This window comes from Melanostigma gelatinosum, assembly GCF_949748355.1.
Source record: "Melanostigma gelatinosum genome assembly, chromosome: 2".
In the NCBI taxonomy this organism is placed as follows: domain Eukaryota; kingdom Metazoa; phylum Chordata; class Actinopteri; order Perciformes; family Zoarcidae; genus Melanostigma; species Melanostigma gelatinosum.
Window position 1 is genome coordinate 14,911,854 of NC_136635.1, and position 144,179 is coordinate 15,056,032.

The 144,179-nt window shown below is 40.1% G+C and overlaps 4 protein-coding genes across 5 annotated transcripts in view; 3 read left to right on the top strand and 1 right to left on the bottom strand.

Annotated features, from left to right (window-relative positions):
• Nucleotides 1-21,078: 21,078 nt before the first annotated feature.
• Nucleotides 21,079-91,485, top strand: galnt18b (UDP-N-acetyl-alpha-D-galactosamine:polypeptide N-acetylgalactosaminyltransferase 18b). Of its 2 annotated transcripts, none has more exons than XM_079285414.1 (11): nucleotides 21,079-21,569; nucleotides 50,272-50,467; nucleotides 52,577-52,743; nucleotides 59,318-59,501; nucleotides 60,432-60,629; nucleotides 61,783-61,897; nucleotides 78,337-78,522; nucleotides 81,935-82,072; nucleotides 84,569-84,664; nucleotides 87,039-87,203; nucleotides 90,782-91,485. In XM_079285414.1, exons 1-11 carry the CDS (start codon nucleotides 21,332-21,334, stop codon nucleotides 90,935-90,937), a joined length of 1,839 nt encoding a protein of 612 aa, XP_079141540.1. In that variant the 5' UTR covers nucleotides 21,079-21,331; the 3' UTR covers nucleotides 90,938-91,485. The 2 variants fall into 2 exon arrangements, with proteins under 2 accessions (XP_079141540.1, XP_079141541.1); XM_079285415.1 differs by lacking the exon at nucleotides 21,079-21,569 and adding an exon at nucleotides 32,172-32,312.
• Nucleotides 91,486-120,516: 29,031 nt separating this feature from the next.
• Nucleotides 120,517-127,520, top strand: LOC306792881 (eukaryotic translation initiation factor 4 gamma 2-like). The gene is made up of 19 exons (XM_079290242.1): nucleotides 120,517-120,611; nucleotides 121,499-121,624; nucleotides 121,752-121,854; nucleotides 122,185-122,313; nucleotides 122,411-122,477; nucleotides 122,581-122,732; nucleotides 122,881-122,991; nucleotides 123,072-123,254; nucleotides 123,364-123,505; nucleotides 123,611-123,774; nucleotides 123,868-123,975; nucleotides 124,122-124,232; nucleotides 124,318-124,422; nucleotides 124,804-125,019; nucleotides 125,101-125,359; nucleotides 125,480-125,684; nucleotides 125,798-126,006; nucleotides 126,095-126,216; nucleotides 126,374-127,520. The coding sequence occupies exons 6-19, from the start codon at nucleotides 122,649-122,651 to the stop codon at nucleotides 126,437-126,439; spliced, it is 2,085 nt and encodes a 694-aa protein (XP_079146368.1). The 5' UTR covers nucleotides 120,517-120,611; nucleotides 121,499-121,624; nucleotides 121,752-121,854; nucleotides 122,185-122,313; nucleotides 122,411-122,477; nucleotides 122,581-122,648; the 3' UTR covers nucleotides 126,440-127,520.
• Nucleotides 127,521-128,211: 691 nt separating this feature from the next.
• On the bottom strand, nucleotides 128,212-134,882 carry ctr9 (CTR9 homolog, Paf1/RNA polymerase II complex component). The gene is made up of 23 exons (XM_079283855.1): nucleotides 134,745-134,882; nucleotides 133,892-133,990; nucleotides 133,533-133,772; nucleotides 133,328-133,445; nucleotides 133,147-133,236; nucleotides 132,804-133,060; nucleotides 132,590-132,697; nucleotides 132,269-132,505; nucleotides 131,948-132,166; nucleotides 131,569-131,752; nucleotides 131,382-131,470; nucleotides 131,089-131,274; nucleotides 130,876-130,963; nucleotides 130,644-130,792; nucleotides 130,447-130,563; nucleotides 130,209-130,354; nucleotides 130,056-130,127; nucleotides 129,799-129,934; nucleotides 129,550-129,693; nucleotides 129,320-129,465; nucleotides 129,152-129,230; nucleotides 128,945-129,057; nucleotides 128,212-128,867 (listed from the first exon to the last, which is right to left on the bottom strand). Exons 1-23 carry the CDS (start codon nucleotides 134,787-134,789, stop codon nucleotides 128,522-128,524), a joined length of 3,408 nt encoding a protein of 1,135 aa, XP_079139981.1. The 5' UTR covers nucleotides 134,790-134,882; the 3' UTR covers nucleotides 128,212-128,521.
• Nucleotides 134,883-144,119: 9,237 nt separating this feature from the next.
• LOC306790185 (uncharacterized protein) overlaps nucleotides 144,120-144,179 on the top strand; it is a gene marked incomplete at both ends in the record, with an annotated part of 5,318 nt that continues 5,258 nt past the window's right edge. Inside the window, one exon of the mRNA XM_079286322.1 lies at nucleotides 144,120-144,179. This exon is cut by the window's right edge and continues 378 nt beyond it. Coding sequence (XP_079142448.1) covers nucleotides 144,120-144,179 — 60 coding nt within the window.

The following is a 144,179-nucleotide window of genomic DNA, read 5'->3' on the forward strand; positions in this document are numbered from 1 at the left end:
TCCGACAGTATTTCCTAAAAAAACAATCAAGAAGAAGTTGAGGTACAACTTTCAAACTTTAAAAGCCAAAGTGAGAAAATCACAACGAGGGGCCGGTGTTGTCAGGCTTTTATCTTCGGTTGTCACTGTTGCACATCATCGTCAATTCATCTTACTTTCTCTCACAATTAGCAGATGACACATTTCAAGCAGAGAAGCAGATGTACAAGCTGATTGATGTGATTTGTAGAACAGAAGCATGCCATGCGTGGAACATTATATCGTACAGTTTCGCATAGTTAGTCAGTTGGTGTTCGACAGATGTTGTCAGGAAACGGAGGATGCCATGACTTCCAAATGATCTCTTCTTGCCTTCCTTCCTGTTTGTAATTTAGAAACAATGTTGGCATCATTTGCAAAGTTTGAATCCCTCTGAGCATGAAAACTCTTTTAAATCAATCTTGGAGCAGTCCTATCAACAAACAAAACACAACCTCATTTTTCGTGAGTACCCAGCCCACATACAATACACAGCAGTTTGATTGACATGCTTCTGCTAAACAAGATGTAGGCATGTAAGGTATCATGTGGCCACACCTCTGCAGTGTTAGCCTTGAAGCATAATCAGGCATGCATATTGGGATATACACACTATCATTCGCTGTTGACTATATTGCTTTGTTTTCTGTTACATGTTTTTTTTGTAGCAACAGCGGCTGCAGTGCGGTGTTCATAAAATGTTATTAGTAGTCCTGATAGCTTTCAGTCTGTGGCTTTGTTTTGTCTTTATTACGTGTGGAGACAAAGTGGTCTGCATTGACCCTGCTGTGTTAGAGGCACAGTGAAAGTCTGCAACACAAGCATGCACATACATACAGATATCTCTTTTGTAAATCCTTTCCATACGCTGTGACCTGTGCTATCCAGTGACCATAGGCGCGGTGTCAGGGAGGGGAGGGTGCTGTAGTTACCCCGAAGATAGGCATAGCACCCCCCGAGAACCTCCAAGAAATGATTGTGGTTTGCTTCTATTTGTTTTATTTGTAAGGCCTTAGAATAAATTGTATCGAGTGTGTTTGTGAGAGTCAAAGTCATTTCTGACATTCTCAGCGGGTCAGGGAGAGAGAACAACTCACGGGACTCATCAAACGCAGACAACGAAACAAAAAAAATGTCGAGCAACCCCATACTATGTATGAGCAAAAGAAGATCCCTGGCACCGCCACTGCAAAGGGACACTTCACGAGTAAGGACCACACATCAACTCAGGAGCACTCAGTGAAAGGCCACAGTTTGATAATGTTAGCAACTCGCTCAGCAGTTTGGTAATTACTTTGAATATTGCAGACTTCAACTGCGTACAAGGTGCGTGAATTGTTATCACCAAGATGAAAATGTTGGCCATAGAAGGGAAAATTCAGACGAGATGCTGAAAGACCCTGCGGCATCAAAGTGCAGCTCATAAGTTTTAAGAATGATTAACTCATCATAGAAAAGGCAAGAGAACACCTAAAAAACACGCTGAGGACGTAGAGAGCTGAACTTCTGGCTGCGATGAGAGAAGCCAGAGCAAAGGGTCTATGTAAGGGATAATGCCCGACAGGGTGTCCATTATCAGGAATTATTGGACGGTGTGGAGAGCTGAACTGTCTGATACACAGTCCATTAATGGATACCTCAAAGGGCTAAAGTTTTCTCACAATCCATTCACTACATTTCCAATACCTGTTCCAATCATTGCCATCCCATTTGATGCAGTCACTGATACGGACAGAGAAATTAGAGTCAGCGTTATGAAGCTATTTTATGTGGAGTTAATGCCAGGTGTTCAGGAATGTCTTCTTGAACTTGCATACAGATGGATGAAATCCATAACGTCATTGCAGAGGCAAGGAAAAGTGAGTGATATACAAAATAATTAGTTTAGGACATGAATAAGATACAGTGGGATAAAGTGGTTAAATTAACTAATACATAAGCTGCCTTACAATTATTTATGCAACTGTTTCTATCTACTTGTGACAAACATGATCATATCAGAAAACTAAATGCCAGAACCGCTTAAAACCCATTGGCTATATTTAGAGTTGAGAAGCTGTACGACAGAGAGAGGAACCAAATGAAAAAAAGCTGCTATCACATCAGGATACCTTATAAGAGAGGAGAGGGGGGTGGGAGGAATGGGAGCATGAGAGTGCCCACGGAAAACAGGAACAAACAGGCATGCAGGTCAGGAAGACCTCCATACAGCAGACTCGTGATGGGAAGAGGAGTGTTTGTGATGTAGTCCTGCTCTTGAAATTCAGCTATTCAAATGATTTCCATTTACAATGATTTGGTTGAAGATGTCTTCTCCTCTCACTTAACAGACAGTAATGTGATAGTAACCAGGATCAGGTAACAAATCCCAGATCATAGTCACATCTATGAATGTGTTGCTACTATCGACTTGCTGCAAACTCACTGAATACATTTCCAGCTGCTGTACCTCTGCAATGAAGTATTAAAACCTCGTTCTCTCTCTGTCTCCTGTGTTGTGACAAGGAATGTAAGAAAGTTTGAGAATTTGTGTTTCTTGCATTATTGGTTGACGAAGCTAATTGTATGGAGGATAGCCAGCCGGTACTGGAGTCACTACCAGTGTAAGCAAATGACAGCTGTGCTTGCAGTGTTCCCCAACGTGCCCTTGTTTCTATATCAAAAACAATTTTAAATTTGTATTTGGTTCCACTGACAAATTGGTTTAGCAAACAGTTAAAAAATAAATCAAAAATAAATAACTATATTAGAGGATATGCAGTGACGGGGAATTGCAGGATCCAGGTGACCAGCATGTGTGAAATGACTATTCTAATATTTAAAAAATGGCATAAAAAGTCTCCCTCGAATACTTTTTGACATGAGAGCCATGCATGAGCAATTTCAGTAGCCAGAGGCAAGTATTTAACATGTATCCATGTTTATCCCCTCTCATCCGTACATACAGATGTGAGTTATTAGTTTGTTCAGTTGTTTGAGTGCTGATGACAATGTCTGTCTTTTCCAATAACCTTTATATTTAAAAAAAAAAACCACATCCTGAACTTAGTCATTCAGCACAAAGCTTGAAGGACATCCTTTGTTAAGGAGCAGAACTTTAATACCCGACACTCAGAGGATTAAAGAGGGTGTGTGGGTGCAGTCAGGTAAAAGAGACTGCAGGGTTCAGAGAAGTCCACACCTGAACAAAACACTGGTCGGTCAGACACCGGGTATGGGCGTTAACATGCTGCACGAACAGCCCTGGAGGAGTATCAGAGCTCACAGGAACACTGGTAACATAAGATCCAGTGAGATGCAGTTGGATAAGGAAGTCAGACATAGATGCAACAACAACAACAAAATAATTGTACAGTTAAGCTCAAAATTTCCATTGTTTTTTAAAAAGTCAACAAAAAAAAAATATATATATATTTATAAATTGTTATGAGAGAGTAAGTGTACTGTGGTTTTATGTCATATGATAAGACAGAAAGGCCATGCAACAGTGTATGGGCTTGTAACCGTGAGAAATAGATTGTCATTAAATGCTAATTTAAAGTTTTTTGCCAGTTGATGAAATTATTATCATAATTCCAGGATTGAAATGTTATTTCAACATATTTCACCATTATTAAGTTCAATATATCGGCTTGAAATTGAGAGAATACATTTCAACCATTGCAGTGTTTCTCGACCAGATTGAAAGCTTAAATGTCTATCACCAGCTACAACATTGTTATTGCAGTGCATTTTATTCCTTCATCTTACATGTATGTGTGCAGTGAGGGGGGGTTGTATTGATCATCTAACACAAATGGAGGGAGTCTCTGTCTGTACGGTACTGTATAGATGACTATCTACATCAACTCCTTTTGGTTGCAAAAAGAAGTCTGATTGTATAGAAGTCGAAGAGAAAATGACTCTACCTCACACTTCATTTATTACCTCAGTGAATATTGTAAACATGGGTTTATGGTCTCAATTGCTAGTTTCAAGTCTTCTTCAATACAGCATGATGTTCATTCCGTAAATTATGGTCACATTTAGAGTAAATAGACAATAAAGCAGGGTTTGCTTTAGGGTGAGCTACCTTACCAACAGGTCACTACCACGGCGTTGTCCAGTCAGTTTACAGCTTTAACGCTTTCACAGTGTTTTTAGTTCATGAAAGATAATTGTAACCTCTTTGGTCATTTAAAAATGTTTCATTCAGCTTTCGGTTGTACTTTTCTCCACCCTCTTGTGTCACTTGTGGTTGCAAAAAGCAAAGATGGCGACGGGCATAAAACATGATGGCAATTGCTAAAACTTGTGGTGGTACATCTCGCTCTCCGCTGCTGGCTTCAAGATTACCGTCACTCACTAAGTACAGATAAAGAAAGAAGGACTGGAGATCTAAGGGACATTTCTATTAGTGATTTTCTTGACAAATGTTCATTTGATTCACTTCCCACTTGGAGGGTGTATTGCTTAAGAACCAAGGAGCCACAGTGTTGAGTGTGAAGTTGTATGGATGAGTGCTTCTCAAGAAAGCACCAGAATCAACACCAGAGGCCTAATTATCTGCCCGTTCCGAGCAGGCAAGTTTTGGATGGGCACTGCACTAGTTTTTATGATGAGGTGAAAAGTCAAAGCAAATCACGTAAGGGTTCATTTTTAATCTCTTGATGTATTTGATATTATATCTCAGGCGACAGTGTAAATCAATATACAATCACCTCTCAGCAAATTATATTGCTGATAGTAGCTGAAAATCCTTCTGCTTGTCAGGCTCCCGTGTCCTCTCATCCACAACAACATAATGGTGTTTCGTATCAGCACTTATACATAACAGATTGTCGACTGTCCTCTACATCTGCTGCCAGTTGAAGAGTGACAAGTTGATTTATGGGACTTGGAGGAACAGTAGTGAATTAATTAGGTTGATAAGATGCACTCCTCAAGGTCACTGTCCAGTGATTCCCCTACATCTGCTTACTCACTATAAATCTGATTATTACACGCAGGAGCATCAACAATCAACAAATGACCATTCAAAGACCAGTGACATTATGTGTCATCGTCATGTATGGTTTACATTTTTTATTAGTCTTTAAAATCAGCTTACTGGGACTTAATAGACAGTCAGCAGAGGAATTTCCAAATATTATTCGAAACATAATTAAACAAAACCAGAGAAGTTGAGCATGAATATAAAGGCCTTCTGTAGTGGCAGATTAAGTTATAGTTTCATATTTATAATGCTGTTTTAACCATAGCTGGTACAGAGTGCCATCTTGTTTTCTATTCGGGAAACACTGCTTAATGTTTGGAGCCTTGAAGTAGCTGCACAACACACAACTTTTTATGTTTGGTTTATACAAAGCAAATAACCACGTTGTCTTGTGTGTCATGCTCGTGCTTCAGCGTATGCTAATCTTGGAGCAATGGATGTATGCCTGCAATTTAGATGTCATACTATATTTTTAAAATCTCCTTGTAAATGTTTTACAAAAAAGCTTTCTTTAAGAATCTGATTACCATCTCCTCATGCATTACCCACTTGTTTTACTTTGGCATGTGTGAGAAACAGGTTAATTAAAGAGAGCTGCAAAGTTGGGTAAAATGTATCTTTAGGTTCATTATAAGCAACCCCTTTTACAAGCAAGTAGTTACATAATTCAATGTTACGATACAAAATATTTATTAGAGTTACTTTAAGGGAAACACCTTAAAAGGAACAATATGTGGGATTTAGTGGCAGTTTGGTAGCAGATTGCATCCAACTGAATAACCCTTTGGAACAATGCGGTGGCCTTCAGAAGGCTCTCACGCAAGCCAGTGTTTGATTTGTCTTTGATTTGGTTCTGGGCTACTGTCAAAATATGGCGATGCAACATTGCGTACACCTTGAAGAGGACACGTTCCCCATGTACATATAAACAGCTCATTCTAAGCTAACAAAATCACAATAATTGTTAGTTTCAGGTCAAAATACACATTTCCAACTCACCCCCCTCACCCTCTGTTCCTAGAAGCTGTCCTTAAATTGGTGAAACCCATTAGCAGACACTTTTCCTACTTTGTGCAGCAGGAGACCAGATTTAATTTAGTTTCAAAATGAATCCGTCACCTGTAATCACCAATTTCTTTCAGTTTAACGGCGGCACCAGCGACTGTAGAGATACTGAACATGCTCAAGCTGTGTGAAACACCCGTAGTGACCCAGCGGGGAGCTCAGGGGGAGAAACTATTTAGCCAGCTCAGCGTGTAAACCAAGCAGGCACCATTACATCCATTTTGCGAACATATGCGTTGGGATTTGATGCTGTTGTTTGAGGGAACCAATTTAGTTTTACTGCTCAGTATGCCTCAAGGATGGTATCAGTTTGTCGAATGTAAATGTCTTTGTAGTGCTCCTGCATTTTTTTTTCTGTCGTGTCATTTTCTTTTGTTCATTATTATATTTTTTTGAGCCATAACAATCCAGTGATATGTCCAGCAATTGCTACAAGGATCACGAAAGGTCAACAATTTGGGAAAGTGGCAATCTTGTCTTATCAGCATGTGTGAATATTTTCAACGCTTGTGTCTTTTCATACAGAAAAGACCAATCTTGTATTTTCTTATGGCATTGTGAGATGAAACTTTAATAAGCCCTGTGAGGAAATTGTCAGTCAGGAATTGAATATAGATTAGAAAGATACATAACAGTTCCTTGATTGCAACATTGTATCTGAGGCAATTTGTGATGCAGCTCAGGTATACAGGAAAACAAACAAAATACACTGACGACAAGGAATATGTGTTAAAACATGACAAGGGCCCCATACGTGTCTGTTTTTTCACATCTCCTAGTTGACATGGATCTAGATATATTGTAATACAACTCAATCACATACTACTTTGAAACAGCACATACGTTTAAGCAAATCTGCAAAGTCAGAAAATGTTGTAAGCGAACATCCCTGCAAAATGTTTACTGACGAATGTATCTGATTTGCACTGTTGCAATATGATATCCGCTTACGGCACTCAAAGCACTTTGCTTGAGGTTCGGGAAAAACCATCGTCTTAGTAAAACCCTGAAAACGTCAACAGTGACTTGAAAGGGGGGGCCAACGTGTTTACTTTATCAATGTTTAAACGAAATTACAATCTTTTCCTAACCTTTACTAAATTGCTTTTGTTGACTAAACCTAACCACAGAAAGGACTAATGTGAACCCCGGTCATTAGAGTGAAAGTCCTGCACATTTTATGCTTACCTCCCAGGGCGAAGCGTAAATGTAGCTCTGTAATTTGCCTCTGCGATTACATTTTCCACCACAAAGTAATTGGGAAACCTAATTAACAGTGAATAGCCTACACATGATTTCCAGGAGACGTGGCTGTGTATTTTTACCCAACAATAATTAAATGTGAAGATTGACAGATTTACAGGTGAACAGCCTTTTTCAGTATTAAGAACTATGCACACATTAAAAGCAGATATCACCTCGGTAATAGAGCAGCAGAGTGTTTTCAGCAGGATGTGTTTTCTTTTTCTCTTGTGCTTTGTGGCTGAAATAGAAAATAAGGCTCTTTTTTTTTACACTGCTGATACTGCTGGTACCTGCAACACATAAAGCTGTGAGTCATGGGAGCTCACAGGTTCAGACAGTCACTTAGATGTCCCTGAAATGCATGCTACTGAAGCTCACAGTGTCTTCACACTATAGAGAGAATTCACGAGAATCTTACATGGTTTAGAACGAAAACCCTCTTAAATATGTTGTTTATTTCCTTCATGTTGTCTTAAACACCATGTTAAGTTCAGTTCGATTCATTCAATGTCCCCCCACGGTTGATATAACACAACTTCATAATTATCTGTAAAACAGGACATCTAGAATGACATATACGACCTCATGACAAGAGATTCACATTTAAGTTTGTATAATGTGAGAATTATGTCAATAAAGTTCATTATGATTTAGATGATATATACTGTACTGAATTTTACAATTCATTATTCACAACTACCCAATTCGCATCTTCTTTAAATTACACCACAAACACACCCAATCTGTTTTTTTTTGTGGCACAATGCACAGTACAATGTGTACTGACACGTTCTGTTAACAGTTCCATTAAGTGTCCCAGTAAGCTGTGCTCGTGAGCCAGCATGCATAAGACCTGGACCTTGGAGCCAGCCTCTACCTAAATGAAATGCAGTTGTTTTTTATCACCAATCACACCTGTGCTTTTCCTGATACGACATGTCTACTGTGGGGGGAAAAAAAGGAAATGAATAGATAGAGAAAAGTTTTGACCTCTCTCAACAAGTCCTCCAAATTAGACGACAAATACATTTGTCCTCTAGAACAACACACAGAAGCATTTGCTTATCAGCAGGACAATATCATTTTTATGTGCCTTCCATAACAGTTACAAATCACTGTTGAAAAAATAAATACATTTTATGATGTGACAATGGTATGGTTACGACACAGAGTTGGTTGGGAAACTTGGTTTACAAGGGAATGTCTGTGGCCTTCAGTAGCATTAAATCAGGTTTTCCATAGCCAGGCAGCGATTCAGCCATTGATGAACAGTTAGTGCTTCAGATTTTTTCCATTGAAGTACAAAACCATATTTGTCAAGTAGGATTCAAATACTGTGCAGTTTAAAGTTAGATTCTGAGTATTTTTATCTCCAGTAGAGAGCATTCGATTGAAGAGAGAAGCAGAGTTGGATCAGATGGCAGTGGAGGCTGCCGGACAGACCTGGTAAACCCACGATGGAGTGAGGGTGAACGTCTTTAACTCTTACCTCCTGAACATTTTTTTGCTCATCATGGGGAGGGGCTGGGGACATAGAATCTGAGTGGGCCACGTTCAAAGCCTCCATTGTGGAAGTGACTTTTAGGAGTTGTGGACGTAAGGTCATCAGTGCCCATAGAAGTTTAGACCTTAGAACCTGCTGGTGGACACCAATGCTGAAGGAGACCAACAAGCTGAAGAAAGAAGCATTCCAGACCTTGCTGGCCCAGGGGTCTCCTTAAACACCAGCAGGTACTGGTTGACCAGAAGAGCTGCAGTTGTGGTAGTTGCCAAATTAAAAATCTGGTTGTGAGAGAACTTCGTAGAGACTATGAAGACTCTTTCGCTTGGCCTAAAAAAAGTTCTGGCAAACAGTTAGACGGCTCAGAAAGGGAAAGCAGAGCTTAGCTCAGGCTGTGTTCAGCAGGGGAGGAGAACTGCGACTGGCGATATTGTCAAGCAGTAGAAAGAGCACTTTTCAACTTCTGAACCTGACCAACAGGTGTTGAGTTTGAAGACTCGGGGGAATCCATATCCACACTGTCAAAAAGCTCCTCAGCAACAAGGTGCCAAGGTTGGTTGAGATTCTCCCTGAGATGCTGATGCTCACATGGAGGGCGGGTCCAGTGCGTGTGGAGTAGCATACCGGGGTGGTGGTTTTAAATTTTTTAAAAGGGGGACTGGAGTGTGTGCTCCAATTATTAGGGTACAGAATTGCGTCTCTGCTCGTTGCAGATGATGTGGTTGTGCTGCCTCAATCGGAACATGAAGATAATGGATCAATAATGGATAATAGATCAGGAGAGAGACCCAAGGTGCAACGAAGTGAACAGAAAGATAATGTTGAAGAACAATTTAGATATGGTCTAAATACATATATAACAGTGGCCTCCTCTGGGCCACATTTTAGTGTCTGGATTATTTTCATTTAATCGGTGCAAGAGTGCGGGGGCGACATATAAATGCTTGATGCATTTCGCAACACCTTCAACAAGAGCTTTGTTACATTAACGTAAACACAAGTTGCTGAAACAACTGTCTGTGTTCTGCTGTCTGTGGCTTGCTATTATACGGTACACCTTAAAACATACCATGATATGAAATGAGGTTATATGTAGATAATTTGACAAATGATAATGATGATTCTGTCACGTAGTAGTCATTTATTGTATGCAGGCTAAAATTATAATTACATCACTAATTTGCGAGTAATTCCTCTGGCATGCAAAACTGTGAAAACAAACAGTTTAGATGATGATGAGATGCTGTAGGCTGTAGGGTATGAAATAGGATACAAGGGTACAACACCAACACTGAATTAAAACATTCATGCCTGAGCAGCTCAGACTAACCTTTGCTTGAAGATTTATTTTATTAGACCTCATAATTAAGACAAAGCAATGCTAGTTTTTTTATGTTCCTGTTGGGTTACTGTTACAACATCTCTGATCATACATTTAAAACAGAAGGCTAATTGTAATTAATGGGGTTCTGCAAACATGTAAAGAAGATAACCTATTTGTTTTTCCTATAAATAGCTACAAATAGCTAATTGTTGTCTCGCCTTTTCTTCCGATAGTCTGAAGGACAACTTCAGTGTCTCTCCAAATTACACGTGATCCAAATGAGCAATTGTCTTATTCATCTCAGTCTGGTAGGCAACATATGGGCCCATTTAGTTTTTCATGCACGAACGGTTTACTGTATATTAGAGGCCGATGCTGATTTAGCGAATAAAATAACAAAGTCAGTGTCTGGCAATAAAGCTTCTTCCAAGGCCTTCTAAAGAGTCTGTCTGTGATTTATGGACTAAAGATTCTGCAGGCTCTTGTGTTTATAAAGTAACTTTTTGATCAACTACATATGATTTGAAAAAATCACGATATGTTGCCCTCTGATAAGACTTTTTTTGTTAGTTTGGTCATCAGTGTGTCGTTTAAAAAAAGCACAAAAAAACAATGCATGTGATTATTTCTCTGGATTTTGCCCAGCAACCATGCAAAAACTGAATCTCTGGAGACAGCGGTGCATGGTGTGTTCGTGTGTGCGTGTTCGTGATCCAGTTTAATAAAAAGCAAAGGATGCCTGCTATTTTAGAGTGAGGTCAAAGCTGTTTTTAGTAGGCTAAGAAGCACCTTACCATTTCTGTGCTCAGTCTTATTTGTGTTATATCGACGAAGCAGGCAGTTCACAGCCCTGACTTCATAGCAGCGACTAATGAAAGGAAGCAGTGCGCTCTCAGTTTACAGCTCTAGCAGAGGCAGAGGTTAGTTGCTCGTGTACCCCTGAGCAACAAGGAAGGAAGCAAAGAAATGGAAGGAGTTGTGTGATTGGAAACTGGAGATGGAGTCTCTAATCAAAGCTGCGCCTGGATCTGTAACTCTACCAGCTGGATGTGGAGAGCTCCCAGCTCGCCCTGATGACAAAGATACACTAACCTGCCGTGAACCACAGGAACAAAGATTCACACTTCAATTGATTTTACTTTTATGTTCTCTTGCTTAATGAAAATCAAATCAAAATGAAGCCAGCGGCCACTCAGTCTCTCTCCCTTCTCTCTCCCTTCCCTATTCCTCCCTCTCCTTCCCCCCCCTGTCCCTCGCTGTGTTGCTTTGAAGTGTAAAACAGATTCTACTGATGTATGAAAGTAAAGTGTAGAGTGTACACCAGAGACCATTTCACAGCACTGAGGGGCATGCAGGGTGTAACCAGATGTAAGCTCATCTTTTCCACCAAATGTACAGGTCAATAAGGCTTTACCGCGTGGGTAAGTGTGTGTGTTCATGTTGTATGTAACACCACTTACCAATGCAACTGCCTATACAAATGTGAGGCTACAAAAACAGGATGTGAGTAACATTTTTTATATTATATAGACAGACCTACAGTTCAACTGTCGTGAGTAAAAACACAATAAGTCAAGTGTCAAGTAATTTTATTAGGTGCTATTACTTCCTCAATATGATCCTTTTTAAGTGAGTTTTAGCTTGTTTTGTGATTATTCTTTTGTTCCCACAGTCGGTGTCGTTTGTCCTAAATAAATAGATCTTACAGTTGAGTGAAAGTAAGCAGATCATATTATAATAGAGCTGTTATCTACAGCATATTAGATTCTATCAGTTATCTTACACCGCTCTGACTTCTGCGTCCCTTCATTTACATCTCTTTGTAGACATTAAATAAAGAAATCAGTAATCAATTTAAACGATGATGACTTTCACCTGGATTGGCTTCATCAGTGTAGCCTATACCTCATGAAAAGGGAAAGTTTTTAACCAAGCCTAACAATAGTGCAGTCACGTTACATGCCACTGTTACTTACAAACATAAATACACGTTTTGTCTTGAGACAAAACAAACATTCACGTCGGAACAGTGCACTACTGAGGTCAGATTGCAGGCTAGATATCTAATTAGCTGGTGTAGGCTACTGCAGCACATTAAACAGCATCTAAAGGTAGCTTACCTGCAAATGCCACCTGGGACCGGTTCGATGTTGGTGTGGGCGTTTTCTCTTAGATACCACTATCAACACGCTGTCTTCACATGACAGCACTAATCTCTCGATCTTTCGGTGGTGGGCACTCTGTCAACCTGCCAGCTGCTGTCAATCAAACACAGACACGGACACGCCCCTCCAGCATTTCGAGCATTTCTGATATTCTTTATTCAACTGAAATGTGGGGATTTTGTCTTAACTTTTTTTTAATCTTTAATACACCTCCCAGTTTAGATTAACATTGTATTTTTCATGGTTGTTCTCACCAACAGCAATGACAGCCACAGACCAACAACATTTAAAAGAAAATGCATTACGAAACAAATATGAATATTACAACATTCAACATTATGTCTCTGTATGCTACTTTATTTAAACAATAATAAAAAGTAAACGTTTTAGTTTATTGGCTACATTTATTGCTTATTACACTCGCTTCAATACACTGCTGCCATTTGCTTAAAGTAGTGGGTATTGTTTATTGTACAGCTATCACATTACAACATATTTCATGCTAATAAAAACTCACATTTGCACCGTAATTTCATAAAGATGGTCAGTCTGTTGTCAAAGTTTATAGACTGTAAACTGGTTGTAATTAATTCAGGTTTGTTTCAGTGTCGACTGTTTAACATGCAAGAGAAGCAGTCGACCACATGCTTTTACAGTATGAAAGACTTTGTGTAAGCTGTGCAGTATGATCTGTACATGGCCATGCTAGCATCTGATCATTTTTAAAAGACTCATCACTCACATTCTATATTAGCGCATGTTGTATCTGATTCAACACTCGTGAGAAGTTACATTTTTAAGATTTCAGCCGAATGCAATAAACGCTCAATGAAAGTCCAAAACAAAAGAGGATTGTGTTTTACTCCTGCGCAGCAAATAATGATTGAAACGGATCTGTTTGGAAGTCAAAGGGTTGTTTTCACATCACATGTTGTTTTTTATCAAATCCTTCGAGACATCATTTTCCTTTTTTTCTCTCATTACAATGACACAAACCATGAACATGTCAGGTCACAACTGCTAAAAACGTCTTCTGACTCAAAGTGTTGAAGTCATTGTTAAGTCAGTTAAGACATGTCACCTTTAATATCAGTCAAAATTGTTCAAGTGTATTTGGTGCATGAGTTTTTTGCTTGTTATACATCATATATATTTCTTTATTTTCGAAAGAATTTAGGCCCAGCATTAAATGTTTTGGCTTGTTAAGAATAATCATTCCTGGCTTAAAGGCTTATAAACAAAGGGATTTAAAACAGATTATTTTTTTCTACAAAACTCGTGTTATCAGGATTAAATTGAAAGTGCCCAAGGGTGAGTGCAATAGAGAGAGGACACACAGGGACACACAGTGTTCAGGGATAAAGATACTTAGTTGGTTCATTTACTGTGGTTATGACAAAAGGAAACCGTTCTGTATATTATTGTAAATATACAAAGAATATTCATTTTAGAGCATAAAATGTCTTAATTGACTTAAACATATATATCCAAGCCCCCCAAGATGCCGCACAATGTCTTCTGCCATGAGCATGAAGGGATTTACTCATCATCACCCACAGACAAAGCTGCAGTGTAGAGGCTTTCTCATTTTGTCTTATATATGCACGATGCCAAATGATGGATACTGCTTCACTCTGCTGAGTTTGGCCAATTCACTTCATTCCTGCATGAGAGATGAAAAGAATCTGCAGCTAAAATGGAGAAAGTAGGGCAAAGAAAAGATTTTATGCTTGGTATTAGTCTCCACTTTGGTCAATGGTGATGAGTTTATTTCTTCACCTTAGTCACTGAGTAAAATGCCAGACTCTGAAAATATTATTCAAATCCTGCAGTGTAATAAAAAATACATCTAGCTGCAACAGAAACTTCTTATGCATGGAATATGAATAGACGGTGACAACTAAAACAAATAATCTGGAGCATTAAATCTCTGAACCCCTCTTAACAAGTATCCAATGTTAAGCGAAGCAGTCAAACAAAAAACAAACAGTTATGTTATAACAAAATAAAAGTCTGATCCTACGTTTTCTTGTAATACTTACTGGACTAAATAGCTCAACACTGCAATTCAAGAACAAACAACATTGATTCTGTACTTCCGTGTTTTCCGCTTGGCTCATTAACCGGTCAGGATTCTGGGTCATGTTAGCTTTAGCCTCAATATTTTATCTCGATATCATGTATGTAGCCAACAAGTGCATATTTAAGTCAGTCGGAGCTCAACAACTCAGAACGTTAACGTTAGCTTAACAATAGTTAGCTACAGCAGTGAAATCTGAAAGCGACAGTTTTCATGTCAGTCAAAAAAATGTATGTTCACCGACTAGAAATGAGTCGATGCTTTTGACTGAAAGCAGGACCTTTGTTTCAAAACATTACAAAGAATGTTTTGCGTTGAAAACCTGCATGTCGAGAAGAAAACGGGAACGCTTGACATGCATAGAAAACAGTCACTATGGTGGTGAGGATCAATCATTGAATTCAATCTTAATTTCTGTGTGCAATATAGGCTACACATTGTTAATGTGTAAAGTATTGCTTCATTTATTTGATATAAAGAAACATCTGAATTGTTTTTGTTTCATGTGAGATTTGTCACAAGGCAGTTATGCTTATGCTTACTTTTCTTAATTGTCTCCTACCTCAGGCACAGATGGCGATAGTCTTACTTGACTCCTTCCTGCTTGCATAGAGAAAGCCGACTAACTTCATTTTCAGGGCACCAAACTGAGCTTGTAAACTCTATTTCCTCTCAAAGCCCAAGTGAGTTCAACTACATTTCTCCTAAATATTTTGCCAAACTCGACTGCTGCTTCTCCTCGGACACCCCTGCCATCACTTTCTGATGCAGCATTTCATTTTTCTACATTAAAAAAAGCACTTGAGTGCCTTTATTATGCAGAATTGTTTCCCCCCAGCTGAGAAAGTTGAAATTAGTCACCTCATTGGTCACCTCTGGGTGTGGCTTTTCATTTTCAACCATGTTCTGAGCTCATTTACTCTGCTAATACTTGCCAAAATGAAAGACACGTTTTGTCTCCTCGTCCATTAAGGCAGTGTGCCTACTTAAGACCTGTGGTGTCTCATTTTTGGGGATTTCATTTGAAAGGATGGGCTGCTGCACTTCACAGGCAGCCAGCCTCTTGAGCACAACTTGTAATTGTAATCGTATACAACATTTACTACAGGGAAGAGCCTTATGTAAAGCAGAATTTAGCCAAAAGTCTACGTTTTCTGCATTATTCTGTTCAGGTACATTACCATGAAGATGAAGTCATTTCATGTTATATTGGTCACGATGGGATTATTTATTGGCTATTATTTTGTAAACCGTTCTTCTGGATGAAATGTTATGAGAATATTTTTGGTTTTAGGATGGGAAACTTTTTCAGGCGGTTTTTATTTGTAGAGAGAAAAGATAGTTCTATGTTTGTTAAAGGTTCACATTTTACGAAAGTTTCACAACTGCAGCAGTATTATTTTTGTGTTTTTATAAGTCCACGTGGGCTGGGAACTTTCTATGTGCATGATACAATAAATAAATAAATAAAAGTAACAAACCACCAGCAAAGATATGAAATTGTAATGTGTTCATTGTGTTTTGTCCCAACCAACCACTCTGAACAGTTTATAATTCAATCCATATAAACATCACAATGTCTACTTACAGAGCCAGCTCCTCCCACTGGATCTCATGGGAAGGAGTAAATAGCATGCTACTTTTAATGACATTTTGGGTGTCATGCGACATGGTGTCAACCAACATAGGTAAACTAGAACATCAGTGAGAAGATTGGCTATTTCAATCTAGTTATTCTTAAGTTATTCTTTTGAGTCTCGTGCTTTGTACTCTGCCTTGCATTTCACTTGTTTCATCATGTATTTACAGCACTTTAGAGTTAGAGTTATTTATTGTGCACAATTCAAACAACGAAATTTAAAACAATCAAACATAACAGAAATAAATGAATATCACAGTGCAGGAAGAGACAGAAAGCCAACTTGGCTTATTTGAAGCCTCCACCTATATAATATTGAAATTTTACAAAATTACAAAGAAACATCACTTCACTTTGTCATGTGAATGATTCTGATTAGACAGATCTAGATAGGTTTCTTCTCGCCTTCTGCCGGTGAAGTCCTCTGAGACACACTTGTGATGAAAGGCTCTATAAATAAATAAGCTTGAAGTTAATGTGATTCTCATCTCACAATCCCTGTGTCCACATGGAAGCGATCTACCTTAACACGTCTGCTTATTTAAAAAATATTCAAAGCACTTCAGTGCGGAGGCGGGAGAAGGATTATTTTAATCAGATTTTGTTCCCCTTCAGCTGTTGGCGGACTAGTAATATTACTTGAAGCAACTCAGGTTTTTTGACACGGTACAGGTGATAAAACGGAGACTGATCGGACAATATTGAGTATATATTGTATGTGTGATGATAAATTAGAAGAATAGGTTTTGCATTTACTGATCAGAAAGAAGGGTTTCTGTTATGTCACATTATGAATAATAGAACTGCAGAGAAGTGCATTGTACATTATGGTTACTTTTGGGTAAATCTATATATGTACAATGTCTGTGTGTTCATGTGTCGATTACTATGGGTGTATTGGTGAATTCATGTACCAAATGTTACAGTATTATGTAGGGGTGTAACGGTTCACAAAATTCACGGTTGGGTTCGGTACGATACAGTGGAGCCACGGTTCAGTACGTTTCGGTACAGTAGAAAACTATAAATGCCAGAGAAATGTACTTGATTTTAAAATATATTGATTCATTACAACTAACATCATGAAGTTATTCTTTGACTTTGAACAATGATGGAACTATACCTGAGTGACCCATCTTCTGGGGTGTCTTCTTAGCAACAGATAAGCATAAAAAACAAAAACTGCTCCTTAATGTTATGTAGTATTGTTACTTACATCTTGCAAAAGAGATTTTTAATCTCAATGGGACTACCTGGTTAAACAAAGGTTTTTCATTTTTTTTATTCAAACGTATTCGGTTCGTCATGCGTACCGAACCGTGAGCCTCGTACCGAACGGTTCAATACGAATACGCGTACCGTTACACCCCGAGTATTATGTAATACAGTCCTCTGGTATATTCAAGTGAACTGCTATGTTGGATTTCCTAATACTAAAACTTAACAAATACCTCAAACCTGGCACCAAAGTGACTTTATATAGATTTCAAGGGTATAACGATTTATTTTGAACCTCAAATTAATTGACTTTTCTAAGGATCAATTTCTTGAAAGTGATCCTGCATCTCGGGGAACATTTCCCCCTGCCCACGGAGAGTTTGGAGCAAAGGGTCAGCCTCCCACACCATGAAGGCTGGATTTGTGTTGACCGTTTCTACCATTTATTGGGGGGATTGTGAGACAATCGGGGGTCAGCCTTCTGAAACCGGTATGGATTCAGTGTCTGTTCACTGCCTCAGTGGGGACAACATTCTCTGTAATTTCTAGCATCACTCCAGAGGTTGATGTAAACGTTATCTCAATCATATACTTACAATTTCTGCATTGTCAAGGACTAATCCTTACATGTCGTGTGTGGTTTGTTGATTAATAGCTGTTGTCTCCACAGCTGAGGAACTTCCAGTGGTAGTGTCTTTGTCTCTGACACCTTACAGTGATGATTACAAGACAACCTCTCACACACTGTAATTAATCAGCCCACGAGAAGAGCATTCGTTCAGACGCAACGTGACAGCCGCTTGGCCGGGTGGATCACTCAGTGCGAGGTCAGCAGGTCCCTAATACCGACCTCAAAGTGTCCCTGCGGCTGGCTCCAATTCAAAAGAAATCGATAGAAGTTGCAGGTCTGTCACCTGCAGGTGTTTATGGCTTGTCAATTAAATGTGTACACAGCTTTGAGGTTGTCTTCATGACCACATCCAGTGACTGTATTCGCAAGGACAGGCTTTTTTTCTGTCCTGCCCTTTGAACAGAGAAGAGAGTCATAAATAACATGAACAAAGTGAGCTATATTTACCAATGACACTTGTACATCATCACACTGTTAGTTAGTAAATAAGCTGAATTGACCCTTCAATGTGACTGTCTGGTGATTTAGCCGAGATATGATTTTCTCATGATAATTTCAATGCACTTTAATTGTATTCATCTCTACACAGTGCATAGTTTGCAGTACGAGAAGCATCTTGCAGGCCATTTGAAGTTAGTGGAAGGCATTAACTCAACATTTGATGAAAGTAATTAAATGTTTCTCAGATATTAATGGAATATTTCTCTAGCTCACATTTCAAAAGTATATTTTCGGTGATCTGAAAGTGTACATATGGTCCACCAATACCTGCTGTGTGAGAAAAGTTAAAGATATAGCTGGCGAGATATCTAATGTATCATAATACTTATACTGTATGCTAGAATGCAGATATTTTCCTGATAAATCATTTGACCAATGCAAATGTTCAGAAAATTGGTAATAATTGATAATGAAAAATCTTTATCAGACCAGGCTGATGTCTACAAATTGTTTGCTTTGTGCAACCAACAGTCCAAAATCCAAAGATATTCAATTTAAATAGACAAAAGCAGAAACACCTCACAATTGAGAAGCTCAAACTAAATGTTGCGATAAATGACTTATTTAATTATATTTAAACATTTAATCAATCAGAAAACAAAGTTTCGGATTACTTTTCTGTCAATCACATGATCAATTAATTGCCCGTTTTTCATCTCTAGCAGACTAAGATAACTGTACATTACAGCAGTCAGTATTTTACAATGGACTTTCAGTAAAAGACAGTTTGTACCATCAACTGTACCTGCAGGGCACACAATCCTAGAAATAGTTTATTGACTTTCAATAGACTCTCGTGGGTAAAATGAGATTAAATGAGCAAGAAAGCGAGAACACCCTTTCTCATCACATCAATGCTATAGCAAATAGAAAAACCGTTCAAATCGCAAACTAAAGAAAATACTGTTTTGCACTCTGTCTGGCAGGCCTGTCAGCTGCGATGAATGGGCAGCATGCTCCTGCATTGATCATCTCACAGCCATAAATGGCTGCTGCTGAGCAGACGGGACAGGGGAGGTGGTCAGTCATTAGATCTGGATATATGGAGGAAAGTTGAATGAGGTCACTCTGATGCTCTTTGACTGACAATTATTGATGCCGAAGCATATTTTGAAAACAATCAGGTTTAAAGCTTTTTTTAAATTTTAAATGGTAACATATTCTCGCCTGATTTATTTTATTGTCTCTCTTTGGGTAAGTCAGCCAAAGACGATGACTCAGTTGCATTCTGCTCTGAAATGGCAGTTGATATTATTGCAAACAAAGATGTTTCTCAGTGTTTTTTCTCTCCTTTTCACTATTTAAAAAAATGCTGTAGTCAACCATTATAAATATGAGAAATCAAGTGTCATAATAATGCTGCTTATTCCCTTAAAAATGTATTATATTGATGTCGCATGTATTTTTTACCATCATCAAATATAATACTTTCACTCTGGCAGCCTGCTGTGTTGGAGCTGTCTGGCAGATTGGATAACAAAGGCTGTTGTTGTCAAATAATGATCTGGCAAAGATGATACTGGAAATTACTGTCAAAACACAATCCAGAGTTTTGGTAAAAACATTGTAAAATATATGGCATTCATACTGCAGTTTCCATGTGCATTTAAGGGTTCCTCAGTTACAGAAAAATTCAAGACGTCCACAAATGAAGACAATTATTTGATGTTCTAAAAGCGTAAGAGGACGGCTTGCAAGAAATGACAACTCAACGAGTATCAGAGGCTCAGACAATAAAAATAAAGAAACAGTCTGACGCAGAATCCAAAGGCTCTGCTGCAGCAAACACATCACATATACACTCCTGCAGCTGTGAGGATCAGTGCATGAGAGTGAACATGGGCAAAACCTTCTTATGAATGGCTACACATTTTAAGCCTTTTCTTTTCGCTGTGCCGTTTAATGAGCCTCCATTTGGCTGCAGGAATACTATATGCAAATAGGCCTAAATTGAAAAAGCAACATTCAACATGCAATAATCGCATTTTACCAGAAAAAAGGCGTGTACAGATAAAAAAACAATGCAAACTTGCCTCAAAAGTATTCATGATCTAGATTTGATTCACAGAGTGGTATTAAATGACTTTGTCTCACCAGGTAGTGCTGCATGCCTTCACTTTGTACTTGTGCCCTTTGAGCAGGTCTGCAGTAATTAGGTACAGTTCACTGCACTGGTCTAATTACAGCAGCGTGTGAGATGAGGGCAGCCTCTTCTCTGCATCCTGCATCCTCCTCATAGTGAGCTGGACCACAGCCAGACCTATAGTGACCCCACCGCACCTTGATTCCTCATACAGATCCCGTTGTCTCTATCTCGTGGCTTGATACAGTATTGCAGCAAGAAATCTAGTCCATGTTTGTGGGGAAAGATCTCATCGCAAAAACTCCAAAGGTGTTTTCTATCGTGCTTGACACTGTGAAAGAACAAGATTCACCTGGATCTGTCTAACTGCTCCAGGAAAGAACATCAAATGAGCAGTTTAAGGTCGGTGTGGGGCAAATAAGTCGCTGTTCATACAGAAATAGGTTATAACACTTTGTGTCCTGGTCTATGGAAATAGTCCGGTCAGATCCACTTTCACAGTGAATCAGTGCGCAGCAGGGACGCGTGCAGCACGGAGGCTGCCAGTCCTCACCATCCCTCCCATTGGCTGCAGCAGGACGCTCCGTGTCGTTCCCGTTTCCTTGATCCTCACATGCAACCGGAGCCGACGGAGGTTCGCAATGGAACGAGAGGGGGAACCTTCACCTGTAGATATTTGACATTAAACTGTGTTTCTCCACCCCCAAGAAAAAAAACACACACGGCACATTTGAAGTAAATGCTCCGCGCTTTGGATATTGCATCGCTGTCCAGTCGCTGGAAATAACTTCATTATTCCAGTTTTTTTTTTTTTTTTTTTGCGGGCGACAGTCGCCCTGTCCTCCGGTTTGACGGTATACTGCAGGCTGTATGGAGGGATGTTGGCATGGCTTGCACCAGGAGAACAAAAACTTTGGTGTCCACATGCGTGATACTGAGCGGCATGACGAACATTGTTTGCCTGCTCTATGTCGGATGGGTCACTAATTACATCGCCAATATTTACATCAAAGTTCCGATGCCTTTACCGGAGAGAAAGTTAGAGGGTGACAAAAGAGGCGACACTCTCCGGATCATTGAGAGGCTTGATCGACTGGAGAATGTGGTCAACCAGCACATTCAAGGTAAAGCCTCTATCATTTTAACGCGCTGTGTTTCCTACATTACTCCACCTGCCCCCAAACCACCTGGGCTCCATCAAAATAAAGTAATAGTCGAATAGCTTTAGTTTTAGAGTGCAGTCACGATGTTTGCATCCTCTGTTTTTGGAAATTGATAGAGTAGGAACTTCTTTTGTCTGTTAAAGATCGGTTATTCGGAGTGATCGAGGCACAGCTGCACGGTCCCCATTCAAAGGATTAGTGAGCCAACATATGTAGAATGGCTCTACACAAGAGCTGAATAATTAGTTATAAGTAGATTGCAATATAAGAATGTTTAATTATTATTATACAAATTAGATAAAGTCTTACTGTTGGGTGCAATTTAAAGTTGCTGTGGTTATTTACATCACATATCGCATTCATTTCTACTCTTAAATACATCTTGGACTGCACTCCACCTGTGTGGCACAACATAATGCATCCTTACTGAGAGCCAGAATCCAATAAAGTGCCGGCAGTAGAAACATTCTGCATTAAAATGCAGGTACAACACAGTGTATTGTTCAGATTCCTGGAGTGTGATTAAGACTGGACCATTTTACACTTGATATTTTATCAAAGTTAATTTGGAATATTTCTGAAACTGTGTCCTCCACGTTATTTAAAACGTTTTCCTTACTTTTAGGAATGTCTGGAATCCGTCTTCTCAAATTCCCTCAAGCCGCTCCTCCACTCCTGGTGTACAGTTTCTTTACACTTGATCTCACACATACAGTTAACGTGTCTCCCCTCTGTGTCTTTAAAAGAGATATTCTTGTCATCACAGGGGGGCTCATTTTGGGCAGGTCCCAATCTGAAATGGCACAGAGCTAGAGTGGTGCAGAAGTGAAATGCAGACCGAAATCTACTCATGCTGCTTTGAGCAATACGGGCTCTGTGCTAAACTCGGGTAAACATTCCTCCTGGAGGCAGGTCTCCATTTCAGCTTGGCACCCATAGGCATCTGCAGGGCGGAGCTTTGTTCAGGTGACTTACCACCAAACTACATGTTTCAACTTTTTCTATTACTCTGAGAGGAAAGATCAGTTCATGCTAGATTTGTGCTTAAAAAACAGCAGCATGTTCTGGGGGGGGGGGGGGGGGGGGGGCATTTCAACAGCGATGTCTCACTTTAGAAAGCCTTCATCTAACAGTAAAGATAATTATAAAAAAAAGATTACTCTAAAAAAAACCTAACCCTGCCTGCAGCACCTCTAAAGCTCACTAGTTAACATGTGAAATCTCAGAAATGACTGCACCTGGCAAAGAAATAGTCCCACACATAACCCCCTGTCTAACCTCAACGTGTCTTTTTTACACTTTGATTTTGTACAGGTTTAACAAACAAGATATAAGATGTTCATTTGTGCATTTTAAATGTGGATATTTTACCTTTGGAGAGAGCCAGGCTAGCTGCTTCCCCCTGTTTCCAGTCTTTATGCTAAGCTAACTTGCCGGCTGTAGTTTCATATCTATCATAAAGACATGAGTGGCATCAATCTGCTCATCTGTCTATTCCCTAAATGTTAAAGTCATCCTTTAAGAACTAGCCGTGGCTCATTGTCTTTTTATGCCACTTTTAAAACTAGGTCATTCAGCAGTTAGGTTTTTTTCTTTTAAAGTCATGCATATTGAACTTTCACTTTTTTCCACTTCTCTAGCAGTATGAGTTCATGCAGTATGAGTTCATTGATGACAACAGAAGCTGCTAATGCTGGAGTAGACAGTCATATTGGTGCACATTTGCAACAACAAAAACTTTTCCAGCAAAATGAGCATTTTTTTGATAATTTTAAGTACGAGCCATATTGTCTGGATTTCGCTGATAATTACTCTGACTGCATCCGCTGCAAATAGAGAGCCATAATCTGAATGTATAAGTGGGCGACGGCGTCAACAGTCAGGGAGCTTCGGGCAGAGCCAGAGAGTCATTAGTATACTTCCAACATCTCTAAAAATACATCTTCCTCCTATAGCACGCTGTGACACAAGTACAGAAATTGTATATCCTGGCTCTTGCATTCTGTAGCTCAGCACTGTGACTTGCACACTTACTGTAGTGCACTATTCACTCAACCACATGCACTTAGTTTTAGTGCACTATAAGACAGATATGAGCTCCCACGCCACAGAGCAATACTGCATGTGAGAATGAAACATTTGCTGCTGCTGCTGAGTCACTGTGGACAGTCAGAAGAGATGTCTCTGGTGTCACTCGGGGATGAGACAGAAAAATAAATATTCTTTTCTAACTGTATGATAGGTCTAGTTAAGTGGCCTGTTACCGGGACAAAGCAACGTGGCAACAGCCCATAAACCGACTGAGCTCTTTGTTGTGTTAAGTACAGCCAGCCCAGGAGAATTTATTGGAAAGCGGCACTGAGCAGGTTCACACACGCCCACCGTGAGGGCTGTTTGCTGCGCTCTTTGCATGCTATGTGACTGTCTGTAGAAGACCTCCTCAGCTTTTACTTCAGAATGATCATTAGAGTTCTTTGTGTTTGCATACTTGTTGCATATACAGTAAAATAAGCACTTTAACATATGTCTTAAACTCAGCTGTTACAGCTGTGCAAATATTTGCATACTTTTGGATATTTATATTTCCTTATCAATGTATATATTATTTGTATTGTTGATTTTCTTATTCTTCTTCTGATATTTATTGGGTGTGTATTTGTTGACCTGGATGATGAGCTGTGGCATAATTCCCCTTGCAGGCATAAAGTAGTAGTGAATAGAAGTGAACAGAGCTGCAACTAACAATTATTTACATTAATTAAGACCATTGGTTTGATAAACCGTTTCGTCGATCAAACTTTAAAAAGAAGAAATTACATAAAAAATTACTAATTAATTCAGAGCCCAAGTGGTGTCTTCTAATTTGTTTATTTTGGGAAAATTTATGGGAAAAGAAAAACAGCACATCGTCCACATTTTAGAATTCCCAACCAAAATATGTGTGGCACCTTTCCTTGAAAAATGACTCAAACAAGGAATAAATTATTGAAATAGTCACTGATTCCTTTTCTTTCAATCGACTAATCGATTAATCAACAAATCATTGCAGCAGTAAGAATTTAAATGACGAGCCGTTGCGTCAGTTGAATAGTTTGTGTCCTTTCACGGTGGTCAGATTGAGTGTACAATATGTGTATGGATGTTCTATGGTGTGACAGACATGCTGTTTTATGAGGATGTTGTTTTTGAAAATGCAGTGTGTCTCATGGCTCGCTTCGACCTCTGAGGATGTGTATTACCAGCATGTAGTCTGATTGGATTATAGCCACAGCTCCCAAGATGACTTCGAGCTAATCCACCAAGTCAATTGAGAAGCTCAGTCAATCAGCGTTTCCGTTGATGCTCATGAGGACAGTTACATTGTGATATTTATCTGATATGATTTTCCAGAGCGACAATGAGTGCAGCTGTAGAATAAACGAGTGAACTTTAAAAGCAGTATAGATGTGTGCAGATGTTTGTGTGCATGCTTGTGCATGCAGGCTGTGGTATGCAGCTTGGGGAAGTACAAGTTACACTCCAGTTTCTGTGAAAGTGCTCAGTCATTTGGGAGAAAGAACAGTTAAAGGACTCTTTAGATACAGTTTTAGATGAAGGCAACCTTGTTTCTTACAAAGTAAATACCCATTTTTCCAATATTATTTTTCCCCCTTACTATGTATTAAGATGTCTAAATGAAGGTATTAAAATAGATCATATTCAAAGTTATCATGGCATAATCAGTATGAAATGACGGCAGTATATCACCATTACTTCTTCTGCAACACATTTTCATTTAGCAGCTCAGGAGCTTGTTTTCTTACTTTTCTTACAGATGCAGCATAATTATATATGTATTTATAGGCGATGATGATTATTTTGTAGTTGAGTATTCTGTAAGCCTGTTCATGCGTTATGTTGACAGGTGATATTTACGCCACAGTAAAAATGGAATTAGGGATGCCCTTCTTATAGTAGTTCATTGATTGGGTCTTACCTCTATAGTGGCACAGCATAATCAGTCAGAAAGACTCTAGTGGTCGTGAGCGTAATCTAGTTGGCTAATTAAGGTGAATGAGGGGCAGGTGTGCTGGCAGCTGATTGGGGACCGGCGGGAGCAGCTGAGGAATACTGCTGTGTGCAGAGGGAAGGTGGTCTCTGAAGTGAAAAACACGAAGTTGCCAGGCAATAATCTCCAGGATATCTGTATATCTTATACACTCAGTTCACTGTAATTGTTACATTCCAAACTGTTCAGTCATAAATTATACCTTTTTATGAAAATAATATTGTTCAGTTTTCATTGACAATGTCAGAGAGGTATTCATTTAACATCCATTTTTATTGTCCAGGTTGGAGTTGGCAGTGGTGTTGAAGTACACTGCATTATTTACATAAATCTGAATATTAGAAACACATTTCACAATAATGTCCAGTGCAACTAACAGCACTAACTATGACAACGTTAATATAAAACTTAGACTGCTCTCTTTTGTTATAAATTAGCGTACAGGCTGTGTATTACAGGTATCGAACAGTACAGGATTTCTGAGGACAATACCAAGATTGATTTGAGCGTTAAACAATGCAACGAGTCAACATCCTTGCTATAGCAGCTCTGTGAGGCTGCAGGGAAAGCAGTGCTTTGAGCTCAATGCTACTGTCAGCCGGCTAACATGCTCACAACATCAATGCTAACACGCTAATGTTTAGGACGCACATGCATAGGGGTTTATGCAGGTGAAGCGTTAAACAATCCTACTGATGATTTTCCACTTTTCCACCGATCAACAGTTGGTGGTAACGTATGGTACAGATATCCTGCAAAGTGCCTGTAAGTGTTTTATTAGGAAGGAAATGCTCTCAACTCGTTTGTTAGATCAGATAGGAATACACACACTGCAATACGGGGAGTAGGCTTACAATGGAAGCACTCCATAGGGTCCCACTAATCTACTGTGGTAGCATGGTAACGATCAGTACGGTCGAGGCTGATTGCAACGTCATTCATTTTGCCTCAATTGTAAAATGTGAGGTACTTTGCAGTTAAAAAATGAACTTGTCAATACTCTCTGGTGGATAAACTAAGTCTCTGTACTGCAGTTTCACATGACATATTGACATAAAGCAATCTGTGGTCGGCTGATTCATCAATCTAGCTCCACTGTAAAAATATGTGTTGAAATAAAAACGTTGAGGGAATATTTCCATCCATTGGCAGAATTCCATGACTTATTCAGTAAACAACCAGGTATAGGACTCTGAGCATATTTAGAGAGACAGAAAGCTGTATGCAAAGTTGAGTATAATAGACCAAAGGCCTGAAAGTAAATTTTTTGTGAATTCCTCTCTGTACAGCGATAGTAATAATCTGTTGTAACAGAGTAAAGAGAAGAGACACTTGCAGTATACAGCCTGTAGGCAGTGAGAGAGAGAGAGAGTCTGTGCTGAGGAGTGGGAATATTAAACGATATTCTTGGTGGTAATTCCAATAAATCGCGAAGTTATTGAAATACAGGGATATGAATGCACTGGAGAATGTTTGGTAATGAAAACAATTAATTATTCTGACTCCAGAAGGCAAAGTCATCGCGAAGAGAATAAATTAGACGTGTAAAAGCCTCTTACAAGAGTGTCGATTCAAAAGGTCGTCCCCTGACAATTTCTACTAAATAGATCAGTTCACTATTGCAAATGTTCTCACTGTTGTTTTTTCCCCAGTGAATCTGTGCAGCCACAAAAAAAATAAATGAAAACATTCCTTGTAGTCAGGCTGAAAACTGGTTTAGCTGTGACTGTATAAGGTTTACATTGCAGCTCAAGCCACTTACAGCTGCCTTCAATGATTTTGACCAGTTTTTGACTCATGGAGCTTCAGTGAGGGCAGCAGCAGAAGTGAAGTGCTTTGTCACTTGATGCTTTGTCGATTAATCAGCAGTTGTTTCCGGGTTGTTTTTCTCTATCGTCCTCTGCACTTTCTTTCTCATAATGACACTAAGTGAAGACGTAAGCTCTGGTTTAAACACACCCATGCCATTATTTAGAAAGTGTATCCATCTGCTGTGAACAAGTGACTGTCATATTTTGTCCAGCAGTAGAGAGCACAGTAGTTTCTGAGGTAAGACCAGTTCTGATGACATGATCTAATCTGTCAGCACACATTTTCTAATCTATTGAATTCCTTCTGTTTGCTTCTTTTTGGGGGGTGAAGCTAGACAACACTTCAAAATCTGTAACTGTGAGGTACAATCAATAAATGGTATATAACTTCCCATCACAGTTTAATTCCCATTCGAATCTGAAGTAGTAACTGAGTGATGTCACTTCAAATACAACAGCAATTACAACAATTACAAACAATTAGGGCTGAAAAATAACTGATTACATTACAGTCATTTAGCAGACGCTTTTATCCAAAGCGACTTACAATTCAGAGTCTGTCACATTTCTACAACGTAGGCACAACTACGGGAGCAATTTTGGGGTTAAGTGTCTTGCTCAAGGACACATCTAATCTGCTGATTAGTTTCTTGGCCACTCAATTTGTCTGTAAAGACTGATTTATATTAACTATATACATCAGAAATTTGAAGTGTTGAAAGGGACACAAAGAAATGTTTTATATTTGGAGTACTTCAGTAAGAAAATAGAGTTTAATGTGCAGTGTGTCCACAAAGCCTATCTGTTCCCACTCAAACCAAAAACGTCGATGAATCCATTAAAACTAACCTCTCAAATGTGACGATGTGAGTTGTGTTAACAGAAACAAGATTTTTCATGCATTAGATTGAAGCTGCATGCTTTCCACTCCGCAGATCCGCCTATCTGCAAGACAGTGGACTTCAGCTCTTCGATTTGTCTTCAGTGCGTCAGCTGGTGCTGATGTGAGGTTATGATGGGGGAGGGTGGAGATGGATTACAGGGTGAGACTCGATGAGACAGAAGTGAATTATCGTGGCCTCGAAACGAGATTCATCAACGCTAACTATTATTGAGATCTATCAAAATACATTTTCCCAACCTTCACTCATCATTACTCCATCGCTGATAGAAGAAACTCCAACTGTAGTGATCTGTCACAAAGCATTGCGTTTCAAATCTAGTAAAAAAAAACCAGCAGAGATGGATGTTATGTTTTCGTCCTCTAAAAAGGTTGTTGTTGAGGGACTTACAAGCCTCAGTTGCCCAAGCACTCTTGAATGCACCACCAATGTAAATTTAAATCTGTATAGTTTATCAGACTGAGATCTGTCCTCCTGTGATTTGTAATAATTGCAGAGGTTGTCCGTGTGCTTCATCCCTTGCACAGTAAATCTGCCGGGTTTGTAATCCGTAAAATAAAAAATGAACAGGACAGGATTTGTGTCTCTGGAGGTCGAGGGATTTTAATATTACATGGACTGAACAGTGATTTTAAGCTTGTATCTGCTTAAATGTAAGATATTTGTAGCTCTGCCCCACTAGATAATTACAGTCCCAATTTATTCCTTTTTTCTTCAGTTGAATTTGTTATTTTTATCATTGACCAACATCCATGAGACAAACTGTGGTTATAGAACCAAACTGTGCAGACGTTAGTCAAGTTGCATTGCTGTTATACGAATATAAGGCGTTTGTTCATTGAGAGAGGTGCAATTAAACCACTGCAGAAGAAGAGAGCACAACATAATGGATTTGAAAGAGCTCAGTCAAACATATATGGCATTTCTGTTTGTGTCACGTATTGATTTGAGTCTTCTCATTGCGCCACACAGATCTGATGTTTTTGTCTGCTTTTATTTTTTGTCTCTCCAAGCGTCAGTTGACGTTTAAGTCACAAGCTGCGTGTACGTCATGAGTTATTCACTTGGTCTGTTGCACATTGTTGCATTTTGCTTTTATTGATTCACCAACTTCTCCAACTCTGCCAAGAGCAAAAACTTTCTTTGTGACATTAATACAGGTGGATGGAAACTTCCACACGCTCACAGAGGTGGAAGTCTCTCTTCCTCACCACAAGCTTTTTATATTACTGTACTTTATGTACTTGCGCTTCAGAGGCCAAAATAAATTCCATGCAAATTTGGACCCAGCAAATGACTTATTTGAACTATCATCAATCAGAGTGCACATGCAATGAAGACAGAAGCGGTCTTCGCTGTTGACAGGCAGGGTGTGCTTCAGATCACAAACAAGGAGCAGAAGACTTAGTAAATCTCGTTGTTAATCATATGAAGTCCCAAGCTAATTTTATTCAAATTTGATTTAAGGTTTCAGATTAGCATTTCTACTTTCCATCTCAAACTATCCATCTTAAATTTAAAAGAATTTAATCACAGCTCTCATTTACATACAGTATAATGCTTGAATTTTTATCATAGAAAAACGCAGTGTGATGTGTAACAATGTTTTGTATATGGATCTAAACAAGCCAAGCTTCACTGTCTATCTTTATATTCAATCACATATGCAGGAACATAAAGAAACAAGAAGCTGTTGAATTGACCTTTTATATAATCCACTCTGCACAGGCTGCAGATGAGCGATGGTATTTAAATTGATTCAAAGTATGCATTCATATGAGGGTTCAAGGTTTCCTTCTCTAAACATTGCAAGAAAACAAAAACCAGGAGAAAAGATTGAAAGAATATATATAAAAGATGAGAATTTTTTCAGGACCTTGCTTAATGAGTATGTTAATGGCTCTGCTGTGAATATATCAAATTTGACATGGCAGATTTACAGAAGGGAAATAAGTGTGATGCATGTACATTACTCCACAGGGCCTTACCTTACGTTTCTGAACCACATACAGTAAATAAACTATTGTGAATGCTGGTATGATCAGTTTGTACAAATATAAGGTGGCACTATTGGTGAAAGTAGTACGATTCATCTACTGAAAGTCTTCACAGAAGCATCCCAAGTAAGAGTTTTTATGACTGTTCGAGTTTAAATCATTGAGAAACACGTTTCATCCTGTTCGTGAAATAAAGCGGTTGTAAAAGTGTTTCATTCCCCCGCGTTCTCAAACCACTCAACCTTCTCCTCACAGGATAACATTTAAGACTGTACAGTCAAAGAGCATCTTTCCGTTACATGTGGAAACGAGTTTCTGCACGACTCAGTTGTCCTCTGCTGTTGCTGACATACGGAGTGTCAGATGCCTCATGGTCATGACAGACTGTGTGACGCTACAGTATGAGGAGCCGGAGTCTTTCCTCCTGTTTTGAACTTGCTTGCTTTGGTGTGTAGATGTGTGATCTATAAGGGCGAGGCAGATCTCAAAACTCACTGTGTGGATCGTTTCACGGATTTAAATCACGGATTGGATCAGCATATGTGAATGTCGCAAATATTACTTTTGAAAATGCCAAAAGTCAAATGATTAGGAAATAAAAAATATTATTTTTATTGATAAAACAATATTGTCATTATTAGTTTTATTTATGTATTATAAGCTGCTTAGAGCTGGTGTTTGGAAGTTAAAAACTTAAAGATTCACTCTAATATCGATTTCATGTTGCTGTGAATACATCTCTTTAAAACCATTCATTCAAGTTTCTCCCCAAAAACTATATTTTAAAAGATGACATTTGAACACATCATGAAAACATCAGAATTTACCTTCACTCATTATTATTTAAGCCTGAGCCTGAAAGCATTATAATGGAACTCAATGGAACCTTGTTGCTGCTGCCAACTTTACTTGCTCTCCTTCTACCGATTTCAACCAAGATTTGTTGTTCACAATGATCTCAATATCCGGGATCGGCGACTGCAAAGCATTGATGCTGATCTCCTGATCGCATGTTACACCACAGTGATTTATAGCTGAAACAATTGTTCGATTAATCGATTCGTTCGTCGACAGGAAATTAATCTGCAACAGTTTTGAAAAAAATGAATGAAAAAATTAAATAAAATGAGCTGGTTCCTGTCTCTCAAATGTGAAGATTTCCTGTTTGTCCATTGTCCTGTATAATAGTAAAGTTCATTTCTTTGGATTTTGGGCTGTTTGCACAAATACAACTTTTTAAAGCAGGCACTTCTGGCTCTAGGAACTTGTGTCTGATTAAGAAATCCATAATCATAACAAAACATTGTGTTTTTATATCGCATTCATTTTGATTTAAAATCTTCGGTGTGCTCTTTTTTTCGTAAGACAGCACTCTAAAAGGTTTAGAAAGCTTCTCGATCTTCTGACAAAACATGACAGTGTGATTCAGCCGGTAGGCAGTGCTTTGTCTGGCTGGTACAGAGGGCAGAGGCTGCCATCAGCAACCAGCCAGCAGCCATTCAGTCTGCCTGTTCTGAGGCGCAAACCAACACTGTGCAAAAACTGTCTTGTGCTTTTGTGGGGCATCTGCTGTGCAGTGATAAGGACCGAGCTGTTTCACTTTTCTTTGCAACACGGCAAAGAATGTTTGAGCTACTTATATATCTTATTGTATTATTATAGGAAGTCATGTGAGATAAAAATTCTCCCTCAACCTGTACGTCAGGACTGATGTTAGTGTGAGTGCAGAGCAGGATGTAAAACAAGGCGTGTTTACAAAGTGATGAAAAACGAAACGCAAGAGCACATCTGCTCCGCTCTGATTACAGAACTGAAACGCAGCGCAACTTAACTTTCAGATTTCTGTACTGAGAGCTCACTTTGCCAGCGCCTCTGAATCAGCAGCCTGAGGTTCAACACGATCGCTGAGAAGTCCATGCGAGTCCTGGGAGGACCATTTACCGTCGGTATGTCGTTTTTCTTGGTACTGCCTGGCAATATGGTAGTGGTGGGCAATAAAAATAGTTAATATAAAACTTAAACTACAACAGGCTGAGGACCGGCTTTGTCAGCTGTTGCTCAGTTCCATCTGTGATTTGAGCGCTGTCTGTCAGACTTGAACCAATGAGCAAAGTCCAATGTTTACATTTGCTTACAAAAAGTGAAATTTCACTTCACCTTCAACATGGTTCGAGCATTGAACTCTTTTGTAACAGACTCAATACCGTGGTGTTTCTAGTGTTTCACTGGCTGCCTCTTTTCACTAGAGGATTGATAAGCCTCATGACTGGTCTTTAGCTTGTTTTTTTCACCTTTTAACGGGTGATGTGAGCGGTGCAACACATTTAGCCAGCTGCTTTTGCAAATGGAGACAGCCTGAGGCTATTTTTCTCCATTTCCTCATGATTGAGCATGCCAGTTCACACTTGCATCTGGCCTGTGAGGATTTATATGCTAAAACCAATGATAATAAATCGCATTTTGTTTTCTGTCGAATTTTATATATTTTGCTAAATATTTAATTTTCCCAGTTTCTTTATTTCTCATTTTAGACAATTGTTGATGTTGTTTTATTGTGTTAAAGCCCACTTTTAGATTAAAATCAGCTCTCTTTGTATTTTACAGTCAATGCAATGACAACAAAAAGTTTAACCACTGTAGGAATCACATTGTCCATTTTCCTTCATAGGGAGTAGAGCGTCTCAGGTTTTAACATCTTCTCTATGTATTAGACGAGTCCGGACCCAGACGCTGTTGTCTCCGCACCTGGACCTATAACCGATGCGGTGCGCTTCTATTTTAACTGGCGCAGCTTTTCTAGCCTTTACGGCACTCGTTCAGTAGTCCAGGAAACATCACAACCATCTCACGTGATGCTACTCGGCCAATCACATATGTGTATCCTGATTAGCGTCGTCCTCAACTCGAGTGAGATATTCACACACATGGGAGAGACGAGGAGAGAGAGCCAACAGTCGGGAAAAGTGTGTGAGTCAGAGAAGTTATTTCATATGGCCTTCTCCAAAAAGAGAATAGTGGACAGCTTAACCTGAGCCTTTAACCAATAATGGACACTCTTGTTTGTTCATTCTTCCCACGGGCAGTTCAACCAGTATGTCTCATATGTTCAGAGAACGTGAGCAAATGTACCCACTCAAATCCATAATGAAGGCACAGAAAAATAAACCTAAGAGCCCAATATGATCAGAATCCTAACACAGCATGTTTTACTGTCCAACAATGCTGTAAACGGAGAGGAATAGAGCTGAAACCATAGTTTCCATACAGACAAAGTCTCTGCACACAATTTTCTCTTTTTAGAAGTTAAGAATAATTTGGATATCTTGGCTTTTTTGATTGACATCACTTCACACCTGAATTAAATATATTTAAAGCTTCAGGACAATTCAGTTAAATTCATTTTTCTAAAATGAAGTATACTTTCTTTTAAGAGTCCCATTTTTCAAAAGCTTTCTGTTCTTTTTTTATCCAGTCCAATTTGAAATCTGACAATATTGTTGATATATTATTCAATTGAATTCAATCAGTTGTTGACTACATACAGATGTTAATACAACTAATAGGCTCAGCTTCAATCACTGATGTTAAAACCCACAAACCAAGCCAGAAATCTAGGTGAGAAATCTAGGTGTAGTACAGCCACATCAAGACAATTACAAAATCAACCTGAAAAACCTGAAGAATATATCAAGGATGAGAGGACTTATGTCTCAACAGGATTTGGAAAAACTTGTCCACGCATTTATCTTCAGCAGACTGGACTACTGTAACGGTGTGTTTACAGGTCTGTGTAAAAAGTCTGTCAGAAAGCTGCAGCTGATTCAGAACGCTGCAGCTCGAGTCCTCACTAAGACCAGGAGGGTGGATCACATCACTCCAGTTCTGAGGTCTTTGCACTGGCTTCCTGTCCAACAAAGAATTGACTTTAAAATCCTGCTGTTGGTTCATAAAGCACTGAATGGTTTAGGGCCAAAATACATCTCTGATCTGCTGCTACCTTATGAACCATCCCGACCCCTCAGGTCGTCTGGGACCGGTCTACTTTCTGTTCCCAGAGTCAGAACTAAACATGGAGAAGCAGCGTTCAGTTGTTCTGCTCCACATATCTGGAACAAAGTCCCAGAAAGCTGCAGGTCTGCTGAGACCCTCAGCTCATTTAAATCAAGATTGAAGACCTTTCTGTTTGCTGCTGCCTTTAATTTAACCACATTCAATTAATATATTCATCAATTTCCTGCATTTCTGAATTGTACTGCTGTATTTAATTTCTTTCACTGTTTTTTAATTGTTTTTGAAATCTCCTTTTCTTTTACCTTATGTTTTGATGCTTTTAATGGTTTTATGTGAAGCACTTTGAATTACCTTGTTGTTGAAATGTGCTGTACAAATAAACTTGCCTTGCCTTCAATGCACATGGCACTAATCATAGCGCAAGTTAAACAGTATTGTGATGTTCCGGAACCTTTGCATGATGAAATTATCTCTAACTGGACCTCGCTGAATTTTAATTGAATACCCCTGCTCTAGATTACGTTGTAGTTTTAAGTCTGTAACATTTTGCCTTTCTGCAGCAACACATCAGCAGTTCATGGTTAGACAGACATTGTCATATCCATCAACGACGCAGTTGCTCTCAATCAAGTGAATCTCTGCACCATTATTGTGTGCACTTCCAGTCCTAAAAACAGTACCAATGACAGAAGTGTAGTCACTGGTTGAAATGGAAATCTGTCTGTTGCTGTGGTTTGAGTTAGGGAACTATCCATTGCACACATACAATCTGTCTTTGATTTCCACATCTCTCAATTTACAGGATGCCATGTTTGTTTGTACATGAAAGAGATGGAACGGAAGAGAGGAAATAAAACAACAGATGAGATAAAAGGAAACCTCAAAGGCCTCATTAAAACATCTCTCCAGTAAAGACAAGGGCGTACAACAAATAAGGACAGTAACTGAGCTGAAAAGCAAGTGTAGCAGATATCAACCAAATTAAATAACCTGTCAAATAAAACACAATAATTCAAGCAACATAGACGAAAACAGAGCTGATACAAATGCTTATGTCGTGTGATTCGTATCTTGTTTCAGATCAGTGTAGTGGGAAATGGCCGACACAGAAGTGAAAGACCTTTGATAAGATAAACATGAGCGTATTTATTTTGTGCCTGTTCAAAATATCAAGCATCACCATGCGCCATGCAGGGCCATGAGTATGCAAGACAGCACCAGCTGATGTAGTGTTTGGTTGAAGTGGAAACCTGTCCACATTTGGCCCTCGTTGAAAACGGTGGATTTAAATGATCTGTTTCTCCTTAATGAGATGGGACTTCTAATTTCAGTAATTTACCAACAGTGTGATGGCAGAAACACAATCTTAAATGAATGACCAGTTAAATGTGTATTTTGTTTTTGTATTTTTTATAGAATTCTTCAGCTCCTGGGTTTGACAACTTTTTCAGGCTGGTTTTATCCGTCTTCCACAGGCAGCTCTGTCTGCAGTTTGACCCACAGATCATTTCTCCTCCTCTGAACTGAAATGGGGAAATCTTGATTGATATCGTGTTCCAGGGCTTCGGCTAACTTGCAGATGTCGGGAATGGATGGTCTGTTATCAAACCTTAAGAGCTACAACCATTATTCGTCTGAGTCTATCTACCCCATAAGCACATTTTATACTCTGCAGCATTTGTCTCACTTCACTTTCTTGTCAGCCTCCCCAAACACATTAATGTTACCATTAGCTCCTTTTTTTAACCCACAGCAATGGACCTCGTGCAGCACCCATCCTCTTAAATTCCTTATATATGGTCACTTCATTTGACATTAATAATGTTGATGACGAAGGCGCTACGGTTCTTTATCGCACATAGGTTTAGTGGGGTGTCGAGGTGGATGGTGGGTGTAGAAAGTGCAGGATTTTGCCACTGGAGACGGGTTCATATCTAATGCTTTGCTTAAGGTTTGGGGAAAGTATTTATATTTTTGTTAAATAATTCACAAAGTAAACACATAATATTCTGCTTGAAGGCACTGCTTATTTGCTGTAAGTTCCACCAGCAGTCTGACCTGACGTGAAATGTACACTTTTGTGGAGTAAGTTTGCACTTTTACCTTTTTCTTCATTGTTGCTGTGAGTTCCTGAACATAACTATGAATAATGTAATCATGCTTCAGTTGCTACAAGCATATGTTGTAATGTAAAGATATATTCTCAAAAAAGGAATATAATACATTGCATGGGAACGGTTTGCAAATACGCTCTGTAGCCACACATATTTACTGTTGAAATAGTAGTAAATTAATTTTAGACCGTGTGTGCGTGTGTGGGTCTGGGGTGAGAGAACAGGATCTGTGGTGTGAGTGCTTTTAATTACAGTCTGAAGGTGTCTGAATTATACAAATAGTCAACTGTTCAGCAGAAACTGACTTCTGTGGACGTCTAAAGGATTCCCTCAGTTTTATTCAGACAAACATTAAAAAGCCGATAAGAAACCTCTTTAGCGTGTACATGGCTAGAAGAAATATATCCAGGGAAATCAGCATCGTCTGATGTCTTAACCCGATTACAGAAGCAAGGATTCTCGTATACATGACTTTTCACACATCAAGCAGCTGCGGAAAGGTGTAATCTGAATTCTTACGTGCATGTAAACACACCGAGTCACAGCTTGTACCAAACATGCAACAACATTAAAGGTTCTCCTGTTCACTTCCTATTCGGGATGGTGTATGGTGTGAATGGTACATTTTTGAATGCGGTGTACCGTTTGTCAGCTCTTCTATCAGCACAAACCTCAGGAGACGAGCTGCCTCTTGAATAGAGACTCTCACAATAGCTGTGGTTGTTCTGTGACCTGTGCCTTATTTCACTCAAAACTCCTCGAATGACAATTCAAGGAGCTTTCTACCTGAATAATTGATCAGCTGCCCACAGAGGCCATGATCAAAAACAAAACATAAAGTAAAATACTGACATCCGTGTCTGCCATCCAAATCCATGTAGACTTCATTACCAGAGCAGAGACTTCTATTACATGCAGCGGGTAATAACAAGAAAAACTAGACCGTGATTTAACAATTCTGTTACTACTTTTCAGTGAACATACTATGTCAAAAACCTTCACACTTCCTAAGATCTTTTGCTATTCATGAAAAAAAGATCTTTCCCATTGTAGATGAACATTTTTGTACAACTTGACTGGGATTATTTGCATTGCTATGAGAGAATAGAAATGACAACCCAGTTGGGCTTCTGTTGAATAGGTCTAGTTCTTTCACCAAAGACCAAATATTTTATGAATATGTAACAATCACTGACAGACCCAGACTTCTTGTTCTTTAAACTTGCTGTTCTTATCACGAAAAAATGTTATCAGAGGAATTGGCTGCAAAGCCTTCTTAATTTTGATCCGTAAACCGTTCCTCAGTCAAGTGTTTATTTGTTGAAGCCTTTAGTTTAATCTGATGGATCAGGAGAGTTTCCTTCTGAATTTAAATGTAATCGTGATGATGTGGTAAATTAAAAAAAGTTTTGCGGTTTTCACTTTCTCGCTGTGTCACGCAGTCTGTGTCACTTTGTTGCCACATTTGCATGCTTCGCTCTGGGGATGGCAATGTCTGTTGGTTGGTTGGAAATATGTCAATAACTGTTGGATGGAGGGAGAAACATTCACAGTCCCCAGAGGATTAATCCTTCTTACTCCGGTGATCCTCTGACATTTTCTTTAGCGTCACCAACATGTTAAAAGTTGTGATTTATCTTGACAAATTCCTCAGCATCGACTAAGTGGATTGGCAGAAATTATTCTGCAGATATTCATGGTTCCTGGACATTGTATCCTAATGACTTCGGTGAATATAAATTTGATTTGTTGTTGTGAGTGAAATGTCTCAACAGCTAATGGAATTAAATTTGGTCCACACATTTATATCCCCCCCGATGATGAATTGCAATTTTAGTGACCTGCTGACGTTTCCTCTAGTGCCACCATCAGAATAAATATTTCAATTTGTCCAACCAAAACTTTGGTTTATAACAATATACCTGCAAAATCGTTGACATTCTCATCAGCCTCATAGTGGGCTGTAAACTCTTATTGTTGTTTGGCTTGTTAAGAGAATATTTTACTGACGTGAATACACACATTTGTTTATTTTTGAGTTATTTACTCCAAACTAGTTTGATAGAACTCAATGGACATCACAATACATGCACTACAACACAGTATTAATGCCTCTGACACATTATTTCAAACCCACTTTTTTTTTTGGTGTCTGGTTTTACAAAAACTGTGATTAATTATTTGTGATTAGCTGCACTCTGAAGGCATTTTGAACATGACTTGCCATTTCCATTCAGTTCATAAGGGAGGCTGAAATATTTCAAGATTTGTGATTGTGTTTTGCAATCTTCAGTCCAGCTGGATAATGGGCACAGTATTTGTGTCCAGACAGGAGAATTTAGTGGAGCTTCTGACTCAGACGATTCCGATTACAGTGTCCGAGAACAGAGCCCCAGGAGAGAAGAGACTGATGAGTGAGAGCTGGAGGCAGAGGCAGAGCGACGGCCACAGAAACGCCTTGAAACGTCCTGAACACAGTTTCATGACAAGAAAAGAGAAAATGCAGGATCTCTGCAGACACAGACACCACCGCACACATCTAGTGGGTCATAAGTGATGATTGACAGGGAGTGTTTTTGTATGAGTATCTACTCACTATTTCCTATTTAAAAATCTCACAGTGAACACAATTCAAAGTTGATTAAAAAAATGTATCTCCATTCATAACTCAATTTTATTAATATGTTCTGAATGTGTAGCTCCTACTTGCCAGGGTCTGTGGCTCATTATTGTGTTACTGAACGCTCGGAAACACAGAAAATCTGTTTGATAGAAAACACACAAACACATAAGTCTTGGTTGAAAAATTCCAGAGGTTATACTTTAAAACATCATTGTAAATATTTGGTGTCAGCTAGGAAAGAGAGATGCCCTCAGTGATAGATTAATGGCCTTCTTCTCCCTGTACTTTTCCATGCCTTGGGCTCCATCAGTTTATTTTTCTGCTCTCAGATGAACTCTGAAATATTTTTGATTTATATCCTATGCGGACGTGTGCTTTTCTGAGAGGAGGCTACACCTCAGACTCAACTTAATAAAGAAAACAACTCCCACTGAAGGACAAATAATGTTAAGCGTGGGGCATAGATACAGCTTTAAAGATAAAAAAAAATTTGAAAAGATACAGTGAAGAAGCACTTCTTTTCACAGGCTCAGTGCAGAGGAAGTGAGATCTGATAGGATGTTACAGAAAAGGCATCTCAGATGACTGAATTTAATGGAATAGTGAGAATGGGAAATGTGGCGCAGGAGCAAAATGTCTGCAGCTTGATCTCAAATAACATCAGTGCTGTCTCCTAATATCTGATGTTGTTCCAAAGAAGGAAAATATTGTAGTTAGTTGCTCAGAATTTGTCGACGATAATGACATTGAATTTCTCGAGGAGAATTCTTCTCCTAAAAGAGGAAAACGCACAAAGAAAGCCTTTGTACCCTTCTGAAGGGCACGAGTGATCGCAACACTTTAATGAGGAGAAACGAACAAAAGGGGTAGAGATGACAAAAGCCGCCGCAAGTAAACATGACCGCCCTCCTAAAATCTGCCGCTGTATATCCCCTCATGGTAATAAACAAAGAGAAAGACAAAGCCACACACCCCTCTTCTCTTTAAGAGGAAATGCCAGTGTGACGTGCCATCCACTGATGCGTCGTAATGAGAGCCAGTCACAGAGGCCCATACATCACCTATACAGTGGTGGACTCTGCCGCCACCCAGTAAACACACTAATTGGTTATTAGCTGTATTTACTGTCACTACGTTGAGAGTGCCGTGAGAGAGGATTATAAATGTGCAGTATACGTATGCACAGCAGAGCAAAGTCAGTGTGTAAGAGCTGCCATGTTCTGCAAACACAAGAATCTTCTTCATGATACACTTTGATGTGAGCGTGTAGGTAGACTGGTGGAGCTCCAGATATCAAGAGTGCCATGCACCATGAACACAGTGACTCTACCCTCAGCTGTGAACAAAATTGTTGAAAGTGTCGAGTCATTTTGTAAGTAACCCAAAAATACTTCTGCAACGCACCTCACTAGCAGGTTGGTATCCCTTTGTCCCTTTCTGTTGACTATTTTAAGGGCAGGTTTCAGTTTATTTAACCTTCATTAATCACATTTTCTAGTCACTCAGCGTCAGCACGACAAGATGTTAAGAAACAGTTGTCTATGTACATCCTCATGTCTCTGTGTGTGTGTGTGTGTGTGTGTGTTTCCCCTGATGACACTCATCCCACTCACCTGCCCAGTCCACCAAGCTGCCTTCAATCTCCTCATCACCCCACACACATATCTACTCCCCTGCTTTCCCTGTTCCGGTTGTCAGATCGTCCTTGTTCTTTCCGTTGTTGTGTCTCCCTCGTGTTTTCTTGGTGCGCCAGCGTTTACTCCTGATTTGTACCTTTGCCTTTCTTTTTCTTTGTGTATTTTTTCCCGCTCCGTTGGAGTAGCTTTAAGTTTGTTTTTTGACCTTTTTTCCAGTAAAGTTCCGTAAATTTAATCTTTACATCGTCTCTTGTGTCTGTATCTGTGATTGAGTCCCGGATCTGCGCCTCGGCTTGACACTGTTTGTGCTGGCCAGGTTTATCAGAGCTTTTTCCACTGCCTGCTGCTGCTGGAAAACAGATTGATGAGAGCAGTAAGAGTGAAACAAAACAGTATATGTGCAGGCGGGAACAGTAAAACATTCTGTAGACCTCAGAGGAATTGCAGAGTTGTGATTCTCTGCAGCGTAAGCGACACCTGTCAAATTGAAACATTCCTTTGACATACTGTTAATGTTTAAACGTTGATGAGCACAGCTCTAAATTTGATGTTGTATTATTACAAATTAAACAAGTCTTGTCAAAAGGACTACTGTCGTCTTATTAAACCAAAATTTGAGGAAAATGTGTGCATCATTATTCATAGCTTATATTTTACCACGGTTTCCTTTGCCCAATGCTTTACACGTTGCACGTCTTGCCACAACATGTAATAAAATGCATGACTTTTACAATTTATCCCCAAAACTACTAATGTAGTTAACAAAAACCAAAATGTTCTCACATAAAATAAGATGGGTTATTCGTGATGTATACTGATTCATAATCTGGCATTCAAGGCACGAACAGCAGGCCAAGTAGACCAACATGCAGTAAATGCTAACACCTGAACGTGATGCTGATCACATTCCTGGGGGATTGACTGACAGGTAGCCTGCCTGCTGAATAGCTGCGGTATACAAGGATGAAAGGCAGCATATGAATGACTGTTTAAAAAAGCGCACTGACCAGTTTCCTCCAGACTGGATGAGCCGGGAGGCTGTTTCTCCCGAGATCTAAGACCCTCACGGGCTGGCTCTTGGGGGACCTGAGATTTAATTTGAAAGCAGTCGATGCCACGATCGATTTAATTTTTAGAATTTATTCCAAACCTCACAGACAGCCAAATGCAGAGATGATGAAACAGGTCTAATATGATTGTGTCATTTAGCTTGAGTTAGGAGCCTATCAGCAATACTTCCTGCAGCTAAAGCGGTTAAAGCAGGAACGGAACGAGATGAAAGCATGACTCACCGTGTGGCTGTAGGATAACACAACAGTAGTTCTGGACTGAAGCACAGTTGAACTTGTCTCTTCACCTGCAAATATGTTAGAATAGAAAAAAAACACAAGCTACACATTTACGCAAGTGTAGTTGAGAGAGGTGGAAGGGGAGCCGTCTGTGTTCACCTGTTACAAAAAGCCAACTGGTGTTTTTTTCTATAGTAAGTACTTTTATGCGAGTACTCTGAAGAGATCGCAACATGGTGAAGGGGAGTCATGTCGCTGCGAGTTGCTGTCGAAAAACAACAACTTTGTATGCTTTTAACGCAGGGCTGTTTTCAAAGGATGTTTTTGCAACATTAAATATATATATACTTTTTTAGGAGTAGAAGTGAAAGTAGTCATTGAAATTACTACTTGAGTAAGAGAACAAAAGAACTTACTGGCAAGTCTTTTATTTGATAAAAGTTCAAGAAGTGAACATTCATTTGTGATAAATAGACAAGTCATCGTCTCCTGATTAGATAACCTGCCACATATGCACCGGTTATATTCACAGGCTGTACCTCTTATATGTGACAGCAAAATATTAATATTATACTCAATATGTAAAGATATAATTATTAAAGATGAATTACATGATTTGCTTGTCCATTATTATATGATTTGGCAAATGAATCAGCAAATCGTGTGTTTGTGTATAATAGTCTTTATATTTACTTCATGACATAACAGAGTGTCAACATGTTAAACTGTCTTTGAACTTGATCAATCCAGTTTAAATGTCCCAGTTCCCAGTTCCCAGACAGCCACAGATCACATCCAGGTCTCTCCAATCACATGAAGACAATAAGATTCGAGAAGTGGAAGAATCAGTCTCTTAACTTTCTGAAAATGTCTCATACTAGTTTAATGCCTCATCATGAAGCATGATAGACTGTGTATATGATATTAAGTTTATTAGCATTAACACAACCGACTCTGTCTATATTAGCTGCTAGTGAAACCCATAGCATCAACGTTACTCCTGCTGTAGCTTCAGCCATGCTACTTTGAGTCATGTGTTGACTCCAGTAGCATAGCAGACCACCAGCAGACCTGGGACTAGCTGACCACCTGCCTACAAACGGATCATGGATGCAGAAAAAAAGACATAAATAAAAGCAAAGTAATGAGATTTCTCTAAAAATCTAACCAAGTAAGAGTAAAAAGTATGCTGAAACGTATCAGTACAATTTACTCAAAAAGGTTTCTTGAGCTCATGTAAGAAAGTAAATGTAACTGGTTGCTACCCGCCTGCAGACTAGATTTGAATCCAAATGTTTGCAGACTTGTGTCATTTGTATTTAAGTGAACTAATAGTGTTTAGAAGACCAACTAAATCATTTTAGCTTTCACAATTTACCATTTTTGAATACTATATGTCATTTGTAAACAAGTTTTGAATTCTATGGCCAATGGGAAGAGTATACAGACTGAAAAGCATTGTAGAGATGACAGAGCGTCAGTGAAATACACATGCAATGTGTGCTGTGTAGCAGTGATAGAGAAGGTCTAGTGCTTACCAGCCAATCACACAATGTGTTCAGATTGTTTATCTGCACTGTGGTAGGTAGATAAACAATATTATTTGCCAACAAAGTGTGCACTACAATGGCAGAGGACTAAACTTCAGCAACATTTGCATTGTATGAGGAAAAATTTGTATTTAAATACTTAAAATAGTTATCAAATTGCAGGATTATTCAAGTAAGACAGCACGTGATTTAATATAACTTTGAAGGAAACGAGGAGACAGGAACAGAAGTTCAGATATCGACATGTGAAGCTGTTGTTCAGACGTGTAGTGTTGAGCTGCTCGGCAGGAAATGCATTTGTAAAACTGGTGAATGTGGCGGAATGACGAGGATTTCCTGCACTATTGTCAAAACCGCCTTGAACGTGAAAAGTTTTTAAAACACTTGATCTCTTTTAGCTGACAGCTGCTTTGATATCAAGTTGTAGAAACACCGGTAGGCCTTGACATTTTTATGCGAATGTTTTTTTTTTTTTTTAACAGACTGAAGTCTACGTCAAGGTCTTCTCCTCCCTCTCAGTCGGTGTCAGACTGAATATACAATGAATATTTTGACTGCACCACAGCGTTTGATGTTGTGGCTTCATGCTCTGCAGCTCTCATTATTTTGGATGCAAAGTGACACAATGACTGAGGATAAATTGCAAAACTGTCTGCTGTAATTGGAGGGTATTTACAGATAGTGAAATCTGTGGAACAAAGAACTACAGACTTGTTTTTAAATGGTTGTCTGCTGTCGAGGTCAAACAGGGATCATCATCTGATTAAAACCATAATTGCTTGTCAGTTGTAGTTTGTAGTTCAATACCTGTGACTGCTACAGTGGCTGCCTGAAGTATCTCCGTGTAAGAGTGAGGAGTTTGTTGCTCTGTATCTGTGAGAGATCAGTCAGGATGCAAGTCGTCTCTAAATTATTGAGGCAAAACACTAAAATGAACTTAATTTGGTTTACTTAGAAGTGTGGCAACACGCAAGCTCAGTGTAAGACTGTTTAGAACTAGTGACTCTTTACATTAACCCTTAAATTAATGGTGTGTGTAAATGAAATACATATTGTTTTTAAACTCACTGTTACTAGTATTAACAATGATAGTCAGCCAAAAACATATTGCCATTAACTTATTGATTTATGTTCATATACATATTGTGTATCACCAGTTATCACCTGCACAGTGTGAAAAAGCAACACTTTTACATCCCTCAGGTCTCTCAACAAACACTATAAAATGTATAGAGACAACACAAAACAAAAGACCTCCGAAAATTGTTTCAAAAGATCGCAGAGATCAAGGCCTTTTTTGAATAAAAAGAGCTAAAGACTCTGAAGACCCACGGTGTGCGTTTTAGAATTGACTACTCCGAGTGGTTGTCCTTTGACAGTTGCAGCGTCTGTTACACAGTAAAGATCTCTCAACCGAGATTTTACCCTTTTATTGATTTTCACAAACATTGTTACAACAGACAAATGCTTCCTTCTTTCCCCTGAAGAGGCAGGTACATTTAGAAAAAAAACAACTCGGGTCTACAGCAGTTTTTATCAAAAATCCAAATCTGTCAGGGTGAGTTAGGTTTGCATGGAGGGGAGTTATCTCTGAGGTGGTAACAATTATAATGAATTGGGCTTGAAATCCAAAACATTTTCCTCTCCACGGACAGGAGGGAGTGAATAGATACAATTTGATCAAATCTTTGTGCTTATAGGGGACAGTTTCATCACTGTGAATCTTAATATCAGATCAAATTTAATAATTGAGTGTGCTGCTGTGCCTCTGAAAACCAAAGTTCATGTATAACCTGGAGGTTTATTGTTCTCTTTCAGCAACTTCTTTATCAAGTGTCTTTGTTTGGTCTCCCGTGATTTCCTTTTTTCAGCATGTACATGGTGCATGTGCACATCTTTTCTCCTGCCTCTCCTCTGCGACAGTGCGAGCAGACAGCTATACTCTGTTGCCTTGATGTCGAAGCACACTTGCAGAGTGCTGCACTCCAAAAATGCCGGAGTGCTGCTGGGAAGCTTTGGGAATACTTCACCTGTCTAAACACACACACACACACATTCACTAGATTTTGCGTCGGCTATTTGATTTGTGCTTTACTTGAGCTGGCACCAAGGTGAGTTTACTGAGTGTGTACTCAGGAGGAAAGCGCTCTCCAAACAGCAAGGTTACAGTAAGTCACATGACTACTTGATGAAAAACAAGTCATGTGACTCATTGTGACGTCTTTGAACACATTTCAGTGAGGTTGTGCTAGCATGTTTGTCAATCATCTTCTGTATGTGCAGCACTTACACAATACCCCAAACAGACGACGTTGCCAACGTTACCCTGTCCAAACAACACCAACGTGCCCGAACCGCTGCTTTAGGGATTCACCTCTGAGGAAACAGTCTCTGTAGGCTAATTAATCACAGCAGTGGAATGGATGGGCCTTTAGGCGTACTTGCCAGGATTGAAAGACGTTCAGAACTTTTATGGTGCCTTTAGTCGAATCACAGCGTCGTCTTATCAAGAGCTGATACACTTCCCCTCTGCATCACAGCAGTACAACATTTAACAACTGTATGTTGAATTTTAGGAGTTGAAGATATTCTGCCTCACGCTTGTACCGTTCGCTGTGCACTGTTCTTTTAACGCAGCTATGTCATTGTGCTGTGTAAAAGATGAACAACTGTATTCGATACGGTAGGCTACGACATTTGTTATTGTAAATGTAAGAGACTTTGGTCACTCAGGTAGTTCTTAGTTAACATCAATACACTTTCGTTACAGCTTGCATGCATTATTATAGGCAATAAGGCTGTTTGCTTTGGCAAAATCTCCAATTACATACATCAGTAATAACATTTTACACGGCAGCTACCTCAACATTGAGAGCCAATCATTTATAGCCGTTTATGCTGCGTTCACATGGAATCAGATGGTGAGGGAAAAAAATATATACAAATGTCACCATACAAGGGCTGGGTAACTGCATTGAACAAATCAACAACTGGATGTGCCAGAATTGTCTTCAATTAAACAAAGATAAAACAGAAGTAATTGTTTTTGGTACCAAGGATGAACAATTGAAAATCACCGCTCAGCTTCAGTCACTGATGTTAAAACCCACAAACCAAGCCAGAAATCTCGGTGTAGTTATGGATTCAGACCTCAACCTGAACAGCCACATCAAGACAATTACAAAATCAGCCTACTATCACCTGAAGAATATATCAAGGATGAGAGGACTTATGTCTCAACAGGATTTGGAAAAACTTGTCCACACATTTATCTTCAGCAGACTGGACTACTGTAACGGTGTGTTTACAGGTCTCTGTAAAAAGTCTGTCAGAAAGCTGCAGCTGATTCAGAACGCTGCAGCTCGAGTCCTCACTAAGACCAGGAGGGTGGATCACATCACTCCAGTTCTGAGGTCTTTGCACTGGCTTCCTGTCCAACAAAGAATTGACTTTAAAATCCTGCTGTTGGTTCATAAAGCACTGAATGGTTTAGGGCCAAAATACATCTCTGATCTGCTGCTACCTTATGAACCATCCCGACCCCTCAGGTCGTCTGGGACCGGTCTACTTTCTGTTCCCAGAGTCAGAACTAAACATGGAGAAGCAGCGTTCAGTTTTTCTGCTCCACATATCTGGAACAAAGTCCCAGAAAGCTGCAGGTCTGCTGAGACCCTCAGCTCATTTAAATCAAGATTGAAGACTTTTCTGTTTGCTGCTGCCTTTAATTGAACCACATTCAATTAATATATTAATCAATTTCCTGCATTTCTGAATTTTACTACTGTATTTTATTTCTTACACTGTTTTTTAATTGTTTTTAAATCTCCTTTTCTTTTGCCTTGTGTTTTGATGCTTTTAATGGTTTTATGTGAAGCACTTTGAATTACCTTGTTGTTGAAATGTGCTATACAAATAAACTTGCCTTGCCTTACAAATAGTCCGACGGTAAAGGAAACACGCATGACCAAATGTTGCTATGGTGTGTTAAATAATATTGTGTCTTCTATATTTTGTGATTATACTAATATTGCATTTAGCTATAATATGGTCTCTTAATATTCTATAGCAAACTTAAACAACTTTCTCTATTGTGATGGACATATATCTGGTTGTAAATGAATACGTTTATATATTTACACTTTGGACGTGTACCGTTACTGTGGTATTCTCTGCCGGCCTCGCCTAATTGCACCGTCCGGCTCTATAATGCTTCACCCTTCCAGCTCTTGATTGCTTGAATAATTTATTTTGAAATGAATAATTAGCCAGCTCAAAACATTAGAATTAATGATGATAATGATAATGAAGCTTCATATTTCAATCTCAGACATGAGAACGGCCAATCTTCTATTCTAACACTCGGCAAGAAAGCCAACTTGCATTTTAGTTGTTGCCTCTTTGGGGCAGCAGAACAAATTCTGAGCACATTTCCACGATATGTACCTTTTGAGTTGATAGCGTGAATTTGTTCGCAAACAGTTGCTTATTGACACAACCAATAGTTACGGAGCAACATCATCATTTATTTGAAATCATGTTTCCTGGAAATGTAAGTCCAGTATTCACTCTTTTTTTATCTCAATATAAAAATGTCCTCTTAATGTGTAAGAGAGGTACTGCATGATTTCATTTTAGAGGATACACACTCCCTAACTACTGGTACAATAGACTCCTTCACCTTCCAAAGACATTTACTAGAAGCCCGCGCCTTTCCAGAAGCAGTTATTTTTGTTTTGCTTCTTAATGGAATCCCTTCACACCTGCCTCCACATTGTTGTCTTAGTTCTTCCGCGGCTGACTGGCTGTCACTTGTATGCTAAAACAATCTGCTCATGAATATTAACCTTCACCAATCTGCTTAAACACATGCATACTGAACACACACACACACACCTAACCTTGTCTTTTGCTTGCAGTGTGACTGAGGACTTGAAGCCTTTTCTTTCCTCTTTGGGTCTTTGAAGCTTCTTGGTTTATTGTCATTCCTCACTATTTCAGGTCATGTCTGAGATGTATTGGCCTTTATTGTGTTCTGAAATTTGAGAGACATTCATTTAGAATAGATTGAACAAAAACAGCAGAAATCACAGCTATTACAAATAGTGTTAATTAAAAGAAGAAACCATTCCCATCTCTTTTCCTAGCTTGCATTTGATTTGACTCTGACTGTCCGCACTAACCTGAAATACTGAAGGTACTTAATGAAGTTTGTCTCTTTTTTTATTGTTGTATAGCCTCGGTATGCTGCTGGGGACTGATGCCCTCTCTTTAATGAAATCATTAACAGATAATACCAGCACCAATTTTCATTAGATTTAATTTCCTGGTGACTAGAACATTTTCAATTACAGTAAGTAAATTAATATGAATTCAATTATTGACTGGCATCTTTTATTCTTAGAAAGCAACTGTTTGCACTAGCATAGGTTGTATGAATTGAAGCTTGTTTCTTTATACTGTAATGAGGCAACCCATCATACATCTAACAGCCCTTGTCACTAATCTCAGTGCAAATATTATTCCAGATTTTTCTCAACTTCACTGGGTTGTCACCACCAGCCTCTCACCCACACCCCCATATTTCCACAGACCAGAGATATTACTGTGCTGTGCAACAACACTAAAGCTCTGTAATATTCAGACCCGACTGTGGTTGAACCCCTGCATAATGTTCCAACAGATACTAGACCTCAATGGAATGGCTGTAATAAATTAAAAACATCTTGCTCCAGTAACATCTTTTTTTTTTCACGACATAATCACTGAGGTACAGGCTGCAATCATATAAGTGCAGTTGGGAAACTTTTGTATCTTTGTGAAGATGAAATCACTGCCTTCTTGTATTTTTTTTATTTTGGCATTCAAATCGCTTGCCCAAAGCGGGGTAAAGCTCCCTGACTGTTAAACACACTCGGAAGTTTGCTTCTGAAGTGCATTAAAACCTCTTGGAAGCAGGACAGAATCTTTAACAGATGCCACCGCTGGGTTATAGAGTCTGGACATGATCTGAGTCTACAAGGGCCACGAGCAGTAATATACTTTTTGTCACACAAAGTGTGTGTTTGTGGGATGTGTCTCTGCTCTCAGTGCTGTCAGTGCTGCTCAGCTATGAAACGAGTCAGGAATGCACTCATTTTGAACCCTTCAGTTTTCAGTCCTTTAAAGCACAAAGTCATTCTACAATCTTCTGTCGTGCAAAAACACTCGCAGAAAAAAAAAAGTTCACTTGCTCCAAAGATGATCACACATTAGCACTTGATTAATTATTAAGGAAGCTTGTGCGTGTTGCTCTAGCGATACCTTTCGGGAAATTAGTTTCACTTATTCCTCCGCACAGTTTAAAGAGCAAGGCCAGCTACAGGACATAATGCCAGCTGCTGGTAGGGATTGAAGCTTTTGTTTCAAGAACATCAGAGCTTCTCATCACGTGTACGATATGAACTCCGAGTGTTTCTGTTGAAGGACAGCCAATCTCTGGAAATCTCTGGAAATGACAGACCACCCTTCACCTGCTAACATACATTACAGCACAAGGGAAAGCAGCATTCATCACAGTGATTATATTAGCGCCATCTTTTTTCCACATCCCTTAAATGTCACCTTATGCACTACCTTACCGGTGGCTTGAGCAACTGTGGCCTCGACAAATATTCATGCTATTTGTCTTCCTGTGCTTCCTAGAGTCTCCAGGGAGGGGAGAGGCCGGTGATACGGACACATCCTTCTCTGACTCGTCGCTGTTCGCTCACTGGGGTCAGGAGCTCAGCCCGGACAACCGGCGGGTGGCATATAAGCTGTTCCAGTACTATGGATATAACGGCTACCTCAGTGATCGTCTCTCTTTAGACAGACCAATACCAGACCTCAGGCCCGATGGGTAAGACTGCAATTATAATGGTGCTCAAACACCAACAACATCATGTTTATGTACTATCACCTTACACTCACCACCAGCTGTTGATGTAGATGTTTGAGTAAATTGTTAATTTATTTTCTGTTACTGAGACTGAATTGTCCAATTGAAGTGTCCACATTGTTGTGCTGTAAAAGTGACAGTTTGATTGTTTACAAGCAGACTTTTCCTCTCAATGGTTGGATTACTACTGTACATGACAGTGTCAAAACACTTATACACATAGGTGTGTCTCTTAATAGCAGTGGTTGACAAACATCAGGTCTACTTAGTAATTGCAACATTGCAACACATCTCACACTGGCCTAACAAACCTAGATGAATTAAAGCCACGACATTAAATACAGAATGGCAAAATCTCTGACGGTTAACAAATTGCCACTGTGTCAGTGCTGCAACTAACAATTAAAATTGTCTATGAATCTGTTATTTTCTCAGTAAATCGATTTGTTTATAAAATGTCAAATTATAATTTCCTAGAGCCCAAGGTGTCGTGTTCAAATTGCTTGTTTTACTTGACTACCATTTCGCATCGTGTGTATATATCCTCATCGGTCAACCTTATCTACCTTGGTGTTCTGTGCTCATTTCTTTTTTTTTCTAGCTCTGAGGACTTATCGGTAACACCGTAAATAGAGACTCATGAGGCACTTGCTACGCTGAAAAACACATTGTTGCTCCTCATCAAACACTAAGTGCCTCTAATTGAAAACCAATCTGCCTTTAGCATTCAGTGCAATGCTGCTGCTGAGAAAACTCTTGTTTGTTGTTTGCTTGATTAAGGGGACTCTTACTGTACTAATATCTCAAACCCCTACGGCCAGCTGAAGGTCGCTGGATAAAGTGCATGTTTCCACCTGCAGCCTGTAAATTAAGGAACACGTGCATTTTCAAAGCCGTGTGCAGTTAATAATAATAATAATAATACATTTTATTTGTTGAGTGCTTGTCATGATTCTCAAAGACACTTTACAGTTACGTACACGGGGACTTTGATTTAATCCTGGACACAAAGGAATCCTGCAAATACACAATACACGAACGACTTGTGGTCGCACCGCATCAGTTGGATGTCACGTGGTTTTCAGCAGAGCTTTTATGTTCCCATTTTACAGGAGCGCACAGAGTGACATCCTGGTGGGAAAGTTTGCACAGCCCAAAGATCTTCTGGGCATTTTCTCCACCGCACATCACTAAACTCCCTTGAGACCATCCTTTCCCACTCGTACTGGCTCGAATCCAACACTGTTCTGGGGGATGCATTAATCACTCACATCTTGCACACATTTCCTAAAAGCAGTGAAGGAGCCAGGCCTTTCTGTAAATACAACAGGCTTCCTGCAGCATGATGTTGTAACATCATTGTAAGATCAATTCAATTTGACTGGCAGGACTGAAAACATTTAAGATGTTTCAATTATCTCCTCGATTCACTCTTTACAATTAAATTAAAAGGTCATGTCAATAGGAGGACCTTGCCACAGTTTTTGTTCCCACAATCTACATACTGTTATTAAGGTCATTGTTGTCTTCTAAGACATTTGTGTCAATACACAGAACATTTTATGATCATGATTTCCATTTCAAATACGTTAATCTAAACTAAAAAAGGTGTTAAATGCAGCAGCATTACAGTCAGATTTTAACAGCCTCTTCTCTCTGCATTTCCTGCATACAGCCATCAGTTTCTTCTTGGGAGGAGAGGCAAATTAAAAATTTAAATGTCAACCTATTTTTGCAGAAAACAATGTTTTGATAGGGAAAGAAATGGGATTGATTGATGTCAGAACTCGCCACATGATCAATTATTCCTCCTAAACTGATCGTACTGTATGACAGTTGCACCACTTTTGCTGGAGTTTTTAAAATCTGCTGGACATGGACTAGTGCCAGTTCTTACATTTACACCGTGATTTATGAAAATAGGATCCTGATATAGTCTGCCAAGTAGCTGGGTTGGCATGAATTCTGCCATTACCCTGCTCTGTAGGAATCAATGTCAAAGGTATCTGTTAATCCTTTGGACAAGGTCTAAACATTGCCTCAACATGGTGTTTTATGTGTCCTCCACAGGTGCAGAAACCTCACTTATCCTTTAAACCTCCCTCAAGTTGGCATTGTGTTCATTTTTGTGAATGAAGCCTTTTCCGTCATCTTGCGGTCGATTCACTCTGCCATCAACCGGACGCCCACCCACCTTCTTAAAGAGATCATCCTGGTGGACGACAACAGCGATAACAGTAAGCAGCATTATTTTCTAATAGAGCCATTGACCTCTCGTTAAACCCTTCCCCCAAACACTGAGTTTTGGTAGCTAAGCAACTAGGCACAGCAGACCTGTCAGGCTTTGGATTTCCTAACACAATGAAGTGGTGTGCATGAGGCTGTAGTAGAGAAATGATCTGCACTTAAAGAATTTGGGGGTTGGTGTTTTTTAACCTTTCAAAAACTCAAGAGCAAAAGTGAATGAAGAGATTATACAGTGGGATTATCTGCTCTTCTGAATTATGTTAGAACAAAAACAACAATCTGACATTTTCCTTATCATACTTGCTGTACACTGCAATACAAGAACAACACGGAACTGTTATAGATGGTATTTGTCTGTGACATGCCAGCTTTAGCCTCAGTCTTTTAGCATGCTAACATGTATCCATCAAGTTCCTATTTAACATATTTAAGACTCCTTATTCAGGATTCTTGTTTTACGACAACAGTTTTCAACAAACTCATGGTGCTAAAGTTAGCTTAATTATCCAGCTAGCTACAGCTGCTGAAATCAGCCTCCAACAGTTTGTCTTTCAACCAGAGAAAAATGACATCATTGCATAAAAGGAGGCCTATACTCTACATATCATTGCCTCATGTGTGGAGAAATACTTGCGTATCTATGATGTTTACTGCTCCTCTGGCCTCCAAACCTCTTAAGCGTTTATTTTACTTATGGGCTGTGTTCATTGGATTTAACCGATGGATGAATAACACTAATTAGCTGCAAAGTTGCAAAGTCAGGAAATATGCCCCAAAGCAGATAACAATCCAGCAAGGTGATGAAGTGTTTGTATGCATCTTGTCTGCATTTGCAACCCTAATTCTCACGTCTATATGCATTGGATGCAGTGCAAACAGTGTCAGGTTGAGAAGATATCCAGTGTATGCTGTCAATGTTTAACTGCTGAGCTCTGTTCACTCGTTATTACTGAGATTACTGATGTGTGAGATCGCTGATTGGTGGCTTAAGTCCGTCATGCAAGGCACAAGCAATATACTTGAAGTCACCTGTGAAAAGTGGACATTGTAATTTATAGTGCAAGACTTTAACTACATTATAAAGACAGAAAGCAGGCTATAAAAAAAGTAATGATACTCTGCCAAGGTCATTTATAGGCAATACACTTTTAAATGGGTTGTGCTGCTGGTAACAAGGACCTAGACAGCGATTACGGGCGATCAACATGGGAAATACTGGCATTGGAAAGAATGTTTTCCAAAGTCAATAATGCAAAACATGTAGCATTGCCTGTAGCCTGATGGAACAGAATATAGATCACTGTTTGTCTTGGTAACTTATCTCAACATGCTGGGATAAGAAAGATGACTCTCCCTCTGGTTGTTATTGAACAAAAAATGTAATATATTCAAAGATTTATGTTAAAAAAATGTAAAGCTGAAAACCCTAAAGTTAGCTCCCATTTGCACATCATTGAATTAGCACATCAGAACCCATAAACATTCATATTTCATCACATAATTGAGAGCCTGGGAGCAGTTGCCTTTAGCTCCTTCAGGGACCCGAGTCACGCATTGACATTTTGCCGATGGCATTTCACCCCGTTTGCCTGAGCACTCTGTCACGCTGCATCTGATATGCCTGGTGTTATCGTTATCACCACAACTGTGAATCTTCTCTGTGCTAAATGTCGTTAGCCTGGTTGACCCGTGATGCTGCTGAGATTGTCGATGGGGTCATCGACCACAGCTAACCTCCCAGGCATCCATAGCTTTACATTAGTCATCCAACACTGTCACACAGCTCACCTCCAAGAGGCATTAGCATGCAGGAGGACGTGTAGCCATCAAGGGAGAGAAGGGCAAATTGACCTAGCTGATTCCTCCTTAATTGGATAATGTCCCAAGCCGTGGCCCCGAGAATGGCTCGTCTTTGTAAGAGTGGGGTTTTGAGAAAAAGCTCACTTATTTAACAAGGTGTCAGAGAACTTATGATTCCATACTTACATTTAAATTATAATACCAAGTAGGTGTATATGTGTATGATGTAGGATTGGACCAAGGATTGGATACAAGACTGGTAAAATGTTGGAGGAAGAGTGAATTATTGTTTGGATATTTTAAACACAGATTTTCACAACTGCCGAGTTGTGTAGTCAGAAATTGCCAAGTGGTGGAGTGCAAACTACACAGCAACTGTTAGACCTGTATCAAAGCCAATTTGCCATCTGCTGTGCAAGAAGAAGAAGTAACGCCTGTGTGTTGATAAATGGTGTTGAGTTTGAACATGCATGATGAGAATGTACAGTTCTTGTTGCTTAGACAGACAAGCTCAGTTTAGACCAGTGGTGGAAAGTATCCAAGTACATTTACTCAAGTGCTGTACTTAAGTACAACTTTGAGGTACTTTGCTTGAGTATTTCAATTATCTGCTTCTTTATACTTCTACTACACTTCAAAGGCTAATATTGTACTTCTTTTATTTTGCTAGACCAGTTTGAAGTTACTTTCATATTTAGATTAATAATACTATGCTACATGTTGGAGACGGTGTGGGGCTCCGGAAGCAAATCACTGGCATGTATTCTGGGAGTGTCCAGTAATAAAAGCTTTCTGGGCAGAGTTTCATAAAATATTAAAAAGCATACTTAACACTGACCTGCCACTGCAATTTTCCACATTATTCTTCGGAAAATTTGATTCCCAAACAGGGCGTCCAGATGAATATCTGTTTGGCATTTTAATAACTGCTTGTAAAGAAGCACTCACAAGGCGTTGGTTGCTTCCTGAGCCCCCCGCGATACAGGAGCGGATAGATATAGCAAACAACATCTATGTTATGGAAAGGATCACTTTTTCCCTTCGCCTTCAGAGAAACAGGTTTATTCAACTCTGGGACAAGTGGGTGAGATACATAAAACCATTACAAACTGATTTTGTGGAATAGCGAACGAATGACACTGTAACGTTGATTTAGCTTCGCAAACATCATCGACCTCTATCCCGCTCTCTCTCAAGTCCCCCTGTCTGATGTTTTTGTTTTGTTTTGTTTGTTATTTTTTATTTTATTTTTTTTGTTTATGTGTACACTCTCCCAAATTGTACAAAGTTACCCAACTTTGAAAAACTGTGGACACCATATATGCTGGTGTGAATGTAAACTTGGTAACCTAAACTACTGTCCAAAAATAATAAAAAAAGAAATGATAAAACATAATACAAAGTATTATCAACAAATTAAAGAAGATGTATATTAATATAGGTTAAAATAAGATACAACTTTATTGATTGGGATGGAGTAATTTAAATTAGCCCCACCTTTTACCAGATGCAACGTGCATTATTCTGAAATGGGCTATTCTGCATTATGAGTACCGGTACTTTGATTTTGGCACTTTAAGTATATTTTGATGCTGGTACTTTTGTATTTTTACTTTAGTAAGACTTTGAATGCAGGACTTTTACTTGTTACAAAGTATTCGTACACTATGGCAACACTACTTTTACTTAAGACAGATATTCATCAATGTAGTTAAAGGAAACCATCACTGAAATAACATTTATCTATCAAATGGTCTTTGCCTTGTTATTCACAGAACTATAAATGACAGAATTAAATTCTCAACATACTTAAAGAAAGAAACGTAACAAGAGGATTCTTAAGCCATGTTACACTCATGTTTTGAATTTAGAAAGCGTTCATCATGTGTTGTTAGGGGATTCAGAAAAACAGTGTCCATATTTAGGTAGTTATACACAGTTTCATGAAATGTTTTTTGTAATATCGCACTGAGGATAGAATAGAGATGAGCTATATGGCGTAGTCACCATTTTTCTGCTCACCGTAAGCTCTGTTTTTTTTAATCCTCTGAGAAAAACCTTTTAACATTTTTGATCAAGTTACTGGGTTTCCTGCCTGACTGTGATGTTAGAAACCTGCTTGTTGTTTCAGTTCGACGCCATCATAAAGCCCATTGCTTTCCAGCGAAGCTTCAGCATCCTAAAAGATTGATGAGTGTTGGCCATCAGCCATTTCTGGTGTAATGAACTGTGCTTTGTTGTGATTTGTTATGAGACGTAACACATCATCATCCTTATTTTCAATTCACACACACATCAGAATGTCTTAATTAGTGATGGATTAAACATTATGACAGATACAGTATGCATGAGTAACTACAGTAGCTTTCCTTTATGCAGAACTAAGAGTCCAAAGGGAAGAAATGTTTCTCTTACATTATGCTAAAGCTTGAATTGGCACACGTGATCAGCCCTGATTTGATGGTTCGGATTTCCTCTGCTTTTAAGTTCTGGATATCTAATCAAGGGCAGATGTGCACTGGGGATGTCTGCTGAATGCAATTAATCAAGAAGAACAGAAAACTGACCACTGCTTCTGAATGGGATAGTATCATGTATAACATAAATGTACTATAGAATTGAATGCGCTCTTTTTATGTTAAGACTGGACTGTGTTGCATCTTTCTGATTCGAGTGAATTTTGTGTTGTGGGTCTCTGTTTTTTTTTAAGCTAACTCCTCATGTGTCTTTGTTTCCTGTTATGGTGGACTCCAGCGTCTATCTGTGGCCTGCTTTCCGGACCGTGACAGTTGCATGTTTTGTATATAGTTTGAGTCTTATTCTGTTCCTTCACGGACCAACAGCATCCACTAAAAAGTGAAACAATTGGACTCTGATATATTTTTACTCAATATTTGTATTAATTTTCTCTGCTGACTCATGAGGTCAGTTGTTGCCAGGGGAACAGTTAAGACAAATTGAACAAATTGGAGCCGGGGTTTTTGGGCTCAAGTAAGAATAGTGTGTAGCTGAAGGTACCCTGCGGGATTTTTGGCTATTAGGTCTGTGGAGCAATGCTTTTATAAGCAGGTCTCCATTTGTGTTGTATTGCTGCAAGCAAATGCAGTTGTTAGGCCTGAAGGATACACACAATGAGTAAAAAGAAAAACTCCACAGCTTTAATATCGCCCTTGATGAGAAAAATCTGACTCATTGAAAATGGACATATCCTAATTAGATTTTGAATTGCTGCTTTGTGTTGCATTGTTGCTTCTCTTATTCCAGAATAATTAATTCCTTCACTTTTCATTGACTTTAACTTTATTTAATTTGTATTGAATCAAGATACCATGAGAAGTTTATTTATATCTACAGTACACACCTTTATTAATGTGACTTACAGAACAGTGCACTGTTGCATATCTACAAAACATTAGCGCTGTCGAACATATGGATGAAGAGAATTACTTATTTACCAACCTCTGAAGGGTTTGCTGATGAAAAGATATGAGATGAAATAATTCCTGTTCTGTATTTATACATTTTATATTGAAATTCATTGTTGTAGATGCACTGATTGATATTAGCTGTGAGCCTTGTTTACAGCAAATAGGTGAAGTGTTTGCAAAGAAAATAAGAAAATAAGGCTGCTGAAAAATATATAGAAATGTGCATTCAAATAAATCAGTGCTGAAGCAGGAAGTTGCTGTGCATATAGTGTGTGATGCACAGTACAGAATCCGTGCGTGTTTGGGAAAAAATGCTTCTTTAATCATATTTTGTGGAGTTGATCAAAGATACATAGCGTATGTCAACTTAAAAAATACAGTCTCTGTAAATGATCAGATGAACTACTTCTCCAACAGAACTATTTTCCATTTTTTTAGAGGCGTTTGGAATATCAAACCATTCTCGACTTTATAAATGGACTCACCCTGCCTCTAAAGAAGCCAGACACAGCATGATTTCATGCCGGATGCTTTCTGTCTGTTTGGAACTGCTTCCCATTCCCTTTAAACTCGAAAGGTACCGGCAGTTACAAGTGAAATAGTGAGAACACAGCCAGAGGTGATTTGTACAAGGGATGATGAAAGTTAAATTATTTTTCCAGCACTGTAGTTAATAGTAGGCCTATACGATCTAGAGTTGTGGTTTTGCTCACTCACTTTCTGACATCTCACACTTCCTCCAAAGTGTGACCTTTTTTAAGGAAACAGTGATCAGTCTTAGCTTGCATTTTTTTCTCGTTGAACGACAAGGGGAACCTCGAATACATTGCTGTAATTTACTGTATTTTTGGGAAAACCTGCAGAAATGTTGCGACCGCTCATAACATGTGGGGAGAATTTTGATTATTTTTCATATAAGTAGCAATGACTCTCATCCTGCAGGGTATGACTCATCATAAAACATATAGTTGAGTAATGACAGAGGTAAACCTTGAAGCCAAACATTGGACTCGACGGACTTCATCCCACACCTTCCCCCGTGTTTTGAAAAGCATCGCAGGGTAAGTCCTCAATATTGCAAAAATCCCGATATGACTGAAGCCCTATGACGGTCTGCGGTGCTGGCTCAAGCTGCTGCCTCTTTGGTCCAGTGATCAAAGCAGTGAAGCAGCGAGTACTTTTGGCCTCCTACCAATGAAATACTGCCCACTGGAGGAGGACATGATGACGTCTTGTGGGTGGAAATTTGCTCACAACTTCACTCACCTCGTCTCATACGGGATCTTCAAAAACTCTTCAGATATTGACGTAAAATGTGTGTGTCTGTGTTTTGTAGATGAGCTAAAAGAGAAGCTGCAGGATTTTGTGTCTGAGACTAACAGACAGCATCCAGGATTCATCAAGATGGTGCGTCATACCAAGCAGGAGGGTCTGATCCGGTCCAGAGTGAGCGGGTGGAGGGCTGCTACTGCCCCAGTTGTTGCCCTGTTTGATGCCCACGTCGAGTTCAACGTTGGCTGGTGAGTCACTCGCAACGAGAGCGGCATGAGGATAGCTCAGCTCAACACAAAAGCGCTAGTTCTTGAGTCACATCATCTGTGTGGGTTTACGGAAAATGATCTCATTTAAAAACAAAGACTGTAGCTTGGCTCTTTTTCTCTGCACTCTCCCAAATCAAGATAAACCTTTTCTATTATTGAGCCGGTTTTAATTCCTCATTTTAAAACTGTCTAATTGTAAATATGTAAACTGTTTCTTCTATGTTGACCCATAAATATATATTTTTTCAGCAATATTTTTGACATTCTGGGAATTTCCTTATTTGCTTTCTTGCCAACAATAGGGCTACATTATGCAGCCAGTTATCATTAATTCGTTTAAAGACTAGAAACAGGGGGAACAGCTAGCATGGCTCAGACTGAAGGTAACAACATGTTAGTATGTGTTGTAGTATGTCATAGGAGTATGTGTTGTGGCAGCTTCACGTTTATCGCACGGACAAAAAGAAAGCAAATCAGAAAACAAATTACCCAACATGTAGAACTATTTCTTTAAATGTTTTTATTACGTTCTTTTGAATACATTTCCTTGTGGCAAAAACATCACAGGCCGTCTTGTATACATGTTTTGCCATGCCATATTTAGACAGAGAGCATAAATCAATTTTGATCCCTTTTGCCACATGCACATTACAACAGCTAAATGTATTGTGTAGTTTCAGTGTTGTGTTTTGTGCATATTTATGGTTTCACACTTTGATTAAAAAATGGATCTTATCAGATGGGGAATGATGGTTTGTCAGACTAATAAATTGGATAGAATTCATCTTGAAATAGTGAAATTGGTTTTTAAAAAGTGTGGTTACATGACAGGCATGAACACAAAGGTAATGGAGAAAACCTGTCAGAACAAATACTAAGTCAAATGACTTTGTCTTTCCATATTTCAAGGGCTGAACCCATTCTGCAGAGAATTAAAGAAGACAGAACCCGCATAATCTCGCCATCGTTTGACAACATCAAGTACGACACGTTTGAGATTGAAGAGTATCCGCTGTCTGCCCAGGGCTTCGACTGGGAGCTGTGGTGTCGCTACCTCAATCCACCCAAGTCCTGGTTGCACAACGGCAACAAGAGTGCACCAATCCAGTAAGTGAACACCACATGTCTTGACAGCCTCAATCAAATGATGAAACTATATGATATTGTTTGCTGAAGCGCAGTAAAGCAGGGTCCAGCCCAAAAATAATCATTAGGTGCTACGGAACAGTGTTTCCACTGGTGACGTCTTTGCTACAGTGATCATCCATCTGATCCGCTGGTGTTTGTTGTTGCCCAGAGCGTTTGTTGCTCTGTTTTATTCTGTATCAGTTTGTATTTCCCTTTATATGTGTTTCAAACATTCTGTTTCAATCCTATATTTGTCGGTCATTTTGATGCACGCGTTGTACGAGTAGGGCTGTGTCTGATTGAGTCCAGAGAGTGATGGGGGATGCTCTCAGAACAGACAGATGTTGACGATCAGAGCAGAGAGGAAACTAGCAGTAAATTTGTGAAGTGGCAGTAAATGTAGGTTTCAGTCTGTCCATGAATAAATTGTGCAGCTCCACAAGACACTAGCAGCGGTGGACAAAGTATTCATGTCCTCTACTTAAGTAAAGGTAATGATACCACTCTGTGAAAATACTCTGTTTCAAGTAAAAGTCTTGCATTCACGATTTCACTCAAGTAAGAGCACAAAAGTATTCACAGCAAAATGTACTTAAAGTGGTTAAGTAAAGGTACATGTTTGGCCAGAATGGCCCCTTTCTGAGAGTTTATAGAGGAATACTATCCTGATGATTTAACACATCAACAGCATTTCAATTTTACAGCCGATGGAGTATTGTATTTTATAAGCAGTACTCAATTATTTGATTTAAACATCGCTTAACCATGTCATGTGATATGCTACTTCAGTACATTTTCAGAACAAATAATCCAGGGACCACTACAGACAATTGAACATGAGCATTGAATATACAGGAATTCACATTATCGACATGACCACTAACTACCCCTGTAAAAATCAACAATTTAGCACACTGACCATACATGGTCTAGCCATATACTAGACTTCAATCTGGTCTTAATGCTACACCCTGCTAAAAGGTATTTTGTGGAGCATTCATGAGCAAGTCATATGTTGTCAACATCACATTTTTCTTCTTTTCCTTGCCGTTACTATAGCAACTGTGCCAAGCAAACACAACCTGCAAAAGACTAAACCAAACTGATCTTCATAATCGTTTATCCCCCCCAGGAGCCCGGCCCTGATTGGCTGCTTCGTGGTGGATAGGCTGTACTTTGAGGAGATCGGTTTGCTGGATGAGGGGATGGAGGTGTACGGGGGAGAAAATGTGGAGCTGGGCATCAGGGTGAGTAATAATGTCACCCTGAGGCCATGGGCCATTGTTCATCCAGGTATAGTATGCTAAATTAACTGTGATAATGACACTTAATGGCTGTTGGGGGAAAGGTCACTGAGAGCCACATTGTCTTTTTTTTAAACTGAGCTCATTGAAAAAGTGTAATTTAAAAATGGTGTGCAGTGGAACGACAGTTCGTTAAGAGATGAGAAGTAGAGCTTTGAAGAATGTCCAGCCAACAGCGACACTCAGCCCATTGGTTCCTACTGAAGACAAAAGCAAATATATCTTTGACAAAACAATGTAACATCAAGGTCCATTTAGCAGCTGTTCTGAAGCTTCTGATCATATCAGATGATCTTCATCAGCAGTACTTTGAACCTTATCAGTATATATAGTTTTATTCTATACACTTACTGCAGACGTTACTCAAACAGCAGTAAACAGTGCAATTGTTTGGGACTATTTTTAGTCGCAGATCAATACACCTTTGGTGGTCGAGTGAGTATTTACAGCAGCAGGACATGTGTATGTGGGATTGAGTCAAAGTACCGGCAACCACAGTACTTAAGCTGCCCGCCGACTTGAGCCCTTCTGTGTGGAGTACGCATGTTCTCCTCTTCTCCGGCCTCCTGCCACAGTCCAAAATCCAGCAGATCAGTTTGATTGTTGACTCTAAATTGCCTGTAGGTGAGCTAAGTGTGATTGACTGGCATCCTGTCTAGCATGCACACCGTCTCTCCGCGGCTCCAGCCCTCACAACCTTGTACAGGATATGCAGCCACAGATAATGGATGGATTTTATCAATTACATTGTCTGTAAATTTTATTTTCCAACGTGAAACTCGTCAAAGCCCTCTCCACACTGCCAGGAGTAAAAATCCTTTATATATGTGTTTTTTTCATTTTCTCTGGTGACCTAAAAGTAAAGTAGTACATTTCTAATACAGTAGCTCTAGAGATATTTGAATCTGAATTAATTACCTACCATGTGTATTTTTGTATTGCCAATCGCAGCATTGTTCATTGACAAGAATGGAGGCCATAGTGGCACTGTTGCCATATCAGGCGCTTCGCTACATAGACAATATTTGTAACTATGATTAATTCATTGTTGGTTTTGGGCTCTTCGTGGGATTTGTAACCAAATTACGAACAATACTTCCATGCTTTGACGGGAACAACACAGTGGAGTAAATTAACCTTTTAACAAATCACTGCTAATTCATTCTGAAGTCTGACTGATCACCTTAATCCCCTGGTGCTCCGACTGAAGCTCATTTGAGAGTTGTAAGACTCAGTCATCGTTAACATTAGCAGTGATGTGTGAAGAGAGCGCCGACATTGTTCAAAGCCGATAGACGCCCTGTGTACGTACTTGTGTTGCGGCCCTCTCACAGTGCCTTACTTCATTTGTACACCATCACCAATGCTGACTTGGATGAATATCAGTTGGTGTGATGTGCTGTTAAGTTCAGCCGTACCACAAGCAGATGGACCAGAGAAAGAACGAGCCTCCACAGGGAAACCTAATGATAGCAGACATTAATGCAGCTATCAGCCTTTTCAATAACAGCAAGAAGCTCGGGACAACTCCTCAGCTCCACACTGACTAGATTGCACTGTGAGAAGGAAATGGAGACAAGCTTACGCCAGGGCGCTGAATGTGAAAAGATCCATCCTCACTACTGAAAGAGATGCAATCATCGGTAAAAAAAATAAAAAATAAAAAGGGCGATTAGTTCCATAAGTCATTTTCCTCCAGAAATTACAGTCTTTTAGAATTCCTGGGCCTGATAATAATGATTGCTTTATAGCTGGACACATTGATGATTTTATCACAGATATTATAAACCAGGGTCCTATCCCTATGTATAAACAGTTTGATTAATCACTGTGCTTCATTGCTCTGTAGTTTCAGTTCACTGGAACACTTCGTGTTGTTTACTTGCTTGCTTGTGTTGGACTGAAGGAACTCGCCCTTGCCTGGAGGTTAATGTAGTTTAGAGTTCAGTAAAGCTTTTGCAACAGAGGGTGACACAGAGAGCTGAGAGCTACAGCACAAGGCTGGTGGACGTTGGCCTGGCCCCAGATGAGCAGTCCCATAGTCTGTCTGTCTGCAGCGTATTGGTCATGTTTAAGACATGTTTAAGACCACCTGCCAGCGCACAGACTGGCTGCTGACGGATCCTCGGAGACGGACTCAAACCAGGCCAACAGCAACGGGCTTTGGCTGAGGCTTGAAAGGGATGTCCTGGGTAGTGTGAGGGTGAAATGAACCGCTGCTCTCTGTTCACATTTGGTCACAAAGTGGAAGCTGAATATTTCTATCACAATGTACAAGAATTATCATTCTGACGAGGCATTATGTCACAAATGATGCATTCATTTCATGTGTCCATGTGTTCTTTACATCCTTGTATGCATTAATGTGCTGCTCAAGACGTATATGTCTGTTACCCAACCCAAGTCCAAGAGAGGATGAACCGATCCCGACCCAAACACGACAAGCATTCTTATTTTTTTTTTTTATATCCGAACCGCCCCGGGCAGACAGAGTTAATGTAAGCTTAAGCACTGAGTCTGTTACCCCGTCAGTGCCCTGGCAGACACTCAAATAACAAACCCCAGCACTGAACAAGGCCATCACAGACAGTAGGTGCAGCCTTTTTATTTATTTGTACGCTGTATTTTCACTTTAAAGAACTTGAAGCACCATGTCAAGTGGGCCGATCCCAACCCCAACCCGGACATCATTTCTAAATATTTGTCCAAACCCGACCCAGCCTAGGTATCCTCACTCTAATATGCTATTGTATTGTTGCGCTGTTGTTGAAGGCTTTAGAAATCCCGATAAAATCTGATGTGAATTAAGCAGACTTTTATTTTGAAGGGTACATATCAACACAGTGTTCCAGTGTTTAATAAATTGCCATGTCATTATATTCTTATGTGAGTAAATGTGAATGTAGAATTGATACACTTTCCTAGAGATGAATCTGGCTTGAGTGTTCCAGCCTGTTGTGGACATTGGACAAAACAGCTACTGGTTTTCACCCTTAAAGGTGTCATAAGCAACTGATATGAGACTGAAAAACTATCACATTCACATCTGTAGGAAAGGGGGTAGCTGGAAACCGTGTTCAACCCAAATAGCTGAGGCTTCACTGACGGTCAATGCATTTGTTTGATTCTACCGCCGCAGTAATGGCGGCAGCGTGAGAGAGCACATCACATAAATCAGCTGGCAGATTCATCTGCTGAGCAAAGTGTATGTGTTGCACTTTCAATAGCCTTTCTTTGGAGTTTAGTCCTGAGCATTTATCCAAAAGAGACCTTGTGAATGCAGGGAATTTATGACGATGCCATCTGTGGCAGTAAATTGATGAAAAATAATCCCGGGAAGCTTGGCCCTTGTCCACTATAAAACACAGTGCAGAGTTACAGCACTGAGCTTCAAGTGACAGTGTGTTGATTTTTTAGATAGATGTGCAGAAAGCCTAAGATATAGTTTTGTGAAGCAATCACTCAAGTCAGATTGTGTGGTGGAACAGAAAGCAAATTATGAGATGGGCTTTGTGCACAGTTTTTATGGAAGTGGCATTAAAACGCCATTACTGTCATAATGGTGATTGACACATTAGATTTCACCCTAATATATGCAATTTGTATTCAATATAAGCAACATGTCGTGTTACTCGCATGAGCATTTTAAGTAGCAATGTAAAAAAGCACAGATAACACAAAGAATGAATAAAGGACCAGGTCTTTACAGTGGCACATTATTCTGCATTCTCACAGCAGTGGTAAAACATGGTGAATATTTGTATATCTAATTATCCTAAATATACTTTTTATAACAATCTCACTTAACTTTAGTCTCTTAATTGCAGTTTATTGCTTATTTTTTAAGCACATTTCAAGTTTCTGAAACTAAAACAGAAGACATGACTAAGTTGACTCGGCATTAACAGTAACCATGAATAAATGACTGATGAGTCGTCTCTCGTTGATGCAACCATGGACACAAAGATTCTAAAGTTCAAATCTGCTGTTTTTCCCTTTTCCATCAATTGAAAGGTACAAAAGATTAAGAGTTCTGTGTAATCACACAGGACACGGTCCAGAAGTTGCACAGTAATGATGCTGAGACTGTAAACGTAGAAGAGCAGAGAGTTTAATGCTGAAAATCGATTGAACCCTGCTGCGTAATCTCACACCAACAGTACAATCAATGAGAAAGTCTTTTGCCCGACGGCGGTAATGTGAACGGTACTGTATAATTATAAGAAATGTCACCGCTTCATGCAATATAAAGCAGGCATAGTTAAATGTAGTAATGCTACTAATTAAATTCTAACAATGGTTCAAACAGTTCACAGCGAGCAGAAAGAGGCTTGTAATATTCCTGTAATGTACTGTAAAGAATAAGTATTTATATAAGAGACATATTAACAGTATTAACATATTATTATTATATTAGTATTAGTATATTAGTATTAACATATTAACAGCTGTGAGCTGCCCGACTTCTAACAAACAGTCCACTAACTTCACTCTGATGAGCTTCATTATTCTGGCTCATTTCTTTTCAAATTGATTTTAAAAGTGTTCTAATCACCTACAAATATACACGTCAGCGCACATGTCAGTATACATGTCAGTATCTTTACATGTCAGCGCTCCAGAGTACATCGCTGACCTTTGTTTGTGCAGCTTTTAAAGCACATTATTGACCTTTGTTTCTGAAAAGTGCTATACAAATAAAGCTTGACATTATAACTGTATTACAGCAGCATCGTGATCATAGTTAACCACAGTGTCACTCCACGTTACCACAGACAAAGCTGTCGTTATAGTATTAACATCAATAAACGTTATCTTAAGGATGTTTCTGAAGTGTGACTAAAAAGACTTAAATCTAGATATTATATAATATAGATTTGATCAAATATACTACATCAAATGTTTTTCAGTTTTTTACAAGTCTTAAGTACTGTTTTTATATTTCACTATACCAGCTGATTTAATTTTAATTTAAAAGCAGGCACTATTACATCCTACTGTCAGAATAGTTATTGAGTTGATTGATGTATTTAAAAGATGAAGCTGATGTTGTGGTTTCCTTTACGCACTTATTGCCATGGACAGGAGGGGAGTGATATTGAAATGATATTGGAGTGATATCAGAGGACCAGGTGAGGTTGAACACACTGTGGCATAGTGTGGTTTTTAAAGAAACCCTCAAGATGGCAGATTCAGTAGCACAGAGTGAATACTGAAGCTTCAACGTGGATTCCCATGGAGATGATGGATCAGATTTGACAGATCTGGTTGATGGCAAACCTGCGGGACCAGTTTTTATGCAATGTTAACCGTATTTAGTTTTTTCACACTTCTTTCTGTGCTTTTCTTCCAGTATCTCTGAATTTATCACTGGACAATGTTCCTTGAGCCATCTCCATCTGATAACGTATTATTCATGGTCTTATTCTACCCTGCATACAGTTATTTATTGCTTTGTGATATGAAAGTGGATATGCCTTGATTTACATATTTATCCCCTCAAATAAACATCTTGCTCTGCAAAAATCACACAGCTCCAGGTAACAACAAAATTCAAGTTCAAGTATGAACATTTAGCGTCAAATATTTTTTATTATCAGCTAAATCTGGTGGTTTCATCAATGCTTTATTGAAAATATCTCATTGTGTTGTGTATACAGAAAGGAGCTTCCAAAGGTTGTTGTGGAGACAGAGAACTTGTTTGATGATTGTGTGAAATGTTTCACCCCCCGAAGGTGTTGTTCTGTGTGCAGGGAGTTGTGTTTAACCTGTTTGAATGTTTCTCTCACATTCACACTTCCTTGTGCTGATGACACTTGTGTGGAGGAAGGAAGCTGCTTCAATTGAAAAATAAATCAAGTCCCTAGTCAAAAAGATATTCAGCTCTCTGTTGGTTCAGTTGCACGTCAAGACAGCAAAACTGCTTGTTGGTGTGAGGACTGCAGGCTTTTTTTATATTTGGTAATAACCAGCTCTCGAGTGGTTGCCACTGGGGGGGTTTCCCCAGTACAGATGTGCCAAGAGATACTTGTCACTGCAGAGTGAAATTATTTATATACTGTTACTTCTGCAGATAGAATCAGTCCACTGCATATCCTTCACCTCAATACTTGACGTCTTTGTTACGTTTTTTGAAACATGGCTCAACAGCTCTGTTAATAATGCTGAGATAGAATTAGAAAACTATACAGCCATGAGGGAAAGACGGGAACCACAAAGGAGATGGTGTTTTCAGTGCACGTGATCGTGCCCCACTGGTTAGCTGATAATGCTGTACCAGCTGCTAACGTCGTAGTGGAAGCGTAGCCCCCACCCTGTGGGTCCCCCTTTAAGAAAACACTGTTAGCTCTGTCAGCACTTACATTAGTTTGTACTGTTAGCGCTGTTAAATTTCAAAAAGCAGGGCTATTGACTGTGGCCTAAATGATCGTTATTTTATCTTCTGCAAACATAAGATTCAGGAGCCTGTGTTTAATTCTCACAACTGAATCAAAGTCAGATCTCTTTAGTACAGCACTAGGTGAGGTACATCTTTAAGGGATATGGATTCGTCTCCAGTTTGTAAATATGCAGAGGTGAATAAAGCTTTGGGACGTTTTAATAATTGTTTTTGGCAGCCGTTGATAAACTCCAGTTCTCCCTGCTCATTTTATCCACTCAGGTGGCTCAGACTGGGCGAGAGTATATTTGAACATGGGAAAGTACTCGTTTTTACATCCACTAACAGTTATGTGGACTGCGTTACCTGCTGGCTGAGTAGCAGCTGGTCCTAAATGTAACTAGTTCTGAATACCCATCTTGTTTGTTTTAGTTGTTCATGCATTGCATGGGAATTGGTGTTGGGTGGGTTAGGGAAACATGTGGTTTCAAAGTCGGACTGATGTCAACTAATTTAGGTATAAGTTAAACTGTTTGTGCAAACCTACTGTTTTATGCTGTGTTAGTTTAGTGTTGATTTGTGTATTAATTATTGAATTGGTCGGATACCTTGTATTGAATATGTATTCTACTGCTGCCTTGGCTCTCCGTTTGGAAGAAAACAACACACTCCACTGTGGAGTTTCAGGATGAATTTGGACTACTCAACGTAAATGTAAAGTATCCTATCGAGACATTTAAATCTCAAAGAAATGATTGTCATTTTAATAGATAGTGAATAAACAGACTGCTCAAGATATGATGTAAAAAATAAGAAGACTACAAGAATAAAGCTAGTTAGGCTAAAATAACAGTCCCTGGATAATTAGATTACACGAACATCCAATGAAGAAACTCATTGGCATCTCTTCCTTTCTAGAAAACTCCATGTTTGTAGTTCGATGGAATGTGATGGTAAGCGGTACATTAATAATTCAAGGCTATGACTCTTCACATGGCTGTCTGCATGCATTACTGCAGCCCCGTCTCCTACAAATTACATTTATATGCATTTATTCTTCATTAGCGATTTATGTTCAAGGACACCGTTCAGAGCCAAGTGAGGGTCAGCAAAAATAAAAATGATGGTGGATGGCCATGTGGAACATGTACCTTCAAAATGGGCAGCCTGGCTTAATTTCCCATGTCAAATTAACAATCAGTCTTGGGATTTTTTTGGGGGGGGGGATTTAGAGGGTTGGTTAGCCCTCTAAATTTGCAGAAAAAAAAGAACATGTCTTCTCACTTACTTCTAGAAGTATTGAGCCATGTTAATAGTTTTGGTTTAATTGGTCCTGGTTTTGAGATATGGGTGCCGAACACTGCCTCCAGTCAAATACAATAGAGATGAATGACATTAGTTTCACAGCACTGAAGCAATTATTTTGTCACATTCGACTGTCACGTTGACTGATTGTCAATATATTTTCTAAAGTGGTGGACAGAAGAATTGACGAGCATTTCTAAAGAGGTTTATTGTCGAGCTACAACAAAGGATTACTTTCACTGTCCTTCAATCTGATGATAATTTTTCCTTTATTATTAGAGACCTTTATAAAATGATGGTTTACTATCATGTAAAACAAAGTAAAGCAGCAAATCTTCATATTTGAGAAGCTTGAGAAGTGTTTGTTTTTGTTTTAGCATTTTTGTAAGTGTAAAGTGGACAGAAACAGTTCATGTATCTGCTGGTTTTTTGCACATAGTGGTCTTGCAGGATATTAACAGTGTAGGAAGTTGAAAGTTTGAATAGACCTATATTGTCTGATGATTATTGTAGTTTTCTTGGACCAGATTGCCTTTGCAAGTTTTATTCAAACACGAGATCAGAATGTAAAATTGTCAGCACATGATGGGAAATGACTCGGATAAAGATGTTGTCAAGTTACGTCACCCGTGTGACTCTGTTCAATCATAACTGTGTGTTTCTGAAAGCTGAAGGACAGCAGTGGAGACATATTGTGTCTTTCCTTCTCCACAAGTTGTTTTAGGATTGCCTGTGACTGCTTCTGTGGAGAGGATGGGAAATGTACCTTTTCAGACAGCAGACAGAGCGGGTTGATACACATACAGTGGAAACTCCACGGCAATTCTCTGCACTGCTTCAATGAGCTCTGAGCAGCAAAAGAGGAAGCTCAGCTTTACCTTAAAAGTGAGTCTTTGCTTTGATGTGAAGGCTTTTGTCATCACTAAATACTGAGGAAATGTGAAATGAATGCAGTTGGAAATATTAGGGTTATTTTAAAGCCAGTTAGGGTTTCTGGGGGGTACAGGGGAGGGAGGTGGAAGCAGATAGATACACTGACCGGATACACAGACGGGTATGAAATGAAAATATCGTCGTATAGTCATACAATTTTTATACTCCAGTTTGGCAGCCATGTTTCATTATATTTCTGTATTTCATTGATATTTCACACCTTCTCATCCATAAGATACTGCCTTGGTTTTGGATGTAATGACTGAGGAGACTGTTAGAAAAACTGAACCTGTTCTTTGTTCTTTTCATTGCGGTACCCTGCTAAAAGAAAAGAAAGAGAGAACGATGCTGGGCTCCTATCATATCCTTGCATCTCGTGGTATTCAAATGTCAGTCAGCTTTTATTAAGGGGCACGATGTTTATCATGAAAATGCGCCCTACCTCATCATATCCCCACGTCCAGCTTGCAGTCATGACTCATGGCATGACTGATGCATGGTTCTCCAGATCTCAGTCCTTCCAGCTTGATATCCTCTTTTTTGAATCCTCTGGTGTCGAGTTTGTTCACCAGCCTTTAGGCGCAACATCTCTCAGAGAAGGACTGCAAACTAATATATACTGTACTGCTCTTACGATTGATTGTTTATAGGGATCGTAAAGTACTGTTCAGAAATACATTTGTGAGAGTAGCACTCAGTACTAACAAATGAATGATGAGAGAATTTCATGTAGTGAAATAGGGAATCACTGTGACTTGATAATGTTCGGGTTTATTTCTGTAACAAGGTGATAATGGTCAAAAATATACCAGTGTAATAACGGGGTATCTTATTAATTATAATGAGGGGGTAACAATTCAATAGGCTCCACTCTCCTTAGTTACTGTTGCTACCCCTGTCAAAGTCAGCTGACTTGTTTTAAAATGAAAACTACTTTTTATATTGTACTGACATCAGACCGAGGTTAAAGCTACATATCCCAGATACAAAGTTAGCATCCTCACCAGCTGATGATCGACAAATAAATAAAGGAGCTGCATTCTTCTTGTATTGTGTCTTGTAGAGTGTGACAGAGCCACTAACATGAGCCTAAACCCCTGGACCAGCTCCACACTGTGGATCTGTTGGTCCTGAATCTGCATTGTGCAAAACGTAAATGTACATCCTCACAAACACAAAATGTTATTAGCCAAATGTACGCTCAATCTTTTCCTTGGAAGTAGCACAAGGTCACTACTGTGGGTAGTGAGATAGTTAGCTGGGCATGTTAACATTTGCCGCTTACACAATCCATTTCTTACAATGTGGCTGATTTGCTGAGGCAATAATGGCTCTTACCACACAGCCCCATGCACAATGCTTCAACCTGTGGAGAATTTCAGAGCTTCACACACTTGCTGAATACCTAGTTACAGTTGCTAAGCTAGGATATGAAAATAGTCTCTCCATAATAATCGAGCATAGGGATAAATGGGCAGCCTCATATTAGGGTAAAATGTGCAAATACACTGCTCCTGTTGAAAATAGCCGGAGAAGCTTTGTGTTTAGCCAGTCTAACAATACTGGGGACATGCATAAGCAGCAGAGAAATGTGTTTTGAAACATTTTATGTTTGCCTTGATCCTTTTTTTTTGGCCGTGAAAATCTTGGAATCCATTGCAACTGACACGACTTAAAGCTGCTGCTGTTCTTAGTGAAGAAAAAGAAGGAAAAAAAACATGTTACAGTCGCCTTTCAAGCCTGCAGGGGGTGAGCGTTTGACAGTCTGAAGATAGATTTAGTGTGGACTACTTTGAAGCAGCGAACCATACACAAACGAGGTTGCAAAAAGTTCACGAATTTATTAAGTAGATTGAAAATCGAACTATTAAACTGGAGATTGTATTTTTTGTAATTCAAAGTAACATATTGCTCCTCCTAAAGAACAGCATCACTACTGTGCTTCATGTCCTCAAAGATTTTGCGAACTCCCATCAACATCCACATTAAGCCTGTAGACGCCCTGCTTGGCAACTGGCACCATTGTAGACAGAAAAAAATAATAAAGCACTTCCACGTGCATTACTTTTACATTAACGGTATTTAGCTCTTGCTCTTATCCAAAGCAAATTATGATGAGTGCAGCAGTAAACAATTCGCTTAGGCTCAGGCTGATGGTGCCCTGATAATAGATCTCAGCAAACACTGCTGTAATGTGAGATCTTCTCTGCCGGAAAAATAAATTAGAGGCAGAACAGCGAGATCCGATTCAGACAGGAGCATATTTGTAGGAGTATGTGGCACAAAAGGGGTGTGATACGAGTGGGAGCAGGGGACGCGAGGCATTTCTCGAGGAGATGAGCTTTTAAATTTACAAGGGAAGGGAGTGGTTGTGCAGTCGCTGTGGCGTCAGGGAGACTGGGTTGAGTGAGGACCTGACTTTTAATAACACAAAGTAGACCAAAAGTGGTGGAGTGGTGATTGGATTTGTTTGTATTGAAGTGGGTGCAGTGTAATACTGCTCCTAAAGACGTCATCCACTCGGCGACAAGCAGGCTGTTGACACAACACCCCAATGCCCTCCTCCTTCTCTCTGGGGACGTTAATCATGCCCCTCCGTCCTCCACTCTGCCCACATTCACCCAGTATGTCAAATGCCACACCAGAGACAATAAAACACTGGACCTTCTTTATGCCAACACCAAGGAGGCATACATATCATCACCTCTCCCTCCCACATGTGGGCAGATCTGACCACAACCTGGTGCACCTCCTGCCTGTGTACACAACTCTTGCACAGAAGCAGCCAGCTGTGACCCGCACAGTTAGACGATGGACCGATGGAGCCGAGGAGGCTCTGAAGGACTGTTTTGAGACAACTGTGTGGGAGGTATTCAGTGATGCCCATGGGGAAGACATCGACGGTCTCACCGACTGCATCACGGACGATATTAACTTCTGTGTTGAGAACACCGTACCCACCAGGACTGTACGGTGTTTCTCAAATGGCAAACCCTGGATCTCTCCGGAGATAAAGGCCCTCCTCAAGGAGAAGAAGAGGGTTTTTAGATCTGGCAACAAAGAGGAGCTGAGGACTGTGCAGAGGGAGCTGAGGATGAAGATCAGGGAGGGGAAAGATGTCTACAGGATGAAGATGGAGGACCAGCTGCAGCAGAATAACACCGTCGGGGTCTGGAAGGGCCTCAAGGCGATTTCTGGGTTCAAGGGGCCCAACAAACAGCCTGAGGGGGACCAAAAGTGGGTGAATGAGCTGAACTTATTTTTTAACAGATTTGACCAGCCATCCACCCCTCCCCCCCACCCAGACCTCCCTGCTGCTGCAACCCCCATCATCTGCATCCCCTGTGGATTATTACCCCCCCTCCCCCTCCACCTCCCCCCTTCCCACAGCACTCGGCTCCCCTCCACACCTCTCATACTCAGCACTCTACGACCAGCAACCCACCCCCACTCCAACACACAGCACCCCACCCCCCAGCGTGTCCCTCAACCAAGTGAGGAAGGAATTGAGGAGGATGAAGGCGAGGAAGGCCACGGGTCCAGACGGCATCAGCTCAAGGCTCCTCAAATCCTGGGCAGACCAGCTGTGCGGGATAGCGGAGCACGTATTCAACTTGAGCTTGAGGCTGGGGAAAGTACCACAGCTATGGAAGACATCCTGCGTGGTACCGGTACCAAAGAACCTGCGGCCCAAGGACCTCAACAGCTACAGGCCGGTGGCGTTGACATCCCACCTGATGAAGACCCTGAAGAGGCTGGTCCTTGCCCATCTCCGCCCTCTGGTGAGTTCATCCCTGGACCCACTTCAGTTCGCCTACCAGTCCGGCATCGGGGTGGATGACGCCATCATCTTCCTGCTGCAGAGATGCCTCTCTCACCTCGAAAAGGCTGGAAGCACTGTGAGAGTCATGTTCTACGACTTCTCCAGTGCCTTAAACACCATCCAGCCTTTGCTTCTGAGGGACAAGCTGGAGCAGACCGGGGTGGACCACCACCTCACTGCATGGATCCTGGACTACCTCACCAACCGTCCACAGTATGTGCGGATACGAGAGTGTGAGTCAGATCGGGTGTCCTGCAGCACAGGGGCCCCACAGGGAACCGTTCTGGCTCCATTCCTCTTCTCCATTTACACCTCGGACTTCAAACATAACTCTGCCAACTGCCACCTGCAAAAGTTCTCTGACGACTCTGCAATGATGACAGAGAATACAGGGAACTAAACCAGGACTTTTTAGGATGGTGCCAGCGGAACCGCCTCCACATCAACTCCAGCAAGACCAAGGAGCTGGTGGTGGACTTCCGCCGGGGCAAACGTCCTCCTCCGACACCGGTGAGCATCCAGGGACTGGACATTGAGGTCGTGAAGTCGTATAAGTACCTGGGTGTTCACTTGAACAATAAACTGGACTGGACTGACCACGCTCTTTATAAAAAGGGACAGAGCAGACTCTTTCTGCTGAGGAGACTGAGGTCTTTTGGGGTGCAGGGAGCACTCCTGAAGACCTTCTTCGACTCCGTGGTGGCATCAGCCATCTTCTATGGAGTGGTCTTCTGGAGCAGCAGCATCGCGGCAGCTGACAGGAGGAGACTGGAGGAGACTAAGATCTTATTTTTTACTTGTGAGCAATGCTGCTGTAATCCTGTAATTTCCCCACTGAGGGACGAATAAAGGATTATCTTATTTTATCTTATCTAAATGACGTGGACCAAGTGTCAGAAGTTTTTTTTTTTTTATTTGCTTTTCATTTTACAACTTTTTGACAGCATGAAGGTGAAATCTCTCATCCAAGATGGTGCCACCATCTTGGAGTAAAGTGTCGTGTAGTGTTTTTTTGCAGACGCTGTTGAGCCGTGCTTTCTGCTTCAGCAGCACACGAAGAAATTGTTTGAGTCGTGCATGCAAATTAGATGGTGGGTTCCAAGGAGGAGTGCACTATTAGGAATATCCGGCTGTATAAAGATGTTGCATTTTGAATGGAATGACAATGCAGCCCTCCGTAGTAATGGAGGTCTTCTGCCGTATGTTGACAGTAATGACCCATTTCATGTGATTAAATTCGGAGAATAGGCAGCAGACGATTAGTGGTTCACTGCAGGGGGCGTCGCAGATAAAAATTCGGAGGCATTTTTTTTTCATTGTCTGAAAGGAAAGTTGACACTGAAGAATGGAGGCTGAATTATTTTGGGGGGCCAATGTTGCATACAAGCTGTAATTGACTGGCATTTAGAAAGTGATGGCACAATTGTTCCAAAGTTTCACTGTGCTCTTTTCAGCTTGAACAAATCTTCAAAGTGGTGTGTTTGGTCTGGTTCGGAGGGATAAGACCACAACAGATTTTCTTTTGATTTTTTTCCAAGCTGGCAGCGCCGCTCCAGGAATGGCAATGTGGGTTGGTCCACCACTTTGGTCAAGACTTAAATATCTCAGGGAGTAAATCCTCAGAAGCTTAAACCAACAATATTTTGACCTTTTTACTTGACAAATGAATTATATTGTTAGTCAATTATCAAAATAGTTGGAGGTTAATATTGTGTTAATTGACTAAATAACTAAAAATAAAGTCCTCCGCATCAACTACTGTTGCAACCAGGAACTATTTGGTCGGATCAGTGTGCTGATCTGTATGTTAGCATGGCTGGACTTGAGGTGTCTTTGTTGTAATTGCTGTAACAATATTTTTTAACTGTGGGTAAAATTATGTAATTGATCTGCTTTTGGAAACGGCACACAAACAAGAATATCAGCAGTCAGCAATCTGGAGTTTCAGTGTGACGCCAGGACACCACCGCAGCTGCCACAACTTACTAGTTTCTATTGAATTTAAATACCACATCAGCCTTTAATTCAATATTACTTACATAATATCTACCCAGACTGAGATGACGAGCTCAATTCTTTGTCCATCTTAAAATTGGGGAAATTAATTGTACATGATGTTCCTCATATAGCTTCACAGTCTGGGTTTTTATATGGATGGATTTTAACTAATGGCCTCCCAGAGAAATCTCACTGTAGAAATACTGCACATGTTCAGCCTTGTCCTGCAGCCTGTTAACAAGGTGTATGTGTGTAAATACATAGCACGTTAGATCATTATGTTCATAATGCTCTGCTAATTACCAGCTGTGTATTCTAAATGTGGAACCTCCAGCAGGGTCACGGTTTACTGTTGCAAAAGAACCTGAAAAACACCTTTTTGAATATGATTTTTAAATCTATAGAATATTTCATAAAAACACTGAAAAGGCAAGTTTCCCTTGAATAACTATCGGTGACAAAACACCATGTTATGGCCACATCTGCTTGACTGACAGTTCAGTGGCCACAGAAAGTGTTAGTGTTCCGATCACATCCACATGTCGCATCATCCTTAATGATGCTCATCTGCACCAAACACTGTATATGTTCTTTGGCAGCAGGTTCTTTGATGGAAATGACACTTTTTGCTTAAACACATAGGATGTCAGCTGCACAAGATGATCCTCACAGAGCAGCACGGTCGGATGATGTTAACCTTATTCATACTGAAACTCCGGGTGTCCTGGACTAATGTTAAGCTCAGCACATTGAAGTGGTTTCTGAGGATCCTCCACAGACTCTGCTCGTGACATCTCCTTTGATGACCCCATACAAATGAGAGCATGGTAAACAGAGGAGCACATCTCCATTGCTTCTGCTGAGTCTTTGAATTGCTTTGCGATACCATTCAAATCCTTCAGATACTAATCAGCAGCATTGTGCGGCCTAATTCATTTCGTAATTCATTTCCGTTCGAGCTTTCTCAAATAGTTCTCTTCAAAGTTTTTGGAACTCAGATATTCACATCCTTTTTGATGCATTACTGTGAATCAAAAGATGACAAATTCATTTGAAATGTTACTCACTGATATGGGCAATTAGGCCCGTTAAAGAATACATAAGAGAACATTACACATCTTATGATGCTACAAAAAAAAGTGTCATTGCATGCACACAAAATACATTTACTAAATTTTGTATTGGGTTGTCATGAGAGTCTTTTATTCTCACCATTTGTTGGATAGATATATTACATTTGGGAAAAGCTGGCAGAGATCCCTGCACCAGGGTCTAGAGCCTCCCAGAGGTCTTCATTATATGAGGTGCCTAAAAGCCAGTGCCACTGGCTTTTATATAGGCACTCTGTCTGCTCCTCCTGTGCACTGAGACATTAACGTTTCCCACCACAGGGACTCCCTCCTCACAGTCAAGGATACAGTAGGCTGCAGAGGTGATAATGAAGGGCCTCCGCTTGTTGGCCAAAACGTGCTTTAAGCCGCCTAGAAGTGATGCTATCGTGGCCCTCATAATGCTCTCAAACCTCAGTCTGTTTTTAAGTCTGTGTGTGTGTGTATGTAATGTGACTTTTTGATTTCCTGAAGCAGACTCATTGCTAGTAGATGAAAGACAACAAGAGCCTTTGGCTCGGCAGCTCCACGCCTATGGAACAGTCTCCCTGACCACCTAAGGGCAACACAGACGCTGGTCTCTTTTAAGACTGGCCTAAAAACCTTTTTATTCAGGAAAGCCTTTCTGACCTAAATCACTGTCAGTTATTTCTTTTGTGTTTCTGTTCATTCACTGGTTTTTATTTTATTATAGTTTATTTTATTTTTTAACTATCTTTTGACTATGTTTTTACTATGTCCTGGCTCTGTGGCACTCTGAGATTTTTTTTAAAATGAAAAGTGCGTTACAAATAAAATGCATTATTTTCTTTGTATTTGTAATGTCTGAAACCAGGTTTGGCAGTGTGGCGGCAGTGTTGAGGTTCTGCCTTGTGCTCGCATCGCCCACATAGAGCGTGCTCATAAACCCTACACGGACGATCTGACGTCTCACGTGCGGCGAAACGCCCTGAGAGTCGCAGAAGTGTGGATGGATGAGTTTAAAAGCCACGTCTACATGGCCTGGAATATTCCCATGGAGGTGAGTCACTCATGTTGCTTTTCTAATTCGTGCAAGTGACATATCTTATGTATTACGTTTGGTGAGTTCCACATTGTAGCACATTGTTGTCACAATACAGCTTTTATCTGTGTGTAGTCATCTACAACACAAAGGTGTTATTATCGTAGTTTTTCTGTTTTAGAAATATGTGACTGTATTTGTGTATTTTTTTTAACTCTAAACGTGTGAATTTCTGATGAAATTTTCATTCATACAAAGAAACACTGGCATTTGCAGTACAATCACTCGGCAGTTGTATTTTTTTTTCACTTGAGGGACTCTGATGTATAATCAGCAGCTCATTTCCATTCACCACTTCTTTTGCAGAAATGTTTTTACCTTTTGGCCTTGACTAGATGGGTTGCAATAAATATGCTGACAGGAAATGGAGAGAGAGAGAGACGTTGACGTAATGTGGCATGCATCTTATTAACCACGAGGCCACTAACAGATTCCCTCAGTTTATCTGTATTCATGAATCCTGAGCTGTGGTCGCTACTAAAGGACCTTTTTTACTGCAGGGCCTTATGAGAGTAGGACATGATTGGATGTGCCGGGACATCAAATCTGAGTAAAAGTCAGTTTATTACATTAAATCAATCTGTTCCTAAAAAGTGTGATTTTCTTTTTTTTTTTTTTTTTCTTTTTTTTTGTTGACAAGAGGTCAAAACCGAAACCACTCGACTTCATCTGTGTAGCTGAAGAGCAAAATGTACTCCATGTAATCCATCTTTAGCTGTCCTCATCATGATGTTCTTTCAGCTTTGCCATTTTATTGTCAGCTGATGTGCTGAACTGCATGAACACAATCGTCAGTATGTACATGTGTCCCATTTTTCAAATGTCAGATGTCAGCCATAAACTGGCTGCAGGCTTAATTGACAGAAGGCAGAGTAGGTTTTTTATATCACCTAGACACAGGATGTGGTGTTTGCTGCCTTTTGAATCATTCTCCAAAGGTAGCATTCACACAGAAGTCCAAGTCAGATGTTAAAAAAGAATGCACAAACCCACAAATATGACAACAGATGATAAATATATGGCACCAACAGGTAGCTCCATTCTGCAGCCGCCTCATCTAAATGTCAGGGGGTTGAGTGTCATCTGTTATCAGCTGCTCTCCTGCCATCACAGATGTTCAGTTGAATCAGGCCCCTGACACATCCAGAAGGCTCAATTTTAATTATTTTTGTGATACTTACAGAAATTCCTCAATTAAATACGTGCCACAGAATATATTAATACGTAATGTGATTTAATAAAATGTTCTCAATGGAGACATTAGCAGTTAGAAAATTTGATACAAAGGACGACAATAACATTTTAAATCTGGATTACAGCTGTGACTTGGTAGCAAAATTATAAATAATACAGAGAGAAAAAAGAAAACGTACATAATTAATTTTATTAAATGATGTAGTTTTCAACAATTACTTCATTCCTTTAAATCTTTTTAATTGAGGCTTTGTGTTATTTGAGATGTTGAATAAAGACATCTGCAGTGTCAACAAATAAAGTACAAAATGTCTCACAGTTTGCATGAGTCTAACTGATGCAAAACGTATGTGCTGCACGCTGCCTTGTGTTTTTACGGTTGTATTAGTGTTATATATCTGTGTTTAGTGAGACAGATTTTCATTTAATCTTGAACTGGATTCAGTAAATTAAAGTAAATAACCATACTTTGTCATTTTACGTTAAAGTTGCATCCCTCAAAGGCTAAGTCAAATGTTTGCTCACTGAAGCTTTTTTCTTCTCCTGCAAATTAGTTTGAATATGTAAATCCATGTTATGAATAGATGAACATCTGCAGGAAATTCATTCAGTCAATAATGAGGCGTTTAACAGACTCTGTACTCAAGAAGCATGAAATTTAGCCCCAGCTTTAGCCCCCTGAATTAACTTCACTGCTAAATTGTCAGTGTTAATTTACCTCCGAGAGTGTAAAAGTCAACACCGTGCTCATATGCGGTCCATCTGAGTACACTTTTTCTTTGGAGTACCAGAAAGCCAAATCAGCAACATTTGCACCCACTTTAGCTTTTGAGTTACGAAAGAGGCATCCGTGATGCTGATGATGATACAGCGTTCAACATGGGGTAGATGATAACATGCATTGGTGGAAAAAGTACTCAGATCCTTAACTTAGGTCAAAGTACCTGCTTTTGAAAATTCTGCGTTGCATTTCCTACTCAAGTAGAAGTACATTCGGAGCTAAATCTACTTGAAGTATCAAAAGCACAATTACTCATATTGGATAAAATGTGCCCCTCTGACTGACTGATCAATGTGTTGGAAGCATTTTACTGTTGTCACTTTACATACAGTTTGTCAGTTTCATAGAAATAGACAGAGTAGAAGGGACATTGAACTGCTTGCTCTGGTCATTTGACTAGTTCAAAACAAACTGACAATTGTTGTCAGTTGTTGTGCTGACAACAAATGTCAGCGGGCCCGTGAAGTGTTTTACACTCACTAGTTTGAGATCTCCCTTTTGGCCTGCCTTCCACCCTCAGCCAGCGTTTTCCTTTTTTCTGTCTCTTGTTGATGCTCATCATGTAGCCTGGGCCTACAATCGCATGCAGTTATCAACATGTGTGTGCCCTGGTGTGTTACAAATTCCTCTCTAGCAGAGAAGCAACGGAGGTAGTGCCCAAAACACGCCTCTCCATGCGTCATACTACTCCACTGCATTTATGGTCCTCGGGGAGTCCGTGACTTGCCGCAATTAAGGCTTTTAAAGAAGTCAGCCCGCTGCAACGGCAACGGTAAACATCAAAATGGCTGCCGCTTTGAACATCCTGCAATGCTGGTGTAAATGGGAATGTTCACACTACTCTCATTCTATTTCTATGGGTAGTTTAGTTTCTGAGCCCGTTGTTAGGCCCCTCCAAAGGGTCCCAAGATGAATCCGAGGGCTTGTGAAATGGTGAAAATAAGTTCTGATACACAAATCTGAAATTATACTCTCATTTGTTTTTCCCTCTTTCGGCCTCAAACAGTTGTGCATGTGAAATGATTTGAAAAGTTTAGATGGGATGTTTTAATCTAAACAATGTATCGTATTCTTTAAGATTACATGCATGTTTTTCTATGTACAATATTGATCTGAAACGTAACCAGTAACTATAGTCATCAGATAAATGTAGTGGAGGGAAAAAGTGCAACACTGGAATAGTTCGGTTGTTGTTGTTTTTTAAATCAGACCAGGAAAAAATCAAAACCCTGCAGAAGCTTTTCAAATCCACAACAAATGGCTGCACAATGATTCTCAATGGCCCATTTACTGATTTGCTTCTCCACTAGCTACAGTTAATCAATTGTATGCTTTGTGTGCATCTGTGTGATTCTCTCCGTGTGTGTGTGTGTGTGTGTGTGTGTTTTAACCCAGGACCCGGGCATTGATATTGGCGATATCTCTGAGAGGAAGGCACTGAGGAAGAGGCTGCAGTGTAAAACCTTCCGATGGTACCTGGTCAACATCTACCCTGAGATGAGGATGTACAGCGACACCATCGCATATGGAGTAGTAAGCCGCCTGCCTCTTCACCCCAAATGTAATCCAGCGTCTGCAAAAGACAAAACAAGTCTAAACCGTGCCTGAGCAAATCATTTTAATCCCTTGTGTTGGATCCGGATGGCTGCTGTCAGGAGCACAAACAGTTCACACAAAGAGGAGGTTTGCTGCAGCAGCTTTCACTCTTTCCTTCTCAATTCAGAAGTTACAGAGTAATAATTTTCTGTTAGCTTACTGTAATGCAAATAGACACGTATAGATTAATTTAAATGTATATGTACAGATGTAGTATTTCCCACTTGAGGGCTTTGCAGCTGAATTTTATTAGTGAGAGACGCTCGACAAAGTGATAGCCAATGGGGGTTGACGGTGTTTCTTTTTGCCCATTCCTAGTTGTTCTCAAACAGCTTTATTTCCACTGTCCTCCCACCTCACATCACTGTGCTGAACCCGAATACACAGTGACACACAGACTGCAATATTATGGCACTGCTTTCTATGTTGTATGGAGGATTGTTTTCATTACAAACTGACAAAAGGTGCATGAATATGGTGAGGAAATAGACCGGCCTCATTACATTCATTTCCTCGAGTAAGTTGACCTCATTATTCTATATTTGCGACATGCATTTGATGGGTAAGTCAGTCGCGGTGGTTTGAAGAGTCGTTACCTGCCAAGCCTCTTCTTTTTTTTTTCGTGCAAAAACTTTGACATTTCTGAGGAATGTTTTGAGGTCTAATTTATTCATATCTGTGTCTTCCTCCTCCTGATCTAAAAATGTGGATGAAACGAGGTGGAGGGTGCAGGTGGAGGCCAACTTCCCTCTGCAGCTCTGTATGGCTCCGTATTCGCTGAGCCATGCCCACATAGAGCAGTGCAATCGAATCTGAAGGATATCACGTCTCAGTCAGACACACATCACACATTACAGAAACTAAAGATGCTCTTAATGCCATTCTACTTTAAGCTGATGCTGTCCCCACAGGTGTCACTGTTTCATATTTACTATATCTCCACTGGTAGAGCTGATCTGCCTGTGGATTTTACTGATCATTAGATAGAAGTAGATATCTCCTGAACCAATGGGGAGCTGAATCTTCCCATAGCTGTGTTTGTCTGATCTCACATCTTTACCTAATTCACTCCCCACGCAAAACCACTATCCCTGGAGCTCCCTGCGGAGCAGTTTGTAACTCGCAATCAGGCAGACCTTTGTCATGATGCACATGGATAACCCTCTGGGCCTCAAAGTCTGAGTCATGGTCATCAAGCGTAACGCTTCAGATTTACATTTTTATAAAGCAAAACTGAGTTTAAGAGGATTCAGTGTTTATTCACGTTTTCAACCGGCTCAGACTTCTTCTATATTTTCTCTAAATAGCCTTTAATGTTTATATTCTCTTTATGTGAAACTCAGAGAATATACCAGGCGGACGCTGGTATTAGATGATCATTCTTTTCACTTTTTTTGTTTTGAAACACCTGTCCAAACTCATTCAACCGTGTGAATACATTTTCATATCAAGCACGGCACCGCAGCAGGCTGTGCTTTATGTTGGAATAATAGTTTCCCCTGTAGAGGAAATAATGTGCTGCAGAGTTGAAGAGAGCAGGTTCTAGATGCTGCTTCCTCACTCTCACTGTGTTTTGGCAGTATGGGTTTATCTGTGAGCTGGACACCACACAGGAATTATCTGTTAACATTATTCATAGTCTAGTACACAACGTTCTATTCGCCTCACAACACATTTCCAGCTTTTTTGTTCTTCATCAGGATGGTGTCTAAGGTTGTTGTCAGTTTCCTTATGAAACATAGAATCACGCGACTTAAAGATCACCATCAATACTAAGCATTCAAGACAAAATCACATGTTTTAACGGAAAATACTGCATGAACTCGTGATAGATGACCATGAATACAAAAATACATAATATTACAGACATATTCTCAAGATAAAGAAAAAAAAATCGTATTATTTAGCAAGAGTTAAAGAATCAAAAACTCAGCTAATCTGCTTCGTCAGGATTGTGTGGGTGGGTCTATCTTGTGAAATATCCCAAACTGTCACAACTTTAGCAGAAAACAGTGTGTTCATGTAGGACCTCATCATTTATAGGAAGAAAAAAAGGTTTCAGGGCCTTTAACACATCTGAAATGTCTCATTTGTTCTCAATATATCCTGTTTTGAGAGCAGTTACAAACAGGAACAGAGTCCTTTGAAAGAAGTCCTCTTTATGGAATAAAGTCTGCAGGAGAGGAGTCGTGCAACATGTTCAAGCTGTGATGGACTTAAATTGAAGCTCACTGGTGCATCCTCAAAGTTAGAAACCGTTATTAAGTCACTAAGTTATTCATAGTAGCAATACTGACCTGAGCATGAATAATGTCTGGGTTAGTTTGTTCATGCAAACACTGTCATATCATTGATTTTACCCCTCGACAATTCATATATTTTGTTTCTTTGTTTATGCATCTGTGACTGTATGTGATTTTCTTTGTCTTCCAGTTGAAAAACTCCCTGAAGAATGATCTGTGTCTGGACCAGGGGCCCGACAATGACAATGTCCCCATCTTGTATCTCTGTCACGGGATGACACCTCAGGTTAGAGCCCTCTATCTCCTGTTTTAAGCAACGAGCAGCATAAAGATTTATTATACCACCTCTATGTTTTATTTCCATCTCGGGATTTTCTTACTCAATAAAACCCGTTTCATTTTGAAGAACAATAACCTTCCTCTGCTTTCAGATTGGGTCAAACTCAGTAGCTTTACCTCATAAAACAGGATCAGGTTTTCTATTTTGCCCTTTACAGAAACACTCCTGTGTTATATATTAAACTCCAGTTTCCATACACCTCCATTTAGGGCTGACATGTCATAACTGAGTCCAGCTCAGAGTAAAATGCCACGTTATTGACCAAACACAATGTAAAATCCTGGGTTTTTTTTTTTTAATGACGGTAAGTTAGATTGTACCTGAACATTCATCACTGTCTCCAGCTTTGATAGACTTCAGGATCATTTCAACCGCTTGCTTCTGTTTTTCGCCAGTCACTGTCTTGAAAACCGTATCCCTGGACTACTTGTTCAGGACATATCCCAGCCCAAAATAATAGGCAGTAAGTGTCTACAAATGTTAGCACAGCTTGATCATTTACTTTCTCCAGCGTCTCCAGCTCCAATCGATTCCTCCATCCCATTATGTCTGAGGAGATTGTTTTTAGAGATTGTTTAACCTTGCCGTGACACTTGTAAACTTGTCTTACAGTGTGAGGCTTGACTTACATTATCCCTCTTGATTCAAATGAATCTATCAGAAGTTTCACACTCTACACCTTGTATTGATGTTTGCGCCACAGTGCAAATTAAAACGGATGCAGGAGAAATCTGCATAATCTTGTGGAATCTCAGTAACACTTTTTCCTTTAAAAAAACTCAACTTCTACAGTTGGAGACCGCGATAACTTTAAAACTTGCGAATTATAAATCGGTTATATGCTATAAATCTCTCATAAATCCAGGCATTTCAAACAATGGATTGGAGTAGCACCAGCATTCCTAATGAGATTAGGGATCTCCTCTGCAAGACAAATCTAGTCTGCTCTATTTTTATGTTTCAGCGTTACATCACGGAGAGGAATTGGACCCCGGATTGCCTCTAGAATGACACGTATACTTAGCAAATGTTTGCTGCTCATTCAAAATGTCACTGAGTTGCTTTGGGAGAGTTGTAACATTGTGTCCAAGATGCTGCTGTAAATGCAGTACATCAACGTGCTGAAAGAAAATTGCACAGCGAGACATGAAAGGAAAGCGTATTCCAAAGCTTCCAAATCCAACACGTGACTGACTTTACAAAAGCATGTTGTCAGCAAACATACAGTACAACACTTCAGCTCAAGCGGTAATAAAATATACAGACTTAAGCACGGCGACAATAGAAAGCACAGCCACACACGGCCTGGCAGTCTGTGCGGCTCCCAAAATGAGCAGCACATATAAAATGTTCACACTCGTCAGACTGTTTAACGTCTGGTGTGAAGGAGGCAGGAGGCTGTTTTGGGCGATATGAGATAAGAGTAAGAGAAGGATAAGAGTGAAAATCAGACAAGCAGCAGAATAAGCAAACATGACCCTGCTTCTTTTTTACATTTTTTTTTATAAAAGAACATATCTTGGGGTGCTTTGAGAGCTAATCAAGGTGTTAGGTCAGAGACAAGCTAAGGAAATATAGAGACTTCTACAGACACAAGTCCCTGTTTGTCTGCTTCGATATGAATCTAACTCCTTCAACAGCTGTTAATCTGTCGCGTTTACTTGGTAGAAGTATCTCAAAATTATTTAATTGCAGCCCTGGAGTACATTCAGTTTACTTTCCACCTCTGTAAGATGCACAATTTAGCAATCTCATGCAGTCCATCCTTGTTTTTTCACGACCTCTAGTTTGTCACTCTGTGTGCACTACAACAAACTAAAGCCAGCGTTACGCCAACAGACTCTGAGCGCTGCTCTATCTGTAAATACAATCCACAGATTCCCTCTCTCTTCCCTCTCTCATGCTCATTCTGCAAAGCCTTTTTTTTTCCCTTTTTGAATACAGAAAATTCTTCTCCTGCCAAATTCCTGAAAATGATTTTCCGTTTTTTGTCAGCTAAATATGCGCAAGAGAGGGGCACAATTATTCTGGTTTTCTCACCATTACTGAATTAATAATGAGCTTCTTTTGTGTGCTTGGCTTTTTCTTGTCCTCCATTCATTCAGGATAACTGTATAAATATGCATATCTCGTCTATATAAATGTCTCTTTCCTACCCAAAGACAACCCAAGTGCAATCCTCATTTGCTGCATAGTTTATTACCTGTATGGTCTTATACAGCTCTGCAGGGACCATTATCGAAATGTCAACCACAGCAGTCTCAGCCTACAGTACAGCACTTAGCAGTTAGTTTGTAGCAGGATGTGCTGTTTCTTGCAGAATGTGTACTACACCAGCACTCAGGAGCTCCACATCGGGCTCCTCAGTCCAACAGTTGACGATGACGACAACAAGTGCCTGGTGGACGTGAACAGCAGGCCGCGCCTCATCGAGTGCAGCTATGCCACCGCCAAACGCATGAAGCTCCACTGGCTCTTCACTCAGGTGACGCCCCTTAATACAGCCTTCACACACGGTCAGAAAACACGAGGTTAACGTGCAGCTTTCTGTTCATACTCGGCCTCAGTTAAGGTCATTTGTTGGACGTGACAGGAAAACTGTGGAGGTAGCGTTTAATCATGCAAGTGGTTTAATTTACTGTCTGATGCCTCCGTTCTCTAACTCATTTACACATGAACAGTCATTGAAACTTAATGATTGTCTTCCTTCATTAGCTGTGCTTGCAAAATGTGTTTTAACAGATCAAGCAGCCACCTCACAAAATGCCCCATGACAGCGGGTGAATTGGATTTACTGCATGCTTTGATTTGGGCTCAATAGATCTCCTATTGTTGTCAGCCATGCTGTCAGTGCAGTGTTAATTATAGCATTTATTCCTCTTTCAGTCAAATATGCATAAAATCCCAAATATGCTTCATATTAGATGCTTGTTATAACCAGTAAAATCATTTTTATGACTATGTCACTGTCACTGCTGGACTGCCACTACAAGTGCATGCGTTTGGTTTTACAGCATGTCGGTGTGAAAGTGGGAGAAGTTTTTATAATGCTTGAGCTTATACATCACATATCCTCATGCTGAAGGTTATTTTAGTTAACTTTGCAATATTTAGTATGCAGGATGGGGACATGTCAGCAAAGCTGGAGATCAAGTCTATGAAATGCGGCATCAATTATTGACAATTTTGACTGCACATGTGCAAAGTGTTGAGCTCAAGCTGAAATAGATTTCCTGATGCAGCCATAGCAACTTTGGGGAACGGGGCACTGTACAAATATGAGACATTTTTTGTTTTTTTCATTCAAATGTTGCACAAAACCGGATTAAGTGAAGATATTCTTAATATTTTCTCAGTGAAATTTGCTAAATTACTTCACTTCCTCCATCCACTGTAAAAACCTCTCATTGTCCAAGAAGAAGTGATCTTGATAAGCCTTGATTTGTGAGAGAAATGAAATATGTGCTTGCATGTATAGATTTGTCATATTGGCAGAGGCTGACTAATAGAGCATGCACATGTTCAGTGGGTGGGACTGTATGATTTGTCCTGCTTGTGTGTTTTGAGGGTATGTGTGGGTGATAGGCCTAAATGTATATATTTTTCTGTAACAAATACAGATTGTTCTGTATATAGCATATAATTAAATCCCCAGCAAACCATAGGACCCTAAATCAAATAACAACCCCCCACGTGCTATTTGCTCACATATACATTCATCGGCCCCCTCCCTCCTGTCATATAGAGAACTTGGCTGAGTGAAACCGAGCAGCTTCTTCTATCAGTTACGTTCCATGTATGCAGGGATTCTGGGTTTGAGTTTGGCCTCGCTCCAGGCCTCCGAATCACCACCCACATCTTTGATTTGTTCAGACATTCAAATAGGTCTGGTGTTGTGTTGCCGGACTGCTGTTTCAGCAGGTTTGAGAAACAAACAATCGGCCAATCAGAGCTTCGTAGGCAGGATTAAGAATGGAATCGTCATCCCTCTGTGAAAGAGCCAGAAAGATTGCTACATCCATGGATTGAAATAAACTGCTCGTAGCAACTTCTACCGCTGCATCATTGTCTAAAAAATGAAGTCCACAGAACCGATAGGTGACTTGTCCTGGCCGACAAAGAAATCAGCTTACATGATTAAAATGTTCGACCGAATTCAAGTTCGAGAAGAAAACACTGCTCACCTGGTATCAGACTTAACCGAGGTACAGAAGCTATAGACTGTCCAACTCAAATCTGTGATCATATCTAAGATCGAGTTAAAGTGAAACTGAATGACAATTGAGCCTAATTATTCAGCCCGATAACTCAATAGACCCCAAGAACTCTCCTCTAAATAGGCCATTTGGTGCAGCCTATGGGGTTCTACAGCCTACACCTGGCCTGTACATTAATTGTTTGAAATATATTGTTGCATAAGACTAAGTTGTTACCTGGTTTTGTCTGCTGTAATATATATACTAGTATTTATTATTACTACTGTTGGTCACTCAGGCCGTAACACCATCAGTGAAAAAAAAAACAGGCTGGTCAAAGCTTTAATTATTCCTAAAGGTCGACATTTTTTGATATAGGTTTCTTACCTGAATGTCAAAACAAATAGTTATTATAAGACAACTGTAACAATTACATCTGCAAGCAGGTATGCTGAGGTATACAAATCACCCGAGAGCCCCCATAACCAAGGACGCACCAACTAAGAGTTTGAGGCCAACTCTAAATAGGGTTTAAACAGGTGGGTTAAGGTGTTTCTGGGCTAAAGCACTCTTTTGCAGTGCACACCGCCAAGATCTGATCCAGCCTCGGAAAACTCGTTTGTCTGCGTCAAACTGTTGAAATAATGTTTTAAAATTGTGTAAAACGATTTCCTAATTTCTGCTCTAAACTTAAAACCTAAAAGGCAGAAATAAAAATAAATATATTGTGTTCTTTTTCATGTTCTTTTACATAATGGTTGAGCTCAAAGGTAAATTGTAGATCCTGCAAACAGCAGTTAAGCAAAATAATGTTAAATGTTGTTTCGAAAGCTTTCGGCTGGAGTTTGGAGTTCAGCTCAGCTCAGTTGTCATGGAGATGGTTCAAATGTTCAAGCATCATCGAGTGTAATAATTTAATAATCTCTGCAGTTCACGGCTGAAGCTGCTGTAACCTAGACCGGGGGTCTGAAACAAATCTGGCTTTTGTAGCTGATTCATTAAGTTAAAAACAAATCCCTGATTCACTGGTTCACTGCTTTTATGGGCTGGCTCAGGACACCACTACATATTGGTCCATAAATGCCCACTTTCAACAGTTATTACCATCTGTTATCTATTAAAATGAAATGTCTCTTGGACCTCACAGACGGGCCAAACTCAGGCCAAAGAGTAATTTGGTTCAGTCTGTACAACCTGTCCAATCTTAAGGTCTTTTTCCTCCCAAATCCCTCAGCATTGGAAATCCTGGCGCTCCCCCCGCAGCTCTCCTCCACACTGTATTGACTGTTGAAAGTCTCCTCTTCAGTCGCTTGCCCTTGGTCTGCCCTGACACCGTAATGAGATAATTCTGCCTCACTCGTCAGGACATGCTGGAATATTTCTGTAGAGCTAATGTGCTCGCTCTATTCAGACTCTGGCAATAGCTGATACATTAAAGTTTGTACATTTTGAAAGATTTAAACAATGTCGTAACGGCTTTAGAACTGAAATGTTGACGTCCTGCATTCCTCTGTTTCAATTTATCTTCCACCTCAATACCAGATGATTTTGTCTGTTTTGTTTTTGTGTCTGGCCTTCCTCTTTTCTGCGGTGTAAAAAACTTGGCCCTTGCTAGGAAGAACGCTAATGACTACACTGGCAATTCCAATGTTGTTTTTGCCTTGAAACCTTGCTGATGCTATCTGGTGGGCCCAACAAGGACGGTAGTGTGATTCAGCCAAAACGCTCAGTGCTAAGGGCGCTTCAGCAGCACACATCCATATCCATTCACACCAGTGTGGGTTTAAAGAAGGAAAGTTATATTGTGCCCAAAAATTGTTCTCTCGAGGCCCGGACAATTTTCACCATCCTGCTTTTATCTTTTCAGGGAGGATCCATTCAGAACAGGAAATCAAAGAGATGCCTAGAGCTTGTAGTGAGCAGCGACAATGAGTTTGGCTACCAACTGGCTCTGCAGAAATGCACTGGACAGAAATGGTTCATCACAAACGTGCTCTTTAGCAACTCCTTAACACTGGACTGAATAGATGAAGTTGGTGTTTTTTTGTGTGCACGTGTGTGTGAAAGGATAATAATTAGGAGTCTGACAGAAGAGCAGTGCATTGTTGGAACACGATGTCCTCTGATGAGCCGAGTCGACATCACATCGTAAATGTTAAACATTTTATTTTGCCTACAGGATCAGCCATAGTTGGCGGATATTTTGCAGATTTGACAAGGTAGTATATTAGGTATATTTTGTGGTAAATATAGTACAGTCAGATTTTCGTTGACTTAAAAGATGTCATGGGTCCAATATGTTTTTGTACTTTGTTCATGATTGCTACTGTGTAGCAAGTTCTCTGAACCTGTCCCTGCTGTAATTATTGTTATTTAGTGTCTCAGGTTTGTAGGTTTACTATACGATTCAGCTGAACAGTTGTGGGAAAATGTTGGAATAAATCTGAAAATGATAGATTCTTTTCTACATTTAAACATTTTGATTATTTGTAATATATAACAGTAAAATAACTGATGTAAACTACTGAGTGCAAGTGTTTTTTTCTGTTCAAATCTTGACAAAAAGGTTTGCCCTACCATTGAAATTAAAAGAATTTGAACTTGGTATCAATCCCAACTATATTTTTGAATGTCAAACATTTTTGAATGTGTACGTTGGCGCTGGGAGTTCAATGCACTGCAACTGCAGAAGACATATGCAAAGACACAAAACTCAAGCAAAGGTAGAAAACCTCTTCACCGGTCTACAGCGTAACGGAACGCACTGCAAAGTCAGACAACACAACCAGATATAGAAATGTTGCAAGTTGCAGAGAACTGAGTTGTAAAACAAGTTTCCAGGCGACAATTAAAACTGATGAAGGTGCCCATGCACGCGAGTCGCTGCCGTGGTTTGTGGATGATGTAGTTACTCGTGATTTTCACCGCGTCTTCCACAGCAGGTGTGGCGTGAGCAGCACCTTTGCAGAGCTGCTGTATCGCCTTTCATGGAGACATGCAGTAGTGTGAACGGCTTTTCAATGTGCACTATATACACTATAGATCAATCATTCAGAAAGTTCAAACTGAAATAAACTTAAATTGGCTAATTCTCCAACATGGTTGAGAGGTGTTCCACCTAAGTGTGTTTCTGCATTGGCAGTATTTTTTCCATATCTGCAAGACAACAAAATGAATTGATAGCTTGTCAAGCTGATTATGATTTCTTAATTTGCATTTGTTTTTTTCTATTTGCGTTGTAGTTGCAGTATGTTGAACTCTCAGGGCCACCATAGATATGGCTGTTAAAATGACCTTTTATTGAGCAATACAGACTGATGTACACGCGCACACACACACAAAGCATTTACAAAGTAGAGTCATGGAAGCGGTGTCAGTTTGTAATTACAAATGCAAGGGCAGAAGCAGAGAAACGGGGCTGCTTTCTGCTCCGACTGTTGTGTGCACCTGGGGAGGAGACGAGTGGCACAGCCTGTTTTCAACGTGTCAGTCCTCATTACCATCCACATTCAAGCAGAGCTCGGCAAACCATGGCATTAAATATACATGGAAACCCACTTTCATCAAAAGGACCTCCCTCACTAACACGTCTTAATATATGCAATAAGAGCGCCTCTGCATGCTCAAACTTTTGAATGAAAGCAATTCAACAAAACAGTATTCTCATGCACATTACTGACGCTTTTAGTTGACCTCTCGTACTGATTCCCTAGTGGTGCTCGCTACAAACATTTCCTTCAGCTTTAAAAAGGATGTAGATAGGGAATCTGTGTGTATATTTGCTTAATATTCGATTATCATACATACATTTATCACCCTTGTTGATTTAGAACATCATTTGTGCCACAAAATGACTTGAAATAGGGTTTTTCGTCAATTTTTTAGGTTGGCACAAAGTACACTGCCGAGATTATATTCTCTGTAAATGTGCAGTAAAACATACATCCAACCATATCCCACAGTGATGGAGCTGTGTGAGCATGAGTCACACGCAACACCTCTGAGAAGAGCTGGCCTGATTTTGATGAAGCCGGGGTGATAATATGTCTGTCTTCCCTTTGAGATCTAGTATCTTCATTTGCCTTGATATGAGAATTAATGACAGACTTTTAATGAGTACCTCTTCTGACTTTCTGGAGCAGCTGTCCTGAATATTTTATTCATATGAGCAATTTGATGGTGAAAAGAGGTTTTATTGTGAAGAGCTTCTTCATTTTAAATTTACAGAAGTCACAGATTTTGTCTTTTAAATGAAAAATGACGTAAAAACTATTTGGACCAAAGGGGCAGTGTATATTATTTGTGGGGGAAAAGAAGGTTTACTATAAAAAATGGGTGAAAATGTGTCCAGGAAAAGATTTTTTTGAGTAGTTTTTTTTTTATTGTTCTAATTGGTGTGAATGCTGGAAGCCCATCACCCCCTCCCCACCACCAACCCTTCAAAATAAAATAAGCAACATCTTAACAGGAAGCTCAGGATGAGGCGTGTTTTTCAAAATTAATTCACCCAACTCTCACTGTATCTTAACAGGAAACTAGGGCTGGAATTAGTTCTTTCAAAATAATAGACAGAGAAGGTAACTGTGCCTCAACAGGGAATTTAGGAAGAGGCTATTTTCTTTTTCAAAACAAAAGTTCCCAACTCTCATTGTATGTTAACAGGAAGCTCCAGATGAGGCAATACAGTTTAGTGTCTGCTTTTCAAAAAAACTTGAAATATTCAACATCTTTCGTACATTATTGGTATTATTTAACTTAAAGCCAGCAATGCAGTTTCATCAGCTTTTCAAAATCCAGTATTGACACTCGCAATTTGTCTAAATGGCATTCTCCTGTTCTTTTAGCTTTGCTACACTAAGTGCAAAGAGATCCTTTGGGACTTGAGATGTGGGTATAAAGTCTAGCTGCATGTAGCTCAGGTGAAGCTTGAGTTTACTGCACGCAAATACTTACTGGACACCTACCATGAAACAAATTGGAAATACATGGGACCATGACAAGCGAGGATAAGGAGGTTACTTGTTTTTTAACTGCTACGCACATACTTAATAATTAATATCGTTAATGGGTAGGATGATTGTAAAACTAAAATTCTTAAATGTTAAATGTAGTTTTGGATCCAATGCAAGATCCATCCGATGATTAAACCTTAATCTACTGCCACACAAAGTATGGCTCCTTTTCATGACATAGCCCTTATACGCCCTTAGATTTATACGCTAAGCATTTTTGTACATAGGTCATATTAAAAGTATTTACAACAGTTTGTAAAGTCGCTGTCCTGACTCAATAGCAGGCTAATTCTGATACTGTAGTGCAGAGCAGCAGGGCTGTGTCCCCTGTTTCCAGTCTTTATGTGCTAACATAACTAGTTATTGGCGGTAACTTCATATTTAGTTTACAGATATGAGAGTGGTATAGATATTTTCATCTAAATCTCGACAATAAAGAAAATAAGCATATTTCCAAATATGTTGAACAATTCCTTGAGATCAAATCAACGTCAACATCTCTCTCTCTCCCACTCTACTTCTATAACTCGTCTTTTTGTCTCTTGTGGGAGGAGGCTCTGAGAGGCAACCTATCATGTCTTGTCATTATTTTCTGCGCTCGACATTGAGACATAAACCATTGAGGAACATATTGCTGGCAGAAGTCTTGGTGTGATCAGGGGAATCAGCTGAGTTTGTAGTACCTCATGGCAAAAAGAAGCAGCTTGTCAGAAGTGAGAATAACAGCCCTCAGGATCGAGAGAGGAGGTTTTCTCTGTTCTCTCTCCTGCAGGTGAGCTACAAGTAGCTGAAGGGAAGCTGTCAATACCTGCAGGGCATACGGGACAACACACAGAAAGGTAAACTGGGAATAGTCCAGCAGCTATAATTCTCAGTTGAAAATAAACATAAACCATGCCAACAATGAAATGAATCTTCATTTACAATAAACAGGAAGACAACAGTGTCAGAGGGAGGATGCTTTAAGCCGGGGAAAAAAATGATTTACCAGAACAATGCACGTGGGCGAGAAATATGTGTTCACCGTGCAGCCAAAATGCTTCACATGTGGATAAATGTCACTGTTAATTGTTTTCTGTGAACGTGAATCCGACTTTGTAGCCACGTTGCCATGCCAACAAGTCCTAAACTTTCATTCTCCGATATCCCCAGGCGACGGACCATAGGTGAGCGCGTTAGCTGACAGGATGTAATTGACCGCAGATGCAGATGTAACTTTAATCTTTTCCTCTTTTTATTTCACACTTGAATGCTTTGACCTATGCAAATGAGCAGGCTGACAGATCTATTTGTTGTTGTGCATATCTGTCCGTGCTGTATGTGAGGTAAGAGAACGTAATGGTGGATAAGAGATTTGGATAAGGAAATTAAGCTCAATGGGAGGCGTTAAGTAATCATGAAAAGGCTGAAAGTGAAGGGTAAATCCTCTCTCATCACACAGGCAAACATGTTTCAGTAGATTACACTCTTATCCTGTGCCCATACTGTCTGCTTAAAGTTGCCTAATTAATCAAAAATATGAATAATTAATAAATTTGCTGTTATTTCAACTGTTAATTGTATTAATTACCATACAATTTGGGGGCAGAATAAGTTGTATCTAAATCACAGACATTTTTGCACTTTATAAAGTTGATATATTATTTTGATGTTAAATTCATTATCCAGCAGATACGGAGCAACAGTAGCATTTACTGGCGTTGTGTTTCAGGCCACCTGGTGAACAGTAACAGTCCTCTTTTGTTAGCTCTGTTTTGGTCTCCACCATCTCCTGAGAGAAATGTCTGCCTCATGTAACGGCCCTCCCACTGTCCTGGAGGCTGCTCTGTCAACCTTGGCAGGCAGTGGGCTGATATTTCAGGGTCATTGTCTTGATTAAGCTCACTTGGACCTTCCAGGCTATAAAAGCTGGTCCATGTGTTCACTGTCTCCTCAGCAGACATTCACCCAGCATTGTTGCCTTCGAGTTTTGCACCTTAAACAATTCCACAGCATTTTTGCCAATATACACACTGCACTGTTTGTTTTGTGTTAACTGACATTGAATAACTGTGTTGGTTTGAAGTATTATATCACCTTGTGTGGACTCCCTCCTTCTTAAATTCATTATTAGCTGCTGAATGCTCCGCTGTGTTCCCCAGCTAGTTGCCAACTTTGTCTGTTTGTTGCATTGCTGGGCAGGTAGTAAATAGTGAGTTTATAGCTTTTTTGCTGAAAATAGCTGCCTGCTGCATGCGGCCGTAAACAAACAACGAGCTGACAGAAGCTGAAATGCAGCGTAGAACTGATGGGAACTGCAGAGTCAGGTGATACATGTGATTTCAGTACTACAAGTGACACATTTCACATTACACATAATCATTAAAACCATTGTTAACATAGAAATATTGATTAGTGCAGCTTTAAAACCTTTACTTGCATGAATCGGTCATGCTATTTTTCTTTTTCCCATTTGAACACTGCAGGTCATTAATAGTTACTTTGTTTTTCAGCTGTTAATTAAAACAATGAGCCTGAATATTACATAGTTTAGCTTTCTATATCAGCCGTTCAAAAACACACATTTTATAAAGCCATGCGGCTCATTGCCTGGGCAGCTGGCATCTCAATATACTTTACTTGTGCTACTATTGTTATGTTCAATAACTGTTAACAAGTGAGAGGATGTACATAGACAATAACTGTACCGCAGTCATTTTGACTTTTTATCCATTTCAATTGAACTGGCTTTTGACAGTGATGGACGAGGCTCCAAGAGGAAGCCTATAAATCAGAAGAAACAGTGAAATGGGTATTGACTGTATTATTTGCACGCCATTTGCTTTTAGCTTTTAGTAACTTCTCACTGAAGTTAAATCTGTAGAAAGTCTTTGTTGTCATTATTGCTCTTTTGAGGAAGGTATCTATGCCACTGAATCACTCATCATGACCTCGATGTACTTCATGTTTACTGTGTCAAACCTGCTGAATTCCTTTTTATGTAATGAAAACCTAGAATGTGTAATAAGACTTTTTTTTGTGTAATTTTTTGCTTTGCTACTACTGATTGTACCTGTCTTTCTGTCTTCACGTGTGTGAAATGTGATCAATAGATATGAACTAAAATCAATCAATAAACTGCAATCACAATAGGAAACTTATTCTGAAGGGCAGGGTAATTCAATTGGTGCTTGTCACACATGGTAGGTAGATTATTTTAGATCAGAAACATATTTATGGTCCATTTTGCTGTGACAACAATAGTAGCCTTCTGACTGCTCACTGACAATATCCACCCCTGACACTGCTAGCCCGACGGATTTTAGACTTTGATCTAAATGAGTAGAAAATGCTGCAGTCCATGAACTCACATCGTAGACACACTCCAACAATGTCTAATCACTGCAATCTGAATTTAGACTCTGCCACTCCACTCCTGCAGGGCTGCTGAGAAAGACATCTTGTGAGCACTGAAGCAACACTCTATTTCTATTCTTGTCCTCCTGCGCACAGAGCTGCATTTGATACAAGATCCTCCCGAACACGAATTGATCATGAAGGTTTCCGCAGCAAAAGATGATCCTGCTTCTGTTCTTCCACTGGATTTAGATCTCTCTGAAAGATTTCAGTTTGTCGAAGTAAACACTAAGAGCTCTGCACAGCATATGTATGTATTAATGTGTTGTGGTTTCATGCCGATTATAGACATCAGAGTTGTTGTGTCGTCTGTTTTTTGGATTCACATGAATTCAAAAACATGCGACTGTCACCCTCAAGTGTGCTATTCTGAGTTCTCCTGAATGCAGATAACATTAAAGACATGACGGCTTCTCTGCACCTGTCTCACACAATCTGTCAATCCCTATTAAGAGAAACCCCCAATGCAGCCTGCTCCAAACGGAACCGTCAGAGTAGCCCGAATTGAGCTTGAGCCGTCAGGGATGGGACGGAGCACCACAGGGGAGGTTGTGGTTGCATGGGAGTTTTTATATACTTTATATATATATATATATATATATACACACATACATAAATACATACATACATACATATAGATTTATATAACAACAATATCATCATCACAATAACAATATAACATTGTCAGAAATAGTGACAACATTTTATTGAATCATTTCAGTAATGTAATATCATCAGTAGTAATAATAGGAGCACAGGGGGAACTAGTCTACAATAAATATAATAATATGCTATGATATAGATACATAATATATAATTCAAAAGACAGGACCAGAATCAATAATAATATATATTAAAGATTATATATATGTGTATATGAAACTGTTGAAATGTCTCCTCGTGAGCACAGTGAAGGGGATGATGGGATGCGCCAGCCCATGAAGACGGATTGTGACTCACGTCATTTCTTTCCAAAAGTGTTTAATTGTTGTGCAGTGCCAAGTGACGTGAATATAGCTATTCAGGCTATTTTGTGTGCAATATGAATGGATGTCTGATGTGAATCCCATTTTAAAAATTGTTTGTCCAATGTAGTGAATTCTGTGGAGTATCTTACACTGTATGAGTTGTAGATGAGATGTAGAAGTCAGCATCAGGAGTAATGGATAAGTCTAATTCCCATTTTATTGATGGTATGGCTAGAGTTTTGTCAGAATTTGATATTATTCTACATATTTTTGAGATTAGCATTTTTCAGGAGGGGATGTCAATTCATTCTGAGATTGAGGGGGGACGTTATAGGTTAGTGGCCTTAATGTTAAGTTTTGATTGAACAGATGATTTGAATTGCAGGTATTCTAAAATGTGTCTGCCCCCGATGCCGTACTTCTAGACCAAGTGGGGGAATAAAACCAGAGTACTATTACTGAAGATGTATTTCAGATGTGTGATGCCTTTTTCGGACCATGTGTGGATATTTAGTGTTTTCTTGTGACTTGGAAAATCAGGAATCAGATTGTTCCAGATGGGAGTAAAATGTCAATGTGCAAAAGTGATGTTTGTGATTTTGTGAAATTTCGACCAGGCTGTCTAATAGTTTCTGCTATTGTTGATGCTTTGAAACAAGGATGGCGTTTGATAGACTGTCTGATAAATAGTAAATCTGAATGTCTTCACAAACTGTTTGTTCTGTATCTAAGCATGCGTTATATGATTGATTGGGTTGGATCTATTTAAGAATGTATTGAAGTTGATTTGCTAGAGACTAATGGGAAAAATGTGGGGCTTCAAGTCCTCTTTGTGTTTTCGGTTTTTGGAGAGTGGACAGTTTAATTCTTGGTGTCTTATTTTTCCAGTAGAATTGAGTAATGATTGAGTTTAGAGATTTTAACCAGGAGTGGGTGGGTTGAGTTGCGATCATTGTGAAAAGGTAATTTATTTTAGGAAGTATTGTCATGTTATCTTCTGCCCATAAGTGATAGTGGTAGCTTCATCCAGCGGAGGTCATCATTTATTGTTTTGAGTAGTGGAGTGAAGTGAGTGTGAACAGCTCTGACAGCCTTGTTGTGTTAAGTATATACATTTGTGTATTTTTCTCATATCCTACCCCATCATTATTCTCATGACCCCTCAGATTTATTTTGTGACCCTTTGAATTGGGCAAAAACAGACAAGGAATTAACTGATAAAATAAACTGGAAGTTACTCATCTGCACTTGATTGAAGAAGACAGTGCACCATGTTGAGTGACATCTCTGGACATTATGGGTTCATCACAACACATCGATATCTGTTTTTAGAAAAAAAGGAAGCGTCTCCATGAGACAAAGAGCAGTAATGCATTTGAAACATTAGCTCAATTAAGGTAGAACAAATCGTTTGTATCTTTTATTTGAATCTCTTTTTAAAGTTTCTTCCATGTGTTTGATGTACAAAACTCGTGCTGACCTAGATGCAAAATTAATAATCTCTGGCAAACTGCATCTGCTCAGCAGATGGGGAGCAATGATCTAATGGCATGTTCTTTAGAAAGAGAGAGGCTCATTTCTATGGCCACCTGGCTCTGAACTTATCAAGGGTACACACAGTATATGAGCTATAATCCTCAGCATATACTGCAGGAGAAAATCCGTCAATACTTCTGAATGTCCTTACAGAACTCAATTAGATGAGCCTTAGAAAACAGATTGCTTGCCATATTGAAACTCAAAAATTGGCTTCTATCTAATAATTTAGTGATATTTACTTTTTGAGACTCTCACTTCATTCCACAAAGTAATCACGAAACAAAAAACTATTTTCTATTTCACAAATTCACTAAAGGACAGAGGTTAGTAAAACATTGCTCTTACATTGCAGATATAGTCAATCTAGGCAATGGAGAATGGATAACCATTCAGAGCACATCTTTTTGGAGATGTGGTGTGATCCGCACAGAGTTAAAACGTTTGACACTTTGGGGAAATAAGCTCATTCATTGTCTTGATGAGAGTTCGATTGACAGCGCTCCCATGTCTGTAGATGGAGCCAGCAGCAGGGAAACTGGGAAACCACATACCTGCACCTCTAAAGCTCATTTGCCTTACCGATACAAAAATGGAAGTGTAAATCATCAATTTATCATTTTATGTTGGGTTATGTGGCAGACCATTTCTTGGCTGGGACCAGTAACCAACATTGGTTCCATGGCAGCTGCTCAGAGTCAAACACATGACCCAAATGCTAACCCAAGCTAACCATATGCTGGCTGTAGCTTCATATTTGGTATTCATTTTTTCATCTAATGCTCCTCAAGAAAGTGAATACATTTCCTAAAATGTCAAACTATTCCCTTAAAGGGTAAAACAATGTTGACTTCGCTTGGCCGCTCGTCAAGCAGCCAATTTGTGAACATCAGAAGTCGCCAGAAGAGTGAACAGGTGACGCTTACAGGTGACAGCTGATGGATCTATTAAGTCAATCACGGTAACAAGTGAAGATCTATTATCTTAACTCAGTGGAGTGTGACGGGTGTCTCAGTGGGGGGGGATCAGTGTGAGAGGGAGATTATAGGACAGATTAGTCAATGCTTGCATGCAGCTGAGCTGAGGTGTGTGCTAATTGGAAAGTGAATGAAGATATTCAGAGAACACATTTTTTCCGGCACATAACTGTGACGGGACTCGTTTCTAAAATAAAAAGGGAAGACGGGGTTTATCAAATACAGCCACAGGGTTCACACAGAGATCAGCTCTTGTCGACAGGTTAAATCAGATGCCACCTAAAGCTCTGTGTGAAGCAGTCTTTCCTTTTCATGTCATTAATCTCTTTATCATTCCCTTTGAACTGTAGTCAGTGACTCCCACTACATTACGACTGTGAATTATTGTAACTTCATGAGTAACATATAAACACATTTATGTTGCATAGTCAGTAGCCCACATTTTATTGTCTTCTCTGAAGTTGCTGATCTCACACAAATCCACCTCTAAAATGTGCCTTAGAGCTCTCCTTTCTCCTTCACAGAGGAAATAGTCCCTCGCGCTTATTGTGTAATTAGCTGCTGCTTTTGTGAAGCAGGCACTACACAATCAAACAGCAGCCAGACATTGAACAGTAGGCTTTCGAAGTCTAAAGACACATCAGGTCTTTAGACTTGAACATTTTAGATGTATTTTACCACTGAATGTCATTTGAAATAATTAACAAATATCTATAAAATGTACACGACATACAGCTAAATTATTAATAACAGTATTTCAGCATGTTCTTTTGACGCAGGCTTTGCTTTGATGGTGTCTTCATTTTACAAAGTTTTTACAAAGTTATGAAATGCTGACTTCAAAGTTCTGTATGGAAGAATTAAAAGTAAAGTTTTAGTAAAATATCTGAAAAAGTATAATATCCCAAAGAACTATTCCTAAAATATAAAAGAATATGACTAAACTCTAAACAGATCTTGGTTGTAGTTGGAGCCCTTCTCATTTTGTCACATTAAAAAGAAAGGGGTAAGTTCTTTCCTTTGGCCAAAAACCAATGAAAGTTATCAGTCTGTTTACCTGCACTAAACGTAGGGAACAAAATGTAATTGCGATGCAGAATGCAGACAGAAAGCACAGATTGATCATTACCCAGAAAGCAGATGTGGAGACTTTGGATGACTCTCTGGCCCCATTTATAAACAGGGCCAGAAAGTAATTTGGGAAAATTCAAAACAACAAAAGCAAAGCAGCGCGCAATCCATTAACAATCATTTAATATGCTTCTCACTGTGCCATCCTCAATGAAAACAAATGACCTGAGCGGCATCAGACACCGGGGCAAGCAACTCTGATCTTGTTTTTCTGAGAGAAGAGATGTGACAGATTTTTAGATGCTGAAACTGTTTGAAATGCTAATTAACTCTGTTAGTAAAAGAAACATGAGGGGAACACCCACGAGCATATGTACAGTATGCAAACAAAGTCATAAACAGGTGCACACACACACACACACACATGCAAAGCCTCCGGCACAGTGCTGGTACTGGTACGCTTGTTACATGATGGATGGTCAACATACTCCACTGTGAGACTGCAGGAAGCAGCACTGTGCTTCAACTTCTACTCTCTCCTGCAACAGTAAACACTGCAGCTGAGCCCTACTCATTCATATGTATTCGGCACAGTTAGAGGGGGTCCCTCTGGGTCATGAACGAGGGCGGAAAGAATTGTGTGATTGATAGTTGCGGTGCATGACATTTTTGCAACTCAAGCACCACGGTATCAGACCTTGAGAGTGAGGAAAGAGCTAAAACCACAAATCAAAGCTCTTGATTTACCGACCGATGTCTCGTTACGACCATCACCTACAAGCACCTTGAATACGATGCCTCTGAAAGGGAGCTGGTCATACTCTAGAGGAGGTGGAGGAATTTTCCATTTCAGGTGACCTTGACATCCGGCCACTACTGCTCCTCCCTGAGGGATAAACCAGCTGAAGTGCTTTGAGATCCAAATAAGAACACAGCCTGGTGGAAGGATACAACCATTTTATATCTGCCAGGTCTCCTCACTCTGCTGTGGTCCACACCTGGACTTAGGGATGGATAATGGACGGATACATAACGTTTTTGGGTGCTGAATAATAACTGAAAAACGTTTTTTCCTGACTTTAAATTTGATTGTTGCTTCGTCAACCGTGAATAGTTGGTGTTTTCAGGCACTTTAAGTTGAAATGAAATGACAACTCACTAAATTTGAGATATTCTACATTTCGTGTCTCTGGATATAAAGCTATCAAGCATTTGTAAAAAAAAAAATGTTGCCTCTGCATAATACTTGCAGCAATGAGGATGTTTCCCTCGAAACATGTTTAAAAATGAACAATCAATGCAATTTACATGAAACAAGTTTGCAAAACGATCCTGCAGTCAGCAACATGCTTATTATCCTGTGATACCCCATGTTCACAGGCGAGAGTAAGGAGCTGAAATTCAAGCATATCTCAAAGGTGCATGAACATATTGCCTTTACATTGGAAAAACTGAAACAATGAGGTATTAAGTGTGGTGTGCGTTATGATTCCCACCTGATGAACATGGTAGACGGATACTGATGTGATGCACCCTAATCTGTTATAAAGACTGCAAACTGTAGCAGCATTGTGTCATGAATGGGCTGATTCGAAATAGTCACCTCGAAGGCAGAAGCTATGCAGTGAGACAGACTTCAATTTTACCTTTCAGCAGAGTCACTTACTGTCAAGTCAGAATAAAAGTGAGATGGATGAGGATTTCTTCCAGAATAATACACAATACGAGTCTCTCATCTCACCTCCTTCTTAGTCAACACTTTGCTAACAATGTCCAATCCGGTCACACATAAATATAAATGCTAAATTAAAATGCCAAACCATAATAGGCAGTGGTAAAAGATGTATTTTGATATTTTACTCAAGTGAAAGTACCACTACAACAATATTAAAAAGTCCTGCATTTAAAACATACAAACACAAATTTCATATTGATTACTAATTTTACTAAAATACTATTCAAATTAGTAACATCTCAGTGGGTGGCTTTGACATTTTCAAAAGACATGTCTGAGGAGAGCTGCCTGGTCAAGTGGAGCCACAACGTCCACATTTACACAGAAGGATGTTAAGGTGACATTTGTTTTCTTACCCAGAATTAAAATATATCGATTTAAAAAAACATTCAGGTATAAAATGTCACTCAACCATCTGCTTGTCACACATATTGTATATACCATCATTACCAAAATGTCCAACACCTGGAACCCTTTTGTCGGAAACTGCTGCTTCTTGAAGCCCCAGCTCAAGAAAAGAAAACCACAGAGCAGCAAGAGGGTGTTAAGAATAAATGAAACGAACAAGAGTGCTGGCATCATGCCTTACAGTTATGTTGTAATGTCTATCTCATCAAAAAAAGGAAGAAGACATTCATAATTGTTCACCAGTAGAGATGTGGGCGTAGTGTCCAATTATGAGGCACTTTTCACACAAAAAGTGTAACAGAAATGTTTGTGCTCTATTGTTTCAGTTGCATTAGTTTCACTGTGCTGTAAAATGGGTTTGATTATCCATGAGCCAAAGCGTCCCAGTAGATTTGCCCCCTCCTGATGAACAAGCTTCAGCACCAACAGAGGGAGACGGGTTGAGTGTGATATGAGTTTATTTTTAATATCACAAAGCGCAAGATTTTTCTAAGAGATGTACTTAGTTTCTCAGCTTCATTGAGATTTGTAGCCTGTGTGTTAGCGATCCTTTCTTTGTTCACTTTCTTGTATTTTATTTAAAAACATGTTGAAAAGCAAGAGTGAGAGATGCATGTCTGGTGTTAAAATATTATAAATATGATTAACAATAAATCTTCTGTAAAGGATAAGCCCATTTTAAATATGTTTGTTATTGTCAAATCTCAAAACAACAATGTGTTCACGTGTTCTTTGTGCTATTGAGCAGGATGGTGTTTGTGGGATTAACTCAAAATAATCATTGTGATGTTTTGTGGATGGATAATTGAGATTTAACAGGCTTCGGCAACATGGACAACACTCGTTAGAGCTATCCACATTGGTTTTGGTCTTTTCGTGAGATCTGTAGACGACAAAAAAGCAGATCAAGACCGGTTAAAAGTTCAAATCGAATGAAAGCACATTTTGTCTCAAAAGGCTTTTATGTTTCAGTGTGGTGGGAAAAAACACAACAGCATATTTCTCTTTCTAAACAGCAGCGTGACGGTCCATTAGGCCCATAGCGTTCTGATTATGGCACTTAAATATGTTGGGTTGATATTTAGCGTTGACTGCTGCAGGCAATGGTCTGTACAGATCACACAACCATGGCTCAGGATTTGCTGTTGTTCTTAAATGTTGTGAAAATGGACGTCTCTCCAACAAACACACGCACACACACTCACACACACTTTCACAGCAGAGGTGTTTGGTAAAAAGATATATATATATGTATGTATATATATATTAAATACAGACAGCAGTCTTTCTGCTAGACGTCTGCGTGGATGTGTGCAGGCGTAGAACATCCACAAAATCAAGTGGTGTGACAAGTCGGTGCCATTCCACACCAAGAGCATAACAGTGACTGCAAACAACTTCACATCCTGTCAAACAGAGAACTTGTCCTAACTAAACTCAGAAGGGTGAGTAAGGCAGACTCTGGAGCGTTTACTTGATAGTCATCGAAAGTGACACCAAATCTTGCCTCCGCAGTAGTGCCATTGTGAAGCAAACACACAGTGATCTGATCTTTAGGTTGCTGTATGTTGTGGGACACCATCATAGCTTCATCCATCGTGTATTAGTTTGTTACTTCACATTATGTGTTGGTCACTCATAACTGCGGGAATTTTATTAGCGGCTCCTGGTTTACGTAATAGTTTTCATTTATGGGCATAACAATATAATTTAGCGTGTGTCTAAATGCAGTTTATTCTCTCTGCTGTGCACTTACAAATGGATATATACAGTTATTTTCAAATATTATATATTCTCCTTTATATAGTTTACGTTAAAGTACTTAGCTCTAGTATGCGGCAGAGAGTTCATTGTTGAATAAATAGGACTTTCTAGTTGGTGGTTGTTTTTGCCTGGCCCTGCTCTTTGTCCCTGACTCCAAACCTTGTCCACTTGGTGGTTGTTTTTGTCTACTTCCCAGACCTGCCATCCTCGAATCATCTAGGCCCTCACAATAGGCTCGTTCGAGATGAGCCAGTCCTGCACAGAATCGATCACCGGCGATTGGCGCACAATGCATGCCGGTTACATTTGTGTCCGACTTCATCCCGACTTGCTCCGACGTCATGCAAACGTGGGCAACGATGACCTCGCGAGGCCGCAGATTTTAGAGCCAGGCGCCACAGTTACTCTCCACCAACTGCATGATGGTAAACGCCTGTCTGTCGCCGGATCAAAGAGCTGATTGGCTCTTTTGACAACAAACACCACAGACATTCCAAATTTTCTGTGTAATTGTAATATATACGGTAATGCTCGATAGTTGTCTATTAGTCTCATGTTGAACAACGAAGGTTTAATCTAAAAACATATCTTGTGTGTTTGATAATAATACAGCTTATTAATCCAACACATATCAAAGCGAGCAGCAAAGTGTTTCACAGGCAGACATAAAAATAACAAAAGATAACATACAATGCAGATACACGCACATTTCCACATAAATATATTTACAAACTCACGTGAATAAATCCCAACGAAGTCTGCAGACTACAAGTAGCGTATACAGATCGTATCTAACAGGTAAATAAATGTTTCAGTGACTTCCTGTTTATTCTTTGAAGGTGGCTGAAAAGTCAGACTTGACAGCAGTTTTTTATCAACGCCCCCTGCTGCTACCGCCAGCTCTCGTCTACTTCCCAGGCGAGGCGCAGCTCATCTCGAACGAGCCTAATGTCTCACAAATCTTGACATGCCGTCCCATTTACACACCTGTTCCCACTTACCCTCATCAGCCCTGCAGTGCATTCACCAGTCCCTTCTCCCCAGTCACTTGACAATTGTCAATGATGCTTTGTTGCTCATGTTTTTGCTTTCAAGCCTCTGTTAGTTATTACACTGTATCCTGGAACCTGGAATCCGGAACCCGCCTGCACCCTTAAGTCACCACTGTTTAGGCTGCTACCTTCACCAGTAAACCTCTGTACTATAACTTTTGTTGTTGAATTTGTGAACCCTCCCTATCTTCCTCTACATGTCTTCATTTGAGTCATCCTTCCGATGCAGCCTGTTAAGCTGAAAGTAAGGGATAAACAGTTGAAATGTTTCACTTCTGTCACTCCAAGTGGTAAACGCAAACTTAACTAAATTGAGCATTGGCAGTTCAATTGTCTAGAAAATATTGTTGCATTATCAAATTTTGTATACGGTAATCAAGAGTTAAATAGCATCCCGTTTAGAATCCAAGAACCTATTGGGTATTTTTTGGGCAGTGGCAAAAAGTATGTTTGGATTCCCCTCTTGTGTTGACGCTCTCAGGGTGGAATGCAGATAAACTACTGAGGCTGCAGGTATGACGATAATGACTCTGATCTGTGCTGACAGACAGAAACTGCAGAAAGGACTTCAGCGCTTTCCAGAGCAGACTTGAGTACCAGGTCAGACAGACAGAGACACTGAGAGAGTCAGACAGGAGCGCGGCTCTCCCTGTGCTGAGCAGACGGCTCTCAGGGCCGGTCACGTATACCTCAGCCTGAATAGAGTTTGTCTCCCAGCTGCTCAGCTGAGTCCTCACCCTGTCGCACCACTCGACTGGGATCTATTTCTGTCTGAGTCTATGCTGGGAGACATCTGTCAACATGTGTAACGCACCCCAGGAACAAAACCTAAGTCTGTACCATGTGGGAGTTAGCTATCAGTGTCAATACATCTCAACCTGCACAGGGAAGCAGGATGGGTGACAGGAAGAAAGAGAGAGAGAGAGAGATGCTTTCAAGAAAAAACGTTGAATGTTGAATTGTCACTTTTCTTTTAGATAATTTAATCATTCCTTTGAACTAATTCAGAGAAAAAGATCCCAAAACTACAAATAACAAACTTAATCCTGATCAACATGGAAATCCATGATTATACATGTTTATGGTTCTTAGAAGATGAACATAATTTCCATAATTTGATATGTATTGACATAAATACATCTGTACATCTGCACACAATGTTCAATAAGCAGTATTATGAAGCACTATTGCTCCTGTAAAATTTCTATACTCATTTTCCAAAAGTGGTCTGAAAGGGAAATGGTGTGTAACGAAGCATAAATTCTGCAAGATCCAGGGCTATTTCCATCCTGCCATGAACCAGCATCAGCAATATTGATGACTCCAATGTGCTCTGTATGGATAATGAATATTCAGCAATTTGGTGAAAAGATCTTACCACAGTGAGTGGTTGAGTGATGGTCTGACCCTTTCAACAACCTGAAATCGCGGCGATTTTCCCAAGACGTCTGCCTGGTTCAGTGTATTCGCTCATTCTGAGTGGCCTCTATAGCAAGGCGGAATAAACTCCAATACATCTACCGGTAATCAATATCTATATGATTAAAGCAGTTAGTATGTCCGAGCATGCGGTACACACACTTGTTGTGTGCTACCTCAGAGGATGAATGTGAACAATGGAGAACAGCATATTATACGCTGGTTATTTTCACTGCTTTATATTCCACTGATAAACAGAAACCGTCTCCTTTTCAGCAGAGCGCCACAGCGAGGGCTGCAGAAGTAGAAATGTCAAATCACATTGAGACCAAAAAGCTTCGAGACAAGTCTATAAGCTCCTCCATGTTCCTTATATTTACTCATTAGTGGATGCATGACTGATGCCTCTCCTCAGGGTAACCTCCTTGCTGTCTTAAGTAAAACCCTTCATGTCCTATTTATTTATGCATTTATTTATTTATTTCAGTAGAGTCAAGCATGAGGTTGTTAAGGATGTAACTGAGGAAATAACACTGCTTGGAGCTATTTTCTTTCTTTCTTTTTCATACAATATTTCAATGATTATAACCTTTGCTGTACGACAGTTCTAGAAAGAGTAAAATTCATGCTTTCTTATTATTTCATGTTGTGAATACATGACATATTTCCTGAACTGTAGTATCAGCCACACACAACCTATGGAATCCAGCTTTTTCCTTTATGAATAACATGAATCAAAAAGGGGGCTATAAAAAGGCACCAGAGCAGTGAGAGCATTGTTAAACTTTGAGATGTGACATGTTCCAAAGGGGCTGATGTTTTGAATATTATCTGAATATAGAAACACTCACATGCCGCAATAAGTCATCTAGTTCTTAAATACCTTTTATGAAGACTTGACGGCTGGTTACAATCACATTTTTATTGAACAAGCTAGTCCAGCATCATTCCTTGAAACCAAAAGGTATTAGCCACATCAAATTTGTAAGAAGTAGTAACATATGGCAATGAAAAAAATGACTGTATTTTCCAAGACATTTAAGTGTAGAAAGTAGCAATACGCTCATTGAAAAGCTACTAAACCTCTATTGGCTGCCTTCTGTTCGCATGCACCTTGAACTTCAGTGCGACTGCAGAGTGATTCTGATGAATTATTTTCTAACTTGTTGGCGTGCTGAGGGAAGATGTTATTGTGCTGCACAGTACATTAGTTATTTGTCCTCATAGAATGATGCTCGCAGACAGTACATTATATTGTCCGCTTTCACACAGAAGAAGAAGCACCTCAGCTTTTTCTCGAGACACAAGGAAATTGTCTGTCCCACAATGATGCCTGAGGGCTTTATAGAGTGTATTGTCACCTGGATTAGTGGGCTATGCTATTTTGGGATTGAGCACTATAGGCCACCTTCTGGCTGCAGGAAGGGTTGATGGGTAAGGACACTATCCCAAACAAGGTCACAGGTAGAGCACATATGACAGCTCGTGTCCATCCTCCTCAATATATCCTGGACAAGATCTCTGACACTGAAATCTCTCAATCAGTTACACAGCATTTCTTGATCTTGACCTCCTCCCTATGAGGACTTTAACATCAGGAGCTGACTTCCTCCATGTACTACTGCCAGTTTAGCATCTGTAAAATGTACCGTTCATCATTGATTTAGCATGTTACCATGCCTAGATCTGCCAATTTGCATCAAAGTACAGCTGTTGGGAATGTCATTAGTTTTGCAATTATTTGGTCATAAACCAAATTATTGAGCAAACTGATAAAAAGTCAGGAGATCAACAATTTTACTTCAATTCATCAAAAGGGAACAATTCAAATCTGGTGTATCACTGTGTTACACACTGTTAAGAGGACTGTGCATGTCTTATGTATATTGTTTGTACAAATGTTTATATATGTGTAAATGCTTAAAAAGCAATAAAGTGTTTAATCATAAAAAATATATATATTCTTAATCTACACAGTCTACAACCAGATCTGACTTACTGATAACTAGTATTTTTGTGTTACAAAACTGCTTTTGTGACTCACAAGATTGGATGTTCAGTATGTTGTCTCTTTTTTAATTCGTGGCCCAGGACAGAGAAAATACTTTAACTTCTCCTGAGGGAGCGCTCTCTAAACAGCTAATGCTAATACCATCAGGCCGCCAGGTTGAGCCCAGCCAGAGTGTCAGCACAGCTGGAATCAGACACAGGGCTTGTCAGTGATGACTCAGACAGTCCCTCAAGCCCAACACAATTTGGCGCACAGGATAGCCACCTCAGCATATTCATGCATTGTGTGCTCAGAATATTGAAGACACTATCAGCACGAGCGGGTATGGGAGTCCTGTATGTTCATTTGTAATGATATTTGAGGCCACACACCCTCTCTGCCATGTATGACCTGCACTCAATCAGCAATAAATAAGAGCCAATTCGATACCAAGCATGGAAACCCTTGTGTAGTAAATGAGAGGCATGTTCTGGATAAAGCTCTCTGATAGAGAACAGGGAGAATAATTCATCCAAGCTACGGTTGTTCTTAATGTGATTCATGTTGTCTGCTGAGCGTTCGGACAATTAAATTTGCATTGCTAAAAGGATTTTTCCCTGCTTTTCCTATTCCTTAATGGATGATTTCCAAACTCGTTGACCCAAGAACCACTGGAAGTATAGAGCTCTGACAATCCTGAGGAGTTTGCATGATCCCTGGTATGTGCTTGTACTGATATGTGCAGATTATGTGGGATTAAGAGGGGGAAATAAACTCAAAAGGCAAGGAAATATGACTGTTATTTTTTAAATATATATGTATGAAACATTTTAAAGCATTAAAGTCCCAGAAGCCATGAAACAAAACTAAGCTGGTCCTCAAGAAATCCATGATTGTGGTTGGCCTGAATTATAGTTGATGTTCACACTATGATAACTTATTCATGGTCATGATTTTCATATTTGTAACACCTTTGTATGAAGATTTATCGTGGCATCTACTGTATATACAATAATTGCCATGGAATTATTGTATATACAGTAGATGCCACGATAAATCATAAATCATAAATCATATCAGTTACAACCTTCATACATGCTGCACATCATGATGAATCTCATGTATTTCGTATTTCTTGAAAAGGACATGGAGACAGAACATATTTAAAATACAAAAGCCCTTTCTCACTTCCGACATTTTGACCTGTCAAGCTAACAGAATCAGTAATGACACTACTTCAGTCAGGCGTGCCAGTTCCCGGCTCTACGATTGTGAATGTAAAGTTTTTTTAATTGTAATATTTTTGTTTTCAACTAATTCGCTTTTTACATCTTGATCGTTGCATGATTTAAATTCGACTTTGTTCGTTTAAAAAACAGTTTAGACAGTGCAATGGACACAAATAATACCGTACTCATATTTAAACGTTATAAAAAGGTTTTTTAAAAGCACTGTAGCACCATCTCCTGGCATTAAAAAATAAAATGATCATGTGTCATGTTGTTCTGCTCATTCATTCTTTTTAATAATGACTTTTCCTCTGCTTAGGCGTGAAAAATGGAAACCCACTGTCAAGATTTTTTCTTGGGACTAACTTTAATTAACTTTAATAGGTTATACAATCAATTTAATGAGGCTCTCACAATGGTTTCTATTCATTGTGATGGCTAAAATTAAATTCCTAATTTACTTCTTGCAATTTATTTTTGAGTTCTTGATAATAAATTGTCTCATCGGAAGCCGAATATGATGGATGTTTTCTCTTTGCACTGCTTTGTGGAAAAGTGGGTCATTCATCAGTTTCACTGAGCAATTCAAAAGCCCATGGAAATGTATTATGGGATATACACTACATTTTCAAAACTGTTTAACTCACTACTTCTGTATTTCATGGTACTGGAGAGAAGGTTTTGGGTGGAATTTCATATCTGGCTGCATGTTCATGTCATTGTTACATGTTCCTCGATCTAAAGTGTTCATTATAGAAACCCTTACCACAGCAGATTACTCCCACCATGACACTTGAATGCTGCTTTAAAGGCCCATTTGACGGATCCCTTTGACTTACAGTTTAGGAGATCATTTTCATTTCATAAGAGTCTTTTTGCTTTTTGGAAACTCCAGACGTATCATCATGCACTTTCTCCTTCAGGACGATTTGAAAGGCCAGAGTTGTATCACTTTGAACTTATGTTGTCCTTCTGGCAGTACACACACAGTAATTCTGTATTTCTGTATTGCTTTCCTTGGGTCTTGGTCTACTCCCTGATTAACAGGCTCTTCGGGGCTATACCCTAACTGGGTTGTTCCATGATTTATTATTTTCTAATTATGCAACCTTCAGTGCTCCTTTAAAAATAAAAATGCTCATTTGGACATATACTACTCACCAGGTCTATGACTCCCATATCCCATCTCTGAAATCAGTTAGTGGACAGAGTTTGGGATTTAATGACACAAAAAAAAGAGTGACACTCAATCAAGGATGTTTAACTCAAGGTATTCTCGATGCACGTTCACTCACTTTGAAGTGTCACCGCAGTGGAGTTGAGGTTTGGTAAACTGAGATTGAAAGATCATTCTTGACTTTTGACAAAATCCATCTCCCCACAAGGTCCACTCAGAAGCTGTCCTGCAGATTTCGAACATATCACACAATCGATACCTCTGCAGATGGAGTTTTCCAGTTGGAAATACCCTGTACTTGTTCAATATTCTATGCACTTCAACGACTTTTGAGTATAATTTTGATTATTAGCTGCTGTTTCCCAAGTCAAGATTTTCATGAATGAACTCATAAAATCTATTTTTTTCAGTCTCATGACGTTGGCCACATTATCAATCTCGAGGCAGTAATACAGCTACTTATACTGCCGGACTCCTGTGATTAGCCAGACGGAAAGTTAAGATGTAACATAATTCACCTCGCTCACAGATCAGGATTGTAGGAGGAAGTCAATGGACAGAGCGAACCCCTGTGTCTCATATGTCCAGCTTCAAATTTAGAATGTGATCAATAGTGAGACTGTTGCAGTCCATCTGATACTGCAGGGAAATGCCTCTCATGATGAAGGTTAGCGTTTGGATCAGCTATCACATGGCATCCTTGGGGCTAGCAAAGATTGTATGTGTATTTCTCAAGGACACTTGAACAGAGCCAACCACTTGACATCAAATTCTGACCTGTGTCTCCCATTCTCTCTCCCATTCACGCAACACAAAGCTACCGCTGATTTTCTGTTTCAAACCTCTATCTATTTCTCCAGGACCACGCGTTCCAGGTAGAGAAGCAACACCTGGCTGTGCGGTAAGTCTTTCGTATGAACATCGATTTTCTTGTGAACATGAACAAAAAGAAAGACTTGGTCACCACTATAGCTCGACTACTTCATGGAAAATATGAGAAAATGATGCTTTTAGAGTATGTGGAATATAATCTGGCATAATGGAGAGAGCATGCAGAATATAAAATGCTTGACAAGCCACAGTGATGCAAAAGACAAATGCATTTCGTCCATCTGCTGTTTCTGTTCAAGCCACATATGAATGGAGTTGTAAACTATATGAGAGTTCAAGAATTCAGTCCTTATTTTCATGTAAGGAACTTAAGAAATGACACATCTTCTGCCGTCCTGATGTCTTGTTTTACATTTAATCATACAATGTACAATTTAGAATGTAGAGAATTGTTACGTATTTTTACGATTGCACAACTGTGCTTATCTGCTGTGTTCGCTGTGTGTTTTTATTTTTTAAATTTCGATTTTCATGACTTTCGTCATCTGAAAATGAGCCCTCTTGGCTAACTTTGGCCTATTTGCAGTTTTGTTCTCGTATTTTCAGAGGTTGTTTAATCAGCAATAATTTAAATTTAAATTTAAATGAAAGAAAAGAAAAGAATACATGTGAACAGGGACGAACAACCTTTTACTTACAGCTGATGCTGTGGTGATTGTTTGATTTAAATTATTCTAGATTTGAGCTCTGCATTCACTCTATGATCGCCTTGAATGGTGGGTTGGCATCAGGAACTGCGCTACACTGGTTCAAATCTTATTTATCAAACAGACATTTCTCTGTAGTCATCGATGAAGGCTCCATTCTTGGCCCTTTGTTGTTCTGTACATACTGACATTGAGGCATATCATACATAAGCATACAAAATCCAGTGTGGTTGTTATATGCAAATATATGTCCCATTAATGAGCGCTAGCGCATTTACAGTAATGTTGTATTAATGTGCACTGTCCCTAACCATATAAACCAATAAATGAAATAAAAAAGAATGAATTATAAGATTTTCATAATTTATTATCTTCTCTGTCCGAAATATATTGTTGTCCAAACTATGTCCAGCTAAATTAAAACAATCTGGTCCCCTAAAGTCCATCCCTGATTTATAAAAAAAAACCTCTTGGCTCCCTGTATACAAACATTTAAGTTATTCAATCATCTCTTTAAAAAAAAATCAAGTCTTTTCTCTGTCGACTTGATCTCGAGAAGGTCATTCATGCTTGTCTCGGTTAGATTCATTGTAATTCATTGTATTCAGCATTTAGCCTAAAAAACTGTTATGATATAATACGGCTGACTTCTGTTTCTTTCTGTTTTTGAGAGGGGTGGCATCATGGTGAAAAGGTGAATGCCATCACTCTGGGGGGAGGCAGTTATGAGGGCTATGTATCAAGTCACATGTTGTTCTTGGGCCATCAAAGTCGTTCTCTCATAATTTCCAAACATTAAGAGCAAGATTTAGGAGTTACGTGCAGTGCACTATCATGCATTGTGAGACGACCATTTTCTTCATTCGTTACTTTTGAGAGGAATGCGGTAGATTCATCCTCAACCCCATGAAACGCTTAATCTGGAAGTTTCATGCTAATATTTGACTAACAGTTGTTATTTTTGTCACAGTATGTCTGATGCAACAGTAGGAGCAATGCACTTACATCATGTCCTACTTGTAGTTCATTCAATTCATTTTAAATACATTACTGCCATCTTGAGGTCAAACACTTTCCAGCTTAAATCAAAATGGACACCACATCTTACACACCACAATATGTAAAGTGTGAAAAAAATACCCACAGGTACAATAACTGAAATTAATTTCAATAACCTCACAGTGTTAAAATATAACGTATTTGGAACAAATTACTTCCTTGCTGTTTGCCGACAGAAGACTGGGACTGACAGCAGGATTCAAAGGAACTATATTTATATCACCGTATGGTACCTGGCCCAATTAACAAAATGAATCTATATGACAGCAGGCGGGACGTGAAGACCCTTCTCGATTTATTGAATTTGATCTCTGGAGCATGATGATTGGATGATACTCAACATACATTTACACAGCTACTTATATCGGGGTTTTATTTGGTGTCATGTTTCACAATATGTCTACTGACAATTTATCAGTAAAGATTATTTCTTGGGCAAGTTTTAGATGTTGAATCTGATTGGTCCTTGACGCAGTTTGAGTATTGACTCCACAGTTACACTTATTATTAAGTAGAGGAGCAGATTGCCATTTTCAAGTATTATCTTGATTAAGCAGCATTTTCTTTGCCCTATTCTCAGAATTGAGTGAGTGTGACACAGGGCACTCTTAAGATAGTCGAGAAAAAATCTGGATTGAAACAATTTTTAAAAACTAACACAAACATTTATCCATCAGTTCATCCATTATTAGCTCTATCACTTCAGAGCAAGAATAACCTGTATTATTGAGATGATAACTGCCAAAATCTAGTTTGCATTCCACATCTTTTTATTTAATACCGAAGGTCCAAACAAAGTTCAAACAACACCGTAAAATCAGTGAAACCCACATCAAAAGAGATACGAAGCAAACCAAATGAAATAATAACCAGCTTCACACCAGCCCCAACTGGAACAGCATACGCTTTTCTTCGAGTGCAAAGCGAACCCTCACTGACGTTACAGGCACCCTGGGCTTAATTAACTGGAGTGGAGTGTTTACTGTCAGACAACTGGCTTCATTCTGCTTTTGATGAAATATTGACGTCTCTCAGGAGTGAAGCAGCAAACAATAAATAAAGGTCTCATGCCCCCCAGACTAACAGGGAAAGTGAATAAACATGATGAAACGAACATCTTTGAAAGTGATGGGATATATCAGAGTGTGTCAATAAGAATACCTATGCAAGGGGTAATCTTTTGAAGCTACATTCAGTGATTAGATCATGTACATACAGTATAACTGAATAAACAAGACATTCAGTGTTAATGTGTTGGACTTCAAGCTCCATTCGACATTTATTCATCAGACCACAAGCAGAACCTGGATTCTTTATGGATTTGAGGGTGTGAAGAAAAACGACGACTACTAAAAAGACAGTGGGTCACAACGCAGAGGTCAGGACATCACAAGGGCTCACAAGATATATTTTGTAGGATCATTTAAAGGAATAGTTCAACATTTGCGGAAATATGGCCTCCTTCTGGCAGAGAGTTTCCTGAGAAGATCAATACCACTTTGTCTGGTAATTATATGGCAAGCAGCCAGTTAGCTTAGCTTAGCACAAAGCCATGTTGCCTGACATTTAAAGGTGGTATCGATCTTCTCATCCGACTCTCCAAATGTCAAACTATACCTTTAAATTCAATGTGCATTCAATTATGTGTAAATGTTAAATTTTCTCAATTGTCTCTATTTTTTCCTCTTTTACTGTGAAATCGGCTACTGGTTAGTTTTACTAGTCTTCAGGTCTATAAAAAACAAAAGTACGGAAACATCACTCTTTGGCTGCTTGCAACTCATAGACGCCCTTTATGCACCCTTTATTAAGAAGGCGTCATGAGGAGCCCCATGCTTAAAGGTTGGTAAGTTAATAAGACATCTCACGTATTTCGTACATTGTGTATTTCACATTAGAGTTCAGTTTAAACATATGGCTGTTTTACCACCAAACACAATGTCAATATAAAGAGTTCCAGACACACTGACTATTCAGGTTTAACCGCACATCACAACGAGACAGTGGAAATGCAGTTTCAACTTGTTATCAGTAACTTTGTGGATTTCATATTGTTTTGGCACTACATTGCTCATAAGCACTATAACAGTTCATGAGTTCATTGCCAAAGTGTTTGTATTATCTGAATTATGTTCATCATCATGACCATTCATCTTGAACAATGCGTTACCAGTCTGGTCTCGCACAGCAGGCATTTACTGGCAGAAGGAGGAAGTGACTCATGTTGCTATCAATGTGAACAATAATACGGATGTTGTGTTCTCACACCCAACCAGAACGTCTTATAAAACTGTTACCTCCTACTCCATTGTGCAATAGCCAGAGAAAAACAAAATGAGGTCATGCAATAAAGTACTGACCCCATCAGGTCCAGATCTGACAGTCTCTGGACACAAAGCCTGAAAAGTCTAAATTATATAAACCTGCTCTGAAAGAAGGGGAAATAGTTTCCTGATGATGGTGCTACAAGAAAGGTCAGGTTATCACTATAGACATTAGGATTCATCCTGGGGGCCCCATGAATATCCTCTGCAAATTCTATGGAAATCTTGCAATTACAGCTTTGGAAAGGTCATCAAAACCATTCGGAATCCTCTGCGGACCATTAATATCTGACAACTTAATGTAAATGTGGCCAGTACTTGTTGAGATATCTTTACTCTGCATCTCCATATACCAGTGGGCAGAAACTGGAAGAATGAGTGTGAAATCAGCATGTAAGTCCTCAATAAATGGTTTAATGGTGCACTTAATTAAGAAGTATCCTCCATGCTGGCTCATTAACCCTTTGGGCATCAGGATGGCAGATTGCATTTGGTTTGAGTGCTGTGTCAACAACAGTCATCAATCCTCCTCCTTGGCATCCTTGAGTAAACAAAACCTGAATCCCTAGTAGCTCCGAAATCCATGCCCTGTTGTTAACCCTGTGCCGGGACATCCCTGTAAGGCAAGGCAAGGCAAGGCAAGGCAAGGCAAGGCAAGGCAAGGCAAGGCAAGGCAAGGCAAGGCAAGGCAAGGCAAGGCAAGGCAAGGCAAGGCAAGGCAAGGCAAGGCAAGTTTATTTGTATAGCACATTTCAACAACAAGGTAATTCAAAGTGCTTGTAGAGGAGGGCAAGAAAATTGAGTCTCCCTGAGAGGATCAATGTAGTTTCACTGGTGACTTTACAATCCATAAGGTAATATTCTGCTGTGATGGAAGTCACTTATATGAAGACAGTTTCCACCAGCAAAGGAAAGAAAAAAGTTGATGAAAAGGCAACATAAAAATAAAAATAACCTCGGTAAATCAAAATAATCTGATGACAAGTCAATACCATGACATAATATACACTTTTGAATCACTATTTCATAACATTCGACTAAAAATGATGAGGTACCAAGTCAAATGTATGAGATAAGCTAAAGCTATTAAACTCTGCAATTTTGACTTACTATCTCATAGTTTTGGAGTACAAATGATGGTTTGGATATCAAGTCACAATTAGGAGATTAAAAGTCAAAATCATGAAAAGTTTGACTCACTATTTCACAACTCTGAGTAAATATTATGAGATAACTCAAAACTATGATATAAAAAGTCAAAATTGATTCAAATTTGTACTCACTATTTCATAGTTTTACTTTAAATGATGGAATACTAAAATGAAAATCTGACATGGTCGACATTTTGTATTACCATCCCATAATGCCAATTTATTAAGTCTAATTGGTTTGACTTAATGCTTAAGTTTTCATCGATATTCTTCCTCTACCTTGCGAAAAATGTTCTTCCATCGTTTTCTCTACATCCAGCTGTAGGACAATCCTTGATTTGTCTCAGCACACATCCAAATTCCACAGTACAGAACAAACCCTCTGGACAAGACACCAGACGTGTTATTCCGATGAGAGCAGATTGCGAAACGTTCACGAGTTTTCCGTACGTAACGTCGGCAGGGTGGGACGATGACGTTGGACACGGCCCCGTATAAATACCGGCTTCCGCATGACGTAGATAAGCAGTCAGCATTCTTTCTTTGCGGTAGCCAGTTGCTATCACCGTCGTGGGTTCTACTAAATACTACCGAAACGTATTGGCGTAAACGCGACTTGTTGAGCTCATTTTCCTAATCTATCTTTTTTTCTCTCTTGGTCGACAAGACAGCCATTACACTGACGTTCCCTTTGTAAAGGTAAGATACCTCGATGTCTCCCCCGGCTAACGGTCAGCTAACTCAGCTAACGTTAGCCGACCGGTCGGGTTAGGAAGTTCGTCTTCGTTACGATGATCTTATATTCGATGCGGTGAAATACCAATGTGGGTTATTAAATTTAGCTCTAGCTGACCTCGTTTGACATTAAGACGATGGAATTGAGTGATTTCACGTTCTGGAAAAATTTGTGTTTTTCGAAGAGTTTCGCCTAACGTTAGCTTATTAGCCGTTAGCGTACCGGCGGCCTGCTGAACAAAACCTCCAAAGATGTCGGTGTGTGTGGACATCCGGTGTCTGAACAAAGACATCGTAAAAACAGCTGATGGGATTCTCTGTTTGGTCTATTTTTACGTCGTTTTACATCTAAATACATGACGATGTCTGTGTATAATAGGAACTACGTACTAATTGCATAAGTTGTAACGCCCTGTTTTGGCTTTTTTGTAAATGTTGTAAGTATGGGATAAGAGGATGAGCCACGTAATGTTGGCAGCTTACTGATAACTCACTGATACTGGTTTTGCCATTTTATTTAACAATTTGGTTAAATTGACCAGATTAAAAATTAACCTAACGTTAATTGACATAAATAATTCCAACGAGGCACGTGCTATCCTAGTTTCCCCTCTTCCTGTAGCGGTGCCATCGGTCATTACGGGTTAGGTTGCATAAGGTAAACTCGGGCAATTTAGGTTATATAAATTAAACCTGGGTAATTTGGTTATATAAATTAAACCTGGGTGATTTAGGTCATAAGGTAAACCTGGGTAATTTTGGTCATGGTGGATTATGGTTAGGAGGCGCAGAAAACTACGCCAACGTAGTGTTCTAGCATAATTTAGCTACACTGTTGCTAAATTAAGATGGTAACGTTACAGCTCCAGTTTCACATTTACTTATACGGACGAAGATGAGCCTGAAATCCACTAAACTCTTAATAAAAACGACGCATATCATTAACGCGTGACTTTAATGTGCTTGGTGACCCTCAAACGTGTGTGTTTTGCGTTTTACTCCCGTTAGCTTTGAGCTAATGTATTCCGTTGTATCCGTCTCTACTTCCAGGTCGCTCTTTCCTTTCCTTCCCCGGAACATTATTCTTTTCAGATATTCTTTGTCAAGCCGCCAAAGTGGAGAGTGTCGTTGCATCAGGGGGTCCTTCTCGTTTCAGGTATTTAACATTACCCCATTACACGGCCTATTTATACTGCTGAACCCCAAAACAGCTTAAATAAAGGATTAGGCTCACATCTTATGTTAAGTTAAAACCTTTTCCTTTTGTTTTTGTTATCGCAGTGTAGGGGGAGGAGGTGGGGGTGCACCTCAGCACTATCCCAAGACTGTCGGCAACAGGTGATTTTCCAAAGTTTCCTTTCTCATGGAACACCTAGTCATTGATCTTTATTACATATAAAATCCATATCTATCTCCTACAGGCTGGAATTACACTCTATCATATTTATTGTACACGTATGGGGAATAGGGATGTCTCTAAGTGCCTTCTTTAGCCACTGCATATATTAGTATGTGGCTCTACACCACTCATGGTTTCCAGTTATGAGGATAACTTGCATATTCTACAAGTTTACTTTGACAGTCTACCACTCAATGATTTGGTATTGTCAATATTTTATTTTTTTTATTTTGTTCTATTGACTTATAGGGAAACTTTGCATATATTTCAACTGGCTTTGTATTGTTGCAGTATGAACAATTTTTACCATCCCTCCGTGTCACCGGCACAGCCCATGCGCTCCCACCAACAAAAGTTGATGTGTACTGCAAAATGATGCATTTTGTGACATGAGCTTGGGTAACGCAGCCAAACGTCATTAATGTGCACGTACCACACACTGAAACGATGCAAAGCCGGTTGAAAATGGGCAGCATAGTATTTAAACATAAACCATAGAGTAGTTTATCTGTATCTTGAATCACATTTCAGTGGCATTGCTTTCAGACCTTGGTGTCAGCCACACTGTATCGTGGCTAGATACCTGTGGTAAAAGGTCTAGTTTGTCTGGGTTCTGTATTGACTTTGTTTTGTGTCCGTTGCAGCGGGTTCCTGGGGAAAGCCCCAGGTTCTGGCGTTCAGAGATGGTTACCTTCTCGAAGCACTAGACGAGATGCCAACTCCTCCCACGAGAAAGGGCAAAATGATGCAATCTTTAGGAAAGTGAGAGGGTAAGTTTCTGATTTAACTCTACATTTACTCCAGGTACAAATATTGTATTCTTGGAGTATTTCAGTTGTAAGCTTGGACCTTAATACCTCTTGTGAAGTCTTTTCAACTCATGTCTATCTTTTTTAGCATACTTAATAAGCTGACCCCAGAGAAGTTTGACAAACTATGCCTGGAGCTCCTCAATGTGGGTGTGGAGTCAAAACATGTCTTAAAAGGAACCATCTTGTTGGTGGGTATTATTTTAGTTGTACTTGTGTATTGTTCCTATAACGCATTAAAATGTTCACCTAACCTGTAATAAGTACTTTGAGAGGCAGTGTGTCACGTTGTTCGAGTCATAATTCTGAAATAAACAATATTTTAAAAGTTTAATGGGACTTTCCAATGCTCACTTGAGTTTATACATTGGTGTAGCAATTTTGTAGTTTATACATTTGTAACCCAGATTTGGTATTGAATTGACTATGCGACTGCAGCCGTGGTCTGCTACAGCATCTTTATATAAGTAATGTTGTTTTGGATTGTGTTTCAGCTGGTTAATTTCATATTTTAATTTCAGATTGTTGACAAAGCCCTTGAAGAGCCAAAGTACAGCCAGTTATACGCTCAACTATGTCTACGCTTGGCAGAGGATGCACCAAACTTTGAAGACCCAACTGAAAATCAAGCAACAAATAAGCAGAATACTGTAAGTTTTTGTAACGATGGGATTTTCCCAGGAATATAGTTAGCTGCTTTAGTACTCTATGGCGCGGTCTGGATTTTGAACAATTTCTGGTTTACAGACCTTCAGAAGGCTTCTGATTTCCAAGCTTCAAGATGAATTTGAGAACCGCACCAGAAATGTTGAACGTAAGTGATGGTAACAATTGATACACATGGCCGGTTACTAAATATGCAGGTCTTTCTTGAATTGTTCCTTGTATTCAACTGTCGTACCTCCCCCACCCTGTAGACTTTGACAAACATGACGATCCACTCACTTCGGAAGAGGAGGAGCAGCGTGGCATTGCAAAGCTCAAGATGCTGGGCAACATCAAATTCATCAGTGAACTTGGCAAACTCAACCTTATCCATGAATCTATCCTCCATAAGTGCATCAAAACAGTAAGTTCTGTTGCGTTACTTTTAAATGGTTTGGTGTAATCTCAAACCTTATTTGTCATAACTTGTATAATCCAAAACTGATGTGACTTCGAACCACCAAGATGGTGAAGAAATGAGTTCTTTGTATTGAGTGTTCTTTCTTTTAAAGCTTTTGGAGAAGAAGAAAAGAGTCCAACTTAAGGACATGGGTGAAGATTTGGAATGCCTCTGTCAGATAATGAGAACAGTGGGACCTAAACTTGATCATGAGAAGGCTAGGGTGAGTATCTAAAATAACAAACATATAGTCTTGTCTTAAAATGTCAGATTCCTTATATAACAAATCCCTTCTCCTTTCAGTCCTTGATGGATCAGTACTTTAGCCGCATGCAATGCTTAACAAACAGCAAGGAACTGCCGGCTAGGATTCGTTTCCTGCTTCAGAATACCGTGGAGCAGCGAGCAAACCACTGGGCTGCTCGCAAAGCGTATAGTGACAATGGACCAAAGACGATCAACCAAGTTCGTCAGGATGCAGTAAAGGTTAGCTATAAACTGTCTCCGTTTATCGTGGACAATGGGATTACCGATCTAGTACTCATAGTTTCCCACCATCCTCAGATTGTGACTGGATTCCATCTGTGCTTTGCAGGATTTAGGTTGTTTCTTTCCACCTTCAAACGATGGCATGCGGAACGAATTCTTCATGGAAAACTCCTCCTTTCTGCCAACTAGGATAAAGTTTGACAGAGAAACTCTTGGTGGGCTGGCTGATATGTTTGGCCAAATGCCTGGTATGTCGCAGCTTTTGTTCCCTCGGGAGATAAGAGCGTTGGTCCGTCAATAAGTCTTGATGCTTTTTGGACATGTTTTAATGTTTGCTGTCATGTTTTGTGTAGGAAGTGGCATTGGTACAGGTCCAGGAGTCATTCAGGACCACTACTCCCCTACCATGGGACGTCATCGCACAAACCCGCTCTACAACGGCCACATTGGAAACGGCAACGGTTCACACCAGCCTCAATTTGAAGGGGGAAGCAAACCGTATATAAAACCAAACCAGGTACATGCATCGACACTGCAATTTTTCAGTACTTTATATTCGAGTATTTGGGGAGGGAGTCATCATACCACACTGTGAAATCTCTTTTTAAAGGGTCAGGGTTCACCAGTTTTCAACCACAAACCGACTCACGCTGTGCAGATTCAGTCTAAGGATATGGCTCCACGATTCGTCAAGAAGGGGAAGGTCAATGCTGATGAGGTACATTGATAAACTGAGATTATGTTTGATTTGTTTTGAAGTTCAAGTGGCACCCAGTAGTCGGGGTGCCATTTATATGGATCCTAATGTGTCGGCTGGATTGATTTACTGTGATATTGTGACGCTCGTTGTCTTCACCCCTCTAGATAAGTCTGAGGCCAGCGCAGTCCTTCATCTTAAGTAAAAAACAAATCCCTAAACTGCAGCCACAGATGACCATGATTCCTTCAAGTGCCCAAGGTTCCATACTCGGACAGGTAACATTTCAAATCTCATGTGTTGAACAGAGATGGTAATCACAGGTTCCAGAGAACATGCATTCATTTGGATTCATTTGTTTAGTCTCCACAGCTTGGCCTGAAAATCAATCCTCCTCCAATTCAGGAAAAACCTGCAAAGTCTACCAAAAAGGCTCCTCCTACAAAGGAAGAGTTGCGCAAAATGACCGTAAGTTAAACTCTCTGTGCTTTATTCATGCAAAATATACTGTCTGGCATAATGTATCTCAGTCCTTTGGGGTGGAACATATGGCAAATATGTTAAATAAAAAATTTTATCTGGCAGGAACATTTTTGTTAGTTTTAAAGAATATTTTGCAAATTACAGAAAAGTACAACCAAACTGATTTTTCCATTAAAAAAAGAAATAGCCCTGCAAGGTAACCAAACAACACGTTAGTGTGTTTGTAGCTGGTACTGACGACTTAGTCTTCGCTTCGCCTGTCTCCTCCGATACTAACGCACTCTCTGTAATGGCAGACGAGAGTCATTTAAATCCATCACAATCGAATAGTCCTATCTCACAACCCTACCGTCCTTTCCTTTTCAGGAGACGCTGGTGGCAGATTACCTGAACAACAAGAACATCGATGAGGCAGTGAATGCTGTGAGGGAGATGAAGGCTCCAAAGCACTTTTTGTCTGAGATGCTGAACATGATCGTAGTCTATTCACTTGATCGTTCAGATGAAGATAAGGAGCATGCCAGCACCCTGGTCCTTGCTCTCTGCACAGAGAGTCTTGCTACGGGTGAAAATCTAATGCAGGTTAGTAGTCAGGATATATGAAACTCGTGTTTTTACTCTCTGAATATCAGTTACTCGGCTCTAACTACTTTTATTTTATAGGCCTTTTTGAGTGTTCTGGACCAGTGTCCTAAGATCGAGGAAGAAGTACCACTGGTAAAGTCCTACCTGGCTCAGTTTGCTGCACGCGCCATCATCACTGACCTAGTCAGCATCGCAGATCTGGCCCACCCGCTGGAGAATGGTGCGCATTTCCCACTATTCTTGCTCTGCCTGCAGCAGATGGTCAAACTGAAGGACCGTGAGTGGCTGGCTGACATGTTTCAGCTGAGCAAGGTCAACATGCAGAAGATGCTACCTGGTATGTCCAAACTTAGTTAGTCTCTCAATGATTCAGTATAAAGGAAACCGATGTTCGTTTAATTTTTAAGTCTCTTGCTATTAGTGATGTATTTTTTTATTTTTTTTTATGCTTCCATAGAAATTGACCAAAACAAGGACCGAATGCTTGAGATTCTGGATGGTAAAGGCCTCAGCTTTTTGTTTCCACTGATGAAACTGGAGAAAGAGCTGCTGAAGCAGATCAAAGTAGATCCCTCCCCACAGTCTATCTACAAGTGGATCAAAGACAACATCTCTCCTAAACTCCACACCGACAAAGGCTTTGTCAACATCCTCATGACCAGGTACAGCAGTGCACAATGCCCAACTCTGCTGCTCAAACTACCGGTTTGATCAGCCATTGATTTGATTGTTAAGTTGCTCTTAAAGTTAACCATCTATTTGTCTCGTCTGCCAGCTTCTTGCAGTACATTGCATATGAGATCAACCCTGACGATGACGAAGAGCAGCTTTCAGCACCCAGTAAGGAGCAGCAGGATGAGGAGAAACAGCAGCTGCTGGCTTTCAAGCCAGTGATGCAGAAGTTCCTACACGATCACATTGAGCTGCAAGTCGGTGCGCTGTATGCCCTGCAGGTTCACTGCAATACAAAGTGTTTCCCCAAAGGTATTTACACTTCAGTTTACAAACTCTGCAGCAAAGTTCAATAAGTCTGACTTGGGCGTGACTCTTAATGATTCCTCTCCTCTGCCAGGTATGTTGCTGCGCTACTTTGTTAACTTTTATGACATGGAAATAATCGAAGAAGAAGCCTTCCTTTCATGGAAAGAAGATGTCACCCAAGAATACCCAGGGAAAGGAAAAGCATTATTTCAGGTATGTACTTTGCTGTCGAGTTACAGATGATCAGAAACTTGACTATTATGTTGACTTACACAGGAAAATGATTAACCAGGTTCCATGTAAATGTCCCAATAAGGCTCACACCTAGGGTAATGCTGTGTCTAATGGAGCTACTGTGTTTATTGTGCAGGTGAACCAGTGGCTGACCTGGCTGGAGACTGCTGAAGAAGAAGAGTCTGAGGATGAAGATTACTGAGGAACAGGCCAAAGCCATGTGTTATCAGGATGCAATGAATACTTTTTTTACTTGTCTCCATTCGCCCTTCCCAGTCTCGACCCGAACTCCTTCCCCGCTCCTTGTTAATGAATATTTTCCAACCACTGTTACAATTCATTCCACTATGAAATGTTTTGCCAGATCAAGCCAGCATCGCCACCATTATATTCATATTGTATTTATGCTTTCCTTTCCTCTTGTCTAAGTTGATGCCGAGGTTTTATAAATTTCAATCTTGGATTATGTTTTCTTTTCTTTAACAGTAGGCAGTATTTTCCAGGAAACTACCAGCACCAACACCTGACCCATTGTATCACCTTTCACATCTGGTAGGCGTCACCAAGTGCTGCCATAACTATTTACTTAAAAACTGTTTACAAAAAGAGAATCTCTAACATAGTGCAAAGAGACGACTCATTGGTGTATCTGCATTTGTTGAATCAGTTTTTAGATGACCGTTGCTTAACATCATGAGTCGTTGCAATAGTACGATACAATTTCCTTGATTGGTAGAAACCATCCTGAGTTGCGGTTTTGGGCTGCCATAATATAATGGTTGTGTGTGTGTGCTTGAAAGCGAACCCTTTTTTTTTTTTTTTTTTTTTTTTCCCTACAAATTCATAACAGACTAGATTTGGACAACGGGCTTTTTTGAGTTGCACAGTGTGATTTCAGTTACCCACATTTAGTTAAAATGAATCAAGAGCTTTTTCTGTACAAATCTTTTGTGCTGTTAGGAATGAGTCTGTGTGGCCTTTTAATTTATCAATTCATATGGATATACCTCTTATGTATCTCGGACTATACTTGAATGTCTCGGTTTTATCATTGAGACAGCCAAAGCTTAGTTTCCTGTGCAACAGTTGTTCACCACCATGTGTGGAAATTTTACGTCTGTTTGCCATATTTGTCGAGTTTTTAAATGGTCTTTTTAATCTTCATGAAATTACAAAGAATGTCCTGTAGGTGCACACTTTTTCCTTCTCTTGTGGTGTCACGGTAAGTGAAAGAAGTTCAGTGTACAACTACAGATCAACCTTGAATAAAGTTTAACAGTTCATGTCATTGTCCTGAAGACTTATTTTCCCCTTCTCTCTAACTTGAGGTTACATTTTGTGTGCTAAGATGTTTAATTTCAACCATTTGGAACAAATGATTAGTTACCCTGGTTCAAATCTGCTGTTGGGACATCGCTCAATATTGGCGTGTTCATTAGGCCTCCTACCAGTCAAACACACTAGGGTTGATGGTCAGTTAGCCTGAATAGAATAAGTGGTTGGATTACACATCACATTTTAGCAATTCATCACACTGACCACAGCCAGTGTACTTCCAGTCCCAAGTGCAGTTGCTCCAAAGAGCCCTGAAGTAATGAGTTGCATATTAATTGCAAATAGAAGATGGGCCACAACTAACCGCCACTGTTACTGCAAAGCTAATAAGCCATATAGTAACTGGGTTCAATGAGAACTATTCGCATTTAAAATAGTTCCCCTGGGGGAGACTGGGTTTTGGTGCTTTTTCACCTCTTGAGATTGTCACTGCATAACTGGTTCAGTGATTAACAACTCATTTTAAAGTTGTTTGGAGGAAGACTTTTCAGTTGTCGCCAAAACCTTGACTGGTTGCATTAACACATTTTACGGAATTTCAACTCCAGCTTACCAGTACTCAGTTTTTTGCTATCAAAGTACTGATTCATTAGTGGAATGTCACTTTCTATTTGGTCTGATACAGAAAAACAATTCATAACTGTTTTCATTTTTTATTTGACAGTGTTGAAGCATCTTCCCATTTAGGGTCAGTGTCTCATCTGACCAGCTTTGATAGAAAATAGATGTTTGAACCTTTAGCTTACTTCAAACCATTTCATCTGTCTTTAACAAAAAACAATCTTAAAAGACATTTCCAGTAATGCACAAGAATACTGGGCCAACAAAAAAAAACATTTAGGCTAATTCCCAGATATCGCACAGACAGAAATCCCTGCTTTAATACAAAATAAAAAATGCAGATGTAGAGTGTTTTCTCAGCATTACATGGGAATAGTCTGAGGAAGAATTAATCGCTATCGTTGTTGGAAGCTCCTTGTTCAGAGCCGTTGTCAGAGCGGCGCGGGGAGCCCACGTCTGATCCCGCTTCAGATCCCCTATCTGATCCCCGGTCCGATGCTGCGGCGGGCGAACCAGGCCGGGACTCGTCATCTGATCCGGACCGACTCCTCTTGCTCTCGTTGTCCGACTGCTCCGAGTCAGACTGCCGCTGCACCCTCTTCACTGGACGGTCGCTGCCAGAGTCATCGTTGTCTGAGCCTGCAGAGCGCCGAGGGCTGCCCGCCTCACTGTCGGACGCAATCCGCTTCCTGTGGCCGCCCTCATCAGATCCTGAACCGCTGTCTCTTTGTTGTCTGTATGGGAGACAGTGCACTCGTCAATTTTCTGATGTAATAAGTGTCAAGCCTCATTTAAACTTCAATGCTCTTACTTGTCTTCGGCTATTTTCAGGCCATCCTCATCTGAAGAGGACTCAGAAGAGGAGATGATAGCCTTAGACTTGATCTTTCCTTTGAAAGACGGTGGCAGACGCTCAGCCTGTGACTAAAAGTGATGAAAAGATGTCACCATTTATAGAAAACCAGGCCAAAAAGAATTTCAATAACAAAAGAACAGGACAAAGAAAACTCAAAAGGACCTTATCAATCCTCCTGCGTTCTTTAGGTCTACGCTGCTTCTTGGGTCGTGATCCTCCTTCCTCGCCATCACTGGCAGGTCTGTAATGCAAGACAAAATTGGCTCCGAGTATCTTATGTGCCTCGTTCAGCCCTCCGAATGAATAAATAAACGTCGGTAACAGACTCACTTCCTCCTCTTCCTGCGGGACTTATCTCCGTCCACACCCTCATCCTGTTCGCTGCCACTGCCGCCCTTTCTCTTCTTCCTCCTCTTCATTGGCAGGTCCTCAGCAGAGTCGTCGTTGACAAACTCATCCATGTCTCCTTTCTTACGCTTAAAGATTACAAAAGAAGTGTGTTATCTACACTGCATTCTGTGCAAGTTGGTCTGCTGATGCGTTTGTTATCAGACACTCACGCGTCCACCGCTCTTCCTCTTTTCTTTGGACATTTCCTTCGACCCCTCTGCGAAGCTGAGCAGGCCCTTGGTCTTCTCCACGTACAAAGCTCTCTGCTCCAGGAGCTTCTTCTGTTCCTCCACCACTTTGTTCCGCTTATCCGTCTAACAAGGTTTGAGGGTGACAAGCCAACCGATTAATAAGAAGTGTAGCTCAAAACGTAGACAGCTAGTCATGATCAGTAACTACCAAACAGCTTCCATTAGTACCTGTTCTTTCTTCATCTGTTGACGCAGCATGTCCCTCTCCTGCTCTTGTTTGGCCCGAAGCTCCTTCTCCTCCTCGTCCTGCTTTCTGGCTCTCGCCACGTGGTACTGAGCCTGACTCAACAGGTCAGAGCACTGCCTGCAACCCCACAACACGTCCACCAAAGTATTAGGTTTGAAAACTGTCTCTGAAGCTTAAACTGCATTTGAGGTAAAAAAAAAATAATTAGCTGTGATGAAAATCATAGATTCAGACTGACCTGGCCTCAGAAGCGGCCAGAGCGAGGTCAAACCTCATCTTGTCTCCAGCCTTGCAGAGGTAGCTGAAATACCTGTGGGAGGCGATACAATTGCAGGATTAGGGCAGCCGGAGGGTCAGACTGGGAGGAGGAAGTAGAAATCAAGCTTCGTACCTGTGAGCCAGTTCAAGCTCCTTGACAGCACTGAGCACAGCCTTCAAGTTGCTTTTCTCATCTTTCAGCACAAGAGTGGCCAGTCTCTGAAGCACCAGGGCCACGTTGAACATGAGCACCGTGTCGCTGGGCGCCACGTGACGGGCCTTGTCCGAAACACATCAGAAAGACAAAGCTAGACTCCCCTCATATTGTAGCAGAAGATAAAAGGCCTGTCATTGTTTTCCCTTCGCATTACCTTCAGCAGCATCTGCTTGCACTCTTGGAGTTTGCCACATTTGAAGAGCGCCCTTGCGAGGTACAGCAGCACCTCAGTGTTCTGGTATTTGTAAAATTTCTTCAGGCAGTTCTCGTACTGTAGAGCAGAATACAATACTCAACTGTCGGGACAAAAGACGATCATGTTTTAGAAGTCATCACAAGTGAGGCCTTTACCATCTGCACAGCGCTGATGTACTGCTTCTGTTCGACGTAGATGTGAGCCAGATTGAGCCAGACGTCACTGATGTCTGCTGTGGCCTCCCTCACCTGCGCAAACACGTCACGAGCCTCTCTGAAGAAGCCCTTATGGGCCAGGACGGCACCTGGACACGAGGCATTTATGTGAAGTACTTCATACGTAAAAAGTCGAACTAATAAAAAGTCAAATAAGTAAAAGTCGACGGACCGATGCCATTGGCAGCGTAGAGGTTCTTGGAGTCATTTCGCAGGACTTGTTTGTATATCGCCAGGGCTCGGTCCTGGTGTCTCTTTTCCTGTCAAGACAAAAAAAACAAAAAAACATTTGAGGACCTATTATTTCCCTTCACTTCTTCAACTTCAGAGAAAACAAGTACAAGAGCTCCATCACACAATGAGTGAGGCGATGACTGAACGGCACCTTTTCCCGGTCTCTTGTGGGCTGGTGCAGAGTCTGCAGCCACACGTTACCCAGAGCCAGCATGGAGTACGTGTCGTTTTGTGTGGACGGCTGCTTCAGAATACGCTCAAACTTCTTTTGACCCGGTCCCCATTCCTGTTTGGCCAAGTGAAGGTTCCCTATGAGGGACCAGGCATCCGGGTGGTCCTGCACCAAGAAGAACAAACATCAGATGATGTTGAAGAGAGGTCGACAGCATCTGATTTTTATTGGATTCAGATGTTTTTGTAGTCGCACTACAGGTGACAAAGTACCTGATTAATCTGCAGGGCCTCTTTGAACCAATCGGAGGCTTCGTAGAAATTTCCTTTGTCGCGAGCCATCGCTCCGAGACGCAGATAACCTGTTGACCAAAAATGCAAGAGAGTCTTCACAGAGTACAAACATTTTTCTTCTTCGCACTGTCTTTTTTTTATGAATTGTATAATGTTGAATGCTTACAGTCCACATAGTTGGGATGCTCTCTCAGGATGTTTTTGTAGAGTTTCTCAGCTTCGTGGAATTCACACATCGCCTCGTACAGGCGGGCCAGATTGTAGGATGTGGTGACAGAAATGGCGTTGTAGTAATGCTCGTCGTGCTCTCCTTCAGCTTTGGCCCGCTCCAGAGACGCAAGAAAGTATTTCTGTAGGAGAGAATACACGACCCATTGTTGATGTACAGTGTTCTGCCCACTGCATGATTGTGTATACAAAATGACTTCAAATACCGCCAATGAAAGAGACATGTCAATGGACTGTATATCCAATGACTTCCCAGGTGACTGCAGCTATTTCAGGGTGGTACGTTTATACAAGCTGTACTGTATATTGACAGCTACCTTGGCCTCTCCAAGGTTGCCCAGTCTGAAGTGAAGAGCCCCGAGGTTGTTGAGGATCTCGGGGGGAACGTCAGCCTGCACCTTCTCCTGCAGGATGCGGGTGGCTGTGCCGTATGCAGACAGCGCCCCTTGAATGTCAGTCTGCTCCAGAATCTGAGCCAGCTCGATCCACGCCTCCACATCATCTGGGTACTGCTCCGTTACCTTCTTCAAATGGCCCTAGGGAACAAAGACAGTGACGTGTTAAGACACTAGCGTAGACAAGATTAGTAAACGTCTCAATAAGCCATAGGATTTCAATCATCTGCACACGACACGTACTTTGGCGATGTCTCTCTTTTCCTGATCGTCGGATGTAGCATAGAGCGACCCCAGAATTTTCATCGTTTCGTAGTTGTTGGGGTAGGCCTTTAAAACCTTTTCGAAGCACTGTGCCGCATTCTCTCTGTCCCTGCGATAGACATACATCTGCCCCAGGCCGAAGAAGGGCAACACAAAGGTGGACGAGGCAAACTGAGTGGCCTGGTAGTAATACTGAAAGGCCTGGTCGTAGTCCTCCTGAGGAGAAAGAGAGATATCAGAGATGTACATTGGTAACTAAATGAATATAGTAACTTGCCTCAGGATCGGTTCGGATCTTACCTGCACGTGAAATGAGCGAGCTAACTGGTAGCAGCTCTCAGCCTGCATGGCCTCAACCTCTGTGTTGTGGAAAGCGTGGAGGGCCAGATGCTGCACTTTACTGTAATCCTGATTAAAAAAACAGACACACACAGATGTGATTAACAGTTACATGACAGACACTTGTTGAGTAGTAGTTAGTAGTATTTCAATGGTAAACTAGACGAGTCACTACCTTTTTAAAGAAAAAGTGGTTGGCCAGGTGGTTGAGCACCATGGGGTTGCTGGGGTCGATGGTGTAGGCCCGCGACAGGAGCTGCACTCCGTTCTTGATGGAATCGGCCTCCTTGCTGTTGAGCTCTAAAACCGCCAAACCAACAAGCGCTCCCACACATTTGGCATTCAGCTCCAGTGCTCGGCCAAACGCCAAACGAGCCTTCTCCAGTTTGATGAGCTTGACAAAACAGTGGCCCATCCCCAGCCTCACCTCAGCTGGAAAGAGACACAAGATGAGGAATCATCTGCAACGCGTGTCTTACAGGGTTCTGTTTTGAGGAGGATACAGGTGACGTGTTTACCTGGGCAGCCGGGGTTTGTACGGAGAGCCTTTTTGTAGTATGCCAGTGCTCCTCTGTAATCCTTTTTATTGAAGGAGATGCAAGCCTTACCTGTTGAACAACAACCACGTGATTATTAGTAGTAGTAGTAAATCAATCACAGAGGTCAAGATTGGTGTTTTATTGTTAATAATGATCTTGCCAAGCAAAGCAGGGATGTTGTTGGTGGACTGATTGAGGACAAAGTGGAACTGAGCATCAGCCTGGTCCATCTTGTCTCCTTCCAGCAGGCAGAAACAGGCTCGTCCCAACAAATGGTTCTGAGTGAGCCAAGAGCATGTTGTATTCACTTGCAGAATTAGTGGAGAAATAGCGGTTTTCACTCATCATCAATTCTTTATTCTTACCTGATCATACATGATGATCTTGTCTGCCATTGTATAGAGCAGCGTGGCCTGCGTGATGAGCTCTTTCTTGGCATCTTTGTTTTTCTCTTTCCGTGCTTGCTGGACATAGTAAGCTGCCAATGTGTCTAGACAGGTCATCTGGTCTTTCTCGTGGTCTCTGTAGTCGAGGTTTCCATCAATACGGGCCGCTTCTAACAGCTTGACAAAATCCTCGGTTTTGCCTTGCTTGTAGTACTCCAACTGAAAAACGACGGAGTGCACACGGTTACAACTGATGGGATGAAGTGAACTTTTACATCTGGATTATGTTCAAGTCGAGGTAATGATAACAAAAAAAAAAAATGCAACCACCGACTCACCGCCAAAGCGATCCATATGTGCAGCTGTGTGTGCTCCTGCTTCAGGATACTGATGACCTCGTCTCCCTCCGGCAGCTGGTCGAAGTCAAGCTCGATAACCTGCAGCAAGTATTCATCAAGTCATCGAGGCTGACACAACTCTTAATCCATGCATCATTTGAGACATGAATGACAATGAAATGATGCACACGGTGAGAGGATATCAAGAGTTTTAACAATGTAGTTATACTGTGGTAGCTATCAATGCAATATATCTGGGTACATTAGGCTGCTGAGGGTGATCGGTGCTTTATGTACTTTTGCATCAACAACTTAATTCACTGGATTAGCCACAACTGTCTCTGTTTTTTAATATCCATTGATGTATATACACATGTAGACTTTGTACTGTGATGAATATATCCCTGCTGTGAATGATGCTGCTGCAGTTAAATAGCCATATGATAACATGTGTAAACTAATTTAAAGTTCTTAGATTGCAGATACTGTAACCGTTGGATTGTAGATTGCTTCATTGATAGAAAGCATCACAGTAACCCAGCTGCTAACTTGCATCAGAAGCCGCTCTCATATTCCTGCAGACAGTAACGTGAGTAACGTTTGATAGCTAAACGTTACTTCTGTACTCGCTACTCCAAACATAACTGACGTTTACGTTCCGGGTCGACTTGCAAATACCTAAACATCTCAGGCTGACATGACTCTACATGAAACACTCCGCTGTGGTGTAAAGAAAAACCATAGCTGATGCTCGATATCGTTAGCATTAACGGCTAGTAGCACAGCGAGGAAACGTAACGTTAAAGGTAAGTCAAGCAAACACAATCAAATGCACATATCAGACGAGTTTTACCTCATCCGTGTCCCGTAAAGGGATCTCGATAGAGCCCCGAGACATCTTGACTGAGGAAAGGTCCACTTTGAGCTTGATGTGTTGAAGAATAATACGAGATGTCCACCCGTTGTCTGTTTGTAGCTACTTCATGCTTCCTACAGGAAACAAACATACAGCCAGTGCAACGGAAACTGTGTCCGGGCAGGTTGATGGAAATCCAGAAATTGTTCCTCCTGGAGGTGAACACACGTGTTTCTTTGATGGAAACGCGGTTAAAACAGTAGTGGTAGTACTAAAAATCACAATAATTGCATTCAATTCATTCTGCATCTTCAGGAATAATTTTAGTTGGTTTTCAGTTAGCCTGATGGGATGCGGTAACAATTTGCTGGCTAATTAAATTGAACATGTGCCTCAGCTGCAAGTTCGACAATATTGAAAGAACCATCAGTTTCAGTGGCAATAAGAGTATTTACAATGTTAAACAGGTGAATTTAAATTCACTGTCGCTGACGTCAGCAGGAGTGAGGTGAGGTGGGGGTAGAGAGGGGACTGTGGGGATGTCAGCTGGTTTTGATGTGAAGCAGCGAGAACAAGCATTTGGGCATCTTGAAGACTTCTTATGCAAACATCACAGAGAGTCAGAGTAAGACTAGAAAAACAATTATGAAAATGAAGCTCCTGATTTAACGTTATACAATCTTGTTTTTCTTTTCAGAGGAGATTTCCCGGACTGAGAGGTAAGAATCTATCTTTATTTTCTCTTTTTAACATAATATTTGATGGTTAACAACAGTGTCTTATAATCTCATTATAGACATGATTTAATGAAACCCTATCATCTCTGTATATTTAGCACATACATTGATTTAACATAAAAAAAGCAAATTAAGGCAGCATTTGTCTGCCTCATTGTAGGACGACAGTAAGATAATGTGTAAGATGTACCGGTAGCCCACTGACTTAGATCGCACTGCATACATGTAAGCGTTTGAAACAGTGAGATCTGAAGAGGAGTTATTACAAGCAAAGAAAACTTCACTTCAGATCTTAGATATGAATTGTTTTAATATGTGACTCAATTTTGTAGTATTTGCCCCCTAGACATAATAAATGGGAGGAAAAGATCTGTAAAGTATTTGACGTTAATTGAAAAATCAGGTCATGTAGGAAGGAGACAGTCCATCAGCACATTTGCTCTCCAGGGTTCCAGGACAAACAAACACAATGTCTGACGGCAATGATGGTAAGTGTTGCAGTTACTTTGTTATTTTATCAAAGTATCAAAAGTAAGTTGTCTTTTCTTGCATGTGTACTTCCTGTACATTAATGTGCTCTAACTTTTGCCCATCTCTACATGCTTAGTGTGGGAGTCAGCCGGCAGTGGGATGAAGGATAAAGACACAAGTGGATTCTCTGAACATGAACTCCTTGACATCATGTATAATACATGTAACACCGCCAACACAGGTACACAGGCTTAGAATGTTTTGACCAAGACGGATCAGAAATAATCATGTGATCTGTGAATCATTGTTCCTCTGTCTCTCTCCCTCATCTTCAGGAGAGGTGTTGGCCTCCACCGTCATGGAGTACCTGCAGACCATGACGGCTCAGAGTCCTGAGCAGGACGGACTGGCTTCCCTGCGACGGCTACTCGACCCTGACTGTCAGGACCCTCACGTGAGCAGAGAGACTTTCCAAGTCACCATAAGGGAGTGGATCGCACAGTGCAGCCAGGACGGGTGAGACAAAACTACACATCAACTGTGCGTCATTCTGGATGACATGTAGCGTGTGGCCTACTTTGAAGAAGGACTGATATTCATCATATTCAGGACTTCAAACCTTGATTTAGCAACCACCTTTTTAATGAGAGTGACATTGTTTTAAAGGTAGTCATCTGAATGTATTCTTCCACTATGCTCAAATATCTCCAAATCCAGATGATTCCAAAGCATTTGCAGCATCACATTTTAATAACAATTATGTTAAATTATAATTGTGAAATGCAATCAACCAATACAACAGCAAGTCATTTTCATCAATCTCGAGCATAAAAAAGCCATGGTCATAATCTTTTCAGCTAGATAAGTGTATATTTGATATCCCTTTTCTCATAAATCACTGCTCAGTGACTCAGATTCTGATGTAATTCATTTAGGTTATAATGATCATAAAAAAACTTATATAAAAAACTTTAAAAGGAAGCACAGAGCAAACTATGAAAGCAAAGAGAAAAATATGAACAAAACAAACAAATGGATCATAAAAAACAAAAAGGGTAACAAATTTATGAAAACATAAAATTGGTAAGTGTGAAACCAGAAGCAGGAAGATATTAAATATTTAAAAGGTCCACAAATGTTCTCAAATGCATCGGACAGCAGAGGTAACGGTGACAAACTGTCTGTTGTGAACCTCAGTACTTTTTACTCCACTACATTTATTTATGAGCTTGAATAACTGGTTCATCATTCAATGGAAAACTTCCATGTAAAACATATCATGATCTTAAAAAATAGCAATCTAAATAGTGCCATGTTGATGCTATTTTGTTAGTTGTACTTCTGTACTTTTTATATAAGTACAAATTTGAATGAAGGACTTTTACTTGTAATGGAGTATACTCGTACTGAGTTATTGCTAGTTGTACTTACGTAAAAAATATCTATGCTTCTTCAACTACTACTATTCAGGCAGCAACAAGGTAGATTATTCCTGAAAATGAAAGGGGGGACGGTAGCCAGTGCATTTAGAGTTATTGAATTCCCGAATACAATTACATTTGCTGTGGATTTTCGTTTGATGACTCCGTGTGTGTGTTTCAGCTCTAATGTCGACAGCAGTCATGTATCTTGGCCTGACTCTTCTAAAGTGCCTGTAAACAGTAAGCGTCACTGTTTTGTTCAGACTTCTGAGAAATGTCGGAATCACATCAGCTGGCGGTTCACGAAACCTGATTTCCTTTCAGGATTGGATTCCTCAGCTTCTCAAAGCAAAGCTTCCTCCTCAGAAAGCCACCAGTGTTCCTGGTTAGTTGTTTGACTACTTGAATCACTGCATGTGTTTACCTCCCATAATGTGTTGTCCTACTTCACCACAAACTGTTTGTGTGGCTTTAGTGATGGAAAAGACCTTTTAGGCACAGTGACCGACCTGAAGCACGCTCACCGCAAGCTGAGTGAGCAGAACAGCAGTCTGATGAGGACGGTGACTCAGTGTGAAGACGTAAACCTGCAGCTCACTCTTGAGGTCACTGAGCTGCAAGCTAAGCTGGCCAGGTGAGGGATTAACTGCTTTCTTCTTTGTTCTTTGGATCTCCCTCAGCAAAGTTAGAAGGTTCTTCAACTGATTGCTTACGAATCACAAGGCACATTAATCAGTGCAGGAGACACAGATCACCAAACCTGTTGGCACTTCACACAGAAGCTTTGGCACAAGCAGTGAGAGAAGACTATACAGGGAATTCTACTCAATAACAGGGAACACAAAATACAGTTGTGCGCTGATGATGTTTTGCTTTATATTTGTAGCCCAGATGTCTGCGTTCCTGCCCTTATTTGGCACATATTCGGTCAATAAACTCAAAAAACACAAATTTCAACATTTAATCGCCTTCCACCACATGATTACAGAAGCACTCCCCATTCACTGGTCTCAAAATGCAATCAAATATCTGGGAGTTGGGTTCACACATCGTCCAAGTGTAAACAAGAAGATTTAAGACGGATCTTAGCAATTGGTCAACATCACTACTGAACCGAGAAATGAGATAAAAATGTCTATTTTACCCAGACTCCCAACAACTTACTTTTACAAATGAGACAATAAATTTACAAACAAGCAATTTATTTGGATTATAAGGAGACCAAGGATCAAATCTAGTACATAAATCATCAGTAAGGAAGGAGGTCTCGCCCTAATCTGAAGCATTATTACCGTTCTGCACAATTCTTTGGTGTGACAGTGGATATGAGGCCAAATGGAAGGAGAATGAGAGTGTATGTGCGGCACTATAAGTCGTGTGTTGGTTGTTAAACAGAATCATTTCTTATGGCGCAATACAATGCAATTGTATTTTACTGTTGGTCTTACCTCTTCCATATGCCACAGTTCAAGGGGTTATAATGCAGAAAGACACACCTCCAGCCTGGGGAACAACAGCTTGATACACACACTGGACTTAGTGAGCAATGCATCTTCACAATGCTGTGTCTGTACCCCACTGGCAAGCCAGTAATAGCCCCCCTGCGCAGTGCTCATAAAGCAGTTTCTGCAGACAACGCTGTCCCCCGACCCATGGTGGCGGGACCGGAAGAGTAAAGCCCACCCTCTGGTTCCCCCAAGTTAAAACTGTTAGCTCTGTCAGCTCTGTCAGCACTGTTGTAGCTGCTGCGGTAATAGGCCAATCGCACGTCGCATTAAAAGCAGCCCTATAGGTAAAATGTTATTTATTGCCAGTGTCATTATTAGGCCGTAGTCCCAGTGGATCACCAGTAGGTGTCAGTGTCGCTACATGACAGTGAATGTGCAGGAAAAGTCAATGCGTGAATTGGGGAGCTAAAGGGAATCTCAGTTTACAAGATGGAAGCAGAATACGTTGTGTAGCGATTGTCAACTTAAATGGATATTTTTGGTATTTAATCAGCAATTTCAAAACTTTTATCAGGGAATTGTAAAAGATAGATTAACTACCACAAGCTGCATCAATAGGACAATGGGAAAACGCGTGAAACTGTCTTTTCTACTTTTTGTTCCGTGTATTGGCCTGAATTATGTTGGAACAATCTTGTTCTTTTTTCCATTACACCTTCATTGAAAACGCATCTTGTATCTACAGACCAACTGTGGGGATGATGAGGTAAATCACCACCACATTTTTAGGATCTGCCCAAAGATACAACTGTTTTGGGAAAATATTTGAAGACTCATGCAGCAGATTCATGGACTTCCGATCCCATTGACATGCGTGTCCCTTTATTTGGGTGATCTGCCAGAAAGAATAACAGGAAATGACAGACACCCCATGAAAATATTTACAGTAGCAGCAAATAAAAAGCACTCCCTCGTAAATAGTTGCATGCCGCTCCACCTATAGTAGGTAACTGGCATGAAATGATCAAAGAGGTTCATGAGATGGAAAGACTGACTTTCTTAATAAGGTTGAAAAATGATTTTAACATTGTAAGATGGACAAAATGGATCATATATTTGTTGGAATAAGGATCGGCTTGATGTTTGCCCCGCTCATCCTCACTGCTTAAAATGTAATTTACGTGCTTTGTCTGCTTTGCAATGTGAAAGTTTCTTTCAAACTTCACTACAGCACCTCAGGTAATGAGACTCAACCCTCACTCGACCATTAGTTTAAATTTGGGTAAAACCAGAACAAAATCCCTGTTCTTGCTCATTTTTTAGAGCAGAGGTGAATCAAACAATAAGCTCTGATGTTTCTTTGGTGTGTGCAGTGCTCAGGGGTCAGCAGTGAGAGCCAGGTCCCTGACAGAAGAACTGGAGGAGACCCGTCGGGCGTTCAAAGAGGCCCAGGAGAAAGCCAGCCGCACTCAGACCAGCTGCAACCAACTGGTACATCACACACTTAACAGTCTCCCAGGGAAGCTACCTTATATGTTAGATTCATTTTTCACCGCAACTATTTACATGCAAATCATTTATCATCATCAGAGCAAGGAGGTTGAATGCCTGAAGGTTCACATCAGGAGGCTGGAAGACAAGGTAATGTAGTTTTAAACCTAAGTCTAAATGTGTGTGTGTTCAAGGCTCCTTTTATTGTCATTCTACAACTAAGTGTTGCACAACGAAATGCAAGTCCCATTATGCTGCATGGGTAAAAGAACAAAACATAAAAAAATGTTCATGGTGGAGTAGAGATGATGAGTTGAGGCATCTCACCCTACTGATATCACTGATGCTCGGTAGATGGGTACCAATGATGTTCAGGGAGGTTGTAATCACCTGCTGCGAGGACAAGGGCGATGCAACACGGCATGAACTGCGTCACTCCCACACAGTGTATGCTGTCTGTGGTTACATACTGGCTTCCGCCCTTCCCTTTCACGAAACTTCTTGCTTTTCATTTTGGTGCTTTCTTAAGAAATGTTTCCGCACATTGACAATAGAGTGAAAATTGGTAGAATCGTGTTTTGAGTGAAGAATCTCTTTACATTTTCTTATACCATGAAATAATACCGGCACCACAAAAACCCAAAGAAATACCGCGATATACATTTTTAAGTGATATCGCCCACCCCTACGCGTTGCAGAGCCCTTTCGTCCCGAGCCGTGCACATCCCATGCCAGTTTGAAATGTTTTCCAGACAGGATGGGTTCTTTTGCTCATCTGTAAAAGTTAACAAGGACTTTTCCTCGAGGAACACGGCTGTTTCTGAGCTTTTTTTTAAACCAGAGTGGAGATGTGAGATGACCATGTCAAGTTGTTTGTGATGCTCCCAGGAACTTAAAACTGTTCACTTACTCCACCTCGGCTCCATTGATGTACACAGGGGGTGTGTGTGTATCTTCGCTTTCTAAAATCAACAATCGCCTCCTTGGTTTTGCTGCATTTCAGCAGTACCGGTAGTTTGTTGATTTCCCCCGGTATGAATTCTCATTGTTGTTTGTAATCTGGCCGATGATGGATTTAAAAAAAAAAACTAAAGTTGACGTTCTTTTCTTTGTGTCCACACAGAATGAAAAACTCAGCTTTGACAGGACATGTTCAGAAGATAGTATCAACAAACTCCGGAAGGTCAATGCTGAGTTGAGGGTAGGAACAGATCAGTAAAACAATCTTGTGTCTGTCTCTGCGCTATGAGTTGAGAGTTAAACATCGAAATGTTCACAGGCCGAACTCGAGGAAACCCTGGTTATGTTTACGCTGCGAGACCGAGAAATCGCAAAGGTCGGTCTTTCTGGATATTTTTATCAGAAAAAAATTGTCGGTCAGCATTTTTTGTATTTCAACTTCACTTTCAAACGTTTCCGTGTAGAAAGATATTCTGATGGATAAGATGAAGAACTCTCATGTGGAGAACCACAACATGATTGAGGTACGTTTTTTGTCTCAAAGCAAACACTTTGAATTTGAAAGAAGTTGTGGCGATATGGAATTAAGTGAATCTTATTTGACATCTCGTGCTATAGAGTCGAGTAGGTACTCTCCATCATGTTAAATCACGAAGAGAGACCTTTTTCAAATGCAATGTGATGCAAACACGAAGATCAAGCCTGTCAAAGAATTGACTGAAGTATTCCAACAATGAGCGAACCCTATTCTCTTTCTATTGAGCAAACTTGTCAGCCTCATAATAAGAATATATACGACAGGAACACTGACAATTTGAAGAATGTTATATCTCAAATGTGCTTATAATGTAATAACGGTTTGGATGGACGTTTTGGCTGTTATTTACCACATTAACGCTGTTCTGGTGGTGCAGGGTCTGCAGTCAGAGCTGGCGAGGTTACAGGAACATTCACACCAAGTTCTTTTGAGGTACTTCCGTTCAATCTACATTTTGTTCTCTGAAACTATTTACCATTTTCCTTTCTTTGACTTTGCAGCATGAAGTTGAACAGTAGTGATGGAATTCTGCATTCAACTTTTATGTGGCTTTTATACGATGTCGTCACTTTACTGCTTACTTTATTACTGATATTATTTTATTTTACGAGATTATTATTATTTTTTATTTCATTTCTTAGTTTGTTCTTATCATATCAATTGGTTTTATGTTTCATCTAATGTAGTGTGTTATCGGGGTTTAACTCTTACCTCGTTTTTCTTGCTTTGTTGGGCCTCACTGTTGAGCTTTCTGTTGTTTTATTGCCTTTCTTTAGCTTTGCTTTGTCTGTCAAAGCACTTTGTAAACTCTGTTTTTAAAGGAGCCACATAAATGAAGTTATTCTTTTAATTTTTATTACAAACACAGAGGAGGTACCAGCTTCCATAGTTTTGTAGAAAAGTAAACACTATAATTTAGAGAACATTTCAACACGATAGGCCTTTTTCCTTTTTTTTTACAGCAGGCATGTTGACTTGTTGTAGGAAAAACACAGTTGTTATTCATGTAATGAATAAAAGTGTCCCTGTGATTCATAACAGCATAACGGTGAGCCAACATGCACAACACCAGGACCCTGAAGCTGAAAGAGCTAAACAGAATTCAGCCATCACTAATTTGATCATTTACACCTGCGCTTTTCCTGCCAAAAGTTTATCTGTGAAATAGGCCTGTGGTGTCTGAACTGCACAATTAATACAAGTTTAATTGAATGTACGTTTTTATTCTAATATATCGTGAGTGAGTGTTTTTCTTCTGTTTGTTCCTGACAGGTATGACAGACACTGTATCAGTCCTCAGATTCTCTACAGTCGAGATCCTCCCAACCACCGCTCTCTGCAGAGCGAGATGCAGGATATGCAGCAGGTAGGACGCGCATGCCGTCTACAGGTTATCTTTTCATGGTGCTGATATTCTGCCTCATGCTGACAGTTATTCATCTGCCTTCTCCGTCTGCATCAGCATCACAGAGATCTGGACGACAGAAGCCTGGCGTCCCTGCACACACACAGCGATGATATTCAGAGCATCATCCACAGGATTAAGTCTGCAGAAATAGCTCATCTTCTGCACAATAAGTATCCTGAGAGGGTGAGGGGAGAATCAACAGAGGATGATAATTAGTACATGCAGTAACATGTATGCGTATAAATCTGTCTTTTCTCGTGTCTTCTTTCACATGCAGGACTCTGCTCCTGTAGAAACACAGGAGAGGCCTTTTCCTCACCGCCAGCAGCAACAGGCAAGCATCAAGCAGCAGCTTGTCAATGTGTATGTGAGTTTTTTTTACCTCCCTTTCTCCTGTTATGGTCACAGACTGGATTTGGTTGATGTTAGCCTCTGATCTTAGAAGCTTTCTCCGGCTAATAAAAAGGGGTGTCCGGTTTTGACAGTATATTTATTGGAGTCTCCATTACGCAACCGATAGGAGTTACTATCTTCTGTGTGTTAGACTCTATCGAGGATAAGTGCAGTTTTAGTACCCCTTGGTAACTACAGACATAACGGTGTGTAAAGCTGATGTTTATAGAACTGCAGTGGTGGTTTCAGGCTGCAGGAGCTGGAGCTGCACAAGTGTGTGTGGGAGGAGAAAGGGGAGAAGGTGGAGGAGCGGTGGAGAGCCTGGGAGAAGGAGCAAAAACAGAGTCAGACTCAGATCCAGGAGGCCAAGAAGGTGGCTGTGGTGAACTGGTGGAAAGCTCGCAGTGTAGAGGGGGCTAAGGCCCGGACAGAAGACACCCAGTCAGGCCAGGAGACCCCTGAAACACAAGTTAAGCTCCAGCAAGCCGAGCAGACGATCACTGATATGAGGGAGCAGGTTTGCCTCCTGCAAACCTCTCTAAGATCTGCACAGGAGTGTGTCGCG

Excerpts from the sequence above, each read along its gene's own strand:
- ctr9 (XM_079283855.1), bottom strand. The coding sequence starts at position 134,789 with ATGTCTCGGGGCTCTATCGAGATCCCTTTACGGGACACGGATGAG. Across the intron at positions 132,167-132,268 it reads AAAAGAGAGACATCGCCAAA|GGCCATTTGAAGAAGGTAAC; the intron begins GTACGTGTCGTG and ends TTTGTTCCCTAG. Across the intron at positions 130,793-130,875 it reads CTACGCTGCCAATGGCATCG|GTGCCGTCCTGGCCCATAAG; the intron begins GTCCGTCGACTT and ends CCTCGTGTCCAG.
- galnt18b (XM_079285414.1), top strand. The coding sequence starts at position 21,332 with ATGGCTTGCACCAGGAGAACAAAAACTTTGGTGTCCACATGCGTGATA. Across the intron at positions 61,898-78,336 it reads ATGTGGAGCTGGGCATCAGG|GTTTGGCAGTGTGGCGGCAG; the intron begins GTGAGTAATAAT and ends GTCTGAAACCAG. Across the intron at positions 84,665-87,038 it reads GTCACGGGATGACACCTCAG|AATGTGTACTACACCAGCAC; the intron begins GTTAGAGCCCTC and ends TGTTTCTTGCAG.
- LOC306792881 (XM_079290242.1), top strand. The coding sequence starts at position 122,649 with ATGCTGGGCAACATCAAATTCATCAGTGAACTTGGCAAACTCAACCTT. Across the intron at positions 122,733-122,880 it reads TCCATAAGTGCATCAAAACA|CTTTTGGAGAAGAAGAAAAG; the intron begins GTAAGTTCTGTT and ends TTTCTTTTAAAG. Across the intron at positions 125,685-125,797 it reads GTCAACATCCTCATGACCAG|CTTCTTGCAGTACATTGCAT; the intron begins GTACAGCAGTGC and ends CTCGTCTGCCAG.